The sequence below is a fragment of the Perognathus longimembris genome, chromosome 28 (genome assembly GCF_023159225.1).
Source record: "Perognathus longimembris pacificus isolate PPM17 chromosome 28, ASM2315922v1, whole genome shotgun sequence".
In the NCBI taxonomy this organism is placed as follows: domain Eukaryota; kingdom Metazoa; phylum Chordata; class Mammalia; order Rodentia; family Heteromyidae; genus Perognathus; species Perognathus longimembris.
Genome location: NC_063188.1, coordinates 79,406,521 through 79,550,699, shown reverse-complemented (window position 1 = coordinate 79,550,699; position 144,179 = coordinate 79,406,521). Strand labels below are relative to the sequence as shown.

The 144,179-nt window shown below is 42.0% G+C and overlaps 3 protein-coding genes and 2 long non-coding RNA genes across 5 annotated transcripts; 1 reads left to right on the top strand and 4 right to left on the bottom strand.

The window, feature by feature from the left end:
- Positions 1-8,586: 8,586 nt before the first annotated feature.
- On the bottom strand, positions 8,587-8,985 carry LOC125343141 (chromobox protein homolog 3-like). Its single transcript, XM_048335412.1, has one exon. The coding sequence runs from the start codon at positions 8,983-8,985 to the stop codon at positions 8,587-8,589; it is 399 nt and encodes a 132-aa protein (XP_048191369.1).
- Positions 8,986-40,233: 31,248 nt separating this feature from the next.
- On the top strand, positions 40,234-59,714 carry LOC125343678. Its single transcript, XR_007209363.1, has 3 exons — positions 40,234-40,387; positions 54,815-54,824; positions 59,703-59,714. It is a non-coding gene; the product is annotated as an uncharacterized LOC125343678 (long non-coding RNA).
- A 3,703-nt stretch (positions 59,715-63,417) lies between these two features.
- LOC125343140 (chromobox protein homolog 3-like) lies at positions 63,418-63,792 on the bottom strand. Its single transcript, XM_048335411.1, has one exon. It carries the CDS (start codon positions 63,790-63,792, stop codon positions 63,418-63,420), a length of 375 nt encoding a protein of 124 aa, XP_048191368.1.
- Positions 63,793-85,855: 22,063 nt separating this feature from the next.
- On the bottom strand, positions 85,856-86,323 carry LOC125343138 (chromobox protein homolog 3-like). The gene has a single exon (XM_048335409.1). It carries the CDS (start codon positions 86,321-86,323, stop codon positions 85,856-85,858), a length of 468 nt encoding a protein of 155 aa, XP_048191366.1.
- Positions 86,324-86,447: 124 nt separating this feature from the next.
- LOC125343680 lies at positions 86,448-143,348 on the bottom strand. Its single transcript, XR_007209365.1, has 3 exons — positions 143,230-143,348; positions 89,071-89,162; positions 86,448-86,461 (listed from the first exon to the last, which is right to left on the bottom strand). It is a non-coding gene; the product is annotated as an uncharacterized LOC125343680 (long non-coding RNA).
- Positions 143,349-144,179: the final 831 nt, after the last annotated feature.

Sequence of the window (144,179 nt, the reverse complement as noted above, 5' to 3'; positions counted from 1 at the left end):
TCTATGAACTGAGAACTGTACTAGTGAGGTTACATTCCCCGGACTTTACTGTTTGGACAGAGTTTAACCATGAGTTTAACCATGGTCTTGTATTTCTGACTTGGATAAGGCAGAACACAGGGCTTCCTGTGTTGTGAGAGAATCAGCAAACCAGGTCATATTGTGTGTGCGCTGGTCATGGATCTTGGATTCAGGGATTCACCCACTGTCACTTGGTTTTCTCAGGGCTGTATGGGAAGAGAAATCTATCAGTTGTGACGTGCAACCAGTACATAGGTTAGTTTACTGGCTTTTGTTTGGAAAACTAAAGTTGTGATAAATTTTGCCAGGCAGACCTAACCTCAAATAGAGACGCACCAACCACCACATTTGCTCCCTGAGAAGCTAACATAAAAGGAACAAGCCATCAGAGCAGCCAGAGCATCGTTTTAACACCACAGGCCCTACTGGAACATAAGCCAGCTTGATACAACAAAATAAGTAGAGATAGGTAGTTCAGAAGATTCTGGAAGCTGCAGGCATGTGCAGGATTATGTTCCCTCTCTCAGGGACATTACCTACATTGCAGAAGGGCGTCCCAATACCAGCACCATACTTTCCTCCTCCTATGACACCAAATAAGAGCAAGTGGGTAGGTCAATTGAACCAGGCAGGAAGTGCAGACTTAGTCTGCCCAACTGTTGGTGTTAGTAGATACCCAGAGAAGACCCCAGATTACCTGACCCTGGATGCCCAACAGAAGAATTAACCACAGTTAGCACTTAAAACCGGATCCCAAGAAGTACTTGTCCTCTCATCTCTCCTTCCTGATGGCGACTTCCAAGGACAACCTGAAGAGCAGACCAGTGGACAGTGCAAGGCGACAAACAGCCAGTAGGCAATGTGGACCCCACCAGTACAGCCAGGGGAGATCTCGGGAGCCCTTGAGGGCCTTTTGCCCCCAGAAGAGTCTCTGGATGACGACAGTGGAGAATCAGCAACCGCGCAATGTCTCTATACCCAGACACACACACACACACACCTTCCTTCCTCTCAGGTGCATTAGGTGAGGTGGCCCAGGGTCCCCACATGGCCTAGGAACATCCTTTCCCCTCCAGTGCCCAACAGCTCCATCCAAGAGTTAGCCTCACTCCAATGGCAATAGGCTGAGGGCTGAGAATTTTTCTCCCTACTGCTGGCATCCGGGGATCCCCTGAAAGGAACCCGACGGCCTGTCCCGCAGCATGAGAAGGGAGTCACCCTCACCACTGTAACCCTGCTCCCAAAGAACCACTTGTCACCCGTGTTCTGTCCCTGCCGTGTCTTCAAAGACCCACTGAAGATCAGACCTGTGGGGAGCCAACACATGGCAAACAGCCAGGCTGCAATTTCCTTAGTGGCCTAACTGCCTAGGGCCACAATGCTGACCTTTAGCACCCCTAGAGTCCCTGCCGGCACCTGCGCACTATGCCGGCCAGGCTCATGACACCACATACACACCCGTGTCTTCGTGACCCTGTCTACATGCCTGGATTTATCTAAACTCCCCGAAGCACCAACTTCTGCCATTCACTCTACCATGCACGGGTGAGGGACCAATCACACACAGGAGGAGGTGGAGAAATGTGGGTGTTCCAGGGCTGGGAGACATTCAAGTGTGCATTCACAACCCAGCATTGACCTCGTGGAGGCACATCTCCAGTCCTTCTATGTTTCCTTAGGGTTTCCATAATGGCTCACAATTACCCTTCAGCACCTTCTGAATCTGTTTGAACAGGATTTACAGCACCATGCCTAGCTGCTGTGTATGTGCTGCACTGTTCTGGGGACTCAGATACAGGGATTTGTACTCTTGGCTTTGATGTCTTCCTGCTAGAGGCTGGTGTTGTAACTTGGCCAACATAACCCCCAAATACAACCACGATTTTTAGATAGACTGAGTACAGGCCATATATTTGCCTAGCTTTGCCCCAAACACTCTCTCTGTCTCTCTGTCTCTGTCTCTCTCTGTATCTCTCTCTGTCTCTCTCTCACACACACACACACAAACGCACACAGACACACACACACATATCTAGGCCACGAGACTATGTAGGATAATAGTTGGCATCACAGTCACATGAATCACCACTACAAAAACACAATTCGTACTGAAATATGATGCCACCATGTCAGCACAGATTAGTTCTGGCTAGATTGTCTATCCCCATTTGGATGCTGCAGCCTGGTGGAGGACCTTCATTCTTCCTCTCAGACTGCATTAGCTGAGATTCAGCAGGGAGTGCTGAGGCACCAACTGGTCTGGACTCATATTTTCCTCCCTCACTGGCTGATGGCATTATCTCAATGGGAATGGGAACCCCAAAAAGACCAGGCAGGAGAGGCAGAGGTATTTTTCACAACTGCTGTCACTCTTAGATAAGCCGAAGAATTGACATTGTGTAAGCCTGAACCCACAGCAGAAGCTTGTAGCCAAAGTTGGAACTTGCATTCAGCTCCCAAACATGCTGTGGTCTTCCCCTTCCTTTCCACTTGGTGGCAGCCAGGATTGAATCTCTAGATCCTGCTTCTGGCACACAGCTAGGAGACTATATCCTGCTGCCAGCTCAGAGCTTGTGAGCAGCTGCGACCTCTAGTGCTCAAAGTTGGCATCAGTACTCTCCCTCTCCCTGTCTTTACAAAAGGTTTGGATTCCTGTCCTATGATTCAAGTAGTCAACCAGCAGCAATCCCTGCCCGCGTCTTTCCAATTAGGGTGAGGGGCCAGTTGCAGAGAGGAAGACAGGGGGAACGGACTGCGGTTTTCTCTTTGGAGGGGTCAGAGTTTTATCTAGAGTTGGATTCATAAAACAGTCCTGTCCCAACAGCCTGGTCATTTGCTTGAATTATATTTGGATGAGGTCTCACAGTTTTCCCTAGATCACATGGATACTCGAGTCTAACAAGAGGAAGCTCCACCTTGCCAGGTGCCAGTGGCTCCCTCATGCCTGTAATCCCAGCTACTTGGGAGCCTCAGATCTGAGGACTGTGGTTCAAAGCCAGCCTGAGCATGAAACGCTGTGAGAACCTTAGCTCGTTGACAGCCAGAAAACTGGAAGTGGTGCTGAGGCTCAAGTAGTAGAGGGCTAGTGTTGAGCTAAAGAGCTCAGCATCAGCTCCAATGCTCAGAGTTCAATCCCCAAGACAAACTGAAAGAAAGAGAGAGAGAAGCTACACCAGACCAAAATGCTTGGGATATCTGGTATGGTCCTGGGACATAGATTTAGGGATTCACCCCCTGTAGATTAAATCCATTGCTTTTGCTATTCCTTGAGCCGTGCCACCAGTGCTAACAACTGTGGGAGGAGACTGAGGCCATGGCAACTTTTCACCTGGGTGTAGGTAAAAGTATGATTCATCCACATTGGCCTTTGTTCCAAAGTTACCTAGGATACCAGGATTGGGCAAGAAATCCACCAGAGGGCTGGGAATATGTCCTAGTGGCAAGAGTGCTTGCCTCCTACACATGAAACTCTCGGTTCAATTCCCCAGCACCACATATATGGAAAACGGCCAGAGGGAGCGCGGTGGCTCAGATGGCAGAGTGCTAGCCTTGAGCGGGAAGAAGCCAGGGATGGTGCTCAGGCCCTGAGTCCAAGGCCCAGGATTGCCCCCCCCCCCCCAAAAAAGAAATCCACCAGAAATATGTGAACAACACAGGCGCTACTGAATCCAACCCCACCTAACCACCACATATTCAGGAGTCATTAAAGACTGTTACTGCTTTTTGGTACATTTAGCCTGGGGCAGGAAACATGCTCCTCTTTGGCGCATTAGCTGAAATCAAGTGGTACTCACTGGTCTGGGAAATACTTGCCCCTTCAACTGGCTGGCTTCCACGTTCCAGAAACAGATGGAACCCTAATTGTTTTGTAGCAGGCATGAGGAACAGGGTTATTCTGAACAACTACTGGAATGAGTGGACACCTAGAGAGAAACCCAAAATTCCTGACCACAGGATCCCCCGGCAGAAGCAGGTGTCCATGGCTGGTGCTTAAAACCTGCTCCCAAGCAGCAATTGTCATCCCACTCATCTCTACCTAGTGACCTCATCATGGGAAAACCTGAGGAGCAGACAAAATACTAGGAAGCAATTTCCTCTGCCTTAGTAGGACCAGAAAGGAGCTCCTGTGCATTTTGCATCCATAGCACCCCTAGCAGGCATCAGCCATTAATGCAGGTGAAATATCACATTCCCACTCCATCTTCACTAGCCCCTATGGAGTCTTAAGTAGCCTGGATTTTCAGTGTACAAGCTGTGAAACTTGGGCCTACATTCCCAATTACTTTAGTGACCATTCAGAAACAATGGAACAGAGAGAAGTAATTTATAGAGGAAAGGGAGGGAAATTGTTCTGTTAGAATTTCTAAGACAGCATTATACCAATATAGCTACATCACTGTTGTTTACAGGTTGACTTATATGTTGAAAAGTCTCAGAATCTCCCCTAGATCAATCTGTGCTTCCAACCAAGCACAATGTGAAGCATCACTACGATATACATTCTGTGAGTTTCTGCGTGTGTGTGTGTGTGTGTGTGTGTGTATTTGTCGTGCATTTGTAGGTGTGGAGATTATGAGACTTAGATTCATGAATTCCTGCAATTTTCATGTTTTTCTTGGTTTTGGGGGCCATTCAATCATCTGGGCCATGCCTCCAGTTGGAGCAACTGCATTTGTGTTGAGATTCAGGACAAGCCAACTCTCTGCTTGGTTTGTGTTCAAATGATGAATCCATGATTTTGTTTCCTGAGTAGAGTGGCTAATGAAAGTGAACCCCATACCTAGCAGAAACCACATTCTGACAACATAGGCCCTACTAAAGAATACTGGCACTCTGTCTTGACAGACTAAATAGAGCATCGAGTCTTAGGCTTCCTTTTATGGCTGCAGCCCGCAGGGAAGCCATACTGGGGGATTTCCCCTTAGTGATCACTACTGGCAATTGGGGAAGAGGAAATACAGTTAAACCAAGAAAACTGCATAATAATTCCCTCATAATCTGGTGGCATCATTCAAAGGGAAGACTGAACCAGAGTACAGAGGTGTACACTACCACCTACTCTCATCAGTGCACACCCAGGGAAGAAGCACACCCAGCCTGCCTCACCCCCCACCTCACTGAACAGCAGATTCACATAGACAGATCAGCACTTCAAATCACTCCCAAACAAGTACTCTTTATCTTTCATATCCTTACCTGGAGGAGTGATCACCAGACCAAACAAGAACCAGACCTCTGAATCTAAACCCAATGCCATTGACTAGGAGTCAATTTTCTTGGCCGCATTGGTGCCAGCACTCATTCATGAACAATTAGGAACTCCATTGATTGTGAATGATGCAGGCAGGTGTCATGCTATTGCTCTTATTGCCTTGCATATAAGAGGAAATGAATGCCCTGGTTATGGCACAGTGTCTCAACTCATGACTCTTTCTCCCAGTTAGAGCGTGGAACCAAACATAGGCTGATGGGCAGAGAGAAAGCAGAGGGAGGGCTGGGGATATGGCCTAGTGGCAAGAGAGCTTGCCTCATATACATGAGGCCCTGGGTTCAATTCCCCAGAACCACATATACAGAAAACGGCCAGAAGTGGCGCTGTGGCTCAAGTGGCAGAGTGCTAGCCTTGAGCCAGGGACAGTGCTCAGGCCCTGGGTTCAAGGCCCAGGACTGGCAAAAAAAAAGAGAAAGCAGAGGGTTTTGGATTGGTCGGGGGCAGGGGGATGGTGGCAGGAAGGCCTACTGTAGATTGAACTCATATGCTGGTGCAATATCAGTGTAGCTATACCCCCATTCATTTGAGTTTATTTATACTTTGAATAAAGCTCCCAATAATCCCAAAGACAGCCTTACACTTCCTTACACTTCACAAGCAGCATGAATTAAAGCACCACAGAGTATCTAGTGTGTGTACATGCATGCTTGTGTGTATATGTGTATGTGATACTGAGTATGCATGGGTCATGAGATTTGGATTCAGACATTTCCTCACAGTCACTTGTCTTTCTTGCTTTCAGGAGATTTTCCATCACATTCACAACACCATCACACTGAAAAGGTGCTATTTCCATGTTGTTGAGACTATGGACAGGAAAACTTTTGTCTGGGCTAGCCTCATACCTAGACCCCCACACATCCACCTTTGCTCCCCGATTTGCTAGGAGAACAGGGATGGACTATCACCGCCATTAGAAACACCATTGCTCATCACACACGCTCTAGTGCCACCTGGGTCACAAAAGATTAATTACAGACTTTGTGTCTTTTTGGTGCAAAGCCAGCTAAAGGGAGCTTGTTCCTCCCCTCAGGCAGCTTCAGTTGGGAGGCCCAAGGTCACCAAACAGCCTGGGGCCATAATTTCCTCTTCTGTTTTCTGGAATCATCAAGCAAGTGCAGACTGAAGCCCCTACTTCACCAGTCACATAGGAAAGGGGTCTTCTGCCCAAGTGCTGGCATCAGCGCACTCTTGGAGTGACCCTAAAGCCTTGGATCATGTGACTTCACTGGAACAGCAGCAAGTACCTAGAGTTTGCACTTTAACCCTTCTCCCAACCAGTGCACACACACAGGACTAATTAGCAATTTTAAGACCCATTTGCTGCTACTACATTCAACATACGAAGGAGGAATCACATCCCACACCTGAGTCTCCAGGCACATAGCTAAGGGGCAATTTCCTCCTCCACAAATTACTGAGCAATTCCACCTAGGTTGCCGATTCTTCATGATCTTGCACAAGAGAATCGTGTAGGGGATGCATACAAACCACATGTTCCCTCTGCCTGTTACCATTACAATGCCAAGAATCACAGGACAAACCAGAACTTCCATACAGTCTACCAGGGGCTACTTGTGCCCTCCTCCTTCTAAGTAGAGTAAAAGAATGCCATCAGCTCAGAGCATAGGGACAGATACTCCTTAATTATTTTTCTGTAAGTGCCACTCTTGGGACTTGATGTCAAGGCTTGAGCACTCTCCCAGAGCATTTCTGATCAAGGTAGATCTCTACCACTTGAGCCACAGCTATATTTCTGGCTCCTTTTTTTTTTTTTTTTTTTTTTTTTTTTTTGGCCAGTCCTGGGCCTTGGACTCAGGGCCTGAGCACTATCCCTGGCTTCCTTTTTGCTCAAGGCTAGCACTCTGACACTTGAGCCACAGCGCCACTTCTGGCCGTTTTCTGTATATGTGGTGCTGGGGAATCGAACCCAGGGCCTCATGTATATGAGGCAAGCTCTCTCGCCACTAGGCCATATCCCCAGCCCTCTGGCTCCTTTTTTGAGTAGCGAATTGTAGATAAGTTTCTGAGGGATTTCCTAATTCAATCCTGTGATCTCAGCTTCCTGATTGGCTAGGATGACAGGTATGTGCCAACACACCTGACTGGTTAATTTTTGTAAGGAATAGAAAACTCTTTATTGACCAGTCTTCACCATTATTTAAAATTAAGTAAAGAATATACAGTGAGAGAGCATCCTCATTAGCTCAAAGTTCTTTTTCTAGCTTTTGTAGAACCAGCAAACCAGTACTGAGAAACATTCAGCCTACACTTAAGAAATGAATTAGGGTAATACAAAAGCATGCAAGTCAGTGTGTGTAAAATTTTGCTAACACCTGAAGGACAGCGGGATCTATATAGTCAAAAATCTCTCAGCAGCTGATTCCTTTTCCACAGGCTGAGTCGACAATATCCTAAAATTCATGAGCTTTCTCTATACACATTCAAGTACTCTGTTAATGGATCACTAAATAATCTTTTCAACATTTACCTTGTTTTGCTTAGCTGATTAAATTATGCCAAGATTTATCATAATTTGTTCATCCAGGTGGTGAAGTCATTGGTAGTAAAATATATTCCTTTCACAGAAATCTTCTAACAACCTATTGCATTCAAATTTCTATGGCAGAGGCAGGAGGACCTATGGTTTGAGGCCAGCCTAATGCCAGCATGAGCTGCCCAGGGCTCTAGGCTTAGAAGCTAAACAGGGTTCAGGGGTGTAACTGAGTGATAGATCATGTGACTGAAATACGATGTGATGTCCGTTCCTCCAAATAATCAAAATCTCCAAAAAATGTTCACATAATTTATGTGTACACACATACAGTAAAAAACAAAGCAATTGAGATGACCTTTCAAAATAGCATTTAAACACAATTGTTATGATTAAATATTAACAAAAAATCTGCATAATATTTAAAATCCCTCATCTTAAATCCTGAGGAAATGTAGCCTGGAAGAAAATATTCTTTGCTGAAGGATTAAGCAACTCAGAAAGACTTTATTATATCTTATGCAAAAAGAAATCTCCAGAGCACCACCAATACTAATTTCAAAATGAACAGATTAAATTAACTTCATTAGAATGTAGTTATTGTTTCACAACAATATGTAAAACGCAAGACTCAGATTACATATATACATATTTTAATGAATGTATATATAAATGAATTTAAAAATTAATGCATTTCATGTCTATGCCAATGAAGTTTCTGTTCATAAAAAGCAATTACAACTTGAGGCCATTGAACATTAGCTTCTCTTGATAGCACCCACTCAGGTTGGTCTAAATTTTAATACTTCATGAGGAGCATTAGTATTTCATCATTTTTCGTGGCAATAATTATTTGTTCAGGTTCAGACCTCCTAGAAAAGCAAAATGGGCAGTCACCAGGACCACTTTCATCGTCTGATGGGCTATCATCAGATTCACTCTTACATAAAACAGTTTTCTGAGAATTTAGAAAATCCTCCAATAACTCTGGGCAATTTAAATGCTCTTCTGGTTCCCAGGTATTATCAGCATCTGAATAACCCTTCCATTTCAGGAGATATTGTACCTGCCCATCTAATACACGCTGGTCTACTATTTTCTCCACCTCAAATTCTTCAAGTTCTACTTCTTCAGTTTCTTCAGAATCTTCATTCTCCTTCTTAATTCTTTTTGCTAGTATGATTTCCGTGGAGGCCATTTTTTTAACTGCAGGTGTGAACAGCTGTTATTAATACCTCAGATGCCCCCAGTCACGACCCTGTAGCAACTGTGGCTGTCGAGCCTCAATCTCCAGTCACCTCCAGGGGATTTTTGTTAAATTTCTACGATAAGTCCTAGGAAAAGAACAAAAACAGAACATCAGTCCAAATCAATTGTGAATCTTCCTAAATCACCATGTCTGCAGGTCCAAAAAAATCCATCCCCATGGCATGTTCCTCTGCAACAACCTGGCTTCTAGTAATAGACCAACAAATCAAATCATATAAGCACAGCCAAGGTGTTAAAAGCTAAATTCTAGTTGGACCCACAACCACAAAACAGGCCAGGCAAACCCCCAAAATATCCATAACAAGACACACCTTAAGAAACCCACGAAAATAAAGAATAAAAAACTATAGTATTTAGAGAGAAATATACCTACAGAGCACACTGATTTAAATGAGAGCTTAGCATGTTTCTCTTCTGAACTCAGAAGTGGGGAAGGTAATGGGACATTTTTGTAATATAAAGGACTGCCAATTCTGAATTCCATGTTGAAGAAACTTATCCTTCAGGAATTGTAGGGAAATAAACACATTCTCTGATGACAGAAAATTGATAAACCTGTCACTAGCAGATGCATCAATAATGACAGTCTAAAAGAAATTCTCCATACAAAAAGGAGCAAAACTAGAAACTGGCAAGAAGTTCTACAAAGTAAACCAGGCAATATGTAAAACGCAGGGTGAATATAGTAGATACACATACCTTGTATAATTTTAAATCCTTTTAAACCGTTGAGGGAAAAGTTGTAATACTACCTGATAATGGGTTCACTCTATATAAAAGAAAGAGTTGAGAAATTTATATTCTAATACCTGGAAATTAGGATGAAAGGGTAGAACAACTGTCCAAGAAACACCAAAGTCTGAGTTCAAATCTCAGCACCACCAAAAACAACACACACTCCCAGAGTAGGAGGATTCAAGAAAATCCTTAAATATAGTAACTTCTACTTTATTAGTAGTAAAAATAACAGTAGATTGAGATTAATTACATTCACATATGTTCATAACTAGAATGACTATGAAGTGTAGTATACAAAGTGTACTCAAAACATTAAATAGGTCCAAATATTCTACTCCCTGCAATACAACAAGAAAAGGAAAACAGAAGTGAGAAACAGAGAAAGTGACAAGACACAAAAAATAATAAAATATGAGACTTGCCTGATTTCAGTGGCTTATGCCTATAATCTTATCTCCTCATGAGGCTGAGATCTGGCTGCTCTCATTTTGAGGCAAGCCCAGGAAGAAAAGTGCTATAGATGCCATTCCCAAACTAGCTAGCCAAAAGTGAGGCTGGTAGAGTGGCTCAAGTGCTAAAGCACCAGCCAAGTAAGCATGAAGTTCTGGACTCAACCCCGAGCACAGTCAAAAATTAAGAATCATAAAGCTATGAGTAAGCCCCAAACTTCTATTCAGGGTAAATGTTCAAAACAAATGCATGAGAAGATATTCACAAAACATTTTAAGCATCTATTGGGCAGATGCTCTTCCACATGAGCTGTGCTCTCAGTTTATAAAATTCTTTTTGAAAAACAAAAAGTAGTATTTTACCAGGTGCTGCTGGCTCACGCCTATAATGCTAGCTACTTGGGAGGCTGACTTCTGGGGATCACAGCTCAAAGCCAGCCTAAACAGGAAAGTCCCTGAGACTCTTAACTCCAACTATCCACTAGAAATCCTGAAGTGGCACTGAGGCTCAAGCGGTAGAGCACTAACCATGAGCTGAAGAGCTCAGGGACAACACCCACATCCAGAGATCAAGCCCAAAAATCTACAAAACAAAAAAAGAAACAAAGGAGGTCCTCTCTACAACAAACTCTCTTGAGGAATAATAGCACAGAGAGTTAAAGTATTGAAAGGCAGAGAACAGTACAATATACAAAACTGCATTTTCAAAAGCAGAAATAACTAAATATTAATATCAGACCTCCACAATGCCTCTCCAAGTAGGGTCACTTAGGATGTGTGATTCCTACAGCAGCAAGTCCTAACAACACAAGTGAAATGTTGTCTATCAGAGAAGCTTGCTGGAAATGCAATTCCTGAGACATTATTGGGGATTGGTCATGTGGACACCTTGCCAAACATTTTCAAATTGTCAGACTCCTAATAGGAAACCACAGCAGAGCCACACTGTTTGTACACATGGCTTGAGAACCACTGAACAGTCCTTAAGGCCAACTCAGATTTGCTGCTAACAATCTCCAAATCTAAATTCCATAACCATCCAGAGATTTGTGTTGCTACAGGGCTTTTCAAAGTAGAGATGGCAGGCCTGCTGTGTCAACCAGTCTATGCACACAGCTTGGAAATTAGAAGACTTCTTACCACAGGATGAACCACATTTTTATGAAAATATTATGTAGCGTGAGTCACTCTGACCAGTTCTGCAAATGGGGAGCCTCTCTGAAAATTCAAGTTCCTAAATGTTCACAGAGGCTTTGCTGTCTTACTCTTAGTTTACATAACTTCCCACACAATTTTATGACACCACAAATATCCTAACAGCAACATGAGACAAAGACAAAACTTCACCTTTTTATCTTCCACCAACATTTTTTTGCCAGTCTTCCAGCCTGGGTACAGTCCCTGAGCTTCTAGCACCACATCTAGCCTTTTCTATTTATGTGGTACTGAGGAATACAACCCACAGATTCATTGGTGCTAAACAAGCTCGGTGATACTAAGCCACACTCCCAGCCCACATTCCATCAACTTTCACACAAAAATCTGCAAAAAAGATGAGTAGTATAAAAATTATCAAGGTCTAAAACTCAGTTTGATCTTCAGCACACAGATTGTAGTCCATCTATGCAAAGTTGATTCCAAAGCTAATATTTCATCAATACAATCAATACTGTTGTAAGATATAATCCAAAGAAAATTCAGCATTCACTTTTGATTTTAAAAATTACTCTCAGAAAACTATGAATAGGGTCAATATAAGTGACTCCACAGTTAGGCCATCCTACCTAACTTTAGAATGGAGAATTGGGTAAAAGAATACAACAGGGCCTTTGCCTTTCATTTTTGATGTGCTAAATACTCTACACCCACCTCCCAGTGTGCAAATAGGGAGGAAGTCCCTTCAGGTGCCAGGGTCTGCCATGCTATTTCCTCACAGCCAGTGACATTCTGGAGACCCTGCTGATTGCCTGTATCTGCTGATTGCCTGCTAGTATTGATCTTGCTTTTCAAATATCTTGATTGTATTTCTATAGAGAAGATCAGATGTGGCTTCCTCATCTCTGTGCACCATCTCACCCTGCCTCATCTCATCAGCTTCCCAGAATTATTTGCTGCAACATTTCAAGTGTTCTGCACTAGGAATGGCCAGAAGCAGAAGATGTCTGCCAGACAGAAGACTCTCCCATTCTGTACTGACCTGGAGCTGCTTCCAAACTCAAGGGCTCTCTCCTCCCCCCACTAGGGAGCAGTGCCTGGCCCTGAGTTTTTGCCCCAGTACCAGCACACACACAGATACACACACACACACACACACACACACACACACACACACACACACCTTACTTATTAGAATTAATTACATTGCAGAAAATGAAATGTATAGCTGACAAAGAAAATATATACAGGATGTGTATGCTGAAAATTCCCAAATGATGATGAGTCTAGGACGGATGGATTCAATACATGGAATTTGGATCCAGTTTGTTTGTGGATTAGAAAACCATACAGTAAAGGTATATATTCTCCCCAAATTGACCTACAGGTTTCTGAGAATTCCCCTTCGATATCCAAATAAGATTAAGCAGATAGAATACCTATAAGCAAAAATGTGAACCTTTACTTACATTGAAGTTTATTACAAAAATTAATTCAAAATAGATCATGGATGGTAGTAAATTTTACTTTATTTTATTATAAATATGATAAGATGAATCTTACTAAAATCTGTTAAAGGAGAGAAGAGAAGATGTTTAAGATAGAATATCAGTAAGATCTAAAATAGATATTTTTGTAGGAGAAACACAAATTTTCAATGCCTCTGTGCCTCTGATAATATAAAGTAATATTTATCAAAATGAACTCCAGAAACTGTAGACAAGAGGATTTTTTTTCTATTCTTATGCCTTGTTTGTTCCTTTTCTGTCTCTGGTGAGTGTGAGTGGGTCACAGAAATGGAGAGACAAAGGGTGAACAAATGAAGCAGTGGTACTCAGTATTCACTAGGTTGATAAGGAGCTATACAACTTCTGAGGTGCAGGAGAGAAAAACTGGGAGAAAGTAATGGAAGGGGTGACACTGACCAAAAAGAAATGCACTCATTGTTTGATATATGAAATGATAACTATATTATACATCACCATTGTAATAAAAATGTCAATAATTTAAAGAAGAAATAAGCCAAGTGTTCATGATGCACACCTATAATCTTTGCTGCTCAGGAAGTGCACATCTGGAAAAATCGAGGCTCCATCAAAGTCTGGGTAAAAATCTACTATACTCCATCTTGTTAACAAATCCCTCAAAAAGCAAGTCTGAAAATTTTGGCCAAGAAGCAGAGTTCCAGCCTAGTGAATGTGATGTCTTCACTCCATATCCATAGTAGAAAATACATACATACATACATACATACATACATACATACATACATACATACATAAATGGATACAAAAACTACTGAAGGATAGAGTAGGAAAGACACTAGAACTTGCAGTCACAGGAAGGAACTTCCTGAATAGAGTCCCAGGGGCACAACAAATAAGGGAGAGACTCGACAAATGGGACTACTACAAATTAAAAAGTTTCTGCACAGCTAAGGACATAGCCACCAAACTAGAAAGACAGCCAACCATATGGGAAAGGATCTTTACCAGCACAGCAACAGACAAAGGCCTAATATCTGTCACCTACAGAGAACTCAAAAAACTAAGCCCCTCCAAGCCCAGTAAACCAATTAGGAAATGGGCAAAGAAGCTAAAGAGAGACTTCACAAGAGAAGAGATAAAAATGTCAAAGAAACATATGAGGAAATGTTCAACATCCCTGGCAGTAAAGGAAATGCAAATAAAAACAACCCTGTGATACCACCTCACTCCAGTTAGAATGCCTATTCTCTGAACTCAGGCAACAACAAATGCTGGAGGGGGTGCAGGGAAAGAGGAACCCTTCTCCATTGTTGGTGGAAGTGCAAATTAGTACAACCACTTTGGAGATCAGTATGGAGGTTTCTCAAAAAGCTCAACATAGACCTAACCTATGACCCAGCCATACCACTCCTAGGCATCTATCCTGAACAACAGGTCCCAAGATATCAAAAAGACATCTGCACTTCCATGTTTATTGCTGCACAATTCACAATAGCCAAAATATGGAAACAACCCAGATGCCCCTCCACAGATGAATGGATCCAAAAAATATGGTACCTATACACAATGGAATACTACATAGCAATTAGAAATGGTGAAATATTGGCATTCGCAGGGAAATGGTCAGAACTTGAACAAATAATGTTAAGCGAGACAAGCCTAGAACATAGACAACAAAGGGGCATGATCTCCCTGATATATGACTGTTAAGGTGGAGGGAGGGGGAGACAGTAGAGACCAGGTCTTTGAAACCAAAAACTTCTTTTTTTTTTTTTTTTGGCCAGTCCTGGGCCTTGGACTCAGGGCCTGAGCATTGTCCCTGGCTTCCTTTTGCTCAAGGCTAGCACTCTGCCACTTGAGCCACAGAGCCACTTCTGGCCGTTTTCTGTATATGTGGTGCTGGGGAATCGAACCCAGGGCCTCATGTATACGAGGCAAGCTCTCTTGCCACTAGGCCATATCCCCAGCCCCCAAAAACTTCTTGTCAAATGGTATTTCCCACAGGTTTGGGTCAGCGACCCTACACTATGTAACTAAAACCAAACAACTACTCAACATATAAAGGTCAAAAACTGACCTCTCAGTGGATCACAATAGCTCAAAAGCTATGTATGTATGTTCATATGACTATTGTCGACATATTGTCTATTGTCGACATTACACTTAAAGCCCTAGGCGAATTTTCTTCAACGTAGGCCACGTGGCTACTGTATATGTTCTTGGTACATTGTATATTGTATATATTATGTCTACTGACCTAGGGAAGGGAAAGAAAAATAAGGTGTAAAATATCACAAGAAATGTACACACTGCCCTACTATGTAATTGTACCCTTTTTGCACAAAACCTTGTCAAAAAAAATTTCTTTAATTAATAAATAAATTACAAAAAAAGAAAAAAGTATTTGCCGAAAAAAAGATATGAAATTTGAGCAGATTAAATCCATTACATGTGGGGGGGGGGGTACGAGGGATGAGGTAACAAACAGTACAAGTAATGTATCCAATGCCTAACGTATGAAACTGTAACCTCTCTGTACATCAGTTTGATAATAAAAATTTGAAAAAAAAATAAATCCATTACATGCTTGTATGTCAAATGCACAATCTTACAATTCATTTAAACTAATGAAATTTTTAAAAAGTAAAAAAAAATTATTATATTATAAAAGCCAAAATGAGTTATAAAACCATAAATTAAAACAATATAATTTGTTAAACTAGAAAATTGTAATATTTCTAGAAGAAAGCAGTCAAAAAAGTCTTCAGCACATATGACTAAGATTTCTTAGATCAAACGTCAAAACACAACATAACAACACAAAACTTGAACAATGAGGTATCTGTAAAATGAAATTTTTGTTCCGAAAACCATCTTTGGTTAAGCAAACAGATAAACCAACTACAGAGTAAGAAAATAGTTTCACATCTTACAGAGGACTTGCAAAGATGTTTAACATTATTGGCCATGAACAAAAAGCCATTTTAGCAAAATATCACCACACGTCTATCAGTGTGACTATATTGAGAGAATATCAAGCACTGAGAAAGATGTGATGAAGCTGATTTCTCATTCATTGCTAGTGGGAATACAAAATAAAACTGTCTGAAAAGGTTTCACAGTTTTGCTTTCTTTCTTCCTTCCTAGTTTTTTCTTCATTTTGGATCCGTTCAGGTTGGTTTGGTTTTTGATTTTTTATTAATTGATTTATTGTTAAAATGATTATATTTTCATAAATAAGGCAGTGAATACATGTCTTATCAAACTTGTTACGTCCTCCCTCATTTTTCTCCCACCTTTCCCTCTCCCCAATTCCTTCCCCCCACACCTCAAGTTGTACAGCTGGTTTACAGCATATACTTTTGTAAACAATTTCAATGGAATGAGCAAAGAGGTAAACTGGCACAATCAAACTATAAAATGAAATCTAGAAGTAAAACAGTATGAACTGATATATTTAAGCAAATTTCAAAAAGATGTAGCTCACTGAGTAAAAAGATATAAAAAGTACAATTCCAGTTGTGTTCCCATAGGAGAAAGTTAAAGAGATGGTGAACATGTTAGGGTTGCCAGCTGACTGTGACCCTAACTGTGGCAAGAATGATTGTGGTAGAAAATCTACACATGCAGGAAAATTTCATACAAATATGCATACAGATCCAGATATTACTGAGAAAATTCTAAATAAGCTCTGTGGATTGTCCTAATGTCACTATCTTGGATTTGATATTGCATTCTAACTATGTAAGATATGACCTTTGGTGAAAACTAGGTGAAGTCTATGTTGTACATGTCTGAAATAAACTTGTTTTTACAACTCATTCCGAAATAAATTCAATAAAATGACATGAGGTATGTCTAAAATACTACAAATATTTTAGCATGCTCCTATCAGCATATTATGAAGTGGAACTATTATATTTAATATGGAAAATAGGCAAAGAAAAAAGAACCTCCATTCATGTTTATTGTGAAATGGTTAATGAAATTGAGCATAAGTTCGTCATACTTCCATAACCTACATTTACAAACCTGTCTCTTTTCTCTCCCCCTCCCCCTTCCTTGCTCCCTCTCTCATCCTATCTCTCTCTCCCTCCCTCCCTATCCCATAGGTTGAATGAAAAATTTTCCAAGTGATTCTGACAGTTTCTTAGATGATCCAACCTACTCTCCTCTTTCAATCAACTGATTAGGATTTTGCTTTCTAATATCAACAACATACCCACATAGCAACATCAGCATCAGTGACTCACTGGGAGAAGACTGACAAACTGACACGGAAAATCACTCCCATGGTCAAGCAGTTTGCTTGCAAAGAGTGCGCTTCGAGATTTTATACACCCACAAGCCCTCTCTCTACCTTTTGAGTTGGCCAGGAGCAGGTGGAGTGAGGTTGGGATTCCACATTGGGAGGCATCTCCACCTCGTGGAGTCCCATGCCTGTCGCAGCTGGTGGCTCCTCAGGGAAGTCGCCCACCCCTGCCCCTCAGGAGGAGAGGTAGAACTCACCAGAACCAAAGTGAGCCTCTGTGGGCGTGACGAAATGGGTGGAGCCTGGAAGCTGGAGGCACTGGGGACCCAACTCAACCCTCCAGGAGACCTGGAAGCTTGTAGTGCTGATGGCGGCCGGCAGGCGGCGTGCGAATACGTTGTAAGTAGTGGGCTGCGTATGGGCGGCGTGCAGGTGGCAGGTGTACAGTGGGCAGTAGGTAGGTGTGCAAACAAGGGCACGCGGGGACCAGGCCTGCAGGCTGAGGGAGAGTAGGAGGGGGCAGCCAGTCAGCAGTAGGAAGAGTCAGCAGCAGAGAGTGATGTGATTGTGATGGCGGGGGTGGGGGGGTGGGGGGGTGGAGGGTGGGGTGGAGGGTGACTGGAGAAGCCAAGGTAGGGGATGGAAGAGGTGGAGCTTGGTAGCCCACAGGGACCAGTGGTACCTTTGCTTTGGCTTGAGTCCCTGCTGTTGTCTTTTCTGCTGTAGCTGCTGCTGCTTCTGCTCCTGTCACCTGCAAAACATAGCCCGCAACTGACCGATCGACAGTCACGCTGGGCAGGAGATCAAGAAATGTGTGCGAGGACACGAGTGTGTGTGTGAGTGTTCGAGTGTGTGTTTGTATGTGTGGTCCAGTGGTGGACCTGAGTGGATCTAAGGGGTAGGTAGGGGCGTGGGGGAATATGGGAGGTGAAGCACTTGGGCACCGTGGGAACCCACTATGAGTCTGGAGTGGACCTGAGGTGCAGATTGCTGTGGAATTCCATGAGGAACTCTGAAAGGCTCCACGATTCATTCTGTGGAGGTACACATCACAGTGGGTGGGAGTGGCATGGATGTGGTTGGGGAGGAGCCAGGAAATTGGGGCACTGCTGGGAGACAAATCTGAAAGTCACTTTCCTTCTGTTAGCCAACAAAAACCTAGAAGTGGAGGTGTGGCTCTGGTGGTGGAGCCCCACACTTCAGTAAGAAAGCCAAGAGCACAGTTTCTGAGTTCAGGCACCAGTATCGGCACAAAATAAAGTCCACTACCTTACAACATCAACATACCCTTTTTCAAAAATGTATTTTGCATTGTAAATTTTGAAATCCTATTGGCATGGATTCCATAGAAAATCTAGAGATTCATATTTAAGGATATGTGCACACATTACATATAGCTACATATATAATAATATCTATGGATAAACAAGAGTCTAAGAGACAATTTAGAAGAAAAGATTGGGGAAAGCGTAAAAGGTATTAGATGAGTAAATTTGAATAATATTCCAAATACACAGAAAAAGCATAAACCATCTCAATGAGAGTTGTCACTAGTTGGGGGGGGACAGAGAAAAATTAATTAATTAAAATAAATTTTATAGACTAAATGGTATAAGTAATGTATTTGAACTTTGATCCATAATAAGCTTGTGATTTTTTTTTTGGTCCTAGAGATGTGTGTTTTGAAATTTCAGGTTACAGAAGTTAAGGTTGTTTGTTTCCACTTAAAATAATTGTGGAAAAAGAAGGACACCACATGTGGAGATGTAGGCAGCTTCTACAAGGTCCCAGAGACTGAAGCAGTGACACCAAGGAGTTAGTATTCAGCTATTTTCAAAGTTTACATGCCAAATTTACTAGTAGGCTTTTGTGCACATTGCTTTTTATGAATGCCAAAGTTATTAAATTGTATTTAACATAATTTGTTGAATACTGAATCATTGAAACCACAATTCATTTAAATTCAGTAATTTTAATCATCCTTAAAGCTATTGCATTCTCTTCCAGTAAGCTTGAAGTTTCCTTGCTCTTCATAGAATATTCTTCTTAGAGAAGTCAAGTGACTGCCACATCATGATTTAATCCTAATTAAATGTTCTTTCAAATCTAACAAGTTCAAGTATGCAGCTTTCCACAGTGCTCCGTGATAACTGTTTAAGAATATATCTTATTCAAGGCAACAAACAGTACAAGAAATGTATCCAATGCCCAACGTATGATACTGTAACCTCTCTGTACGTCAGTTTGATAATAAAAATTTGAGAAAAAAAAAGAATATATCTTATTGCTTGTCACTTAGACAGACAACTGACTACTTAATGAATTAGAGTGAACACTTGGGCCCTCTTCTCAAGAATACACAATCGTTGCTTCCTAATTATATGGATAGTTACATGTTAGATAAGGAGTAGACATAACACTTTGTAAATCTAATTTTGGGGGCCACTACTAGGTATTCAACTCAGGACCTCATGTGTGCCAGACAGACTCTTATCACATGACTGACACCTTACCCCATTAAATGAATTTTTAGGTAGTTGAAAGCTGGGTGTAATGGTAGTTGGATACTATCAAGAAGCAGGTGTGCACATGAGCCCAGAAATCTAGGTCTGGCCTGGGTAATGTAATGGAACCCCATCTCAAAAGAAAGAACATAGAAGAAGGCATTTGATAAGGAGTTTTACAAAAACATCTATTGAAGAAGATATATAAAGATCACTTCAGAAGGCTTATGGCTATTTGAATAAATAGACTGTGTAACAGTGTAATAAATAAACTGGGTAATAGGGGATCAGGTGATTCCAAGTAATCACTTTAGAAGGTGTCACTTGGGTGATCATGTGAGCATGTACTAAGCATGCCATGCATAGCCATATGGCAGCTAATAGGGAAGACAGTTATCAGAGACTGATTTTTTAAGTAATTTTTTATTGTCAAAGTGATGTACAGAGGGGTTACAGTTTCATATATAAGGCCATGGGTAAATTTCTTGTACTATTTGTTACCTCCTCCCTCACTCCCCCCTTCCCTCCCCCTTTCCCTCTCCCCCCATGAGTTCTTCAGTTGCTTTACACCAAATGGTTTTCAAGTGCTGCTTTTGGAGTCCTTTGTCTTTTTATCCTTTGTCTCTCAATTTTGATATTCCCTTTGACTTCCCTCGTTCTAAAACCAGTATATACAGTATCCAGGGTACTCAGATGAGATACAGTGATAGCACAGGGACAACCACAGGAAGGGGATACAAGAAGATCATCAACAAAAGAAGCTACGGTTTCACATGGCATATTGAAAGTAATTACAACAGTGATATAACAGTCGTTTCCATAATATGGAGTTCATTTCATTTAGCATTATCTCATGTGTTCATAAGGGCATAGCTATTGGGCTCTTGTGATCACCTGCTGTGACAGCCTAAAACCTGTGATAATTATTCCCTATGAGGGAGACGATAGAGTCCATGTTTCTTTGGGTCTGGCTAACTTCACTTAGTATAACTTTTTCCAAGTTCTTCCATTTCCAGAATGGGGCAATGCAGAGACTGATTTTTTTTAAGGAATTTACAATTCTGTTTCAATACAAGTAGTATCGAAATTGGCCACTTGTAAACTTCTATTTAGGAGGGGTATTTGACATGTATTCTTGTATTTTCATGGGTAAATTGTTCTGGGTTTATTTTCAAGTGAACCTGTAACTGTTATATTGAACTGTGGATCCATCCAGGTACAGAAATCAGCTTTTCTAAGACTTGACTTTGAGTAGCTTCACTGAGCTCACTGCTACAACTGCACTATTACTTTTAGAAAACCACTCTGTTCTATAAAGTCAATTTGCTTTCATAAGGTGCAAATAAACATTGCTGACAGGTTTGGTGTGGTTTTGATCACAGTGTACTTGCAATCTTTGCAAACAGTGGCCAGAGGATATTGACCTTTCTCTAAGTTAAACCTTTCTCTAAGTATATGCCTTCCTGTCTTGAGTGTATTATTGAACACCACTAAGCTCAGCTAAAATTAAACAGTAATTTTGTTTAGTAGACTAAAGTACAATGTTCTGTAAAACTATACATTTATTTCTTAATTTTTTCTATGATGTTAGCAGAAATAGAACATGTAAGAGAGATACTGAAATCCAATTTGTCTACTACATTAATATGTCTTAACCAAAACCTAAAATTTTGTATTCTAGGTAAATTGAGCTAAACCCAAAGGTGAGTTGTCTTTAACATTACTCATTTATCTTCTGAATGCTCAACAGACTTTTTAAATCTAAGTCATGAAATTATGGTTGTTTCGGTCATTTTAATTGTCAATGAAATCAGAATGTGTGATATTTCTGAATACTTTTTTAAAATTTTTTATTGTCAAACTGATGTACAGAGAGGTTACAGTTTCATACATTAGGTATTGGATACATTTCTTGTACTGTTTGTTACCTCCTCCCTCATTCCCCCTTCCCCCCTCCCCATTTCCCTTTCCCCCATGAGTTGTTCAGTTGATTTACACCAAGAAGTTTTGCAAGGATTGCTTTTGTAGTCATTTGTCTTTATATCCTGTGTCTCTCGATTTTGGTATTCCCTTTCAGTTTCCTAGTTCTAATACAAGTGTACACGGTTTCCAATGTACTCAGATATACAGAGATAGTACAGGCACAACCACAGGAAGGGGCTAAAGAGGGTCATCAATAATAGAAGCTACGGTTTCACATCACATGTTGAAAGTAATTACAACAGTGATATAACAATTGTTTCCATAACATGGGGTTCATTTCACTTAGCATCATCTTATGTGTTCATAAGGGTATAGCTATTGGGCTCTTGTGATCCTCTGCTGTGAGTAGCCTAAACCTGTGCTAATTATTCCCTATGAGGGAGGCCATAGAGTCCATGTTCCTTTGAGTCTGGCTCACTTCACTTAGTATAATTTTTTCTAAGTCCTTCTGTTGGGAGCCGAGCCAGCAGCTAATCTCAATCTGACCTACGGCTGTGTTATTATCACAAGGATATGCTAAGTGCAAGGACATTTCTTTACCAGTAACTCAGCCCCTACCCTGAATTGCTTTACTATGTCCACCGGAGTTTATTCCTATGTTAATCAACCTCATCAGGTCTTACTGCCATCAGATGTTGCAGAACTTCAAAGCCTTTTTGTGTTCTTGAATTTTAGCAACCCTATGCTATTCCCTGGTTCCTAAACTGCATTTAAGCTGAAAGTTAAGAATAAATGTGGCTGCAGTCTTGAGCTACTATCTTGAGCTGCAGACCTCTTTTGTCTCTTGTCTTTTTTCTCTTGTCTTGTATCTTTCTTTTTCTTTAATTCTCACCCCCTCAGTCAGGATTCCCTTTTCACTGCCAGCTGGCTCCAGCATCTTTCCATTTCCTTACAAATGGGGCAATGTTATTATTTCTGATAGAGGCATAAAATTCCATTGTGTATATGTACCACATTTTCCTGATCCATTCGTCTACTGAGGGGCATCTGGGAGAATCCGTTTTGAATTAATGAGTATTAGCAATGAATACTTAGAGATTTTATGAAGATACACATGCTCAAAATCCTTCTGCATTCTTTTGAAATATAGAATCATTATTTGGATTATGCATGCATGTATGTATGTGTAGTTTTCATAGTAAATTATAGGGTTTATAAATATAATTTGTAATAAATGTTATAATGAAAATGTTTTAATGTTAATTTTTGAAGAGAACAGCTATATGACATTTACTCTAATATGTGCCAAAACCTGACCATTTTCTTTGTGTCAGTCCTGGGACTTGAACTCAGAACACACACCTTGTCCCTGAGCTTCTTTGTCTCAAGGCTATCACTCTGTCATGTGAGTCGCCATTCCACTTCCAGATATTTTTTTCTATACAGGGTGCTTTATTGGAGATAAGGATCTCATTGACTTCCCTGCTGAGGCTAGCTTCAAATCGCCATCCTCAGATCCATCTCTCCTAAGAAGCTAGATTACAGGCATGAGCCAGCAATGCTTATCCAATATTCCACAGTTAGGTGATTTGGCCTTCTTTGAATGTCAAAAGCAGAATGAAATGGTTTAGTCTGTCTTCTGCTAAGGAGAAATGAGCTATTTGCTCTCTCTCTCTCTCTCTCTCTCTCTCTCTCTCTCTCTCTCTCTCTCTCTCTCTCTCTCTCTCTTTCTCTGTCTCTCTGTGTGTGTGTGTGTGACTGAAGAGCGTAGAGAATAAAGTTATGACCATTATGCCCCTAACAGCTATTTTGCTTCTGTACCTTTGCTTGTTAACCAATGGGGAAGTGGAAAAATACCAGCAGTCTTCCTATAGCTACTCTGAAACCACATGCCCCCCACACCCCTCTGTGAACTCTGCACATACCCGAATCTGAGCACTAGAGATATCGGCCATCTGGCCCAGGACGTGATTAATCGTCCGCGCCCGGAGCCCACTCAAGGCTGGACATGACTAAGTGCTCGGTCTCATACCCCGGCCCGGATCTGGGCACAAGAGATAGGAACCATCTGGCTCCAGGAATGTGGCTACATGACCACTCCTGGAGGCCCACCAGGATCTGTACCCCAAGGTTAAGGCCGTCTGGCGCCATACTTCGGCGGGGAGACCCAGGCCAATCCTGAGGCGACCAGTAAACTAGGGCAAATGTCAACCAATTGTGTACTTGTAACCCGGGGTCTTCCCCAACTACCCTGTACCCATCTATAAAAGATGTACTGAAATTGTGCTGGGGCCTCAGCGTCAGTGCGCGGAGGTCCTGGTTCGAATTCGTAATAAACGACACTTGCGGTTTGGCTTTGACTCTGGACTCTGGTGGTTGTCTTTGGGGTCTCGAAATCTGGGTACTTCATGACAAAGACTGAAAGAAAGAGACATAGAGAGAGAGATTGAAGAGAAAAAAAAACAAATAATACCTATTTCCAGACACTGATCACCAATACTTACAATCCAAGCTGTTCAGAAGGCTGAGGTCAGATTTAAACCAGCCTGGGCAAAAAATTCATGCGATTCATATCTCCAAGTAGTGAACACAAAAACTCACCTGGAGCTGTTACCTCAAGCAGTAGAATGTCAGCAAGGCAAAATGTTGTAAACTAACTGTACAACTTGAGGGGCAGAATTGGAGAGGAGGGAAGGAGGGAGAAAAATGAGGGAGGAGGTAGCGAGATTGACAAGCCATGTACTTACTACCTTAAGTATGTAACTATATCCCTTTTGTACATCACCTTGACAATAAAAATTAAAGAAAGAACAAAAAGTAAGGGAAAGTTCCCAGGCCCTGGGTTCAAGTACCAGTCCACACACATAAGGAGATACACATGTACATGCATGCACATGAGCACAGGAAGGCACATGCACCTTTTTTAAAGAAAACACATACTCTCTACAATTAACATGAACTAATAAATATATGTCAGAAAATCCTTTATTTGTGGTTGGTATGAGTCTGTATTTGTTAAGAACTTGGCTAAAATTCCACATGCTTCCCAATACTGCTAAACAGAAACATAATTTGATGTAAGAGATTTCCACTACCTGGTTTCCTTTGCATAAAATAGTCATATTTCTCTTTGAAGGAATCTTGCTCATCCATATTTAAAACAAGAATTGTTTGTGCAACAGTACAAGAAATGTATCCAATACCTAATGTATGAAACTGTAACCTCTCTGTAATTCAGTTTGATAATAATATATATATATAATGAATTGTTCGTGCTCAGAAAATTTTTATCTAAATTGTCCCTACCTTAGCCCATAAAGGAAAAGGTTTGAAAATCAAAAAACGTTATTTTTGTAAATTACATGGATTTATTTTATTTCTGAAAACAAAGGTACATTGTGACCATTTGCAGTGCTGCAAAGAACAGAACTCAGAGCACTAGAATATGATTTCTTATTGGAAAATTCTTGGTGTCTACAGTTTGATTGACACGGAAGGGGTAAGATTAGTGGTTCCCTTAAGGAAAGAGAAGGAGATATTATGTACACAAAAAGTGTGTGTTGTGTTTTGGTTTGTTTTGTGCCAGTAATGGGACTTGAAACCAGGCTTGGTCTCTATTCCTGAGCTATTTTGCTCCAGGCTAGTGCTCTACCATTTGAGTCACAGCTCTACTTCTGGTCTTTTGGAGAATAAGTGGAGGTAAGTGTCTTGTGGACAGTTATCTATGGAATGGCTAGGAATTGGGATACTTAGATCTCAGCCTCCTGAGTAGCTAGGATTTGAGGCAAGAGACATCTGCACCCAGATAGCACATTAAAATGGAGAAGTTCATCCTATACTGTTTGGTCTCCAAGATCCAGAATCAAACCTTCTTCCACTCCACCTATACTTCAGAAGGGGGCTTCTGAATCTTGTCAACACATTTAGGTGTACTTGTTGGGTGTTGTATGCCACTGCCTGGTAGCTGTGTTACATCTCAGTGTACCACACTTGATTGGCTTTATGACTGATAACTGGTGCTTTTCCAATTGAGTCACACCTACAATTCCTGCTTGTTTTCTGCCTGTCCTTGACCTAGAACTCAGGACCTGGGTTCTGTCCCTGAGCCTCTTTGTGCTCAAGAGTATTGCTCTACTATTTGGTCCACAGCACTACTTCCATATTTTTCTGAGTAGTCTATTGCAGATGAGAGTCTCAGGGACTTTCCTGCCTGAGCTAGCTTTGAACTGAGATCCTCAAATCTCAGCATTCTTAGTAGCTATGATTACAGTTGAGTCACCAATGCCCAGCTCCATGTCCTGCTATTTGATGGGTTATTAGAACGGAAGTTTTCAGACTTTTTTCTCCCAGTGTGCTCTAAACTCTATATGCAGGTCTCATTCTCCTGAATGGCCAGGATTATCAGCTTTAGAAACTGGCATGAGGTTGATAGGTGTATACTTGTTCCCTGGGGAATTTTTACTGTGAATTACCTTTGTCTGTCAAAACACCCTCTACAATTTGAGTTTTTGTGATACTGAAAGCAGTGACTCCCCATCTAGGAAGTCACTACCTACTGCTTCTTCTAGAAGTTTTTAAGATCTATTCAACTTTCCCACTTCTTTCATGTTCAGTCCTTATAGCTGCCTCCACATTCTCAAATCCCTCCTTTACCCTCTCCTCCCAGTTCTCATCAGGGTATATAATCCCAGCCTACCGACACTACTTTTCATCATGTTTTATTGGGGGGGAGAGGTTGGTTTTTTGTTTGTGGTTTTGTGCCAGAGCCAGCCGGCAGCGAAAAGGAAATCCTGATTGAGGGGGCCAGGAATAAAGAAAAAGAAAAATAGACAAGAAAAAAAAGAAGACAAGAGACAAAAGATGGGGTTCGGGAGGTCTGCAGCTTTAGATTGTAACTCAAGACTGCAGCCAGGTTTATTCTTATCTTCCAGCTTATATGCAGTTGAGGAACCATGGAATAGCATAGGATTGCTAAAATTCAAGAACACAAAGAGGCTTTGAAGTTAGCAACAATTGATGGCAGTAAAGACAGGATGAGGTTGATTAACATAGGAATGTACTCCAGAGGACATAGCAAAGTGGACATAGCAAAGCAATTCTGGGTAGTGGATGAGATGCTAGTAAACAAACGTCCTTGCACTTAGCATATCCTAGTGATAACACAGACAGAAGTCAGAATGAGATTAGCTGCTCCTTCGGCTCCCAACAGTTTTGTTTGCCAGTGCTCTGGCTTCTTTTCGCTCAAGGCTAGCACTCTACCACTTGAGCCACAGCACCCCTTCTGGCTTTTTCTATATAGGTGGTTCTGAGGAATCGAACCCATGGTTTCTTGTATACTAACACTAGCTCATATTCCCAGCCCTAACACTACATTTATCTTTATGCAATTGTCTTTCTAGGTGTCTATTATATGTGCTGGTAATAGTGTTTATAAACAGTACCTGTGTGTAGTCTCTGAGCTTTTTGGTCAAAGGTAGTCTTCTACCACCTCAACCACAGCTTCACTTCTGGCCTTCTGCTGGATAATTGGAGGTAAGTTTGACATGGACTTTCCTATCAGGGCTGATTTCAAACTGTGTTACTGAAGCTTAATGTGTCCCATACCACAGATATAAACATGTGGCCTATATGTCTATCTAAGTTTTTTTTAAACAACAAAGTTTCATATCAAATGTTTTAGAAGCATTCACAATAATCACTAATTTAGGAAATCCATAATATGTGCATCTGACAAGCTGTATAAAACCTAAATGTGTCCCTAACTGCAATATTGAGTTCTGAGCAATCAAGAAAATATGTGCTCTGTTTTGAAAACATGTGTATCCATTTCTTTTATCCTTTTTAATTGAGGAGAGTGTTTTTTTTATTTTATTGTAAAGGTGATGTACAGAGGGGTCAAAATACATGATTCGGGTAATTAGTACATTTCCTCTTAACTATGTCATCCCCTCCCTCATCCTCTCCCTGTTTTTCCTCTCCCAATGTTCCTTACCTGAAAGTTGTATCCGTTTCTGAAAGATAAAACTTGTGAAAAAATTTGTATGCTGGTTGCTCACTATTATACTCCTAACTCCTCAGGAGCCTGCAATCTAGGTATTTCAGTTCAAAGTCCACTGTGTCTGGAATGTCCATGAACCACACATGGTCAATTAACAACCAAATACTGGAAATTGGAGCTGTGGCTAAAGAAAGAAAGCAGTAACAGTGTAGGGGGCGGGGGGAAGGACAGCATTGGGGTGCTGAGCTCATTGGCCCAAAGAAAAATACAAAAATGTGGAATAGGAAGCTGAGTTGGCTTAATGGGAAAGTAAAATTTATCATGTGGAAGACCCCGATTTTCACCTAAGAAAGAGAAAGAGAGGTGAGAAGAGGGTTGAGAAATAGGAAAAAGAAGGAATGGAGGAAATGACCAAGGAAGACAAAGAGGAAATCAAAAAGGCAGGAGAATGAAGGAAAAAAGAGGGTAGAAGGTGCAGAGGCAAAAAAGAAAGACAGGAAAAAAATGAAAGGAGATGGCAAGAAAGAGAAGACAATGGATATGGGAGAGAAAGGAGAGGATGGAGGACAAAGGTGTAAAGAAAAAGACAGGAAGGAGGAAGCAAGGCTGGCTTAACAGCAACTACATACCTTGTACTTTGCCCCTAAAGAGCATATTCCTCCGAGACTGCCACAGGACTCTGAGTTGTCAATGGATACTTACTTGGTTGAAGAACACAAACTTCTCTTTTAGACATTTGGCCTGGTGACTGTGGGGTAGGATGTAATCCATGAATTCTGGTCTATGTTTCTCTGCAATTTTATATCTGGGATTTCTTTTCCAAGTCCTGTCCAAAGATCCACATTCTGCCCATCCCCCAGGGCTAGTCAGGAGAGATGCAAACACCAACAGTGGATTTGGGAAGCATCACATCTGGGCTTGACTGACCTCTGCTACAAACCACCTGTGAAGTGTTCCACCAGGAAACATTGTGCAGTGTCCTTATCTGTAGGAGGTCTACCTCCTCCAAAGACATTGTTAACATGTTATAAAATACAACACAAACTACTAGCTGCCCTGTTAGCACTTCCCTAGTCCTGAGATTTTTTTTTGTTTTGCTGCTGCAATTTGTTGTGAGTGCAAGCACACTCAGGCACATGTGTTTCTGTATGTGTGTGTGTTTGTGTGTGCCTAAAGGACAGTTTCAACTCTCAGATTCTATTGCTTTCACATTGTCATCGTTGTTCAGCTACAGCTCTACCATTTGAGCCACAACTTCAGCCTGACCTTTTGCTTGTTAATTAGAGACAGACTGTACTGGACATTTTCACCTGGCTGGTTTCAAACCACAATCTTTCAAATCTCAGACCAGTGAGTAGGTAGGATAGCAGGTGTGAGCCATCATAGGTTGCCTCAATAGTTTAATTTCTGTTTCACACTTTTCCAAAGGGCAACAAATTGGTATAGACCTATAGCAAGACTTCTATCCCCAACTTCTCTTGCCTTCAGGCAAACAAATACCCCCAGAGGCAAATAGACTGGTTGAATGCAAGTATTAACCTGTTGAAAGGGACTCAGAATGATGAGCTTGAGCTGAACTGTGAATGGGAGGAGTAGAGAACCTTCAGCTGAGGCCAGAAAAGGAGCAACATGCTGGTCATTCTACAGTGCAATCTCTTCAGTGTCTTCAAAGTGCAAGGCTCCTCTTATCTTCCTGCTCTGTCCACTTAAACCTTTGTTCTCTTCATGCTGCTAAGGTAGCTCTCTGCCCACTACTAACTGTGATGTGGGCCAACAGCCAAATGCCTGCCATGTATGTCCAATTTCAACCAGAAAACAATAATTCTCTTCAATTCCAGTATGAGGATATTCTCACATCTTGTTTGCCAGAGCTGGGTCAAATGGCTATCCTTTCTTCATGGGAGGCTAGAAGGAGACCCCTTGAAAATTTGAGTCTATAATGGAAAAGATAGGAAGAATGGATACCACCTAAGCAACTATAAGGAATTATCACGAAAATTTATAATCTGTTCAGTTTACAATGCCCCTCAGACAGGTATCAAACGTCAGGGCTTCAGGCTAGAAAGCAGCCACCACCAACATACATTATATATACCCTTCTTATTGTACTTGTCTTACCAATGCCCACTCTAGATCTACATTCATTGAGGATCCTTGGTCTCTTGACTCCCTGAATCTGACTACCTCCACTGGACAAAATAGGTCCTATGGCAAGTCATTAAGGAATAGGAAGATTGATTATGTGTTGCAGTTGCAAATGCAGTTTTCCAGAGTTAGAAGAAAGAAAATCAATAGTGGAAACTGTTGCTACCTGAAAATCTCTCTCTCTCTCTCTCTCTCTCTCTCTCTCTCTCTCTCTCTCTCTCTCTCTCTGTCTGTCTTTCTCTCTCTCTTTTACTGTGTGTGTGCGTGTGTACATGTGTGTGTCAGTGTGTGTCTGTGTGTCTATGTCTGCCTGTCTGTTGTGTGTGCTGACCCTGGGGCTTGATTGAAATCAGGGACGGGGCACTGTTCCTGAGCATTTGTGCTCAAGACTAGGCTCTACCACAGTGATCTATACTTTGTTCAACTAGTGGAATAAGGACATACCTAGAGAATGAACCAGATCACTTGACCCAGAACCACAGAGCAAAGAAATAACCACTTAACACCAGTTTCAAAAGTCAGGATCCAGTGTCTCATGCCTGTAATCCTACTTACTCAGAAGGCAGAGATCTGAAAGTTGCAGTCCAGCCCAGAAAAGGAAAAAAAATCTGCAATAGTCTTTTCTCCAATTTACCATCAGAAAGTCGGAGGTGAGGCTGCAGATCAAAGTAGTACAGCACTAGCCTGGAGTAAATGCCCAGATGTGAGTTGAAGAGGCACAGAGGCAAGAATGACAAAACATAAATGAATGAAGGAATGAATGAATAAATATATATGTATATATATACATATATATATATATAAACACTTCTCTCAAAGAGGCGCTTATTCCATTTTTCTCTACCTGATGTCGACTTCCAAGGACCACCTGAGGAACAGATGAGTGGACAAGGCAAGGATGTGAACAGCCAGCAGGCAATGTGGACCACCCCATTACATCCAGGGGAGACCTCGGGAGCCCTTAGGGCCTTTGTGCCCCAGGCCAGTGGCCTCTGTTAATGACAATGGTGGAGAATCAGCAACCATGCAATGTCTCTACTCCCCAACCTCCACACCTGCATCTTCCTTCTTCTTGGGGCACATTCACTGAGGAGGCCCTGGGTCCCCACACAGCCTAGCGGCATCCTTTCCCCTCCACAGCCTGAAGGCTCTATCCAAGAGCGAGCCGCACCCCAACGGCACCCGGCTGAGGGGCGAGATATATTCTCCCTACTGCTGGCATCCAGGGATCCCCTGACAGGAACCGGACGGCCTGCCCTGCAGCATGAGAAGGGAGTCACCCTCACCACTGTAACCCTGCTCCCAAAGAACCACTTGTCACCCCTGTTCTTTCTCTGCCTGCATCTTCAAAGGACCCACTGAAGATCAGACCTGTGGAGCCCAGACGCAGCAAACAACCAAGCAGCAATTTCCTCAGCACCCAGACTGCCTGCGGCCACCACAACAACCATTAGGATCTCTAGTGTCCCGGCCTGCACCTGCGCACTATGCTGGCCAGGGTCATGACCCCATGCACACACACAGAGACACTTGGATGATCTAGATGCTCAGAAGAACACACACTCCCACCCCTCAACAATTCCTGCCACTCACCTTACCCGGGACAGTGAGTAACCAATTGCACACAGGAGGAGGCCGAGAAATGTGGGTTGATATAGGATGGAGATATTCAGGTGTGTACTAACAACCCAGTGCTGCACCAGTGCAGACACACCACCAGGCCTTCTACATTTCCTTAGGGTTTCCATAAAGCATCATCATTACCCCTCAGGTACCTTCTGCTTCTTTTCAGCAAGAGTTTCAACACCATGCCAAGCCACTCTGTGTGTGCTGCACTATCTGAGGATCAGACATAGGGATTTGCCAACTCAGCTCTGCTGTCTTCCTAAGAGGGCCTTGTAACTTGCCAATACAACCAATAAAAATAATCATTATTCTCCGAAAGAGTAATCCAGATCATATATAGGCCTAGCCTGGGCACACACACACATACACACACACACACACACACACACACACACACACACGGCTCAGGACTATTTAGGATATCAAGTGTTGGTTGGCACCATAGTCATTTTAAACACCACCATAACAACACAGGCCATACTCAACTGTAATGGCACTCTGTGGCCAAAAATTAGTTCTGTCTAGGCCTTATGTCTCCATTTGGTGTCTGCTGCCTGGTGCAGGAACTATGTTATTCCTCTCAGGCTGCATTATCTGAGATTCAGGATCAAGGCCCTGTGGCATCAAGCAGTCTGGGCTTATACTTTCCTCCCTCTCTGGCTGGTGGCATCCTCCTAAAGCAAGGGGAAACCTAAATGCACCAGGAAGTAAATCTTTTTTGCACAAGTACTGGCAATCATAGATAACCAGAAAAGAATCAACATTGCCTGACCCTGGACGCATGGAAGCCAATAGCCACAGTTAGGACTAGAATAATGTTCCCAAACATGTACTGATCTCTACCTTTCCTCTCCATCTGGAGGGACTACCAAATGGCCCAGGATTGAATCTCAGGATCCTTCCTCTGACACACAGCTAGGAGGCAATTTTCTGCTGCCAACACAGACCTGTGCACATCTAATACAGACCTCAAAGAAGTCATTTACAGACCATGCATGTAAGCAGTTCAAAACTCACACGTTTGCCTTGACCTTCCAAAATCGTTAGGTACCTAAAGTTTCAAGGAGCAGACTAGCAGCAAACTCTGAGCCTCACCTTCTAAATTAGGATGAGGGAGAGAGCAATCAAAGACAGGTAGAAAGAAACAACTGACTGTGGTTTTCTGTTTGGGGAGGGGGAAGTCAGAGTGTTATAAAGATTTATACTCATAAACTGAACCTGTACCTATACCACAGCCAGTTGCATTGAATGATATTTTGAATGAGGTCTAATAATTTTCCCTACACCATCTGACACTTCAAGTTTACCAACAGGAGCTCCTCAAGACCAAGAGGCTTTGTGTGTCTGGGCTGGTCCTGGGGCTTGGATTCAGGGATATGCCCACCCTGGCTTAGATTCTTGCTTTTGGGGGTCATTGTATTCCTTGAGCCATGCCACCAGTACGCACAGACAATTGTGGGGAGAGACTGGAGCCACGACAATATTTTACCTGGGCACAAGTAAAAGTAAGATTCACCCACACTGGCCTTTGCTCCAAAATTAGCTATGATAGAAGGATTGGGCTCAAAGTCATGAGAAATACCACATGAACAACACAGGCCCTACTGAATGAAAAGGCCACCTGACCACCACATACTCAAGATGCAGTAAAGACTTTTGTTTCCCTTTGGTATATTCAGTCCACTGCAGGAAACACGCTCCTCTCAAGTGCATATGGTGAGGTCAAGTTGCATCCACTGGCCTAGGAAACACTTTCCTCCTCAACTGGCTGGATTCTACATTCTAGAACTGCATGGAACCCTAACTGTGCCATGCAGGAGAGACTGGGGTATTCTGATCAGCCACTGGCATCTCTGACACCTAGAGAGAAACACAGAAGTCCTGATATCAGCAACCCACAGCAGAAGCAGGTATCCACAGCTGGCACATTAATCTTGCCCCCAAACACCAATTGTCATCCTACTCATCTCCATCTGGTGGCCTCATCATGAGAAAAACTGAGGAGCAGACTTGTGGACCAGGTAACAGGACAAAATACCAGGAGGCAATTCCAACTGCCACAGTAGTGCCAGAAGAGAGCTCTTGTGTATTTTGGACCTATAGCACCCCCAGCAGGCATTAGCCCACACTGTAGGTGAAAGATCACAACTCACCCAGCCTTGCCCTGCTAATATGGAGCCCAGTCCTTTAGTAGCCCAGATTTTCTCACAGTTACAAGCAGAGACACTTGGCCCTCACCTTCCCTGTTAGGCTAGAGAGCCTTCTGAGATAGTCAAACAGGAAGAAATATAGTATTTTATAAGGTGGGGGAAAGGAAATTGTTCTGGTTGTATTCCTAAGCCAGCATTGTACCACTGGAGCTACATACCGTTCATTATACTTGAGTTATATTTTGAATAAACTGTCCAAATATTCCCTAAATTAATTTTTGCTTTGAATCAAGCAAAACATGTACCACCACTCTGACATACATTGGGTTTGGGTGCTCATCTGGGAGTGTGCATGGGTCTGTGTTTGTTCATGTGTAAGTGTACAGATTATGAGGCTTTGATTCAGGGATACCTCTCATTTTACTTTGCCTTCTTGCTTCATCTGGCCCATGCCTTCCAGTTTGATCTCCTGCTTTATTGTTGAGGTTGAGAACAAGTCAACCCTCTTCTTGGGCTGAAGGGCTAGATTTATCTCCCCTGGTGCGGGGAGGCTAAGCTTACTCTCTTGTCTGCACTCCCTTTCTCACCCTCTCCCCTGGCTGCCCAACCAGCAGGCAGGCCAAGGTGGAGTGGGGGAGCTAGGGTAGGCCGAAAGAGATCCCCTTTCCTCCCTCCTTACCCACAAAGGAAGCCAAGCACACACGGAGTCTTGGAGAAAGCTTCAAGAGCAATCTGGTTTAATAGGGGAGTGGCTAACAGTTAATACAGTAATGCTGACGATAAAAGGGGTGATAAACCAGGAGCTGGCGATAGGCTGGCGAGCTTGTCCTAGGACCTCTTCATGGGCTAACCTCACTCCCATAGTACCACCCCCTGGGCAAAGCCCACGAAAAGGGGAGCACACGTGCTAGCTGGCGAGAAGTTGGGGGGCTGGTCACAAAGCTACCCCTTCTAGTTCTGGACCCAGAGAGGTGTGGCTTGCTTCCACGCTGCCCTAGGGCTGGGGAAAGGGCAATGTCTTGGGATAGCTCTCCTTGCCCTTCCCCCCTCAAGGCCAAAGCTGAATCACCAACATTGGGCTATCTACACATAATGAATCCCTGCTTTTGTTCTCTGAGTAGGTGTGCTAATGAGAGGGAGCCCCATACCTAGCAGACCACATTCTTACAACACAGGCCCTACAGAAGAATACTGGCACCATGAGTTGACATAATAAATAGAGCATGGAGTTTTTTGGCACCTATTGGGGCTGCAGCCAGCAGGTGAGCCTTAGGGTTGCTGGAACTCACCTCTTCAGTTAGCAAGCACTAGCTGCAATTGGGTGATGGATTCCATTTATACAAAGCAACCTGAAAAATAATTCCCCATAGCAGTTAAAGACAGTTCTGATTAAATAATCACAAAAAAAATCCTTAACATTTAAAAGACCTGTTTCTGAATACTGTGGAAATATAGCCTGGAAACATATATTCTTTTCTGATACATAAACCAACTCCAGAAAGTTTTAATTATATTTGATGCAAAAATGAAACTCCAAAATTCCACACATATTCCACTCAAAACCAATACATAAAAATAAAAGGTAGTAATTGTTTCACAGAATTAATGCAAAACACAGCACTCAGAGTGTCTGTCAATATATATTGTTATGAATATATATAACTGAATGGAAACAATTATCACAATTCATCTTCCAGGCCAATAATGTCTCCATATTGTTCAATAATGTTACTATAACATCTCACAATTATCCCTCAGCCACCTTCTGCTTCTGTTTGAGTGAGAGTCATAGCACCATGCCAAGCCATTCTGTGTGTGCTGCCCTGGTCTGGGGACTCAGATGCAGAGATTTACTGCTTCAGCATTGCTGTCTTCCCATGAGAGTCTGTGGTTGTAACTTGGCCCATGCAACCTTTATCCACAAGCACATTTTTGAAAAGACTGAATCCAGACCATATATATTTGCCTGACATGGCTTCAAACATGTGTGGACACACAAATGCACACACACACACACACACACACACACACACACATATCTATTGCCTAGAATTAGCTGGCATAAAAGGAGTGGTAATCACAGTCACCAGAACCACTACTTCAACAGCACAAGCCATAGTAAAATACAATGCCACTCTGTCACCATAAATTAATTCACGCTACAGCCTTCTGTCCCCATTTGATGGCTGCTGTCAGGTAGAGGAGCTGTGATCTTCCTCTCAGGCTGCCTTTGCTGAGATTTAGTGGAGCAGCCCACTACAACAAACAGCCTGGGCTCATACTTTCCTCCTGCACTGGGTAATGACATCATCCCAAGGGGAGTGGGAGCCCAAAAAATACCAAGTAAGAAGGGGATGCATGCTATGCACCACCTCTGGCACCCTTAGATAAGCAGAGAAGAATCCATACTGCCTGACCCTGAACCACACAGCAGAAGGCTATAGACACAGTTGAGATTTGCATCCTGTTCCCAATTATGCACTTGTCATGCCCTCCCTCTCCACCTAGTGGCACCAGCAAGGACGTGGCCTCTGTCAACCAGGTAGGAGGCCATTTCCTCTCCTGTCTTGTTGCCAATTCAAAGCTCATGTGCAGATATGACCTCAAGGTCTCAAAGCAGGCATCTGCAGAACATGCAGGTGGCTTGTGACATCCCAAACCAACAGTTCCTGTGCAGTTACAGTGCACTTCTTCATGTATCTAGTTTTATTTTGAATAAGGTCTCAAAATGTTTCCTAGACAAAATTTTGCTTCTAATTGAGTACAAAGTGCACCTCCACAGTGGCACACTTTTTGAATGGGAGTTGTGTGTGTATTCATATGTTTGTGGATATATATGGGGGGGCGGGATTATTAGATTTGGATTCAGGGATTCACTCACCTTTGCTTCAATTTCTTTTGTTGTTTTTGTTTTAATTTTTGTTGTGTGTGTGAGAGCGAGCACATGTGTGTTTTAGAGGCAAAGGTCTGATCTACTCCTTGGCCAAACCTGCACTTCAGACACCTGCATTTTTGTTGGAATTGAGGCCAGGCCAAATCTTTCCTGGGCTTTTCTCAAGTCATGAATCCCTGACTTTGTTTAGTGAGCAGTTAGGCTAATGAAAATGACTCACCAACCCACCAGAAACCATATTTTGATGCCACAGGCCCTAAAGAATAATAGCAGCATTTCATCATAGGTGGGGCATCTAGAATTCAGGCGCCGTTTCTAGATGCACACAGCAAGACAATGGTGGTTGGGAACATCCCTTCTCTCCTTAGCAATCACTACCTGAGACTGCTTGGTGGCATCATCCAAGAGGGAGACTGAACCAGAGTACAAAGATGTACCTACCAACTACTCTCATCAGTGCATAGACCGAGTCGACCATATTCTGCCTCATCTCCACCCCACTGCAAAATCATATACTGATTTAGCACTTGAAAACTGCTCCCAAACAAGTACTTGCCATCTCCTACAACCAAAACTCACAACATACCGAACAAAAACTAGCCAAATAAGGACAAGACTTCTGTACACTGACCCGAGGCCCTTGTCTAGAAGTCAGTGTTCTCTGGCACAGAAGTGCCAGAAGAAACTCGTGCTTTGTTAGGACCTACATTTTCCTCAGATGATGCAGGCAGATGTCATAATCCCCTCTCTCCACGTTGCCCTGCTCAGGAAGAGGGCTTGGAAGGCCCAACTTTGACAGAGTTGGCCAGTAGCATCTCATGCCCCTCAGCCTCCAAATGAGATTGAGGAAATTTTCACAGGCTGGTGAGCAGAGGGTAATCAGAGGGTTTGTCTTTGTTGGGGAATTAGCAAGGAAGCATAAGGTAAGTTGAGCTCATATGGTGGCACAATACCAGTGAAAACATATCCCCCTGTCCTTTGGTTCGCACCTATTTTAGTTTGAATAAAGGCTCTCAATATTCCCTAGAAAGCCTTATGCTACTCATGAAGCAAGAGGTAAAGCAACATGCTAGGTGTCTGAGTGTGTGTGCATGTATGCTTCTCTGTATATGTGTGTGTGATACTGAGTATGTGTCATGAGACTTGGATTCAGGTATTTCCTCACACTCTTTTGGCTTTTCTTGCTTTCAGGAGGTTTTCCACCAAGTTCACCATACCTTCACTCTGAACAGGTGCTGTTTCTGTGTTGTTGAGACAGTGGGCAGGAAATCTTTGTCTGGGGTAGCATCAAGCCTAGATCCACCCACACAACTTTGCTCCCCCATTCAGTAGAAGAACAGGAATGGACTATCACAGCCTTTAGAAAACCCATTACCATCATAATTGTCCTAGTGCCACCTTGGTCAGCACAAATTAACTACAGACTTTGTGTCCTTTTGGTACAGAACCAACTAAAGGGACCTTGTTCCTCCCCTCAGGCAGCAGTCAATGTGCTTCAGTTGGGAGGCCCAGGGTTACCTAGCAGCACCAAGCAACTTTCCTCTTCTCTTTTCTGGAATAAAAAAAAACAAGAGCAGGCTGAAGCCTGTATTGCACCAGGCACACAGGAACGGTGTCTTCTGCCCATCTGGCATCAGTGCATGCCTGGAGTGACCCCAGTTCCTCTGATCACGTGACTTCACGGGAGCAGCACCAGGTACACAGTTGGCACTTTAACCTTTCTCCCAATCATTGCACACACATAAGCCTAATTAGCAAATTTCAAACCCACTTACTACTGCTATCTTCACCATACCAAGGAGGAATCAAATCCCACACCTGAGTCACCAGGTGTACAGCTAAGGAGCAACTTCTTCCTCCACAACTTTGTGAGCAATTCCCTCCTGGGAGTGGAGATTCTCCATGCTCTTGCAGAAGAGAAACCTGTAGGGGATGCATACAGACCACATGCTGCTTCTGCCTATCACTGTTTCTATGCCGGGACTCACAGGACAAACCAGGACTTCCATGCAGTCTACCAGAGGCTACTTGTGCCCTTCCTCCTCCTTCCAAGCAGAGTGAAAGAATGGTAGCAGAGCAGAGCATGGGGAAAGATATACTTTAATTATTTTTCTGTGAGTGTCAGTCTTGGGACTTGACGTCAAGTCCTATGCAGTGCCCCAGAGCTTCTTTGATCAAGGTAGATCTCTATCACTTGAGCCACAGCTATCCTTCTGGCTCCTTTTTGAGTAGTTAATTGGAGGTAAATGTCTGAGGGATTTCCTAATTCAATCCTCTGTTCTCAGCTTCCAGAGTGGCTAGAATGACAGGAATAAGCCAATGCACTTGGCTCACTAAGTTTTTTTGGCTTACTAATTTATTTAAATAATATAAAAGGCCTTATTGACCACCATTCACCATTATTAAAAATTGCGTAACCAATATACACTGAGGTTACAATGTGATTACTCAAGACTTCCTCCTTCCGGGCCCGGTGCCGGGGCGCCTGCGCGCTGGGCGGGGCTGGGGTCGCGTGGACTCTCTCGTGACGCAACGCCCGGCCTCGCCCACTACCGCTGGCGGCGTGGGTGGCAGGTGCTTGCAGGGGTTGCAAGCGGACCCGGTACAGGGACCCGACGCGATGGAGCGGGGTGCAGCGGCGGCGGCGGTGGCGGGGCCGGGAGGCGCCCAGGAGTTGTGAGACCGGGGTGTGGCGGCCAGGGCTCTGGGGCTGAACCACCTGGAGCGACTCCTGGCCGGGCCCAACGGGGTCCCGAAGCACTCCTACTGGCTGGACCTCTGGCTGTTCATCCTCCTGGACGTGATGCTGTTCGTGTTCTTCTATCTCCTGCCCTGACTGGCTTGCTGATTCATCAAGACGTTTCAAGAAGTCTAGTGAATTCTGAAAACTTGTTGCATGAAGAAGAAGGATTTCATTGCAGCAAGATTTCACACTCTGGTGCATTCTGTTCACTCATTTGGAAAACCGTCAAATGAGTAGTGACAAGACTTTTTCACAGCTACCTTCTTAAAATTAGACCCATTGGTTCATGTTTTAAAAACTAAATATCTGATGTCTTTCTAAGGCGCTAGGTTTAAAAATATTTGTACTTAAAAGTTTAGTATATTCATTAAAAAATGCAGTCATGTCTTTCCTTTAACTTTTTAAAGGTTGATCAGTGCTTACTGTGGTGTAAATAATATGATGTATAATGGACTGAGTTGTTGAAATATTTAAAAGTAAATTGCAATAGAAAACAATAGAAGTATTTTGGAAATAAGAAACCAGTATTTGTAGGTTGCCTAGAAATGTATGTATAACCTCTAGCTATCTAGCTATACCTAAATAACACAAAGGCTAACTGAAAATAGAAGCCACCCTGTGTTGGCTGTATGATCTCTGACATTGAGACTAAAACAATCATGGTTGACAGTGAGATATAGTCATTGAGAAAGTAAGAAGATACACAGTAGTGGAAAGCCATGGAGCATATCCTCGTACTGCACTCCCATCTCTTCCTTTAAACTTCCTAAAATAGCATCGAGTGTTTCTAGCCCATTTTTAACCTTAAATTTTTTTTTTCCTGGACCCTGAATTCAGGGTCTAGGTGCTATCCCTGAGTTGCTTTTGCTCAAAGCTAGTGCTCTGCCACTTAAGCCACACTTCCACTTCTGTTTTTAAGTAGTTTATTGGAGATAAGAGTCTCCTTAACTTTTCTGCCAGGAGTTGGCTTTGAAGCTCAGTCCCCAGATCTCAGCCTCCAGAGTAGCTAGGATTATAAGTGAGAGTCACCTGGGCCTGGCCTTTATTTGTATCTTAAGTATGCTTCTAGCCAAAATAATTATACAATTATACAATTATACAATTATATCTGTAACACAGATCATTTAGCAAAGTATGTGCTGTGTACTCATTCGGCTGATAGGGGATCTGTCATTTCTGTCCAGGCATTTTGGACATAGTCCTAACCAAACAAAAATCCCTGCCTTCATGAAGTTTACTTTCCCATTAGCTATTTTCTTTTTATAATTGTGAATTCACATTCCTGGATAGTCAGCTCACATTTAATCAGGGCCACACTCCCAGAGAGGCTTCCATAAGCACTTTGGAAGTTATTTGTGTTGGTCCTAAAGATTTTATATAGTGGCTTTTGTAGTTGAAATCAGTGTTTAATATGTGTGAACTATAAGTGAATATTTAGGAGATATTCCCTTGTTATCAAGGCATAAGATCCAGTGAACTGTATATCCCATACCTGTCAGAATGGCTCTTAGGGCTAGAATCAGGTCTGAAATTTATTTTGGAGATGCTTTTTTCTTTTGTGGCGCTTAGATTTGAACCCGGGCTTGTTAGGCCAGTTCTCCACTATGTAACCATATACCAAGGCCTTTTGGTTTTGCCTGGGCCAGCATCAAACCTTGATTCTCTTCTCTTTTACCCAGCTACCTGGGATCATAAACATATACCACCACCTTGTCTTACTTGAGATAAGGTCTGTAAGTAACTTTGCTTGGGCTGTCCTTGAATCCAGAGCTTCCTGCTTGTATCTTCTGAGTGGCTAGAATTACAGATATGTATCTCTACTGTATCTGGCCCTATTTTGAAGGATTATAATTGGCTTACTGACTATAAGCTTAATAATTATGTCTTCATAGTGTTGTTGCATTTGTCAAGAGAACCTTTTGTGGAAATTGTGGCTGAAGACTCTAGAGCAACCTGAGCTGGGGTTCTCTGTGGCCTGTTTTGTACTGTTTGCCTGTCATTCCTTCTAATAAACTTTGGACTATGTGAAAAAAAAAAAAAACAATGTGATTACTCAAGTGGTCTGGCTCATTTCACAAAAATTTTCCAATAACCTATTGCTTTTACAATTTTATGGCTGAGGCAGGAGCACCTAAGGTTTGAGGCCAGCATTATGTCAGCATGAGCTGCCCAGGCACCCAGTCTCAGAAACAAAACAAGGGTTAGGGATATAACTTAGTGATAAATCATTTGGCTGAATAAGGTGTGGTATCAAGTACCTCCAAATAAACAAAATCTCCAAAAAAAAGTGAATGTGTGTTATGTATACACACATACAATAAACAAAAAACAATTGGGATGGACTTGAAAATAGCAGTTAAAGGCAGTTCTTCTGATTGAGCAATGAAAAATAAATAACATTTGAATACCTGATCGTGGATACTGAGCAAATATAGACTGTAAACAAACATTGTATTCTGATGTATTAAGCAACACCAGAAATCCTTTATTATATTTCATGGAAAACAATCTCCAGAGCACCACAAATGGTATTTCAAAACTATCATAGGAAAGTTACTTCATTAGAATGTAGTTATTGTTTCATAATAGTAATGCAAAACACAACATTCAGATGATATATACAGATATTCTTAATGAATGTTTATAACTGAATTTAAATATCAATGCACTTCATCTTTCAGGTCAAGGCAGTTTTGCTTCATAAAAAGCAATTACAACTTCAGGGCATTGAACATTAGCCTCTTTTGCCAAAACCCACTCAGGCTGGTCACAATATTTCCACTTCATGAGGAGCATCAATAATCCCATATGTTTCATGGCACCAAGTATTTTTTCAGGCTCAAGCCCCCTAGCGAACCCTCGAGGGTAGTCATCAGCCTCTCTTTCATACCGTGATGTGCTATCATAGGATTCATCATTACATAAAATATCATTTTGAGAATTTAGAAAATCGCCATTAACTCTAGGCAATTTAAATGCTCTTCTGGTTCCCAGGTATTATCAGCATCTGAGTAGCACTTCCATTTCAGGAGATATTGTACCTGCCCATCTAATACATGCTGGTCTACTATTTTCTCCACCTCAAATTCCTCAAGTCCTGCTTCGAATTTTCATTCTTCTTCATAATTCTTTTTGGTAGTACGGTTTCCTTGGAGGCCATTTTTCAATTGCAGGTGTGAAGAGCTGTTATTAATACCTCAGATGCTCCCAGTCACAACCCTGCAGCAACTGTGGCTGTCAAGCCTCAAGCTCCAGTCACCTCTGGGTGATTTTTGTTAAATTTCTACAGTAAGTCCTAGGAAAAGAAAAAAAATACCAATACCTATATCAATAATGACGGTCTGAAAGAAACTCTCCTTACCAGAAACTGGCCAGAAACTTTAGAAAGAATCCCAGGAAATGTGTAAAACTCAGGGTGAATATAATAGACACACCTATGCTTGTGAATTTTAAATCTTGTTGAATTGTTAAAGGAAAAGTTGTAATACCATCTGATATAGGATTTCTTCTATATAAAAGAAATAGTTGCAAACTTTATACTTCAAGAGCTGGACATGTGCATGAAAGGGTAGAACAACTGTTCACCAAACACCAAGCTCTGAGTTCAAATCTCAGTACTACCAAAACCAAATATGTTCCCCAAGTAGGAGGATTTAAGGACAACCCTAAATACAGTAACTTCTACTTTAGTGGAAGTCAAAAATAACAACAGTAGACTAATATTAATTATATACACATACCTTCATAACTACAATGACTATGAAGGAAATTATACAAACTGTACTGCAAACACTAAATAGGTCCAAATATTCTCCTCCCTGCAATACAACAAGAAAAGGAAAACAAGAGTGAGAAGCCGAGAAACTGACAGGACAGAAAAAACAATAAAGATATTAGACTTGCCTGATGCCAGTAGCTCATGTCTATAATCTTATCTCCTCATGAGGCTGAGATCTGGCTGCTCTCATTTTGAGGCAAGCCCAGGAAGAAGAGTGCTATGGACACCATTCCCAAACTAGATAGCCAAAAGTAAGTTGGTAGAGTGGCTCAAGTGCTAAAGCACCATCCAAGTAAGCATGAAAGTCTGGATTCAACTGTCAGCACCATCAAAAATTAAGAACCATAAAGCTTTGCATAAGCCCAAAAATTCTGTTCAGGTTAAATGCTCAAAATAAATGCATGAGAAGATATTCACAAAATATTTTTAAGCATCTATAGGAAAGATGCTCTTCCACGTGAGCTGTGCTCTCAGTCCAGAAAATAAGTCTTTTACTAAGTAGTATTTCCCCAGGTGCCAGTGGCTTACACCTATAATTCTAGATACTCAGGAGGCTGAGATCTGCAGATCATGCCTCAAAGCCAGCTAAACAGGGAAGTCCAGGAGACTCTTATCTCCAATTAGCAAACAGAAAACCGGAAGTGGCACTGTGGCTCAAGTGGTAGAGTGCTAACCTTGAGCTGAAGAGCTCAGTGACAGAAGCCAAGCCCACAGTTAAAGCCCAATGACAAAGAAAGAAAGAAAGAAAGAAAGAAAGAAAGAAAGAAAGAAAGAAAGAAAGAAAGAAAGAAAGAAAGAAAGAAAGAAAGAAAGAAAGAAAGAAAGAGAGGAAGGAAGGAAGTATGCCCTTTCTATAACAAACTATTTTGAGTAATAATAACACAGAGAGTTAAAGTATTGAAAGGAAGAGAACAGTATAATATACAAATTGGCATTTTCAAGAGCAAGAATAACTAAATATTAATATGAGACCTCGACAATGCCCCTCCAAGTACAGTCACTTAGGATGTGTGATTCCTAGAGTAACAAGTCCTTACAACACAAGTGAAATGTTGTCATCAGAGAAGCTTGCTGGAAATTCAATTCCTGAGACATTATTGGGGATTGGTCATGTGGGCACACCTGACAAGCATTTTACAAATTGTCAGACTCCTAATAGGAAACCACAGCAGAGCTACACTGTACAAATGGCTTGAGAACCACTGAACAGTCCTTAAGTCCTACTCAAATTTGGTGCTAACATTCTCCAAATCTAAGTTCCATACCCATCCAGAGATTTGTGTTGCTATGGGGCTTTTCAAAGTAGAGCTGGCAAGCCTGCTCTGTCAGCCCGTCTTTGCACAGCCTGGAAATCAGGAGACTTCTTAATCCCAGGATGCACCACATTTGTGAAAAAAAAAATATGCAGAGTGAGCACCTCTGACCAATTCTGTAAATGGGGAGCCTCTCTGAAAATTCAAGTTCCTAAATGCTCACAGAGGTTTTGCTATCTTACCCTTAATTTACATAACTTCCCACACAATTTTATGACTGCAGAATTATCCTAACGGCAACATGAGACAAAGACAAACTGCAGCTTTTTATCTTCCACCAACATTGTTTTTGCCAGTCTTCCAGCAGCTTGAAATCAATGCCTGGGCACTGTCCATGAGCTTCTCTTGCTCAAGGCTAGAGTTCTACCACTTAAGCCAGAGAGCCACATCTGGCTTTTTCTATTTATGTGATATTGAGGAATCCAACCCACAGCTTCATTGGTGCTAAGAAAGTGCACTGCCACTAAGCCACATTCCCAGCCCACCTTCCATCAACTTTCACACAAAAGTTTGCAGTATAGTATCTGTCAAGGCCTAAAAATAAGTTTGACCATCAGCAGACAGACTGTATTCCATGTATGAAAAGTTGCTTCCAAAGCTAATATTTCATCAATACAATCAACACTGTTTTATGATATTATACTTCAGAAAATTCAGCATTCAATTCTGAGTTTTAAAATGACTCTCAAGGGCTATGAATGTGGCTTGGCGGTAGAGTTCTTACCTAGCATGCATGAAGCCCTGGGTTTGATTCCTCAGCACCACATACACAGAAAAAGCCAGAAGTGGCACTTTGTGTCAAGAGGTAGGGTGCTAGCCTTGAACAAAAAGAAGGCAGGGACAGTGCTCAGGCCCTGAGTTCAAGCCTCAGGACTTGCAAAAATATGACTCTCAGAAAACATTAACTCAAAAAAAGAAAACTATGAATAGAGGATTATTTCCTCAATTTAAGAGACTTCACAGTTAGGCCATCCTAACTATAGTTAGAATGGAGAATGAGTAAAAGAATAAGTAGAGACAGTTGCCTTGCCTTTCATCTTTGATGTGGTAAATACTCTACACCCACCTCCCAGAGTGCATGTAGGGAGGGAGTCCCTCAGGTGCCAGGGTCTGCCATATGTACCTATTTCCTCACAGCCAGTGAAATTTTGGAGACCCTGGTGATTGCTTGGAGATAAAGCCTGCTGACTTTGTACTTGCATTCCAAATTCCTTGAGTGTACTTCTAGAGAGAAGATCAGATGTGGCTTCCTCATCTCCTGTGCATCACCTCACCCCTCCTCATCTCATCAGCCTCCCCGAATTGTCTACTGTAACATTTCAAATGTTCTGCACTACAAATGGCCAGAGGTGGACAATGTCTGCCAGACAGAAGACTCTCCCACTCTGTGCTGACCTGGAGCTGCTTCCAAACTCAAGGGCCCTCTCTCCTCCCACTTCATGAGGGAGAAGTGCCCAGCCTGGAGATTTTTGTCACTGTACCAGCACACACACAGATACACACAGACACACACAGCAACACACACACACACACAAACACACACACATACACATGCACACATATCACTTCTTATACTTACACTGCAGAGAATGAAATACATAGATGCTGAAGAAAATATATATAGGATGTGTATGCTGAAAATTCCAAAGTGATGATGGAATGTAAGATGGCTTAAATTCAAAGAATTTAGATACACTTTGCTTGTGGATTAGAAAACCATACAGTAAAGGTACAAATTCTTCCCTAATTGACCTACTGGTTTCATATAATTCCACTTCAATAGTCATAGAGGATTAAATAGATCAAATGCCTATAGGCAAAATATGAACTTCTATGGTGAAGTTTATTACGAAAACTAATTCAAAATGGGGCTGGGAATGTTGTTTAGCAGGAGAATGCTTGTGTAGCATGCATGAAGCCCTGGAATCGATTCCTCAGCACCACATAAACAGAAAAAGGCAGAAGTTGCTCTGTGACTCAAGTGGTAGAGTGCTAGCCTTGAGCAAAAAGAAGCCAGGGACAATGCTCAGGACCTGAAACCAAGTACCAGGACTGGCAAAAAAAAATAATTCACAAAGGAGTCAAGTAAAATTTACTTTATCTTGTTATAAAAATGTCAAAATGAATCTTAATGAAATCTGTCTAAAGGAGAGAAGAAAAGAGGGTTAAGAAAAAATAATATCAGTGAGATCTAAGACAGATATTTTTAGAAGAGAAACACAAGGCCTCAGTGCTCTGTGCCTCTGATCATATAAAATGATCTTTATCAAAATGAACTCCAAGAAATGGAAACATGGGGATTTTTTTCCAGTCTTATGTCTTGTTAGTTCCATTTTCTATCTCTGTTGAAGGTGAGAGGGACACAGAAATGGAGAGAAAATGGGTGAACAAATAAAGCTGTGGTACTCAGTATTCACTATGTCGATAATGAGCTATACAACTTGAGGGTGGGAGGGAGAGAAAAACTGGGAGAAGGCAATGGAAGGGGTGAAACTGTCCCAAAAGAAATGCACTCATTGCTTGACTTGTGAAACAATAACTACTCTGCACATCACCTTTATAATAACAATGAACAATAATTTCAAGAAGAAAGAATAATATAAGCCAGGTGTTCATGGTTCATACCTATAATCTTTGTTGCTCAGGAAGGACAAATCTGGAAAAATGCAGCCTCCAACAAGGCCTGGGCAGAAAACTACTATACTCCATCTCTTTAACAAAAATCCCTCAGAAAGCAAGTCTGGAAATTTTGGTCAAGAAGCAGAGCTCCAGGGCTGGGGATATGGCCTAGTGGCTAGAGTGCTTGCCTCGTATACATGAGGCCCTAGGTTCAATTCCCCAGCACCACATATACAGAAAATGGCCAGAAGTGGCACTGTGGCTCAAGTGGCAGAGTGCTAGCCTTGAGCAAGAAGAAGCCAGGGACAGTGCTCAGGCCCTGAGTCCAAGCCCCAGGACTGGCCAAAAAAAAAAAAAAAAAAAAAAAAGAAGCAGAGCTCCAGCCTAGTGAATGTGATGCCCTTCACTTGATATCTGTACTACCAAAAATAAATATATACATAAATAAATGGAAACCAAAAGAAATGGAATTTGAGCAGAGTAAATCCATTACGTGCATGTATGTCAATGGTATGACTGTGCAATTCATTTAAACTAATAAAAATTTTAAAAATTAAAAAACATTTATTTTATTATAAAGGACAAAGTGAGTTATAAAACTATAAATTAAAACATTATAATTTATTAAAGTAGAAAACGTCAATATTTCTAGAAGAAAGCAGTAGACAAAATCTTCAGTACCTAGGACTAATTAAGTGTAGATTTGTAGATAAGTCGCCAAAACACAACATAACAATATAAAACTAGAACAATGAGGTGTGTGAAAAATGAACATTTTTGTTCTGAAAAAACATCTTTGGTAAGTAAATAGATAGACCAACTACAGAATAAGAAAATAGTTTCATATCTCACAGACAACTTGCAAAGATGTTTAACATCACTGGACATAATCGAAAAGCCATTTTAACGTCACCACACATCTATCAGTATGACTCCATGAGGAGAATATCAAACACCAAGAGAGATGTGATGAAGCTAATCTCGCATTCATTGCTAGGGGGAATACAAAAGGGAACTGTCTGAAAAGGTTTGTCAGTTTTTCTTATTCTTTTTTTCTGGTTTTTTCTTTGTTTTCTTGTGTTTGGTTTTGGTTTTGGTTTTGGTTATGAACCGGGAGCTTCAAGTCCAGGCCTGGGCCTTTCTCTGAGTCTTTTTTCCCAAGCTGGTGCTCTACCCCTTGAGCCACAGCTCCACTTCCAGAGCTTTAGATGCCAGTTGAAAACAAGAGGGAACCCAAAATGGGATCGTCAGATCTCAGTCTCCTGTGTATTTAGATTACAGTGGATTTGCTATTTGCTTTTGCTTTCATTTTGTTTTGTTTGTTTGTTAATAGATAAGTCTTGATTCCTGTCCAGGGGTGCACTTGTGCTGTACTGTGTCTATTTTAGGCTCCCCTTCACATTTAGGATAACAGTATTTGGCCACCAGGTGGCAGCTTTCACTTGAATTCTCTAAAAAATTTTCTACACCAAGTGGCCTTGAAGCATAATTCCTCATCTCAGCTTTCCAAGTAGCTAGGATTATACATATGAGCCACTGACACCTAGCTTGCCATTTATTTTTGCTTGTTTGTTTCCCTGTGTATGGGGAGTGTGTGTGTGTGTGTGTGTGTGTGTGTGTGTGTGTGTGTGTGTGTGTGCAGGACTTTAAGTGCTCACTCAGCTCTTTTGTTAATGGAACCACACCTCTAGTCTGGTTTGGGGGGTGGAACAGTGAATTAGCGATGGGATTCATGCTGAGTTTTCTTCCCCAGTTAGCTTCCAATCTCCATCCTCTATGTCTCAGCCTCCTGAATAGTTAAAATTACAGGCATGAGTCACCAGTGCCTAGCTCATTTTATTTGTAGGAGATTAAAATGAGAAGCATATTTGAAAGGTGGTGGCTCCCACCTGCAATCCTAGCTAGCTACACAGCAGGCCAAAATCTCAGACTCCCATTTTGAAACCAGCTAGGAAGGAATGTCTATGAGACTCTTACTTCCACCTAACCAGCGAAAAGCCAGAAGTGGAATTGTGGCTCAAATAATAGAGTACTTCCTTGAGTAAAACATTAAGGAGACAGCGTCCTGTTTCGGAGTTCAAGGTCCAGTATTAGCAAAAATGAAAAGAAAGAAAAGGGGCTGGGAATATGGCCTAACGTTAAAGTGCTCATCTCGTATACATGAAGCCCTGGGTCAATTCCTCAGCACCACATATATAGAAAAAGCGGGAGGTGGCGCTGTGGCTCAAGTGGCAGAGTGCTAGCCTTGAGCAAAAAGAAGCCAGGGACAGTGCTCAGGCCCTGAGTTCAAGCACCAGGACTGGCAAAAAACAAAACGAAAACAAGTAAAAAAAAAAAAAGAAACAAAGAAAAAAAGTAAAGGAACAAAAGTAAAGCAAGAAACAAATTCAATGGAAACAGTGAAAATGTGCTTTAATGGGCAAAGAGTTGAGCTGATGTGCTTTAATGGGCAAAGAGTTGAGCTGATACATCCATACTATTGAATGTCATCTAGAAGTAAACAGGTAAAAGCTGATGTACTTAAGCAAATATCAATGAGATGTTGCTCACTGAGTAAAAGCATATAAAACAATATGATTCCAGTTGTCTAATATTCCCACATGAGAAAGTTACAGACACGGTTATCTAATATTCCCTCACGAGAAAGTTACAGAGACGGTTAGGGTTGCCAGGTGAGTGTGATCCTAACTGTAGCAAGAATGATTGTGGTAGAGACAACAAATGAAGAAAAATTGCATAGAAGTGCATATATGAATGCATATAGGACAAAGTGAATTCTAAATGAGCTCTGTGGATTGTCTCAATGTCACTATCTTGAAATTGATATTTTTTTCTAACTATATAATGAAGTGGGGGTTCACTACAATGAAACGGGGTTTCCCACACACACAAGGGAGGGGATTCCTGGTTCCCTCAAGAGTCCACCAACACAGTCTCTAGCTACAAGATGATAAAAAGATGGATTTATTGGGGAAGTAAAAGGTGAACAAAAAGCGAACTGACGGGCCTTGGGCGCAGCCCAGACTCGGGAGCCGGAACTGCCTGCACATGTGCAGCCCAGACTCAGGAGCTGGAACCATGCGCACATGTAGCCTTCCAGCCTGGTTGTAAGGCAAACATCACATTCAAACTTGCCTCATGCAGGTGGCCAATGAGAATACAGCACTTACAGAGCATGCTAGGCTGCAAGCAGATGGCCAATAGAGTTACAGTCTGTCTCATGGTACCTGGACCAACCTAATATTCGTTAAAATTGGCGCATAGATTTGACATCAGGTGGATACACCCACTCATGGGAGGGGACATGGATTTGACATCAGGTGGATATGCCTACTCATGGGAGGGCACAGGTTCCCTTGAAACTCCCAGGCCTCAGGTGGTCAATTTACATAACATCATAATAAAGGGGAGCTTCCCTGGATAGAGTGGGGGAGATCTTAGTGAAGATGGAGTTGGCTTCTGCTCTAATCTGAGCTAGAGTCAATCTGACGCCCCTCCACAGTCAATGATGGCTCTGGCCAGATCTGACCTTCCTATTACCTATAAGATATGTCCTATGGGGAAAACTAGGTGAAGTCTATGTGGTGTGTGTGTGTCATAAACTTTTTTTTACAACTCCTTCTGAAATTAATTGAATATAAAGAAGTGAGGTAAGTCTAAAATATTACCAATATTTTTGCATGCACTGAGCAGCATATTATGAAATAGAACTATTATCTTTAATATGGAAAATAGGCAAAAGACAAAAGGGCCTCCATTCATGTTTATTGAAAAATGGTTAAGGAAATTGAGTATTTGTGAATTCATCCTACTTTCCTAAGCTACAGTTAGAAATCTCTCTCTCTCTCTCTCTCTCTATCTATCTATCTATCTATCTCATCATCTCTCTCCTTCCCGCTCCTTTAGGTTTGAATGAAAGCTTTTCCAAATGATTCTGCCAGTTTCAATAATTATATGATCCAACGAGTATGTGTGTGAGTTTTCAAATGTGTGTTTGTATGTGTGGGCCAGTGGTAAGGGGTAGGTAGGGGCATGGTAGAATATGGGAGGGGAAGCACGCGTGAACCGTGGGGTTCGGCTATCAGTCTGGAGTGGACCTGCAGTGCAGGTTGCTGTGGAATTCTGTGTGGCACTCTGAAAGGCTCCAGGACTCATTCTGCGGAGGTACACATCACGGGGGGGGGGGGGGGGGGTTGTCACCAGGCATGGTTGGAGGGTCCATCAATGGGCCAAGCAACAGTGGGACTAGTGGAAGTCAACTCTGAAAGTCACTTACCTTCTCTTAGCCAGCAAAAAGCTGGAAGTGGAGGTATGGCTCTGGTGTTGAAGCCCCACACTTCAGTAAAAAGGCCAAGTAGGAGCACAGGCCCTGAGTTCAATCCCCATTACTGGCACAAAATAAAGAAGACCACTACCTTACAACATTAGCATACCCTTTTTAAAAAGCTCAGTTTCAATATAAATGGTGAAACCATGTTTTCATGAATTCCATATAAAGTCTAGAGAATCCTATTCAAAGACATGTGCACACATAACATATATCCACACACATAATAATATCTATGGATAAGCAACATGAATCTAAGGCACAACTTAGAAGAAGGGAACGGGGGACAGGGAAAACATAGAGGATGAGTAATTTTGATAAAACTGCAAATACACATAGAAACAGCATAAAGAATCTCAATTAAAGATGTTATCACTAGGTGACAGGGAGAGGAAAAGAAAAGAAATTAATTAAAATACATCTTTCAGAGTAAATACAAGAAATTTGAATTTTGTTTCATAATAAGCTTGTGATTTTCTATGGTCCTAGAGACATGTGTTTTGGCATTTACAGGTCACAGAAGTTATTTATTTATTTAGTTATTTTGCTTTTTAGTGAAAATAATTGTGTAGAAAAGAAGACCACAGCAGGTGGAGATGTAGGCAGCTTCTCCAACATCCCAGATATTCTGATGGAGAGTGAAGCAGTGGGATAAAGGACCAAGAACCAGTTGTTTTCAATTTCTATATTAAAACCTGAAAGTACTCCATTTTTAACTAAAATAGAATTGCAAGAAACACACACACACACACACACAGATACTCGTGCAAAAATATTTAAAAGTTAAATGTTTGCATCCATCCCCAGGATATGTTATCAGCTGAGCAGAACCATTTTCCCCTGAAACTTTTCCCATAGATTACACTGGGAATTCTCAACACAAATGTTCTTTCTTACTAAAGGCTTTGTTTTCCTGTGAGGTACAAGTTCTCTGAACATTCTCACACATACTCTGACACTTTTAGAGTTTGATGGATTGTTTTCTGTGACAAGTCAGGGAAGACTGATAGCGCAAGTCTTCCCCATAAGCTCACATGTAAAGGGCTTTTCTCCAGAATGAACTTTTAGGTGAACTCTAAGATGGCAGTGTTCCCTGAAGGATTTCTAACAGCAAGGGCACTTATGGAGTGTCTATCCTGTGTGAGGTTTCACGGGTACAAGAAGATCGTACTTGGCCTATAGGCTTTCCCAAAATGAACACACCTCAAAGGTGCTTCTTTCAATGTTTATTTTCAAATGTTTCTTAAGATGGGATGGATAGCTAAAAATGTTTCCACTATTCCTGCAAAAAGCATTTTTCAGTCTTGTGTGGCTTATCTTGTGTTTGATAAGAAACACAACAGTTTTTGTTATTTTAGCACACACATTCCAGGGAAGTCTTTTTTTGCTCTAATGTGTATTAATTTATGTCTGGTACGATGACCACATCTACGCAAAGCTTTGCTACATTAATTACATTCATATATTTTGTTCAGAATGAATCAATCTATGGTGTCTCAGAAGACAGATAAGTCTAAAGGTTTTCTTATGCTTGGGTATTCATAAGATTTCTCCCCTGTATGAATAGTGAAATGTCTCTTAAGTCTATACCTTCAGCTGAAGCATTTCCCACAAGTATTACATTTATGTTGTTTGTTCTCAATGTGGACTCTTGAGATGGAAGTGTAAAGGTGTGGTACACAGGAATGTTCTCACATATTGAGTGCACTTAAGGAATTACTTTCTATGTGATTTCTCACATAATATAAGTTGATTGAATGAACTAAAGAGTTTTTCACAGTGCCTGCATTCATAGCATTTGGCTCTTATCTGGCTTCTGTCCAGCTGAGCTTCAAAAGACATCATTCCAAGGGAATTTTTACCACTGTCTTTCTCTTTGGATCTTTTCCCATTATAGATTCTATTATGTGGCCTACCATGGGAGAACACTCCAGGATCAATATCAGAGTCATTCCATGAATGGCTTTACTCTCTACCACCCATTATTCTACTCTGAGTAATGGTAGCTTCTGTGGATAGGGCTTCCCCAATAGGGTTACAGTCAGGAGGATTGTGTCCATGTGTTGACTCCTCCTTGCTGTTCAGTACTTCAGGTTGAAAACTATTTTGAGTAAGTTGTGTTTGTTGGACTTTAAGGTAAATCATCAAACCTTAGGAATATCTCTGCCAATCTCTCCTGTACTTCTTCACTCTATAAGCATGATGGGTTGGCTGAAGTAAAATAGTACATGACAGACTTTTTAATTATTCATTAACATCACATCCCCATACGTGTTTATATGTTCATAACTCAAAAAGTCTACATCTCCCTGTTGAAATCTAGGGCCATGTGCTGAACATGTAGGGAGTTGCGTGAGGGGAATTGCAGGGCTTCTCCTGTGACTATCGCCTGTTGTATATTAATAATGGGTTCAGCAGACACAGACTATGCAGTGGGTGGGGTGGTGTCTGCCATTTTTCATGTCAGAATGTAAGTACACTCACACAGCAGCAAATGACAACTAGGACACTAACAGTCTTCACTTCCTTTTGCTGGATAATTGGAGGTAAATGTGCCATGGACTTACCAGCCTGGGCTGGTTTCAAACTGTGATAATGAGGCTTGCTGAGTTGCAGAACACAGATATAAGCATGCAACTTACATGTTTATTTTAATTATTTTAAACAAAATTGTTTCACATAGAATGTGTTACAGACATTCATTATAATCACTTATTAGGACATCAGTATTAGGAACATTTGACAAGCTATATAAAACTCATGTATGTTGTGTGTTGGAATTTATTAAATACTAAAATATCTACCTAATTGCATCATGGGAGTTCTGAGTAATCCAGAAAATGAGTACTCCATTTTGAGGACATGAGCATAAGTTTCTTTTTTCTTTTGTTTTTTAGTTAAGCAGTCTTATAAATTTTATTGTAAAGGTCATATACAGAGGGAAACAATTGTGTGATTAAGATAATTAGTGAAAGCATAGGTCTTGGCCATCCCAGAAGATCATGCGGAGATAATCATAGGCAGGAGAAGAAGTTTCATAAGGAGGTTTATTAGTGGGGCCATAGTTCCCACGGCAGAGGGAGCTACATGGCATCTGCACCTTATCTAGGTGGCAGCTTCTCTCTCTGGGGTAAAGGGGAAGTAGGTAGGTAGTGAGTAGGAGTGGCTCAGTAGGTATGGGTAGATCTGGGGGTTAGTGGGAGGAGCTGAGGACCTGAGACTAGGGAAATGCTAACAATTAGTACATTTCCTTTTGAACTGTGTCACCCCTCCTGTAATATGGAGGTCAGATCTGGCCAGCGCCATCATTGGCTGTTGAAGGATGTCAGACTGACTCCATCTCAGATTAGTTAAAGATAGCAGAAGCCGACTCCATCTTCACTAAGATCTCCCCAACCCTATCCAGGGAAGTTCCCCTTGGCTGTGATAAGATTGTGTAAACTGCTTGACCACCTAAATAGTGGAATTCTCAAGGTTAAACCTGTGCCCTCACATGAGTTGACGTTGTTATGCCTAGAATTCCGGTCCCCAAAGACCACCAAGGAGCCTATACCGATGCAAACGCATGAGAGTCTTTATTGCAAGCTCGAGCCTGGACTCCCAACTGTCACCCAATGCAGCAGATCTGGATTGAGAGTCCCGACCCTCAGATAGGCAGGTTTTTTATTGTGATTACAATGGAGGCAGGGTATTTCCAACTTGGCAGATTCTTGGCTGGATGGCATTTAGCAAACAAGTCTTGTCCTATTTCTATTGGCTATCTACTCTTTCAATAATCTATTTTGGCTTTGATATCAGGAACTGGCCTCGGTATCAGGAATTGACAATGGGTGGTCACGTAGCACTGATGCAGGGGTTAGTGCGGGGTGTAGAGCAAGTCACAAATGGGTTAAGCAAGCCATTTACAGAAGCAGAATATTGTGGTTACCCCAACCTAGTACCAACTTTATTTTAACAATTGCAACCATGTTTTCCCATTACCACTAAGCAAGCTTGAGCGGGCTAAAACAATCCAGTACTCAATCATAAGTAAACCAACCCAACAGTTACCATGGCATTTCTACTACTATTATGGTTATTTCTATAGTCTATGACTGTGATCATTTTTTTACTGTCCATTATGATGGTTGCTACCCAGCTACAGATGGGAACAAGTGCTCCCTACATTTTTAAATGTCAAACTACAAGAAACTAGTCTCACGGGTGGGATTGCAGCCCTCTAGCATGGAGTCATCACCAAGGTTTAGAAACCGTTATAATTTTAACAATAAAACTTATATTTAGTTACTCCGGTTTTCAGGTCAGCGCTAACAGCGTATCCACCTGCATCATGTGAACCCTGCCAATTCTGTGCACCAAGTGTAACTAAAATGATAGTTTACTTCAAACAGTTGCCATGAGGCAGATTGTAACTCCATTGGCTACCTGCGTGTGACCTGGCATGCTCTGTAAGTGTTGAAAACTCATTGGCCACCTGTGTGTGTCAGGCTTGACCATTTGGTGTTTGCCTTTATCACCTGACCACAAGTGTGGCCCAGGGCGCACGTGATCCCAGCTCCTGAGTCTGGGCCGTGACCCTGGCCGGTCAGTATACTTTTTACTTGCCCAATAAATCCATCTTTTAGCTCGAGACTGTCTCTGAGTGGTGGACTTTTGAAGGGATGGGGGCTCCCCCATCCTCGGATCCCCTTACATTATGGTCCCCTCCTTTGGGGGGACCCCATTACACCTCCCTCATCCTCTCCCAGTTTTCCCCTCCCAACCCCCATCCTCAGCAATCCATCAGTTTCTTAAAAATCAAGCATGTGAAAAAATATGAACACTGTTTACTCACTCTTATAATCCTAACTGCTCAGGAGCCTGAGATCTAAGAATTTCTGTACAAAGCCCACTGAGTCTGGAATGTCCATGAGCCTCAGTTGGTCAATAAACAACCAAATATTGGGAATTGGAGCTGTGGCTCAAGAAACAGAGGAGTAGCCCTGAGGGAAAAGGGACAATGTCGGGCCCCCAAGCTCATTGGGACAAAGACAAATATAGAAACAAGGAATAGGAAGCTGGGTTGGCTTAATGGAAAAGTAAAATCTTATCATGTGGAAGACCCTGAATTCCACCAAAAAAAAGACAGAGTGATGGCGAAGGGTGGGGAAATAGGACAAAGAAGCCATAGAGGAAGAAAGAATGACAGAGAAAGGAGAAAATAAAAAAGGTGGAGAAATGAAGAAGAAAGAGGGTAGAAGGTGCAGGAGGAACAAAGAAAAAGGAAGGAAACAAAAGGAGATGGAAAAAAGGAGAAGACAATATGGGAGAGAAAGGAGAAGATGTAGAATGAAGGTGGGAATAAGAAAGACAGGAGAAAAAGGGGACAGAGGGAGGAAGAAAGGCTGGCTGAACAGCAAGTTAGTAACTTGTACTTTCCCCCTAAAGCAAATAATACACAGAGACAAATAATACACAGCACTGAAAATGGATACTTACTTGTTTAAAGAGCACAAACATCTCTTCTAGCCATTTGGCTTGCTGACTGCTGGATGGGATGTACACCATGAACTCTGCTCAATGTTTCTCTGCCATTCTGTATCTGGGACTCTTTTACCAAGTTCCCCCCAAAGCTTCAAATTCTTCCCATCACCCAAAACTAGTCAGGGCAGAAGTACAAACACCAACGGTGGATCTGGGCAGCATCACACCCGAGTGTGAAAGACCTCTGCTACAAACCACCTGAGAAGTCTTCAACCAAGACACATTGTCCAGTGTCCCTATCTGTAAGAGGTGTGCCTCCTCCAAAGACATTGTGAGCATGCTATAAAATACAGCAAAATCTACTAGCTGCCATGTTAGCACTTACCTAATTCTCAAGGCTTCATTTGTTTTGTTTTGTTGCTGTATTGCACTGTGAATGCAAGAACACAGGGTATTTGTATGTATGTGCATGAGTGTGTGTGTGTGTGTGTGTGTGTGTGTGTGTGTGTAATGCAGTTTCAACTCTGAGATCCTATTGCTTTCACAGTGTCTTCCTTGTTCAGCTACAGTTCTACCACTTGAGCCACAACTCCAGACTGACCTTTTGCTTGTTGATCAGAGGTAGACTCCAGTGGACTTTTTCACCTGTCTGGCTTCAAACCACAATCTTTCAAATCTCAGCCCAATGAGTGGGTAAGATGAAAGGTATGAGCCATCATGAGTTGCCACAAAAGTTTGATTTCTGTGTCACACTGTTGCAAAGGGCATCAAATGGCTTTAGCAGGACTTCTGTCCCCAACTCCTCTTGCCTTCAGGCAAACAAATACCCCCTGAGGCAAATAGGTTGGATGAATGCAAATATAAATCTGTTGGAATGGACTCTAATACTCTGGGGACACTGAATCTTGAGGTGAACATTGCAGGTCAGAGAGGGGGTGGAAGGCAGTAGAGAACCTTCACCTGAGGCCAGAAAATGAGCAACATGCTGGTCATTCGACAATGCAATCCCTACAGTGTCTTCAAAGTGCAAGTCTCCTCTTATCCTCCTGCTCTGCCCTGTTAAACTTGTGTTGTCTTCATGCTGCTAAGGTAGCTCTCTACCCACTACTAATTGTGAGGCAGATCAACAACTAGATGCCTGCCATGTGTATCCAATTTCTAGGAGAAAACCGTAACTCTCTTAGATTCCAGTATCAGGAGATTCTCACATCTTATTTGTCAGAGCCAGTTCAAATGGATACCCTCATTTCATGGAAGGGTAGATAGTGAGCCTCATAAATAGGCACATTGAAAATTTGAGCCTGTAATGGAAAATATAGGAAGAATGGATACCACCTAAGCCACTCTCATTAATTCCCTGAACAAAGCTTATAATCTTTTCAGTTTACAAAATCCTCAAATAGCTACCAAACATCAGTGCTTTAGGCTGGAGGGCAGCCCCCACCAACATACATGTGTATACCCTTCTTATTCTGTTTGCCTTGCCAATTAATTCAGAATCCTTGGTCTCTAACTCCCTATATCTACCTATCTCCACAGGACAAAGTAGGTCCCCCAGAAAAGGATTAAGGAATAGGAGATTGATTATGTGTTGCAGTTGCATATGTAGTCTTCTGCAGTTAGGAGAAGAAAGAAGAAAATCAACAGTTGAAATTGTTGCTACATAAAAATACCCCCCCTCTCATCCTCTCTCATTCTTTGTCTCATTCTCTTCCCCAACTCTAGACCACTTTCTCTCTCTCTCTCTCTCTCTCTCTCTGTGTGTGTGTGTATGTGTGTGTGTGTGTGTGTATGTGTGTGTGTGTGTGTGCTGGCCCTGGGGCTTGATTGAAATCATGGCCAGGATATTGTTTCTGAGCATTTGTGCTCAAGGATAAGCTCTACCGCATTGATTTACCATACTATTTCTAGATTTGGAGTAATTAGGGAAAAGGGTCCCATGGAATTTCCTTGCAAGGTAGCTTTGAGTGATGATCATCAGGTCTCAATCTGCTGAATAGCTAAGATGAGCTTGAGCCACTGATGACCAGTTGGAAAATAGTTTTTCTATACCTTCCTTAGCCTTGCAGTTAAGTATAATCCTTTGTCTATTGAAAAAGCCTGGAGGAAGCCAAGTCCCTATGACTCATGTGTATAATTCTGACATCAGAAATGCTGAGATCTGATGTTCCCAGTTCAAATGCATCCTAGGCAGGTAAAATTGTAAGACTTTTATCTCCAATTACCTACAAAAAACACCTCTAGGGCAATGACCAAGCCCTCAGTTCAATTCCCAGGGCTGGCACAGTAACAAAAAGAAAAAACCTAGAGATCCATGTTGGCTCAGGCTTTGTAACCCTAACTACCCAAGAGTTAAATCTTGGGAAACTGAACTTTGAAGCCAGGAGATGCAAAGAAGGGAAAAAATTATTTCAACAGTTACCGGAGAAAGAAAAAATGACACACTTCAAGAGAACAATAGAAAAAAATTAAAACAACCCAACTCATAAAAACATTGTAAATATTCATGACAATATTGGAATAATCCCCACACATGCCTATGAAATGCTTTGCCATTACTGTCTCTGTGTTTGCATATGTGAGTGTGTGTGTGTGTGTGTGTGTGTGTGTGTGTGCCCTAGAGTTAGAAAACAAAGCCTATGTAGTATTGCTGAGATTTTCTGTTCAACATTAGTAACCAAATACAGACAGAGGGACAGGAAAACTCGTCCTTTAAGCTTCCTATTGATGAGCCAGTATTGACCCACTGTACCTACATTCCTAATCCTTTTAGGTTGCATTACAATTTGAGTAAGGTCTCACCATTTTCCCTAGGCTGCCTTGGGCTTACAGTATAGAGAAAGGCACAACAGGATATTTTGCAAGTGTGTGTCTTTCTCTGTCTGTGTCTCATCTGATCATAGATAGTGGATACAGTGATTCTCGCAGTTGCATTGGTCTTTCCTCCTTTGGGTTGTGGTATCACACAGGCCTGGCCTCCAGTGCCATTACCACATTTCTGGAGAAAATAAGGCTGTGCCATTGCCTGGACTGGCTTCAAACAAACATCAACCCAGAGCAACATTTTTTCCCCAAATAGCTAGTATAACAAGAATGGGACATCACAGGCAGTAGAATTACCATTTGTACAATAGAGGCCTTTTTTAATAGAATAACACTTTATCCGTACCTATACAATAGGGAATAGACATCTCAGCTCTCTTTAAATAATGCCACCTGACCTCCACACACTAGGACAGGCTAGAATCTGCAGTCCTCTATGAGAATCTAAAGCCTGGTGGAGGAAAATCTTTCCTCATCTCAGAGTTCACTAGCTGAAATTCATTTTTACAAAAATAACTTTTAAAAACCACTCATTATCACCAAGAGATCTGGGGTCACAGTTTTTGCTTACATTGCCTCGTTGTAGCCTACACTAGCAACCTGAAGCACTTAAGTATACCAGACTGGAGTGGGAGGTGTATTCTGTCCAACTGCTGACATCAGTGGATACTAAGAAAGAAGACTGTTTCCCTCAACCAAGGACGCGACAGCACACCAAGGAAGCCACAGTTGGCACTTTGGACCTTTACTCCAATTAACATTTGCCATTCCCCTTCTTTACCTGGTAGCACCATCAACAAACCAACCTGAGAATTGGACACTGGATCCTGATAAGCTTCAAATATCTCGGCAACAATTTCATCCAATCCAGCACTTCCTTGGAGATCACATAAGGGTTTAGGAACTGTAGCTCCCTGAATAGGCATTAGGAGACAATGAATGAGGAGACTCAAAACCAACATGCCTAATACCACCACCCTCCATCTGCACCCACACACCTAGACCCAACACGCCTTCCTGACACTGGATATTATCTAGAAGTCGATACTTCCATGCATTTTGCCATTAACAACTTGTGGCCTTCCACTACGAATTAGGTACAACAAAGTGAGAAATGAGGTTGGTTTTGTTGATTTTTTGTTTTTTAAGGTAGAAAGCAGTATTCTTCTTTGTCATAAAGTGGGAATATACCACTAGAGTCCCTATGGATTGTGTACTTCTTGAACAAGGTGTCACACAAAGTAGAGTTACTTTGTTCAACTGCTGGCATTAGTGGATAACTAGAGAATAAACCAGATCACTTTAACCCTAGAACCACAGAGCAAAGAAATAACCAGTCACCACTTAACACCTCTTTCCAAAGCCAGGATCCAGTGTCTCAAGCCTGTAATCCTACCTATTCAGGAGGCAGAGATCTGAAAGTTGCTATTCAAATCCAGCCCAGGAAAGGAAAAAAAATCTATAATAGTCTTTTCTCCAATTTACCATCAGAAAGTCGGGGATGGAGCTGTGGCTCAGAGTAGTAGAGCACTAGCCTGGAACAAATGCCCAGGTGTGAGTTCCACAGAAACAAATGACAAAATACAAAACAAACAAAAACCCTGCTCTCAAGGAGGAACTTGTCATCCCGTTTCTCTACCTGATGTCGACGTCCAAGGACCACCTGAGGAACAGATGACTGGACTAGGCAACAATGGGAACAGCCAGCAGGCAATGTGGACCACCCCAGTACAGCCAGGGGAGACCTCGGGAGCCCTTAGGGCCTTTGTGCCAAAGGCCAGCTGTGTGCCAAAGGCCACACAGCTAAGGGGCAACTTCCTCTTATACAATGTTGATAGCAATTCCCTACTGAGTGGGATCTTCTTTGTGCTCCTGCAGAAGAGAATTCTGTAGGGGATGCACATAGGCCACATGTTCCCTCTGCCTGTCACTGTTATCCTGCCATGAGTCACAGAACAAACCAGGACTTCCATGCACTCTACTAGCGGCTACTTGTGCCCTCATCACTCCAAGTAGAGTGAAAGAATAGTATCAGAACAGAGTATGGGGGAAGATATTTTTAATTATTCTCTGAGTATACATCTAAGGACTGGACATAGCAACCTGGGCACTATCGCAGACCTTTTTAGCTCTAAGAAGACCTCTGCCACTTCCAGGTTTTTGGGCAATTACTTGGAGATAAGTGACTCAGAGCCTTACCTAATTTGGGCAGGCTTCCTAATTCAATCCTGCAATCTCAGCTTCCTGAGTGGCAAGGATGAAAGGCATGACCACCGCATCTGGCTCATTAATTTATTTAAAGAACAGAAAACCCTTTATTCACAACTCTTTGCCATTATTAAAATTTAAGTTAGCAATATACACTGAGGTAATAGGGAGATGACTACACAAGTTGATTTTCTGTCTTTTGTGGAACCAGGAATCCAATCCTGAGAAAAATTAACCCTTGATCTGACAGATCCCTTTCTCCCCTATCTCCCGGGGAAAATGCATGAACCCCAAAATCTGTGAAAGAGCATTCAGCCTTGCCTTCTGCCAGCAGAAAGCCAAGGTGTAATCTTATGGAAATACGCTAAGTTGAGGAAAGGTTACTGAAGCCTCCCCTCCCCCCATCCCCTCACATGTCAGGAGCAGCAGCAGAAGGCACCAGGGAGACACTGATGGTTGAATGGGTCTCAGCCTCCAGAGGGCGGGCTGGAGGAATTTATTATGATGACAAAGGCAGAAAGGGAAGGACTTGGGGTGACTGACTGATTGGCTGACTGGGCTGCCCCTCAAGTGATGTCGTGGGACTTCCTTTGTGGGCTGGACAACCCCAATCATGGTGGCAAGCATGTGTTTGCCTCCCCCAGGGGCAGGGTCTTCTCTTCCGGTTGAGGCCGGAAGGTGGGAGGGACTCGCTGTTACACTGTCCCAGGGCTGGAAGGGCAGCTTCTTGCTCTTGGCGCCCTTCCCCCATTAAGGCCAAAACTAAATTCCCAACAGACCCTACTTATAAGAATGAATTGGACAAATCCAAACCTGCTAAAGTCAATGATTATGAAATTATTTTCATTCATTTAGGCCCTAAATTGTCAAAATCTCTAAGCAGGCCATTCCTTTTCCACAGGGTGAGTCTTACATACTCTACACTTCATCAGACTTCCATCTATCCCAATATTCTGTAAAGTACTGGCTCACTACAGAGAGCATTTCATGTCCACTTAGTTTTTCTAAGCTAATTAAAGGAAATCAAGATGTTTAATTTGTTCATCTGGGTGGTGAAGATACTGGCATCAAAGAGCTTACTGCATTTATGTTCCTATGTCATAGGCAGCAGCAACTAAACTTTGAGGCCAGCCTGATGCCTGCCAGGATCAAAGACAGCAGGAGCTGTCCAGGGACCCAGTCCCTAAAACAAAACCAAAGAGAGGCCAGGGGTGAAACTGAGTGCTAGATCATTTGCCTAGCATATGCCCTGAATGTGGGTACAGCACCTCTAAATAAACAGCACCTTCAAAAATATTGCCGATGTGTTCTATGTATACAAACACAGATAAATGCAAACGTTGGGGTGGTCCTTCAACATAGTCATTAAAAACACTGCTTTTGATTAATAACTAACATGTTTTCCTGATAAATGAAAAGCCTGTTCTTGAAAATCAATAAAACATAGCCTGGAAGCAAACATTCGTTTTGTGAGAGGGACTCCAGGAAACACGTAATAAATTTATTTCAAACAAAATCCCCACTGTAGCACAAATAATTTCAAAACCAAGATATCCAATTTGATTTTAGTAGAATGTAGTTGATTCACACTATTAATGCTAAACACAAAATTCAGATTGTACATATAGATTGTTTAATGAATATATTTCCATCAATGGAAACAATTACTGCGTTTCAATTTCCACACCGATTTAGTCTCTCTTGGTAAAAAGCAATTAAAAGTTGAGGGCATTTCACATTAGCCTCTGTTGCCAGCACCATTTCAACTTAATCTACACGTTTCCACTTCATGATGAACATCAATTCTCCACCAATATTTGTGACACCAATGATTTTTTCAGGTATTAGACCCCTAGCAAAACCATTTCTATCTTCAAATTCACTAGGAGGTAAACCAGATTTGTCAGAATTGATGAAGGCTGTGATTAAATCAGGACAATGTAAATTTTCGTCAGGTTCCCAGGTGTTCTGAGCATCTGGATAGCCCTTCCATTTCAGCAGATGTTCAACCTGGCCATGTCGTTCACGGCGGCTCACTACTCTCTCTACCTCAAATTCTCCAGGCTCCAATTCTTCAACATTTTCAGGTTTTCTCTTCTGTTTCTTTCTACTTTTTTGTAGTGTAGCCTCCTTTGGGGACATTTTTAATTGCAGATTTGAGGGCCTATTTTAATCACCTCAAGAGCGCTGGGTCAAAATCCTGCAGCAAATCTGGTCAGAAGCCCCGAACTCGAGTCACCTCCGATGAGAATATTCATTAAATTTTATGGTAATTACTGAAAAAAAGAAAAGAAAACACCGGTCCAAATCAATTGTGAAACGTCTAAATCACCATGCTTGCAGCTCTTAAAACTGTTTATCCGTGTGACATGCTTCTTAGGAACAGCCTGCCTTCTAGTAGTAGACAAACAAAGAAGAGCAGATAAGCACTACCAGGGTGTTAAAACCTGAATTACCACTTTCACCACAACCACAAAATAGGCCAAGATAACCTGGAAAATATCCGTACCAAGAAACACCAAATGAAACTTAGGAAAATTTGGTTTTATTTTAAAAACAAACTTAGTGCACTTAGACAGAAAGATCTTACCTTTAGAGGAACACTGATTTAAATGCTAGCATAGCATATTATTCCTCTGAATCCAGAAAAATCTAGAAGGAAATGGTACAGTTTTCAAATGGGGAAAGTAAGAAGAGTCAATTCTAAATTCCTGGTCCAGGAAAATAACTTTCAGGAATTGTGTAGAAATAAAGATATTCTCAGATGGCAGAAAATTTACAAAACTGTCACTAGCAGATGTATCAATAATGAACGCCTAAAAGAAATAGAACTATGCATTTTTTTCATTTTGCAATTTTACAGGTATTCAAATGTTTGCTAGTAATGGTATAATGGTATGTTAAAAGGATTATGCTACTCATAATGTTATACACACACGCATGGGATTTTTATGTAAAACACACATATACGCATCATACATATACATACCTTTAGTTAATTCTTGTTAATGGTTGTACAATTTTCATTTCTATGATTACATCACTGTTTCATTATCTAGTCTCGTACTGATCAACACTATTTCCTACAATGTTTACAATTATACAACAACAGAGTCTCTTGTACATTTCTCTCTATACACAATAATCTTATAGAATTGCTGCCTTCACTTAGAAATACTGACTAAAATAATAAAGATCTTTAGTTTTCACAATTATTGCCAGGGCTGGCTTAGTATATGTGAGACTCTAGGTTGCATCTTCAGGAAAAACAAAATCATCTAATTACTTTGCAAAAATGTATACCAGTCTACATTCCCACTAAAAGGTATAGGGTAACATTAGACTCCGTAGGTTCCAGCCAACTTTCGGTAGGTTCTTTCCTTTTTGTTTATGAAAATAATAATTAAAAATTTATGTCTACTTTTTACTATTTGATTATCATTGGAAAGACTTATAAAAATATATTAAGTGAATTCAAGCCCCAAGAGAAAAAAGATCCATGTTTCCCTTATGTGTGAGATTTAGCTTACAAACTCAGATGTAAATATATTGGTGATATGCAAGTATATATAAATATATTAACTGAAACATAGTAAATTAAAGGGAGATCTTAAATAGCATAATTCCTTAGAAAGGCAAAATCAAAAGTTCACAAAAATAAAATACCAAAAGCTGAGTATTCGAAAGGGGTGGGGTGGGGCCAAGGAGTAATGGGTATATGAATGTAAAGGACAAGAAGGGAAGAATGCAATCAAGAATCCAATATATATCCTGCAAAATTAAGGGGAATGAGGGAAGAGCTGCCTAAAGGAGCTATGGATGACAGTGTTGTCAGAGGTAACACTCACCAAGGTAAATTGTATTCATTAACTGCTTTGTTAAATGAAAACTTCTTTGTACAACTACTTAAATAAAATAATTTAGAACATCCTTGAGCTCTCTGTGTGCCTGTGTGTTTTTCTATTCCTTTTGCGTGTTTTTCTTTCAGAATATTCATGTGCTTCTTACATAGTAATTTGAATTCATTGTATATTATGTTGGAAACATTTTCCTGTTGTATATCGAATGCTTACACTAATTTGCAAATCATATCATTTTGATTTTTGTATTTTTTGTTGCACATTTTAAAATTTTATGTAATCATATCTATCATTCATTGTTTAGTCTAGATCTTATTCTTCCTTAGAAATGTCTTTTAATAACATTGCATATGTCTGCTTCTCTTTATTTAAACATCTTTTACCTATTTAAATCTTGAATCCCACTAAATGTTTCAGTGTATGATTTGAAGTGGAAATTAAAGGTTCTTCTTTTTTCTTAGAGAAAACCAATTTTTCTAACACAATATTTGTATTACCCAACTATTTCTTAGTACTAATTAAAGTTTTTCAAAATTCTCACATGTCAATTTTCCTAGAAGATTGCTAGCTTTAAAAATGTCTGTTACTGGATCACAGGAGCCCAATAGCTATACCCTTATGAACAAATAAGATAATTCTAAGTGAAATGAACTCCATGTTATGGAAACGATTGCTATATCACAGTTGTAAATACTTTCAACGTGCCATATGTAACTGTAGCCTCTATTATTGATGATATTCCTGTATCACCCACCTGTGGTTGTAACTACACTATCTCTGTAATCTTATCTGAGTATATTGGAAACCGTGTATACTGGTATTAGAAGTAGGAAATTGAAAGGGAATACCAAAATCGAGAGACATGGGGTAAAAAAGACAAACAACTACAAAAGCAATACTTACAAACTGGTGTAAGTGAACTGAACACCTCAGGGCGGGAAAGGGAAAGTGGGAGGAGGGAGGGGGGTATGAGGGACAAGGTAGCAAACAGTACAAGAAATGTATCCAATGCCTAACATATGAAACTGTAACCTCTCTGTACATCAGTTTGATAATAAAAATTTGAAGAAAAAAAACTGTTTGGTGAAAATGAACTGAACAACTGAACAACTCATGGGGGGGAGGGGGAAGGGAAGGAGGGAGGGGGGAGGGGGAATGAGGGAAGAGGTAACAAACAGTAAATGTATCCAATGCCTAATGTATGAAACTGTAACCTCTCTGTAATTCAGTTTGAAAATAAAAATATATATTAAAAAAGTCTGTTGCTATTTTGAATGAGATTTCATTAAATACATAAACTACATACAGCATAAAATAATCTTAAATTATTGAAATCTAGAAACATAATACGCTTTGCTACCTAATCAAATTTTGCTGAATGTTTCCACAGAAATTTGTAGATTTCTTCTTTTAGATTTCATATACACATGATCAGGCTTAAATAGTATTTATTGAGCTTTATCCTTTATATTATTATTTTAAATGAATTCTGGAAAAATTTAACATGACTAAAACTTGTAGGAGAAACATGTGTGTATATACTTACATATTTATACATATGAACTTAATTTATATATTTTCTATTAAGTATAAAATATCAGTATTAAAATAAATATTAGTTAAACTTGTTTAAAAAAAAACAGCAGCCAAGCCCAGAGCGCAAGACCCAGGACTGGCACAAAGGAAAAGTATATGGAAAATGAAATAGGAAGCTAGAATGCGAATTTACTGACAGAGTACATCTTCCTAAACAACAATGTCTATATTCAGTCTAAACTAGAGATGGAGACAGTGACAGAGGCAGGGAAACAGGGACAGAGAATGAATGCTGGTGGAGGGGATGGGAAGATGAGCAGGGGAAAAAGAGGAAGAAGAGAAGACAGAGATAGTAGGAAATGAAGAGGTAGGAGAAAGAAGATGGTAGGAGGAGTGGAGGGAAGAAAGAGAGAAAGGAGAAAAAGGAAAGGATTAAGCAACAAGGAAAGGGAAATAAATATGGGCGATGATGGAGAAAGAAGAAGGAAAGAAGATAAAAAAAAAAAAAGGAGGAGGAAGGGAGGGAGCAAGGCTGGTTGAACAGCGAGTCCATGCCTTAAACTTTCCCCACAAAGCTCATATCCCACAGTGACTGCCAGAAGACATGCAGCTGTCAACAGATACTTAGCTGTTTAAAGAACACAAACTTCTCTTTTAGCTATTTGGCCTCCTGCCTACTGAATGGGATGAAATCTGCTTGATGTTTCTGTTCATTTCAATGTCTAGCATCCTTTATCGAAGTCCTCACACAAAGCTCCAAAGTCTGCCCATTCTCCAGGACTATTCAGTGAAAAGGTGAAAGTAACAAGGGTGGATCTGGAAGGCTGCTCACTGAGTTTGACTGATGTCAGCTACAAATCACATGCTGAGACTTCCACCAGCCATCTGCTGTCAGTTTCTTCATCTCTAAGAGGTTTGCCTGCTCTGAAGTCATTGTGAGCATTCTAGGAAATGCTGTCTGAGTCAAACAGTGTTTGGATGAATACAATTATAAACCTGTTGCATGGGAATCCACTACCCTCCTGACACTGAATGCTGAGCTTGTGCTGAACACTGCGGGGGGTGGGTGGAGGTGGCAGGCTGTAGAGGACTGTCAGCCAAGGCCAGAAAATGAACAACGTGCTGGTCTTTGTACAGTGTCTTCAAACTACCAGCGGCCTCATATCTTCTTGCTCTGCCCTCTTAAGCGTGTGTTTACTTCATGCTGCTAAGATACTCTGCCCATTACATATTTTGAGTGCATTCTAGGTTCACAAAATGAACCTCGTGACTAACAAAAGGCCCATGAAGTCTGCCTCCTTTCAACAAGAAAATAATATTTTCAGAAGGCAAATTCAGGAGATTCTCACTTACATCTTCTTGGGCAGTTTGGGTCAAATGGATATCCTCACTTCAAGGATGTTAGAAAGTGAGACTGTTTCTCAGGCATGGGGAAAAATTGAGGCCATAATGGAAAAGATAGCAAGAATGGATATCATGTAAGCAACTCTCATTAGGTGTCATATAAAGCTGGTAATCTCTTTACAAGTCCCTTAGACAGTTGTTGGTACCAGGGCTCCAGTCTGGAGAGCACCCTCTGCCCCACATATATGTGTTTACACTTCTTATTCTGTTTTCCCTCCTCGTGTCCACTCTGGATCAACATTCAATGACTTTCCTTGGTCAATGGCTCCATACATCTGCCTATCTTCACAGGACAAAGGAGGTCATCCAGTAAAGTACTACGGAAGAGGAAGATTCACTATGTTTTGCAGTTGCAGATACAAGTTTCCTGAGTTAGAAGAAGTATAAAGAAAATGCACAGTTGAAATCTGATGCTGCCTGAATTTATAGTCCTGAGTGTGTATGGTGGTTGGGAGGAGTGATGGTCCTGTATCTTGATTGAAGTCAGCCTGGGCATGAGCCTTGAGACCTTTGGATCAAGGCTTGTGCACTGTTCCACTGAGCCACAGTGCCATTCCCAGTTTCTAATAATTAGAACTAAAACTCTAAATGACTTTCCTGCCCAGAGTAGCTTTAAACAGCATTACTAGATCTCATGCTCCTCAGTAGTTAGAAATATAGTGTGAGACATGAAAATTTCAGAGCTTACTCACCAACAATTTTTACAATTTTTTATTTGATCAGCATTAATGGCTACCACAAAAATTACAGTCAGGTCCAAGGGCTCATACCTATAATTCTGTGTATAGAGGAGACTTGAACTGAGGATCATTTCATATGCAGGCCAAGGTGTCACTTGGTTGATCATTTAAGTGTGTATTGAGCATGCCATTTATACCCATATGGCAGCTATTAGGGAAAACAGCTTCACATACTGTTTGAAAGGAACTTACACTTCTATTTTGATAGAGGAATATTGAAAGTGGCCACTTACAAAACTTCTATCTAAGATGGTTATTTAAAATGTATTTTTGAGTTAATTTGTTCCAGGATAATTGAAAATTTGACCTGTACCTGTTATTTGAATTGAGACCTCATGGACAGAAATGTTTCTCCATAAGGCTTTTGATTTTGAAAAGTTTCACAAAGCCTGACTTCACGCTTCACGCTTAGCATTACCCCACTACTTTAAGAAAAGCATTCTGTTCTACAAATCACCGTGATTCCATTTGGTGCAAATTAACATTGTTCACAGGTTTGGTGTATTTTGTTCATAACCCGCAATCTTTCAAACAATAGCCAGAGGATATTGCCTTTGTCTTGGTTGACCAAAGTTAAATATATATATTTTTTTTAATTAATTTATTTTTTTTTTTTGCCAGTCCTGGGCCTTGGACTCAGGGCCTGAGCACTGTCCCTGGCTTCTTTTTGCTCAAGGCAACACTCTGCCACTTGAGCCACAACGCCACTTCTGGCCATTTTCTGTATATGTGGTGCTGGGGAATCGAACCCAGGGCTTCATGTATACGAGACAAGCACTCTTGCCACTAGGCCATATCCCCAGGCCCCAAAGTTAAATATATGACTTCCTGTCTAGACTATATTACTGAACACCACTAATCCCAGATAAAATAATCACAGGCATTTTCTTTTGTCAACTAAATGCAATATTATCCCAAGTTATGAATTGACTTCTTAATTTGATGGCATTTTAGTTAAAATGCAGAAGTAGTCATTTAGGTAGACGTTCCATTCCACTTTCCCCACTAAATTTAGCATCTGTTAACCAAAGCCTAAAATTTTGTATTCTAGTGAGAGTGAGACCAACACAGGTGTGAGTTGTTTTAAACTTACTCATTTGGCTTCTAAATGTATCATTGCTTTTTACAAGCTGAGTCATGCTACATAGGTGTTCTTCTCATTTTAAATGATGGTAGTCACATCAGGTTGTATGATATTTCTGATTAGTTTGTGAGTTCATGAAAAATGGCAATGAATACTTGACCATTTTATGAAAACAGACCACAAGCTAAAAATCCAACTGGGTTCTTTTGTAATAATAAAACTGTTCTTTGCATTTAATGTCTTGTATGTACGCCTAGATTTCATGTGAAAACAATTCATTTTGCTTTGTTTGTCATCAGTTGTGGTGCTTGAACTCAGTGCCTAGACATTGTGCTTGACCCTCTTTGTGCTTAAGACCAGTGCTCTTCCACTTGAGCCAAGGCACCCCTTGCAATTTTTGAGTGATTCATTCGACCTGACAGTCACACAGGAACTTTTCTCCCAGGGCTGGCTTCGAACCATGATACTCAGATCTCAGACTCCTGAGTAGGCAGGATTACAAACATGAGCCAATTGCTCCCAGCATCTTATGTAAATTACGTAGTGTTTTTAAAGTATGACTTGTAATAAATGTTAATAAAATGAAAATGGCTTAGTACTAATGCTCAACAGCACTCCTATAACATTCATTTACTCCAATAGGTGCAATAAACTGACAGTGTTTTGCGGTCTGATCCTGTGGCTTCAACTCTGGGCCTTGAACTCATTGTTCCTGAGTTCCATTGTGCAAGGATAGTGCTCAACCAATGTATTTGCTGGGCGACTGTGTATATATGTACTTGGGCGTGTGTGTGTGTGAGAGAGAGAATATCACAGAGTATGAGAGGGGAAGAGAAGTATTGAACAGATGAAAAGTAAGCTTGAAAACATAACAATGTTTTTCATTCACTGACAGCTCATACCTATAATCTGAGATGGTCAAGAGGACTAAGGTTTGAAACCAGTTTGGGCAGAAAATTCCATGAGATCCTTATCTCCAGTTAAAAAGCACAAAGCAACAAGAAAATCTGTATCTCAAGTAGTAAAGTGCCAGCCTTAAGAAACAATACGGTTGGGCTGTGAATATGGCCTAGTGGCAAGAGTGCTTGCCTCGTATACATGAAGCCCTGGGTTCGATTCTCAGCATCGCATATATAGAATAAGCCAGAAGTGGTACTGTGGCTCAAGTGGCAGAGTGCTAGCCTTGAGCAAAAAGAAGCCAGGAATAGTGCTCAGGCCCTGAGTCCAAGGCCCAGGACTGGCCAAAACAATGGTGGAGTAGCAGTACACAGGCCCATTGACGAAGCCCCCATGTACATGCAGAAATACCCTTGTACATGCTCATGCATCCAGAGCTTACACAACCACATACATACTTTTACTAATTAATATGTGCTAATTAAATGCAACACAAAAACATCTCAGCTCTTGGGATGTACGTGACTGATGGGTTGAAAAGTTGCCTGACACTCCACATGTTTCCCAGTACTGCCAAACAAAAACATAATGTGATGTGAGATCTTCCACTGTGAGATTTTCTTTCCATAAAATAGTCACTTTTCTCTTGGAGGGAATTATTAGGCATCTATCTCAAACATATTTAAAACAACATTTTTCTAAAATTTTCCTATACCTGCCTATAAAAGAAGGATTGAAAGTGAAGAAATGTTAATTTCATAAATTATATGGATTGATTTTAGTTCTGAATAAAAAGGTTCTATCTGTACAGTGTGACCATTTGTAGTGTCTCAAAGAACAGAACTCAAAGTACTAGAATAAAATGACTTCTCGATGGATAGTTCTTGGTGCTATAATTGGATTAGCTCAGAATTGTTATATTTCATGGTTCTCTTATGGAAAGAGAAGGAGCCACGTGTACACAAAATCCTGGGGGAATATCCCTGTCAATCTCTCCTGTACTTCTTCATTCTCTATGAGCATGATGGGTTGAGAGAACAAAAATACTACATGATACAAATTCTCGGGGCTGGAGGTATGGCCTAGTGGCAAGAGTGCCTGCCTCATATACATGAGGCCCTGGGTTAGATTCCCCAGCACCACATATACAGAAAATGGCCAGAAGGGGCGCTGTGGCTCAAGTGGCAGAGTGCTAGCCTTGAGCAAAAAGAAGCCAGGGACAGTGCCCAGGCCCTGAGTCCAAGCACAGGACTGGCCAAAAAAAAAAAAGATGATACAAATTCTCATGATTCAGTAACATTATATCCTTATACATGTTTGTCTATTCAGAAATCAAGAAAATCCACGTCTGCCTGGTGACATTCAGGGCCTCATGTTGAAAATGTGTGGAGTTGTGTGAGTGAAACTTCAGGGTTTCTCCTTCTTTGACTTTCAACTGTTGTGTATTAACAGTGAGTTCAGCACACACAGAAAATGCAGTGGGTAGAGTGGTGTCTGCCATGTCAATGTAAGTATACTCACACAGCAGCAAATGACAACTGGGACACTAAGACTCTTCGCTTCAATGGTCCAGTCAGAAAAAAGACCCAAATGCAGAAAGGCAGAGGTCCTCAAGTGCAGGTTCAGCTCAGGCTGCTGCATGTATACTTTCCAGTGCAATTGCATGGGGAAAGAGAGGCTCTTGGTGCATATAAATGTGTCAGTTCTGTGAGTTCACATTTCTAAATGTGTGTACACCACTTCCTTATGAAGAGATGCCTCCCTACTTAGGTGAAGAGCAGAAAGCATTTAAGCATATTTGTATTTAGCTTTTAAAATGCAAATCTCACATTCTCAGTTCAACTCTGTTTCTAGGAAGGTGACACACGCAATGAGTGCTAGAGAAAGAAAAAAACAACACAAAAGAACGTTGATGAAGAGCCCTGGGTGCTTTTGCTTCAAAACATAAAGACTACAAAGAAAGACTGAGCAACAAACCATTTCTGGATAGAAGATGAAGACAGGCACTCACCTTTTATTCATGTGAAAGTTCAGCCTTCTGTGACTCTGGTTCAGGCTGTTGCTGTTGAATCTTCCCACTCCATTTGAATGGTTTCTTAGGACAATGAACTGGGGATAAGAGTAGAGAACTCCTCAGCTACATTTTCTGAACAACCAGCAGTGCCAGAGCCTGTAAGTATGTGAGACATGGGGTACACAATGTCGCTAATCTTTCCCACAACTACAGAGAGAACAAGGTCTCAAATACTCTTCAGAATATAAATCTAAGTCGGGAAGTTACAATGCCTATGGAGGTTAACACACAGGAGTATTGACGGTAAATGAACAGATCAAAGATGGGAACAATATTATTAAGGTTAATATGAGGTTCAAAACAAGACACCCCCCCACACACACTTGGGGCTGGAAGTATGGCTTAGCGGTAAAGTGCTTTCCTTCTATGCATGAAGCCATGGGTTGGATTCCTCAGCACCACATGAAAAAAAAGAGCCAGATGTGGTGCTGTTGGCTGGAGATAGTGTGGTAGCCTTGAGCAAAAAGTAGCCAGGGATGGTGCTCAGGCACTGAGTCCAAGGCCCAGAACTGGAAAAAAAGACCCCTAATCATTCTCTTCATATTGAAATGAATGGTAAGGTTAGGTTCTAATTCCAAGAGTGAGCTTACAGCAAATGGGCCACACAATAATCCAACCTGAAAAGGAGGCGGAGATTTCAGGTTGGAAGATGAACGCAGCCCAGCCAGCAAAGGCTGAGAGAGCTATCTTTCCAGTTAACCAGAAAGAAGCTGCAGATCAAGGGTGTGTTCAAACCTAGTCCACCTGGCACTTCAACTAACAAAGAAGAGTTCCACCAGACAAAGAAGCACATTAATCTTGCCACCAAACAGCAATTGTCATCCTACTCATCTCCATCTGGTAGCCTCATCATGAGAAAAACTGAGGAGCAGACTTGTGAACCAGGTAACAGGACAAAATACTGGGAGGCAATTCCCTCTGCCACAGTAGTGCCAGTAGAGAGCACTTCTGTATTTTGGACCTGTAGCACCCCCAGCAGGCGTCAGCCGACACTGTAGGTGAAAGATCACATATCATCGTGCCTTGCCCTGCCAATATGGACCACAGTCCTTTAGCAGTCCAGATTTTCTCACAGTTACAAGCAGAGACACTTGGCCCTCACCTTCCCTGTTAGACTATAGAGCATTCAGAGTAGAACAGGAAGAAATATACTATTTTATAAGGAGGGAGAAAGAAACGTGTTCTAGATGTTTTCTTAAGCGAGCATTGTACCACTGGAGCTATATACTGTTTATTTTAGGTTGCGTTATATATTTGATAAGGTCTCCAAATTTTCCTGAGGTCAATGTGTGCTTTAAATCAAGCAAAACATGCAGCACCACTCTAACAGATACTGTGTTTTGGTGCTCGTGTGGGAGTGTGGTTGGGTCTGAGTTTGTGCATGTGTAAGTGTAGAGATTGTGAGACTTTGATTCAGGATTTCCTCTCATTTTAGTTTGCTTTCTTGCTTTTGTGGGCCAATTGATCATCTGGCTCATGCCTTCCAGTTTGATCTTCCAAACTTTTGTTGACAGTAAGGGCAAAGCAACTCTCTTTCTGGGGCTGTGCTCACATAATGAATCACTGATTTTGTTCCCTAAGTAGGTACGCTAAGGAGAGGGAGCCCCATATCTAGAAGACCACATTCTTACTACATCTGGTGGCACCACCAAGGACATGGCGGCCTCTGGCAACGAGGTAGGAGGCCATTTCCTCTCCCGTCTTGTTGCCAACTCAAAGCTCAAGTGCAGTTATGACCTCCAGCTCTCAAAGCAGGCATCTTCAGACCATGCCGGTGGTGGGTCACATCCTAAACCAGCCTTGTCCTGTGCAGTTACACCACACTCCTCTATATATCAATGTATATTTTGAATAAGGTCTCAAACTGTTTCCTAGACCAAATACTGCTTCTCCAACCACTGCACAGACATAGACCTAATTAGAAATTTCAACCCCATTTGGAGATGCTACTTTCATCATGCCAAAGAAGGATCAAAGCACACATCTGATCTCCATACACACAAGTGCACAATGTTCTTAGAAAGTACTTCCTGGGTGGTGAGATTCTTTGTGCTCTTGCAGAAGAGAATTCTGTATGTTATGCACACAGACCAGGTGTTCCCTATGCCTGTCACTGTTACCAAGCCCGGAGTCCAGGACAAACCAGGACTTCCATACAAACCACCATGGGCTACTTGTGCCCCTCCTCCTTCCAAGTAGAATGAAAAAAATGCTATTAGAGCAGAGCATAGTGAATCATATTCTTTACTCTTCCATGAGTGCCAGTCTCAGGACTTGATGTCAAGGCCTACACGCTCCCAGAGATTTTCTGATCAAGGTAGCTCTCTAACACTTCAGCCACAGGTATACTTCTCGCATCTTTGTTTTGAGTAGTTCATAGGAGATAAGTATATGAGGGATTTCCTCATTTGAGCCAGCATCCAAATTCAAGCCTCTGATCCGGTCTCAGCCTCCTGATTGGCTAGAATGACAGGCATGAGATACGGCAAATGGCTCATTAATTTTTGGAAAGACTAGAAAACTCTACTGACCACTCTTTGCCATTGTTTAAAATTAAGTAAACAATATACAAGGTAGCCATTGATCATTACAAAACTGTTTTTCTGGCTTTTATGGAACCAGTAAACCAATACTGGAGACATTCACCCTACATGTAAGAAATGAATTCAGATAACAGAACATGCAAGTCAATTAAGATGAAATTTTGTTCACTCCTTTAGAAGAGCATGCCCTACATTTTCAAAGCTTTTAAGCAACCCTCAAGTTGAGTCTTAGATACCCTAAAATTATTGAGCTTCAATCTGTACAATTCCAATATTCAATTAACTAATCGCGCAATACAGAAATTTTTCAATGCCCACTTAGTTTTGCTTAGCTAATTAAAGGAAATCAGTGTTTCTCTTAATTTGTTCAAGTGACTTGTGAAGTTGTTTGTAGTAAAATATATTTCTTTCAGAAAACTTTGCCACCAAACTATTGCATTTACATTCCTTTTTATTGTAAAGGTGATGTACCAAGGTGTTCCAGTTAACGTAAGTCAGATACTAGTATGCTTGTTTTTGAACAGGGTCACCTCTTCTCTCCTGATTTCCCAGATTTTCCCTCCCAACCTCCTTCCCCACATGTTGTATAGTTGATTTTCAACATACTGTCTAGTGCATACATATCACTGCTGAATTAGTTCACCTTTTGTCTCTCTATTTCTGTGCTTCTTGTTACCCTTCCCAAATCAGATAAACGTATACATGACAAAAGTACAGAAATCAAAAACAGCAGCAAAAGAGGAACAGCAGAAAAACAATGGTGAAAAGTGAAATAAAAAAACTCTAGTTTCCATTTCTTGAAGTTAATTTCAATAAGCATGATTTTATTTCATTTGCATTCCTATATCAGAGACAAGAGGACTTAAAAGTTTGAGGCAAACCTGATCTGTGGCAAGATCAAGGTCACCATGACTTTCAGAGGGACTCATGCCCCCAACAAAACAAAACAGGAACCAGAAATGTAACTGAGTGATACATAATTTCCCTATCATATGGCCTGAGTGTGGTGCCAAGTACTACTCTAAATAAACAAAATCTCCAAAAAATTTTCCAGTGTGTTTAATGTAAACATACACATACACACAAGCAAAAGTGGAGGGTCCTTCACCATAGCAGTTCAAGACAGCTGTTCTCATAGAGTAATGAATAAAGGATTTGCCTAACATTTTCAAAACCTGCTCTGCAATGCTTAGATAGTAAATATAGTCAGGAAGAAAATATTCTTTTGTAATAGGGAAAGCAACTCCAGAAAACCTTACTGTATTTGATACAAAAAATAGCGAAAGCATCACTTATACTACTTTCAAAACCAACACATCAAACTTATTTTATTAGTCTGTTGCTATTGTTTCACAACATTAATGCAAAAACAAGATTCAGATTGTACATATAGATTCTGAAATGAATGCATGTATTATTTATATACACACAGACAATGAATTTCATTTATGGATTAGGAAATCATATAGTCAAAACAGCAATTCTTCTCAAATTGATCTACAGGTTTGATGTAATTCTCCCTCAGAATTCAAATAAGATTTTACAGAGGAGATGTCTATAGGCAAAAATGAATGCCTACCTTAGATTGAAGTTCAAAAACTAAATAAAATACAACATGTAGGTGAGATTGGAAGAGAAAAACTGGGAAAGAATGAAGGTGATATTTTCCTGAAACAAATGTACTCATTACCTGACTTATGAAATGGTAACCCCTTTTTAATAACAAATTATTAATTTATTAAAATATTTCACAATATATTATGGATCAAATTAGGTTTTATATATTATGTAAATAGCATAATGTAAAGTATTATAACTGTTTAAGACATCAGGAGAAAAGAGACATGAGAGAGAATAACAGAAGGAGCTGGGAAAGTGGCTTAGTGGTAGAGTGCTTGCCTAGCATGCATGAAGCCCTGGGTTCAATTCCTCAGCACCACGTAAACAGAAAAAAAAAAAACCAGAAGTGGCTCTGTGGCTCATGTGGTAGAGTGCTAGCCCTGAGCAAAAAGAAGCCAGGGACAGTGTTCAGGCCCTCAATTCAAGCCCTAGGACAAGCAAAAACACAAGAAAGATAGAAAGAATAACAGAAGCTACTTGTCCACAGCTCTCAACTATAATCTTAGCTATCTCAGGAAGCTGAAATCTGGATAATCGAGTTTCCATCAAAGCCTGGGAAGAACAAATTCCATGTCTTTAATTTGCTGATATTTTTTAACTCCATAACTGAAAAAATCAGCAAAATAAACAAAGCTGGAACTGTATCTCAAGTGATAGACTGACAGCCCAGTGAATGTGAGGCCCTAAAGTCCCAACCCTAGTGCCACCAAAGAAAGAAAATAAATAAAAAGGAAACAATAATATGGAGTAAATTTGATGAAAGCACATTGCATTACATGCACAAATGTAAAAACCACAGTAAAACCCATTTGTATAATTTATTTATTCTAATAAAAATGTAAAAAGAGCCAACTTGCCAGTGCTACTGAGGAGGCTGAGTTCTGAAGATCATGGATCAAAATCAGCCTGTAAGACTTTTATCTCCAATAAGCAACTCAGAAAAAGTTGGATTTGCTGCTGTGGATTAAGCAGGAGAGCAAAAACAGCTCAAGGAAAGCACCCACGTCCGCAGTTTGAGCCACAAGACCAGTAAAAAAAAAATGTAAAAAGAGATTCATTCTACCTTAGGAAAACCAAAATGAATAATAATATTTCAGATTCAAAACCTGTAATTAATTAACCTATACTGCAGTAAAGTACAAAACATATTGCTAAAAGAAAGCACAAGACTAAGTATAGATTTCTCAGACAAGTCAATAGAACTCAACCTATACCACAAAACTTGAAAAACTGAATATCTGCAAGATTAAAATTTTTTGTTCTAGAAAATATCTTTTGTTAAGTAACTGAAGGAAAAGGCCACCAACAGATAAGAAAATATTTTCACATCTGACAGAGGACTTGCAAGGATATATAACCTGGATGCCCATTAAAGAAAAGCAATTTTTAACCAGATATTACCATACACCTATCAGAATGGCTTTATAGTGAGAATATAAAACATGGAAAAAACCTTGCTGAATCTAATATCATTTACTACTGGAGGGAATATAAAATGGTAAAGTCTGGAAAGGTCTGACATTTTCATTCATTTCATTCTTTGTGCAAGTTCTGAACTTTAAACTCAGGGTGTGGGCCTGGACCTGGACCTGATCTTTTCTGTTTAAGTCTAATGCTTCTGCTCCCCCTCCAGGTTTTAGATGGTTAATTGAAACTAAGAGCGTCTCTTGTACTTTTACTTCCTAGCAGGATCCTCTGACCTCAGCTTCTTGAATAGCTAGGATTACAGACTTGAGCCACCCACACCAGGCTGTGTGTGTGAGTGTGTGTGTGTGTGTGTGTGTGTGTGTGTGTGTGTGTGTGTGTGACAGAGAGAGTGTGTGTGAATGTGCGTGTGTGTTTAAGTGCTTGAACACAAAGCCTCAAGCTCTTCAGCTTTTTCACTCACATTTGTGGTTCTACGACCATAGCCACACTTTCCCTTCCTGGCAGATACTTTTAGAACTAAAATATTCTTACCATCCAACCCACACCACACGAATGTAACTTAACATCTGACTCAGAGAATGAACTTCTGCATATTTGGCATGATGAAATGAACTTATGCAAACACAGAAGAGTCTACATGAATATTGATAGCACTTTTTCTTATTCACTTTTGCAGTACTAGACTGTGATCTCAGGGCCTTGTGCTTGTGAGGCAGGCTCTCTTACAACTGAGCCACACCACCAGCCATTTGTGGTTCTGGTCATTTCAAATGCAAACCTGGAGCTTGCACTCAAGGCCTGGGCACTGTCCCTGAACTTCTTGCTCAAGTCTTCATGATGAATCACTTGAACCAGAGCTCAACTACTGCTTTGGGGCATTCAGAAGGAGTTAAAATTCTCTCTTTAACTTTCCTAATGGGCCTGGAAGCTCACTTCTAATCAGAAGCCTTCTGAGTGCATGGGACTATGGGTGAGAGACATCAACACCTGGCTGTGCTGGGGATTTTGTTATTTTTGTTGTTTTGTTTGTTTTTCAGGTAAGAATCTCAATTCCTGTATAGCAGTGCACTTGTGCTGGAGTGGGACTATTTTAGGCTTCCCATCATACTTTGAATAATAGGAGTGGATCACCAGGAGCAGCTCTCAGTTGAGGACTCTAAAATTTATCTCCAGTTGCTAATCTTGAACCATGATTTACCTAGCAGGTGTGTTTGGGGTACATTTGTACTCAGCTCAGCCTGCCAGAAGAGTCCATGTGGGAGACAGGCAGTGGGAAGGTGTGCAGAGGGCATGTAGGCACCGTGCAGACTGCAAGCAATCATGCACATGGCTAGCAAGTGACTAGGGGCAGGTAGGCAAGCTGGCAGGTGTGCCGCCAGCCCATCAGGTAAAAGTGAGTGCCGCAGGTACTGCAGAGACGTGCAATGAAGGGCGTGTGGGTGCCTGTATGTGTGGTGAAGACAAGTGTGGAGGCAGAGGAAGAAAAGGGATAAGGAAGAGTATGGGCATGCACAGTAATCAGTGTTGTCTCAGCCTCACTTTGATCCCCTGCTGCTGCTGTTTCCACCTCCTGAATCCTGCCCAGAGCCTAGAGGCCTGCTGGGCCAGTGAAGCAGGCAAGGGTGGAGGGCATGAGAAGAGGTGAGTCACTTAGTTCCTGGATCTGCACGCTAGTTCTCAGCGGTAGTCGACAAGGAGAGGTGTGGAGGAATATTAGGGGGTACATGCATGCAAAGTACCTGAAAAAAACAGGTGTTGTGGGTGGTGGTTACCACTCCAACCCCTAGTGGACCCCCAGTGTACTTTGCAGGGCCCCGGATGAAATTGTAGATGCAAGGATAGAAATCAATCTTGTTAATACTTTTGACTTTGAGCCAGTTCACAGAACCTGGCTTTGTGCTCACTGTTAACATTACACCACTATGTTTGGAAAAGCATTGTGTTCTATAAAGTCAATGTGATTTCATAGGATGCAAATAATCATAGCTGATAGGTTTTGTGTAATTTTGATCATAATGTATGCACAATATTTGCAAATATTGCCAAAGGATATTGCTTTTTCCCTTAGTTAAGTACACACCTTCCCGTTTAGATTATATAATTGAACACCATTAATCCAAGCGAAATTAATGACAATAATTTTGCTTTGCAAACTAAAATACACATTATGCAAAGCTATAAATTAAGTTCTTAATTTTTCCTGTGATATTTTAGTAAAAGATCAGTAATGAAACCCGTAGAGGAGATGTTCAGTTCAAATTGGTCCACTAAATTAGTATCCATTAGCCAAAGCCTAAACTTTTGTATTCTGTAGTTAGATTGTCTTTAAAGTGAGACATTTGGTTTCTAAATATTTGATAGAGTTTTTTTATTGTCAAAGTGATGTACAGAAAGGTTACAGTTTCACACGTTAGGCCTTGGGGACATTTCTTGTACTGTTTGTTACCTCCAATGCTAGGGAAGACAGCGGAGGAGCTGCACAGCACTAGCTGAGGTCCCTCCGACATCGCAGTTTTCTCACCCCATAGAAACTTTTCCTCCTAGAAAGACAGCCAGAGTAAGTTCTAACAGTACAGGGATTCTGGCCAGGAAGGAAAAATCGACTTTGCTTGTCTGAAAACACAGATTTGAACTCCGGGCGGCGACCCGCCGCAGCACCAGTGCCGGCACCGGCACAGCGCCCGGCACAGCAACCTGCACTCCGCCCAGCTAAAGCACACAGCAGAGACCAGCGAGAAATCCTCCAGACGGCAGCTGAGCACGGACAACCTGAAATCGCAGAGAAAGCGTGAGTACCCCACGAAAGATATTCTCACTCGTGCCCACAGAGCAGCTTCTGGGAGGTAGCCCTTCCCCCACCACCAGAGCAAAGCGCCATCTTTTCCACTGGCATAGGGTCAGACCAGATTGGAACTAAAGCTGGCCTGGGGAAAGATCAAAGATCAATACAAATCCAGTCCAATCAACAAAACAGATAGCTACAGGAGATAAAAGACATGATCAGGAAGCCCAATTTAAGGAAAATAGGTATTGAGGAAAACTTGGAGAAAGAGGTTAATAGGATAGGCAACCTATTTAACAAAATATTAGCTGAGAACTTCCCAAATATCCAGAAGGAAAGGCCTATACAGATACAAGAAGCATTTAGAACCCCAAACCAACCAGACCAGAATAGGACACCCCACTGACACATTGTGATCAAAACAGGATCAGTAGAGTCCAAGGAAAGAATCCTTAAAGCTGTTAGGGAGAAGAAAACAATCACATATAAAGGAAAAGCAATCAGAATTACCCCAGACTTCTCAGCAGAGACCATGAAAGCAAGGAGAGCCTGGAATGAAGTATACCAAACACTAAATAAAAATAGCTACCAACCAAGAATTCTGTACCCAGCCAAACTCTCATTCATAGCCGAAGGTCAAATAAAAGTCTTCCACAGTAAGGAAAAACTTAAACAATATATCCCCACCAAACCAGCTTTACAGAAAATCTTCAAAGATGTACTATACAGGGAAAATAATCAAGATCCCAATACAGACAGAGAAATGAACCCTAAATGGTACACATCAGATCAAGAAATGGGAAGACACAGCTTTAAACAAGATAGTGATAATGAAAGGAACAAACGATCATCTCTCAACCCTAACCCTCAACGTTAATGGACGTAATTCTCCAATCAAACGACATAGGCTCATAAGTTGGATCAAAAATCAAGATCCATCTTTCTGTTGCCTCCAAGAGACACATCTATCCAGCAAAAGTAAACATCTTCTAAAAGTGAAAGGCTGGAATCAAATCTATCAAGCAAATGGCCCCCATAAGCAGGCTGGAGTTGCAATCCTGGTATCAGACAAAATTGACTTCAAATTAAAAAAGGTAAGAAGAGACAAAGAAGGTTACTACATACTGGTAAAGGGATCTCTCCTACAGGAAGATTTAACCATTCTAAAGATCTATACACCAAATGCAGGAGCACCCAACTTCATCAAACAAACACTACTGACTCTAAAAACACTCATAGACCCAAACACATTGATAGTTGGGGACTTTAACACTCCACTATCACCTCTGGACAGATCAACACGCCAAAAACTGAACAAAGAAACCACAGAACTAAATAATTGCATAGACCAACTAGACTCAACCGACATCTACAGAATATTCCACGCAGCAATAACAGATTGCACATTCTTCTGCGCAGCACATGGAATATTCTCCAAAATAGATCACATCTTAGGGCACAAAGAAAATCTGTACAAATTCAGAAGTATCAAAACCATTCCCTGCATTGTCTCAGACCACAATGGAATAAAATTAGAGCTCAACTAAAACAGCCACCACAGAAAATCCTACAATTCATGGAGACTAAACAACACACTGCTGAACCATCAGTGGGTCATTGAAGAAATTAAAACGGAAAATCAAATGTTTATGGAATTCAACCAAGTTGAGGACACAAAGTACCAGCTCCTTTGGGACACAGCAAAGGCAGTACTCAGAGGAAAATTTATATCTCTGAGTACATACATCAACAAACTGGAGAAACAGCAACTCAACAATTTAAGGAAGCACCTTTATTTCCTTGAGAGAGAAAAACAAGCCAAACCCCAAGTAAATAGAAGGAAGCAAATAATTAAAGTCAAATCAGAATTAAATCAATTAGAGACAAAAAAAAAATCGAAAGAATCAACAAAACAAAGAGTTGGTTCTTTGGAAAAATCAACAAGATAAACAGACCCCTGGCAAACCTGACCAAGAAACGAAGGCAGCAGACTCAAATAAACAAGATAAGAGATGAAACAGGTAACATCACCACAGAAATAACCGAAATTCAGAAATTAATAAGGGACTATTTTGCAAACCTTTATGCCAACAAATTCGAGAACTTGGAAGAAATGGATGATTTCCTATAAAAAATTCATATCCCCAAACTTAAACATGAAGATTTAAACCTTCTAAACAGACCCATATCCAGTATTGAAATAGAAATGGCAATAAATGATCTCCCATCCAAGAAAAGCCCAGGTCCAGACGGATTCACTGCAGAATTCGACAAGGCCTTCAACACAGAACTCACACCAATATTTCTCAAACTCTTCAATGAAATTGAAAGAGAACGTTCACTACCAGACTCATTCTATGAAGCCAGTATAACCCTCATCCCAAAACCAGGCAGGGACTCATCGCGGAAAGAGGACTACAGACCGATTTCCCTGATGAACATAGACGCAAAAATTCTCAACAAAATTCTGGCCAATCGACTTCAACAGGTTATCAAAAAAATCATACACCATGATCAAACTGGATTCATTCCAGGGATGCAAAGTTGGTTTAATATACGCGAGTCAATTATTGTAATCCACCACATCAACCAGAGCAAAGTAAAGAACCACATGGTTTTATCTCTGGATGCGGAAAAAGCGTTCGATAAAATCCAGCACCCATTTATGCTAAAAGCCCTGGAAAAACTGGGATTCCAGGGAACATTCCTGAATATAATCAAGGCAGTTTATGACAAACCAACAGCAAGCATAACTCTAAATGGTGAAAAACTAAAGCCATTCCCTTTAAAATCAGGAACAAGGCAGGGATGTCCATGCTCTCCCCTGCTCTTCAACATAGTACTAGAATTCCTAGCCAGAGCAATTAGGCAAGAAGAAAATATAAAGGGGATCCAAATAAGAAAAGATGAAGTTAAACTTTCACTCTTCGCAGATGACATGATCCTATACCTAAAGAATCCCATAGACTCTACCCCCAAGCTGCTAGAGCTGATCCAAAACTTTAGCAAAGTTGTAGGATATAAAATAAACCTTCAAAAATCAATGGCCTTTCTCTATGCTAACGACCCGAAGACCAAGGCTGAAATCAGGAAAGCAACTCCTGTCTAACTTTTTAAATCCTCCAGTTTCCAAAATATTGTCTTGTATCACCGTTAATTTATTTTAAGAATAGGAAACACTTCTTCAACCACTCTATACCATTAATAAAAATTAAGTTAGCAATATACACTGAGGTTACATTGTGATGACTACACAAGTTGTTTTTCTGGGTTTTGTGGAACCAGTAATCCAATACTGTGAAGAATTGACCCTACTTGAAAGGGATGAATTGAAGAAATGCAAAAATATTCAAGTTAATGATTATGAAATTATTTTCATTCATTTAGTTCCTAAATTGTCAAAATCTCAAAGCAATCGATTCCTTTCCCACAGGCTGAGTCTTTGATATTCTACAATTTATCAACTCTCCATTTATATATTCCAATATTCTGTATTGTATTACCTCACTATAATAAGTTTTCACTGTCCAATTAGTTTTGCTCAGATAATTAAAGAAAGTCAAGGTGTTTGTTTTATTCAGCTCAGTGGTGAAGATCTTGGTCTTAAAATAGAGTCTCTTCAGAAAAATTTGTAAATAAATTTTTGCATTTATGTTTCTATGTCAGAAGCAGGAGCATACAAAATTTGCGACCTGCATCATGTCTGGGTAGGAAAAAGGACAGCATGAGATACCCAGTCTCTAAAACAAAATAAAATAGGGTCCAGGGATGTACCTGAGTGATAGATCCTTTGTCTAGTATGTGGCCTGGCTGCGGGTCCAGAACTATTAAATAAAGCCTCCAAAAATATTGCCGGTGTTATATGTATACAAAGAAAAATAAACACAAAGCATTGGGATGGTACTTCAGTATACTCATTAAAACCAGTGCTCTTGGTTAAGTAATAAGTAACATGTTTGCCTGATAAATGAAAAGCCAGTTCTTGAAAACCAATAAAATATAGCCTGAAAGCAAGCATTCATTTTTGATAGAGAAAGAAACTTCAGAAAGCCTGTAATAATTTTAATTTTTAAAATGGCGAGAACATCACAAATACTACTTTAAAGACCAAGATAGCAAACTTGATTTTATTAGAATGTAGTTGGTGTTTCACAACATTAATGTTAACACAAGATTCAGATGGTACATATACATTGTTTAATGAATGTATTTCAACCAATGTAAGCATTATTGCGTTTCAATTTCCAACACGAAATAGTCTCTCTTGATGAAAAGCAATGACAAGTTGAGGGCATTTCACATTAGCCTCTTTTGCCAGCACCAACTCTACTTGATCTACATGTTTCCACTTCATGAGATACATCAATTCTCCAAACATATCTGTGACTCTAATTATCTTTTCAGGTTTTAGACCCCTAGCAAAACCATTTCTATCTTCAGATTCACTAGGAGGTAAACCAGATTCGTCAGAATTGATGAAGGCTGTGATTAAATCAGCACAATGTAAATTTTCTTCAGGTTCCCAGGTGTTCTGATCCTCTGGATAGCCCTTCCATTTCAGCAAATACTCAATGTGGCCACCACGTACACGACGGCTCACTACTCTCTCTACCTCAAATACTCCAGGCTCCAATTCTTCAACTTTTTCAGGTGTTCTCTTCTGTTTCTTCCTTCCTTTTCGTAGTGTAGTCTCCTTGGAGGCCATTTTTTAAGTTCAGATTTGAAGGCCTATTATTAACCACCTCAAAGGTTCTGGGTCCGTATTCTACAGCAAATCTGGTCAACAATTCCCAAGCTTTAGTCAATCTCCGATGGGACTATTCATTACATTTTATTGTAATTACTAGAAAAAAAGGAAAAAGAAAATACCAGTCCAAATCAGTTTTGAAACTTCTAAATTACCATACTTGCAGATTTTTTTTCAATTTTTTGCCAGTCCTGGGCTTGGACTCAGGGCCTGAGCACTGTCCCTGGCTTCTTTTTGCTCAAGGCTAGCACTCTGCCACTTGAGCCACAGCACCACTTCTGGCCGTTTTCTATATATGTGGTGCTGGGGAATCGAACTCAGGGCTTCATGTATGCAAGGCAAGCACCCTTGCCATTAGGCCATATTCCCAGCCCATACTTGCAGATTTAAAAACCCTGAATTCAAGCCCCAGGATGGGCACAAAGGAAAAAAAATATGAAAAATGGGATATGAAGCTGAAGTGTAGCTTATTGAGAGAGTACACATATATAAACTCATTCAGCCTAAACTGGACAGAGGCAGAGAGAGAGAGAGAGAGACAAAGACAGAGACAGAGAGGGAGACAGAGACAGAGACAGAGAGAGACAGAGACAGAGACAGAGACACAGTGTGTGCTGTTGAACAGGATGAGGAGACAAGCAGGGGAAAAGGAAGAAGAGGAGATGCCAGAGGGATTGGGAATATGAAGATGTAAGAGAAAGAAGAAAAATGAGGGTAGGAGAAGGAGTAGAGGGAAAAGAGAGAAAGGAGACAAGGGAAAGGATTAAGCAACAAGGAAAAGGAAATAAATATGGAAGAGAAAGGAGAAGATGGAGAAAGAAGGGGCAATGAAGAAAGACAACAAGAGGAGGGAGGGAGGGAGGGAGCAAGGCTGGTTGAACAGCGAGTACATGCCTTGTACTTTCCCCACATTGGGCATATCCCACAGTGACTTCCATAGGACATGCAGCTCTCAACAGATGCTTAGCTGTTTAAAGAACACAAACTTCTTTTTGGGCCACTTGGCCTCCTGCCTACTGGATGGGATGAAATCTGCTCCATGTTTCTGTTTCTGTTCATTTCAATGTCTGGCATCCTTGTTCCAAGTCCTCACCCAAAGCCTCAAATTCTGCCCATTCTCAAGGTCTACTCAGTGCAAAGGTGCAAATAACATGGGTGGATCTGGAAGGCTTCCCACCTGAGTTTGACTTATTTCTGCTACAAACCACCTGTGGAGACTTTTATATATATATATTTTTCAGAGACTGATGCTCTGTGTTTCCTTCTTCACCAGAGCTCTACAACTGGAACCATACCTCCAATCTAAACTTTGGTTAATCACAGGTAGTATCTGGTGACAATTTTTTTTAATTTTTATTGTCAAACTGATATACAGAGCGGTTACAGTTTCATACGTTAGGCATTGGATACATTTCTTGTACTGTTTGTTACCTCCTCCCTCATTCCCCCCTCCCCCTCCCCCTTTCCCTTTCCCCCCATGAGTTGTTCAGTAGATTTACACTAAACAGTTTTGCAAGTATTACTTTTGTAATCGTTTGTCTTTTTTACCGTGTGTCTCTGGTGACAATTAATTTTAGTCCACTGAGTACCTAGGATGACAGCGGGGAGCCATCATGGTTGGCCTCTGATTTCTGCTTCTTTTCTGGATCTCACCTTTCTAAAATGACTCAAACACCTGTGGAACTATAACAGGACTTCTCTATCCTCCTGTTCTTGGTGTCACATAGCAAAACACTGTCTGAGTCAAACAGTGGTTGGATGAATACAATTATAATCCTGATGCATGGGAGTCCACTACCCTTGTGACACTGAAAGCTGAGCCTGTGCTGAACACTGCGGGGGGGTGGGGGAGGTGGCAGGCTGTAGAGGACTGTGAGCCCAGGCCAGAAAATGAACAATGTGATGGTTTTTGTACAGTGCAATCTCTGCAGTGTCTTCAACCTGCCAGGTCCCTCATATCTTCTTGATCTAAACCTCTTTTTTATTGTCAAGATCAAACAAAGAGGGGTTATAGTTACATACCTAAGGTAGTACATACATATACATTTCTTATCATAATTGTTACCCCCTAATTCCTTTCCTCCCTCCTTCCCTCCTCCAAACCCATCCCATTTTTTCTTCATTTTTAAAAAATCTTCCCTTTGATGGACATAGTCATTCTAGTCTACAATGCTTAGTGTAGTCGGTTCCTTTGCTTTCTCTCATATCTTCCCTCCTCCCTGCTGCCCTTGAGTTGCTTGGTTTGTTCTCATCAGTGTCCATTGCAACTGTTGGGCCCCTTCTCCTATATTTCCCCCCATATTCCACTCATTCTGTGATCTCCTCCCAGCTTCTTTCAGATGTGCATGTGTATATGCCATATGTGAGGTAAAGAGTATAAGTATCTCTAAATTCTCTAAGACTGATTACCTAGAACTCAATTGCTTCCTTATCTTTGCAGTTGTTTGAGCCTGGATATTAATTGATATATATATATATGAATTAGTGTTTGTGTTTTACTTTTTGGTGACTTTCTCCCAAGACTGACCTTTTTAAATGTGTGGTTTCTTCATGCTGCTAAGATAGCTCTATGCCTATTACATATTGTGTGTGCATTCTAGGTTCAGAGAACGAAGCATGTAAATAACAAAAGGCCCTTGAGGTCTGCCTCCTTTCACCAAGAAAATAATATTCTCAGAAGACAAACTCAGGAGATGCTCACTTACATCTTCTTGGGCAGTTTGGGTCAAATGGATATCCTTGCTTCAAGGGAGGCTAGAAGGTGAGCCTCTTTCCTAGGCACAGGGAAATTTTGAGGCTGTAATGGAAAAGGTAGGAAGAATGGATATCAGGTAAGCAACTCTCATTAGGCATCATATAAAGCATATAATCTCTTTATGAGCCCCTTAGACAGTTATCAATACCAGGGCTCCAGTCTGGAGAGCACCGTCTGCCCCAATACAAGTGTTTATGCTTCTTAGCCTGTTCACCCTCCTCATGTCCACTCTGCATCAACATTCAGTGACTTTCCTTGGTCTCTGGCTCCCTACATCTGCCTATCTTGGCAGGACAAAGGAGGTCTTCTTGTAAAGCAGTAAGGTTTTTGGGTTTGTTTGTTTTTTTGCCAGTCCTGGGCCTTAGACTCCAGGCCTGAGCACTGTCCTTGGCCTCTTTTTGCTCAAGGCTAGCACTCTACCACTTGAGCCACAGCGCCACTTCTGGCTTTTTCTATATATGTGGTGCTAGGGAATTGAACCCAGGGCTTTATGTATAAGAGGCAAGCACTCTTGCCACTAGGCCACATTCCCAGCCCTGTAAAGCAGTAAGGAAGACGAAGATTCACTATGTTTTGCAGTTGCAGATACAGTTTTCCTGAGTTAGAAGAATGACGAAAATGCATAGTTGAAATCTGATGCTTCCCGAATATATCTTTGTGAGTGTCTTTGGGGGTGGGAGGCTAAAGAGTCCTGGGTCTTGATTGAACTAGGCCTTCACCTTGAGAATTTTGGATCAAGGCTAGGATCCACTAAGCCACAGTGCCATTTGGGTTTTTAATGATTAGAAATACCACTCTCAATGACTTTCTGGCTGAGGATAGATTTGAACAGCATTCTTTAGATCTCAGTTTCCTGAGTAGATTTGAGTCAGTGAGGCCCGAATTGAAAATGTCTTTTGTCAAACCTCCCCTGAGGTTTGGGATTAGGGGTACTGCTTTGACTTTCCTCCTGCCTGGGTAAAGGGAGGACCATGGGGAAAGTTGACACTGACATCTGGTGGCTCTCAGTGTGAAGGAAGCCCAGGAAGAAAAGTGCTCTAGATATCCAGAAAAATATTTTTTTTTTTAGCACTTGCTTAACGGATGATATATAAATTGGCATATTTTCATTCCATAAAATATATTCCTTAAAAATAGTATTTGCTAACTAGAAATTATCTTCAGGAATAATAGCCAAGAAAGACTAAGAATACAAGGGTAGAAAACCATATACTATACAACCGTTAATTACTAAGAGTATCAGTGGATATATATTAATATCAGACTTCCAAGAGGCCTATCCTGGTCAACTCTCCTAGAACAGGCTATTCCTCCAGGAACAAGTCCTAATAACATGAGTGAAATATTATATATCAGAGAAGCTTGCCAGAAATTGAGGTTCTGAGACATTATTGGGGACTGGTCATGTGGACACCCCTCTCTTGCACGTTACAAAGCGTCAGACTCCTACCAGAAAACCACAGCATAGCCACACTGTTTGTACAAATGGCTTGAGCACTGATGAACAGTCTTTTAACTTCTAGTCAGTTTTGATGACAACATTCTCCAAATCTAAGCACCCCCCAAAATTTTGCTTTTCTATGGACCATTGCAGAGCAGAACTGTCAGGGCTGATGTAAAACTCTTCTTGGCCCAGCTTGGAAGTCAGAGGGGCTGAATTATTATCCCAGGATGAACCATATTTGTGCAAATGCATTGTACACAGTGAGCCACTCTGACAAGTTCTGCAAATGGTGAAATTCTCCTAAAATTCAAGTTCTTAAATGTCCACAGAGGCTTTTCTCTCTTTCTTGTAGTTTTCATAATTCCCCAAAGTATTTTGTGACTGCAGAATTATCTTAACACCAATAACAGACAATGAAGAAAGTATACACTTTATGGGCATCAACTTTCACAAAAAATGTGCAAAAAAGACTAGTAGAGGAGAATCTGTCGGGATCAATATACAATTCAGTTTGACCATTCCTACATGTGTGATATAACATCAATGCAATCTTTTTTGAAAATCAGTGCTTACCTAATGCATAAACACACACGAATGTAGAAAGCATAATTATACAATGCATTTGTAATGAAAAATTAAAAGTAAAAAGCTGATTTATTCCATTAGAAGTGGCAAAGTCAGTTATAAAAATGTACATTTAAAAATCGTTTGTTAAACTGTAATTTATTAAACTGCAAAACTGTCATATTTCTACAAGTATTCAGTAGAAAAACTCTTTAGCACTTAGGAATGAGTGTACATTGTTTACATAAAGCATCAAAATACAACATATAACCACAAAACCCTAACAACTATACATCTGACAAATGAACATTTTTTTCTGCAAGCAAAAAAAAAAACTCTGGGTAAGTAAATTGAAAGGCCAGCTTCTGTATAAGAAAATAGTTTCACATCTTACAGAGGACTTATAAAGACACTTAGCATTATTGGCCTTGAAGGAAAAGCCATTTTAACAAGGTATCTCCACAAATCTATCTGAATGACTTTATGGGGAGAATATCAAATTCTCACAATGATGTGATGAACTGATTCTTTGTTAGTGGGAATACAAAATTGTACGGATAGTCTGGAAATGTCTGCTAAACTTCAATTATTGTATTTTCTTCCCACCCTCCATCCCTCCCTTCTTCCCTCCCTCCCTCTCTTTTTCTCCTTTCTTTCTTTTTGTTGGCCCTGGAGCTTGAACTCAGGGTCTGGGTTTTTCCCTGGACTTCTCAGCCTAGTCCTGTTGCTCTACAGCTTAAGCCACTGCTGCAAATAGGGGTTTGGGTGGTATTAAGGATTGGAAACAATAGTTTCAGGGATGTTCTAACTGGAATCCTCAGATTTCAGCTTCCAGAGCAGCAAGCATTCCACAAAGGAGACACTGAAACACTGGGGTTGGGATTTTTTTCTTTCTCTTTTCTTCTTTTTCTCTTGATTTTTTAAGCTTCTGGTGTAGGTCAGGGCCTCATGCAGTTGCCCAGGTAATTTTGCTCACAAGTGATATTCTACCACCTGACTATTCCTGGCAGTTTCTTTTAGCATTCAAAGTATACTTCCCAGCCAGACACCATGAGCTCATGCCTGTAATACTATCTACTCAGCAGGCTGAGATTGAGGATTACAGTTTACAGCCAGCCCAGTCAGAAAAGCCCCCAAGAGACTCTTATTTGAAATAAGCTATAGAAAAAAGCTTGAAGTTGTGCTGTGGCTCAAGTGGTACAGAACAAACCTTGAGCACAAAGAGGCTCAGAGACAGTAGCCAAACCTTAAGTTCAAGACCAAGGATCAGTAAAAAAAATATGTACTTCTCAAGTCACCCAGACAACACAGAAGTTATACTTAACAGCTGGCTCAGCAATTGCACATCTGGCTATTTAGCAAAAGGAAGTCAATTTATGTGAAAACAAAACTTTATGTGCGTATTCATGATCCTTTTTTAAAATTGATTTTTAGGTGTGAAGGCTGAGACCTTCAATGGTTCCAGAGCTTTGTGCTTATGCAGGCTTTCCTATAAGTGACCCACAACTCAAATCCTTTTTGCTGGGACAGATTTCTTTTTACTGTTGTTGTTGTTGTTGTTGCTGCTGCTGCTGCAGCTGCTGGTGCTGGTGATGCCAGTCCAGGGGTATGATCTCAGGACCTAGTCTTGTCCCTGAGCTTTATTTGTCAATGCTAGTGCTCTACCATTTGAGCCATACCTCCACTTTCAGATTTTAGTGGCTAATTGGAAACATGAGGATCTCATGGACTTCCCTGCTTGGGCTATCTTCATATTGCCATCCTCAGCACTCAGTCTCCTGTGTTATTAGAATTACAGGTATGAACCACTCAAGCCTGACTCTGGTTGGGATTTTCCTGCCCTTGGGTGCACTTGTGCTGTGATAAACTTATTTTAAGGCTTTCCATCATATTTAGAATAACAGGAGTATATCAACAGGTGGGAGCTCTCAGTTCTCTAAATCATTTCTGTACTGCCTCACGTTAAACCATTATTATCCCTATATCAGCTTTCCAAATAGTTAGGATGATACATATAAGCCATTGGCCTATTGCAAGAACTTTTATTTTGCTTGCATGTGTGCAAATTGCTGGGACTGTGTGTGTACGTTCCTCTGTGTTTGTGTGTGTGTGTGTGTGTGTGTATGTTTATGTAGGAACTTAAGCTCTGACTCAGCTTTTTGTTAATAGCTGGCACTACAGCATTTGAGCTACAGCTGCTATCTGTCTTTGGGGGGCAGATAACTGGAGATAGGATTCTTGGAGACTTTTCTGCCCCAACAAACTTCCAATCTCTGTCCTCTATGTCTCAGCCTCTTCAATAGGACTATAGTCAGGAGCTACCAGTGCCTACCTCATTTTATTTGTAGTGGATTAAACTGTGAGGTATATTTGAGAATCAGTAGCTCATAGCTATAATCCTAGCTATTGAAATCTGAGTCTCCCAGTGTGACCCCAGCTACAAGGTAAAGTCCATGAGACTCATTTCTACCTAACCAGTAAAATGTTCAAAGTGGAGCTGTGCCTCCACTGGTAGAGGACTTACCTGAGCAAAACAGTAAAGCCACAGCATTATACCTCTGCATTCAAGCTCTAGTACCAGCAATTTGAAATAAAATGGAAGCAATCTGAATGTGATCTAATGGGAAAGAGTTAAAATGGCACGTTCATACTATAGAATGTCACCTCCCAGCATAAAGGCATGAACTAATGTACTATAGAAAATCGCAAAGAGATGTTGCTCACTGAGCTAAAGGGTATAAAAAGAGTATGATTCCAGTTTTCTTTTATTTCCAAATGAGAACATTGCAGAGATGGTGAACATGTTAGGGTTTCCAGATGACTGTGACTCTAACTGTGGCAAGAATGATTGTGGTTGAGAATCTATACATATAGGAAAATTGCATAGGTCTACATATTCAGGTCCAGATAAGAAATGTATGAGTTCTAAGTAAGCACTGTGGGTTGTCACAATGTCATTCTCTTGGTTCTGATATTGTGTTCTAACTATATAAGTTATGACCTTTGGGAAAATCTATATGAAGGCTATGTGGGACCCCTCTGTATTATGTTTCTTTTCACAGTTCCCTCCAATGTAAATTCAATGTAATAGTGAGTTAAGAGTGAAGTACTACAAATATTTGACAATTCCTGTATCAGGATATTTTTAAAGGAACTATGTCTTTAATATGGAAAAGAGGCAAAATCAAGAGCAAATATCATCATAAAACTGTTACTGATAATGAGTATATGTGAGTTCTTGATAATGCCATCAGCTACATTGACAAGCCTGTTTCTCTCTGTGTCTCTGTTGCTCTACTCTCTCTCTCTTTGTCTTATTTCTCTGTCTTTCTCTTGCCTTCACACGGGACTAAAAATCTTCCAAGTTATTCTGACAATTTCATAGATGATCTGACAAAATCTCTCCTTTACTTTAAATCAAAGGATTCTGAGATCACCTTTTAAATATAAGCAATATACCTCTAACTGCAGCAATTGTATCAGTAACTCAAGGGGAAAGAACTGACAAACTGACATGGAAAGCACTCGCATCCTCGAGCACTTTGCTTGCAAAGGGACACTTGGGTTGCTAATTGCCCCTTGGGTTTATTATAGGAACTCCAAGCCCAACGGACCTCTGTCAAAAGTGCACGTCAAGATTTTATACACCCACAAGCCCTTTCCCTCTCTTTCCAGTTGGCCTGGAGCAATTGGAGCAGGCTGTGTTTGGACAGCACTCAGGCTGAGGCACCTGCACCTGGTAGTGTCTGGTGCTTAGCTGGTCTTGCAGCTCCTCCCCCTGCCCTACCCCACCCCGCAGAAAGAGCAGAACATATCAGAGACACAGAGTTCAGCTGGGAGCTGGACCAAGTGGATGAAGACTGGACAGAAGGCACTGGGGCCCCAACTAAATCTTGCAGAAGTCAGCAAGACTGCCAGGAAAGCAGGAGGCTGGAAGGCAATATGCAGACATCTTGTGAGCAGCAGGCATATGTACAGGTGGCTTACAGCGTGCAGGTGTGCAGCTGGATAGACAGATGTCCAAGCAGCTTGCACACTTGTGGACGGCAGGCCCGCAATTGGGCATCAAGACGCAGGAAGGCAGATAGGGATGCAGACAGTCGGTCAGGTCAGAGTGAGTAGCATCAGTGGGGGAACGTGTGAGTTTGTGTGTGTCTATGTGTGTATGTGTGTGACAGAGGGGAGTTTGTGTGTGGTGGAGACTTCATTTTGTGTGAGTGTGTGGATGTGGTAGAAGGAAGTTGTGTGCCTGTCTGTGGTGAAAGGGTGTGTGGGTGGGAGTGTGTGCGTGTGTGTGTGTTTGGGTGGTGAAGTCATTGCCTGTGTGTGTGCTTGTCTGTTTATTGTGGAGAGGAATATGTTTGTATGTGCTGAAGGGAAGTGTGTATGACTGTAACTGGTAGAGGGTGTGTGTGTGAGTTTGTGCAAGTATATGATTTGGGGAGGGAGTCTGTGTGTATGTGTGATGGAGGAGTGACTGTGTGTGTGTGTGTTTGTGTGTGTGCTGTACAAGTTAGTGTGGAGGCCAAGAATGGAGAGGAGGAGAAAGAGCTTTGGAGGGCACAGGGATCTGTGCTACCTTTGCTTTTGCTTGCACTGGCTGTTACTGTTGCTGCTGATCCAGGGCCAGCGCCTGGCTCTGCTGCTGCTGCTGCTGTGGCTGCTGCTGCTGCGGCTGCTGCTGCTGCCGCCGCTGCTACCGCAGCCACGGCCACGGCCACCACCTCCTGAACCCTGCCCTCCACTGAGGAAACGGCAGGAAAACTGGGCAGTCTAAGGCAGAGTCAAAAGAGGATGAGAATGTGGGAGTGGGGATGGGGGGTACTAATGATGTGCTCGTGGATCCAGGCAGTAGGTAAGGGCTTGGGGAATACTCGGAGGCTGCTGTAAGAAAGGACCTTGAGGAAAACGGGCGAAGTAGGAATCGGTTATCATTCCCGCGTGGCCCCACAGATCAGGTTGCTAGGGTAACCAGGTAGAACTCTGGGAAACTGGAAGATTCCCTCTTCTGCTGTAGGCAGCTCAGAGGGTGGGCATGGCATGCGTGTGGTGTGGCAAGGGCGTGGTGGAGGGATCCATCAATGGGCCAGGGAACTGGGGCCTGCCGGCAGACAAAACTGAGAGACACTTCCCTACTGTTAAGTAGCAGAAAGCTGGAAGTGGAGGTTTGCCTCAGGTGGTAGAGTCCCAACTTTAAGCAAAAACGCCAACTGCAATCACAGGTCCTGAGTTCAAACGCCATTCCAGGAACAAAATGATGCCAACTACCTTAGAAAATTAATATTACCTAATGAAATTAAGTTCACTTTGCATTGTGAGTGGTGAAATCATATTGGCATGAATTCTATAGAAAAACCTAGAGATTTTTATTCAAGAACATGTGCATACAAGACATATCCACCAACACAAAAATATCTATGGAAAATCAAAGAGCATGAATCTAAGGGAAATCTTATACGAAGGAGATGGGGAAAGGACAAAACATTGAGGATGAGAAATTTTAAGTAATAAGGCAACTACATATGGAGAGAGCAGAAACAATCTTAATAAAAGTTGTCACCACTACTTGGTGGGGACAGAGGGGAAAAAAATTGATGTCTAATACAACCCATTCAACTCAGGACCTCATGCTTGCCAGGCAGACACTCTACCATTTGAGCCACACTTCACCCCAATAATTGAATGTTTTAGGCAGTTGAAAGCTGGGTGTGCTGCTGTTCACCTGTCATTGCAGCTACTTTTGAAGCAGAAACAGGTGATCACTTGAGCCCAGAAGTCCATGGCCAGCCTGTGCAACATAGTAACACCACATGTGAAATGAAAGACGGATGAAATGGGCATATGATCAGTAGTTAGGCTAATACCTCTATTGAGGTAGTTATACTAAGACCACTTCAGAGGGCTTGAGTCTATTTGAATAAATTCCACATTTCTTAGGTTTGTTTTGGTGGTACTGGAATTTGAACACTGGGACTACTTGAAAGCTTTCCAGATTGATGCTCCCACAGCTAAGCCAGGCTGTAGCCTTATGTTCTGCTGGTTATTTGGGTGGAAATGAGTCTCTCTTTTTGAGATAGCTGATGCATCCTATTGGGTGGGCACTTGGTCATGATGTACCCATGTTAGTCTTCCCATCTACCCAATGTAGGTAGGATGACAGTTTTACACTCCATGATGTATAGCACTTCATTGAGAAGGGATCCTCCAAGCTTTTCTGCCTCAGATGGCCAGGAACTGTGATCATCCCATTTCAGCCTCTCAAGTGAGACACTAATGCTGGCCACTGTGTAGTTTTGTTGCTGTTTTTCATTTGGGGAGGTGATTTACTTGTAGTATGTTTTGGGGCTTTAACTGATTTCCTAGGTGCTATCCCTGAGCTTTTCTGGCTCAGAGCTAGCATTTTACCCCTTGGATCAAATGCTTCAGTTCTGATATCCTGGTGATTAATAGAAGATGAGGGCTTCATGAACTTTATACCCCAGGCTTGTTTCAGACTGGGATACTCCAATCTCAGCCTGATGAGAAGCTAGGATTTCAGACATGACCCACGAGTGCCTGGCTGTTGTTTTCTTAATGCAAACACATGGCTCTTTTGTTCCCTGATAAAGAAAGGTACATGAGACGTGCAGACTTGAGAGCCTACTCATAAACAATTTTTAAAAAGGTACTTATTGTTTGATCAACGTTTATGGATAGCACAAAAATTACAGTCAGGACCTATACCTATAATTCTGTGTATAGAGGAGACTTGAACTGAGGATCATTTCAAATGCAGGCCAAGGTGTCACTTGGTTGATCATTTGTGTGTGTATGAAGCATGCCATTTATAGCCATTTGGCAACTATTAGGGAAAACAGCTTCAGAGACTGTTGAAAAGGAACTTACACTTGTATTTTGATAGAGAAATATTGAAAGTGGTCACTTACAAAACTTCTAAGATGATTATTTAAAATATAATTTCATGGTTAAATTGTTCCAGGGTGATTGAAAATTGGACCTGTACCTGTTATTTGAATTGTGGCCTAATGGACAGAAATCTTTCTCCATAAGGCTTTTGATTTTGAACCATTTCACTAAGCCTGGCTTTGGGTTCATGCTTAGCATTACCCCACTGCTTTTATAAAAGCATTCCATTCTATAAATCACCGTGATTTAATTTGGTGCAAATTAATATTGTTCACAGGTTTTGTGTATTTTGTTCATAACCCACAATCTTTCAAACCATGGCCAGAGGATATTGCCTTTGTCTTGGTTGACCAAAGTTAAATACATGACATCCTGTCTAGACTATATTATTGAACACCACTAATCCCAGATAAAATAATCACAGGCATTTTTTTTTCAATTTTTTATTATCAAACTGATGTACAGAGAGGTTACAGTTTCATACGTTAGGCATTAGATACATTTCTTGTACTGTTTGTTACCTTGTCCCTCATACCCCCTCCCGCCTCCCCCTTTCCCTTCCCCCCCCACCCCAGAGGTGTTCAGTTCACTTACACCAAACAGTTTTGCAAGTATTGCTTTCGTAGTTGTTTGTCTTTTTTTTTTAACTCTATGTCTGTCAAATTTGGTATTCCCTTTCAATTTCCTACTTCCAATACCAGTATACACGGTTTCCAATATACTCAGATAAGATTACAGAGATAGTGTAGGTACAACCACAGGAAGGTGATACAAGAACATCATCAATAATAGAAGCTACAGATACACATGGGACATTGAAAGTAGTTACAACTGTGATATAACAATTGTTTCCATAATATGGAGTTCATTTCACTTAGCATCATCTTATGTGTTCATAAGGGTATAGCTATTGGGCCTTGTGATGCTCTGCTATGACTTGCCTAAACCTGTACTAATTATTCCCAATAAGGGAGACCATAGAGTCCATGTTTCTTTGGGTCTGGCTCACTTCACTTAGTATAATTTTTCCAAGTCCTTCCATTTCCTTACAAATGGGACAATGTCATTCTTTCTGATACAGGCATAAAATTCCATTGTGTATATGTACCACATTTTCCTGATCCATTCGTCTACTGAGGGGCATCTGGGTTGGTTCCAGAATCTCACTATGACAAATTGTGCTGCGATGAACATTGTTGTGCTGGCGGCATTACTGTGATTTTCTTTGTGGTCTTTTGGATAGATAGCCAAAAGTGGGGCTGCTGGGTCATAGGGGAGTTCTATATTTAGCCTTCTGAGGAATCTCCATACTGCTTGCCAGAGTGGCTGAACCAGTTTACATTCCCACCAACAATGAAGTAGGGTTCCCTTTTGACCACATCCCCTCCAACAATTGTTATTGTTAGTTTTCTTGATATATGATATTCTTACTGGGGTGAGATGGAATCTCAATGTTGTTTTGATTTGCATTTCTTTTATGGCCAGTGATGTAGAGCATTTTTTCATATGCCTCTTGGCCATTCTCATTTCCACATCAGAGAAGTCTCTTTGTAAGTCTTTGGCCCACTTGATGAGGGGGCTATTGGTTCTTTGCGGTTTTGTTTTGGAAGAAGGTAATTTTTTTAGTTCTGCATATATTTTAGAGATGAGGCCTTTGTCTGTTGAATGTCCGGTAAAGATCTTCTCCCAGTCTGTGGGCTTTCTGTTTATCTTGCGAGCTATGTCCTTTGCCGTGCAGAAGCTCTGCAGTTTGATGCAGTCCCATTTGTCCAACCTTTCTTTGATTTGTAGCCTTTCTGGGTCTATGTTAAGGAAGTTCCATCCTGTGCCAAGGAGCCCAAGTGTTTCTCCTACTCCTTCCTTTAGTGTTTTCAGGGTGTCTGTTTTGATTTTGAGGTCTTTAATCCATTTGGAATTGATTTTGGTGCAGGGTGATATATAAGGATCTAGTTTTAGTTTGTTGCATGTGTTGAGCCAGTTTTGCCAGCACCACTTGTTAAAGAGGCTATCTTTCTTCCATACTATTGTTTTAGCTCCTTTATTAACTAATGAAATTTTTTAAAGTAAAAAATATTTATTCTATTATAAAATGCAAAGTGAGTTATAAAACTATAAATTAAAACACTATAATTTGTTAAACTAGAAAACTGGAATTTTTGTAGAAGAAAGCAGTCGGAAAAGTCTTCAGCACATAGGACTAAGTGTAGATTTCTTAGATCAATCATCAAAACACAACATAACAACACAAAACTTGAACAATGAAGTATCTGTAAAGTAAAATTTTTGTTCTGAAAATGATCTTTGGTTAAGCAAATAGATAGACCAGCTACAGAATAAGAAAATAGTTTCACATCTCACAGAGGACTTGCAAAGACATTTAACATTACTGGACATGAACAAAAAGCCATTTTAACAAAATAACACCACACATCTATCAAGGTGTCTATATGGAGTGAATATCAAACACTGAGGAAGATGTAATGAAGCTGATTTCTCATTAATTGCTAGTGGGAATACAAAATAAAACTGTCTGAAAAGTGAAGTAGAGTGGGGGTTCGCTACAATGAAACAGGGTTCCCCCCAAGGGAAGGGATTCCTGGTTCTCCCAAGAGTCTACCACACAGTCTCCATCTACAAGGTGACAAAAAGACAGTTTTATTGTGGAAGTAAAAAGTGAACAAAGAGTGAACCGACTGGCCTTGGTCGCAGCCCGGACTCCGGAGCCGGAACTGCCAACCATGTGTGGAGCCCAGACTCGGGAGCTGGGCTTGTACACACCTGGGCGGCCCAGACTCGGGAGCTGGGACCGCCCCCGTGTGGCCTTCCAGCCTGGTTATAAGGCAAACATCACAGACAAACTTGTCACACGCAGGTGACCAATGAAGATACAACACTTACAGAGCATGCTAGGCCGCACGCAGGTAGCCAATAGAGTTACAGTCTATCTCATAATATTCATTTGAACTAACCTATCATTCTAGTTAGAACTGACGCATGGATTTGGCGGGGCTCACATGATGCAGGCGGATATGCCTACTCACAGCCTGTTCCCTTGAAGCTCCCAGGCCTCAGGTGGTTAATCTACATAACTTATCATAATAAAGAGGAGGACACAGGTTCCCTTGAAGCTCCCAGGCCTCAGGTAGTCAATCTACATAGTAAAGGGAGCTTCCCTGAATAGGGTGGGGGAGGGCTTAGTGGAGATGGAGTTGGCTTCTGCTCTAATCTGAGCTGGAGTCAACCTGAAGTCCCTCCACAGCTATTAATGGCACTGGGCAGATCTGGCCTCCCCATTACAAAAAGATTTGTTTCTTTATCTTTCTTTCTTTCTTTCTTTCTTCCTAGTTTGTTCTTCATTTTGGATCAGATTGGTTTGTGATTTTTAATTAATTTATTTATTGTTAAAATGATGTACAGGGGTTATAGTTTCATAAATAAGGCAGTGAATACATGTCTTATCAAACTTGTTATGTCCTCCCTCATTTTTCTCCAACCTTTCCCCCTCCCTAATAGCCACCTCCCCACCCTATGTTGCACAGTTGGTTTACAGCATATAGTTTTGTAAACAATTTCAGTGGAATTAGCAAAGAGGTAAACTAGCACATCCATACTATAAAATGAAATCTAGAAGTAAAAAAGTGGGCTGGGGATATTGCCTAGTGGTAAAGTGCTCACCTCTTATACATGAAGCCCTGGGTTCAATTCCCCAGCACCACATATACAGAAAACGTCCAGAAGTGTCGCTGCGGTTCAAGTGACAGAGTGCTAGCCTTGATTAAAAAGAAGCCAGGGACAGGGACAGTACTCAGGTCCCGAGTTCATGCCCCAGGACTGTCGGGAGCCGAGCTAGCAGCTAAGCTCATCCTGACCTCTGGCTGTGCCGATGTCGCCAAGATGTCGGGAGCCAAACCTGCACCTAGGTTCATTATCACCTCTGGCTGTGCTGTTACCGCCAGGATATGCTAAAGGCAAGGACAATTGTTCACAGCCACTATCCAGAATTGCTTTGCTATGTCCCCACCTTGCTATGTCCACTGGAGTAGATTCCTATGTTAATCAACCTTGTCCTGTGTCTACTGTAATCAAATGTTGCAAACTTCAAAGCCTCTTTATGTTCTGGAATTTTAACAATCCTATGCTATTCCCTGGTTCCAAAACTGCATATAAGCTGGGAGTGAGAATAAACTGTTGCTGCAGTCTTGAGTCTCAATCTCGAGATGCAGACCTCCCGTACCCCATCTTTGCCTCTTGTCTTTTTTCTCTTGCCTTATTTTTCCTTTTCCTTATCCCCGCCGCCCCTCAGTCAGGATTCCTGTTTCCCTGCCGGCAAAAAAAAAAAAAAGAAAGAAAGAAAGAAAGTAAGTAAGTAAAAAGTATGAACTGATGTATTTGAGCAAATTTCAAAAAGATGTTGCTCACTGACTAAAAAGGAAAGATATTTTAAAAAGTACAATTTCAGTCGTGTAATATTCCCATATGAGAAAGTTACAGAGACGGTGAACATGTTAGGATTGCCAGGTGACTGTGACCCTGTGGCAAGAATGATTGTGGTACAAAATCTACACATACAAAAATTGCATAAAATATGCATACAGATCCAGATATTGCTGAGTGAATTCTAAATAAGCTCTGTGGATTTTCCCAATGTTACTATCCTGGATTTGATATTGTATTATAACTATATAAGATGAACTTAGGTCTATGTGGGCATCTCTGTAATAAACATTTTTTCCAACTCCTTCCAAAATAAATTCAATATAATGAAATGAGGTATGTTTAAAATACTACAAATAATACTTTAGCATGCACCTATCACCATATTATGGAGTGGAACTACTATATTTAATACAGAAATAGACAAAAGAAAAAAAGGTCCTCCATTCATGTTTATTGTGAAATGGTTAATGCAATTGAGTATATGTGAGCTCATCATACTTTCCTAAGCTACATTTACAAATCTTTCTCTCTCTTTTCTCTCCCCCTTCCTTATTCTGTCTCTCATCCTCTCTCTCCCTCCCTCTCCCTTGGATTTTAACAAAATTTTTTCCAAGTGATTCTGATAGTTCCTATGACATGACCCAACCCAATCTCTCCTCTTTTAATCACCCGATTAAGATTTTGTTTTCTAATATCAACAACATACCCACATAGCAACACCTGCATCAGTGACTCACTGGGAGAAGACTGACAAACTGACACCGAAAATCACTCACATGGTCAAGCAGTTTGCTTGTAAAGGGACCCTTGGGTTGCTAATCGTCCCTTGGCTTTATTATAGGTTCTCCAAGCCTAAAGGTCCTCAGTCAAGAGTGCGCTTCGAGATTTTATGCACCCAACAGCCTTCTCTCTACCTTTCCAGTCAGCCAGGAGCAGGTAGAGCAAGGTTGGGAACCCACACTGGGAGGAACCTCCACCTCATGGAGTCTCATGCCTGTCTCAGCAGGCGGCTCCTCAGGGAAGTCACCCACCCGCCCCTCAGGAGGAGAGGAAGAACTCACCTGAAGCAAAGTGAGCAGCTGTGGGTGTTACGAAGTGGGCGGAGCTTGGAAGCTGGAGGCATTGGGGACCCAACTCAACCCTCCAGGAGAGCTGGAAGCTTGCAATGCTGATGGCGGCCGGCAGGCGGCGTGCGAATGCGTTGTAAGCAGCAGGCTGGCGTAGGGGCGGCATGCAAGCAGCAGGTATGCAGTGGGCAGTAGGTAGATGTGCAAAGAAGAGCACGCGGGGAGCAGACCTGCGGGCAGAGGGAGGGCGGGAAGGGTGTAGCCAGTCTGCAGGGGGCAAGGTCGGCAGCAGAGAGTGATGTGATTGTGATGGCGTGGGGGGGTTGGAAGTGAGTAGGGAAGCCAAGGAAGGAGATGGAAGAGGTGGAGCTTGGGAGCCCACAGGGACCAGTGGTACCTTTGCTTTTGCTTGAGCCCCTGCTGTTGCCTTTTCTGCTGCTACTGCTGCTGCTGTCACCTGCAAAACACTGCCCGCAATAGACCGATGTACAGTCACTCTGGGCAGGAGGTCAAGAAATAAGCACGGACACACGAGTGTGAGTGAGTGTGTCTGTAGGTGTGGTCCAGTGGTGAAAAAGGGTGGATCTAAGGGGTAGGTAGGGGCATGGGGAAATATGGGAGGGGAAGCATGTGGCACCTTGGTGATCGTCTATCTGTCTCTAGTGGACCTGCGGTGCAAGTTGCTGTGGAATTCTGTGTGGCACTCTGAAAGGCTCCACACTCATTCTGCGGAGGTACACATCACAGAGGGTGGTCGTGGCATGGGTGTGGTTGGAGGGGCCTATCAATGGGCCAAGACATTGGGGGAGGGGGCTGCTGGAAGACAACTCTGAAAGTCACTTACCTTCTGTTTGCCAACAAAAAGCTGGAAGTGGAGGTGTGGCTCTGGTGGTGAAGCACCACACTTCAGTAAGAAAGCCAAGAACACAAGCCCTGAGTTCAAACCCCAGTACTGGCACAACATAAAAAAGACCACGACCTTACAACATGAACATGCCCTTTTTAAAAAGCTCAGTCTGGGGGCTGGGAATATGGCCTAGTGGCAAGAGTGCTTGCTGCAATCCTTATACATGAAGCTCTCTGTTCGATTCCCCAGCACCACATATGTAGAAAACGGCCAGAAGTGGCGCTATAGCTCAAGTGGCAGAGTGCTAGCCTTGAGCAAAAAGAAGTCAGGGACAGAACTCAGGCCATAAGTCCATGGCCCAGGACTGACAAAAAAAAAAAGTACATTTTGTATTATAAATGTTGAAATACTATTGGCATGGATTCCATAGAAAACCTAGAGATTCATATTCAAGGACATGTTCACACATTACATATATCTACATATATAATAAACATGAGTACAATAAATATGGATAAACACGATGGATAAATAAATTATAAATATGGATAAATTATAGGGTTTATAAATATAATTTGTAATAAATGTTATAATGAAAATGTCTTAATATAATTTTTGAAGAGAACAGCTATATGGCATTTACTCTAATATGTGCCAAAACTTGACCATTTTCTTTGAGTCAGTCCTGGGAATTGAACTCAGAACAAACACCTTATCTCTGAGCTTCTTTGTCTCAAGGCTATCATTCTGCCATGTGAGTCAGCATTCTACTTCTACTTATTTTTTCTATACAGGGTGCTTTATTGGAGATAAGGATCTCATTGACTTTCTTGCTGAGGCTGGCTTCAAATTGCCATCCTCAGATCCCTCTCTCCTAAGAAGCTAGATTACAGGCATGAGCCAGCAATGCTTACCCAATATTCCACAGTTAGGTAATTTGGCCTTCTTTGAATGTCAAAAGCAGAATGAAATGGTTTAGTCTGTCTTCTGCTAAGATGAAATGAGCTATTTGCTCTCACTCTCTCGCTCTCTTGCTCTCTTGCTCTGTGTGTGTGTGTGTGACAAAGACTGAAAGAGACATAGAGAAACTGAAGAGAAAAAAACAACAAATAATACCTATTTCCAGACACTGATCACCAATACCTACAATCCAAGCTGTTCAGAAGGCAGAGGTCTGAGGACTAAGGATTTAAACCAGCCTGGGCAGAAAATTTCATGTGATTCATATCTCCAATTAATGAACACAAAAATTCACCTGGAGCTGTACCTCATGCAGTAGAATGTCAGCAAGGCAAAATGTTGTAAACTAACTGTACAACTTGAGGGGCAGAATTGGAGAGGAGAGAAGGATAGAGAAAAATGAGGGAGGAGGTAGCAAGATTACTACCTTATGTATGTAACTATAACCCTTTTGTACATCACCTTGACAATAAAAATTAAAGAAAGAACAAAAAGTAAGGGAAAGTTCCCAGGCCCTGGGTTCAAGTACCAGTCCACACACATAAGGAGATACACATGTACATGCATGCACATGAGCACAGGAAGGCACACGCATCTTTTTTTAAAGAAAACACATACTTTCTGGAATTAATATGTGCTAATAAATATATGTCAGAAAATCCTTTATTTGTGGTTGGCATGAGTCTGTATTTGTTGAGAACTTGGCTAAAATTCCACATGCTTCCCAATACTGCTAAACAGAAACATAATTTGCTCTAAGAGATTTCCACTACCTAGTTTCCTTTGCATAAAATAGTCATATTTCTCTTTGAATGAATCTTTCTCATCCATATTTGAAACAAGAATTGTTTGTGCAACAGTACAAGAAGTGTATCCAATGCCTAATGTATGAAACTGTAACCTCTCTGTAATTCAGGTTGATAATAATACATATATAAAAGAATTGTTTGTGCTCAGAAAATTTTTATCTAAATTGTCCCTACCTTAGCCCATAAAGGAAAAGGTTTGAAAATCAAAAAACGTTATTTTTGTAAATTACATGGATTTATTTTATTTCTGAAAACAAAGGTACATTGTGACCATTTGCAGTGCGGCAAAGAATAGAACTCAGAGCACTAGAATAAAATGATTTCTTATTGGAAAATTCTTGGTGTCTACAGTTTGATTGACACGGAACGGGTAAGATTAGTGGTTCCCTTAATGAAAGAGAAAGGGATATATGTACACAAAAAGTGTGTGTTGGTGTTTTGGTTTGTTTTGTGCCAGTAATGGGGCTTGAAACCAGGCTTGGTCTCTGTTTCTGAGCTATTTTGCTCCAGGCTAGTGCTCTACCATTTGAGTCACAGCTCTACTTCTGGTCTTTTGGAGAATAAGTGGAGGTAAGTGTCTTGTGGACAGTCCTCTATGGAATGGCTAGGAATTGGGATACTTAGATCTCAGCCTCCTGAGTAGCTAGGATTTGAGGCAGGAGACATCTGCACCCAGATATCTCATTAAAATGGAGAAGTTCATCCTATACTGTTTGGTCTCCAAGATTCAGAATCGAACCTTCTTCTACTCCACCTATACTTCAGAAGGGGGCTTCTGAATCTTGTCAACACATTTAGGTGTACTTGTTGGGTGTGGTATGCTAGTGCCTGGTAGCTGTGTTAGCACTCAGTGTATCACACTTGATTGGCTTTATGACTGATAACTGGTGCTTTTCCAATTGAGTCACACCTTCAAGTCCTGCTTGTTTTCTGCTTGTCCTTGACCTAGAACTCAGGGCCTGGGTTCTGTCTCTGAGCCTTTTTGTGCTCAAGAGTATTGCTCTACTATTTGGTCCACAGCACTACTTCCATATTTTTCTGAGTAGTCTATTGCAGATGAGACTCTCATGGACTTTCCTGCCTGAGCTAGCTTTGAACTGAGATCCTCAAATCTTAGCCTTCTTAGTAGCTATGATTACAGTTGTGAGTCACCAATGCCCAGCTCCATGTCCCACTATTTGATGGGTAATTAGAATGGAAGCTTTCAGACTTTTTTCTTCCAGTGGGCTCTAAACTCTATATCTAGGTCTCATTCTCCTGTTTGGCCAGGATTATAAGCTTTAGAAAGTGGCATGAGGTTGATAGGTGTATACTTGTTCCCTGGGGAATGTTTACTGTGAATTACCATTGTCCTTCAAAACACCCTCTACAATTTGAGTTTTTGTGATACTGAAAACAGTGACTCCCCATCTAGGAAGTCAGTACCTACTGCTTCTTCCAGAAGTTTTTATGATCTATTCAACTTTCCTACTTCTTTCATGTTCAGTCTTTATAGCTGCCTCCACATTCTCAAATACGTCCTTTACCCTCTCCTCCCAGTTCTCATCAGGGTATATAATCCCAGCCTACCTACACTACTTTTCATCCGTTTTATTTGGGGGGGGGTATTGTTTGTTTGTTTGTTTGTTGTTTGCCAGTGCTCTGGCTTCTTTTTGCTCAAGGCTAGCACTCTACCACTTGAGCCACAGCGCCTCTTTTGGCTTTTTCTATATTGGTAGTTCTGAGGAATGGAACCATGGTTTCTTTTATACGAGGCAAGCACTCTACCACTAGGCCGTATTCCCAGCCCTACACTGCCAGGCTAAGTCTACACCTCCTTCCGTGTATTGATCCTGGGCATCCTTGCGCATGTCCATCATGGTGATGTCACAGAACTTCCCGCAGAGGCCTGGCCTCTTGGCTCAGCCTGGTGCCATCATGACACATGTGCTCCCAGCCGAGATGCAGGGGCCGGGTCAGCAGCCAGCCATCCCAGTCTTAAAGGCATAGCCATCCCCTACATCTCTCTCTTTTTTGTTTTTTAAATTAGCCAAAGATGCCGTAAACATATGGCATATGTAGGCATGAGGCAAATGCTGACATAAGATATATATGGGGCCTCTTCCACAAAAGGGGTAAGTGAAGGGGCCATCCATTTGGCTCAGTACAGAGAAATTGGAGTCCTTAGCCCGTTTCCGTGCCACTCAAGATAAATGCAGACATCATTTCCTCTTTTGGCGGTGAGGTAGAAGCATGTTTAAATTCTGGCGACTCTGGTAGACCACAGCAGCTGATAACTTAACACATGTAGTTAGTAAAACAATTTTTTCATAAACATTGAAAGCAAGGCGAGTGCTCCAGGCTTAATTTCCCAATCTGGAAAGGCACATACAAGGCTCCTTTCCGTACTGTTTTGGGAAGATTTAAAATTTCTTTTTTGTGTAAATTTAAGGTATTTAATGTAAGCATAACTGTCCTTAACTAGTCATGGGAGCTGCCCCCCCCTTTTTTGTTTTTTAAAAAATGACACAGGAGGGCACCAGGCTGGGAGTATGGGTGAAGGTCATTTCTTCTGAAACTACTTCCTGCTGAAAGGGAGCGAAGTAGTCAGGGGCCCCTGATTTGCCATATGGCCTAGTACCCTCCAGTGTGGTTGGCAAAAGTCCTCATCATTACCACGAGAATGGCCATCAGGGCCAGTGGGTGTCATGGTCTCCTCTGGCCAGCTCCTGTAGCTTAGCACAGCAGTGTAGAAAGATGATGGCCTTGAACCGCAAGTTCCCAGGTGGTGACCTCAGTGAGAGATGTTATTCTGTTAAAAGAGACTTTTGAAAAGATCAAGCAAAAGGCTGACAAGGTCTCAGAGCTAGTTAACATGAATGGCATAAGAGAACATACCCTGGGCATAAGCCAGAAAAGTTCCATTTGGGGCATAAACCCAATTGTGGTAAATTACAAGGAAGTTGGAATGACTGGAAGGAAGTGCTTAATGCTAGTGAACCGGTTTGGAGTAGCCAGTCAGAGGCTAAAATAAATATATATACATATATACAACTGGCAGAAAAAGGGAAAATGGACAGGTAACTATTCCTCCTGCCCTCCCGGTTCTGATTAGTTTTGAAAGGGCGAGACAAGGTAACTTCATTTAGGATGTGACACCATTCTCCTCTAACTCCTCTCCATATCCCTGTTTCCTGGACTGGCTGAGTCCCAGGAGTTCTGGCGCTTGTTGCTGGGATGGCATGCTCCCATCCGCATTCACGGGATTTGAACTCAGGGCCTGAGCACTGTCCCTGAGTACTTCTGCTCGAGGCTAGTGCTCTACCACTTGAGCCACAGTGCTGCTCTCAGCATTTTTCTGGTTCTCTTGAGCCAAGCTTCCAGTCTGGCTCTTTGCTGGTTAATTGGGAGACGGAGTTTTAGAGAGATTTTCTTTTGCCTGGGCTGGCTTTGAACTGTGGTCCAAGGAGTTTTAGCCATAAGACTTTTTATGTCCAATTAGCAATGAGGAAAGCAACAGGAATAGAGTTTAACCTGTAACTTGTTGAGAACTGACCAAAAACCACTTGTCAAAATTCTGTTGTAACACTTAGAGAACATGAGATTTATGTGCCATCAATTTAAATCATACCATTTGATCTTACCGGCAGGTGGAAAAGAACACAGATAAATGACAATTGAGGGCAAAAGGTTAAAACAGTGTGAAAGTCTCAGCTTTAGCAGTGGCTGTGTCTTCCATCCCAAATTAGCAGGCTTTGTGCCATGCATGATGGAGTCTGGCAGGAAGGATGAGCTGGATCTGGGTAAGGCTGTAGTAAGATCTCAGAGACACCTCCTGCAAGATTGCCTGCAAAATTCTACACAGACTGGTTAAAGACATTTAAGATTCCCCAGCATTTTCTGGTTGGTTGCTCTGAGTATTCTCTGGCTTTTGTAGGCTGATGCCCTTTTGGTTTAAGCAGGGTGATGACTTTAAGAGATTTCCCTAGTTACAAAATCCCAAGATAATTCTGGTTATTTAAATTTTCATCTAGGAATGTACTTTAAGCCTTTGCCTCAGCCTTACTTGCATCCGAGAAACTCTGAACTCAAATGACAATTTTTTTCTTAATGTAGGAATTACAATTACAAATTTAGAAACTCTTATCCATTTAGCTTTCCAATAAATTAGTGAGAACCATTAGCTTGCTTTGCCATATTTTGTTTTCTACATACGGGGTTAATGAGGATTTACTTTTATCCCCACTAGTTAATTATACATACTTTAAAACACTTGCCTGATTATGTGTAACTTAAGATAGTTAGAAGTCTCACACAGAATTTAGTACCCAAATCATTACACTGATATCCAAAATAATTGTGACAAAAGTACCTTCAACCATGTTTACCAGAATTCATAAGCACAAGAGATTTGGCATTAGCATCTCCCCTTTTTAATATCTCCAAATTGCAAGGATAGCACAGGAATCAAATCACATCAGACAAACAAACTTTCCAACCATCAAGAAAAACTCTTTCAATTTCTAGTATCTCTGAAGTGGCACTCTTAGAAAATCCAGTCAGATTACTTATTGCTGCATTAGAACCCTTTGTTTGCACCCCAAATACTCCATTTGAGTTGGAGACCTGATCTCCCTCTTGCTGTAACCCCGCCTGCAAGCTGCACAGTGGGAAAGTTTAACACAGAGATAACAGGACTCAGACCACAGGGTCACAGCAGGATGCCTTTGTTGTGAAGTTGCTAGGAGTCTGCCAGCCTCCATGTCCCCGCCTAGCCTCAAGGAATCCAGCACGCCCGCCAGCAAGGGTGGGGGTGGGGGGAGGCCATCCCAACTTATCAAGCATTGATAACAAAAATCTAAGACCCTGTCTCTTTTTCCAACAGATATCATAGTCCAATGCAGTAGATTTGGGGCCGGCTTTAGGGGAAGGGAGAGAGCGGGCCAGCCCTAAACCATGCGCGCCACCCGCCACCGCTGCCCAGGGCGCCTCCTAAGGAGAGGGCGCCAGCCAGTCGACTGCCCTGGGCCCCACGTCCCCGGAACCCAGCGTGTGCAGCCGCAGCTGCTGCACTACGACGGGCCCCAGAGGCGGAAAGGGACGGGGGGGCCGGCCCGAGGGTGAACCACTCGGAATTTGCACCGCCTGCCTTGGGCCCCGCACCCCCAGAGCCCAGCGCGCACAGCTGCCGGCGTTCACAAATGGGGCCCGGAAATCCAAGTTGGGGGAGTCCCAGCCCGGACAGCAGCAACCGCCCTGCAGGCTGCTGCCGCGGCTGCCCTCTGCACTCCTCCACTGCGCAGCCACCAGTCTCCCCCAGGACGTGCAAATCCGCACTGTCCCGCCCCGCCCGGTGGCGGGAGACCCGCAAAGCCACGCGCCTGGGGCTCGCACGCGCGCCCATCTCCCCAGGCAGCAGAAATCCCTCGGCCCTAGGCCTGAATATCCCAAAAGTCCAATCCTGTCCCTTGGAACATGAATCAATTCTGCCCCACCGTCTTAGCTGCCCGATGGGGGAACCAACATGTCCGAAAGAACCCACTGCAATTTCCCGAGGGCTACTGATAGCTCCAGACGTTGCTTCCTGTGGGCTTCCCGCCCCGCCCCAAGTTTGGGCCGCCATTTGCCAGGCTAAGTCTACACCTCCTTCCGTGTAGAGATCCTGGGCCTATCTGACCCCTCTGTGTGGTCCCCTATCGCTCTCAACGCATATCCTCTGGCCAGTAGGAATTACTGCAGAAGCGAGGTCCACGTGCAGCCTTGGTCAGTGTGTGGTTGCGAGAATGCCCTCCCCACTCCGTATACTTGCCTAGGAAGACAGGAGAACGTGGGCTCTCATAGAACCTTCAAGAAGCGTTCCGTTTATTCAAGGGAGGGGCTAACAGACATATAGCAATAATGACGAGGGAAGGGGAGGGACTGACCAGGAGCTAACGATAGGCTAATGATCATGCCCATCACGGTGATGTCACGGAACTTCCCGCAGAGGCCCGGCCTCTTGGCTCGGCCTGGTGCCATCATGACACACGTGCTCACAGCCGAGAGGCGGGGGCAGGTTTGCTATCTCTTCTGGCAGAACCCGGAAGGAGGTGGGATGGGCTAGCAGCCAGCCGTCCCAGGTCTTAAAGGCATAGCCATCCCCTACAATACACTACTTTTATCTTTATGCATTTGTCCTTCCATGTGTCTTTTACGTGTGCTTGTAATAGTGTTTAAGTACAGTACCTATGTGTAGTCTCTGAGCTTTTTGGTCAAGTGTAGTCTTCTACCACCTCAACCACAGCTTCACTTCTGGCCTTCTGCTGGATAATTGGAGGTAAGTTTGACATGGACTTTCTTACCAGGGCTGATTTCAAACTGTGATACTGAGGCTTAATGTGTCCCATACCACAGATATAAACATGTGGTCTATATGTTTATCTAAGTTTTTTTTAAACAACAAAGTTTCATATCAAATGTTTTAGAAGCATTCACAATAATCACTAATTTAGGAAATCCATAATATGTGCATCTGACAAGCTGTATAAAACCTAAATGTGTCCCTAACTGCAGTATTGAGTTCTGAGCAATCAAGAAAATATGTGCTCTGTTTTGAAAACATGTGTATCCATTTCTTTTATCCTTTATAATTGAGGAGAGTGTTTTTTTTATTTTATTGTAAAGGTGATGTACAGAGGGGTCAAAATACATGATTCTGGTAATTAGTACATTTCCTCTTAACTATGTCATCCCCTCCCTCATCCTCTCCCTGTTTTTCCTCTCCCAATGTTCCTTACCTCAAAGTTGTATCCGTTTCTGAAAGATAAAACTTGTGAAAAAATTTGTATGCTGGTTGCTCACTATTATACTCCTAACTCCTCAGGAGCCTGCAATCTAGGTATTTCAGTTCAAAGTTCACTGTGTCTGGAATGTCCATGAACCACACATGGTCAATTAACAACCAAATACTGGAAATTGGAGCTGTGGCTAAAGAAAGAAAGCAGTAACAGTGTTAGGAGCGGGGGGAAAGACAGCATTGGGGTGCTGAGCTCATTGGCCCAAAGAAAAATACAAAACTGTGGAATAGGAAGCTGAGTTGGCTTAATGGGAAAGTAAAATTTATCATGTGGAAGACCCCGATTTTCACCTAAGAAAGAGAAAGAGAGGTGAGAAGAGGGTTGAGAAATAGGAAAAAGAAGGAATGGAGGAAATGACCAAGGCAGACAAAGAGGAAATCAAAAAGGCAGGAGAATGAAGGAAAAAAGAGGGTAGAAGGTGCAGAAGCAAAAAAGAAAGACAGGAAAAAATGAAAGGAGATGGCAAGAAAGAGAAGACAATGGATATGGGAGAGAAAGGAGAATATGGAAGACAAAGGTGTAAAGAAAAAGACAGGAAGGAGGAAGCAAGGCTGGCTTAACAGCAACTACATACCTTGTACTTTGCCCCTAAAGAGCATATTCCTCCGAGACTGCCACAGGACTCTGAGTTGTCAATGGATACTTACTTGGTTGAAGAACACAAACTTCTCTTTTAGACATTTGGCCTGGTGACTGTGGGGTAGGATGTAATCCATGAATTCTGGTCTATGTTTCTCTGCAATTATATATCTGGGATTTCTTTTCCAAGTCCTGTCCAAAGATTCACATTCTGCCCATCCCCCAGGGCTAGTCAGGAGAGATGCAAACACCAACAGTGGATTTGGGAAGCATCACATCTGGGCTTGACTGACCTCTGCTACAAACCACCTGTGAAGTGTTCCACCAGGAAAAACTGTCCAGTGTCCTTATCTGTAGGAGGTCTACCTCCTCCAAAGACATTGTTAACATGTTATAAAATACAACACAAACTACTAGCTGCCCTGTTAGCACTTCCCTAGTCCTGAGATTATTTTTTTGTTTTGCTGCTGCAATTTGTTGTGAGTGCAAGCACACTCAGGCACATGTGTTTCTCTCTGTGTGTGTGTGTGTGTGTGTGTGTGTGCCTAAAGGACAGTTTCAACTCTCAGATTCTATTGCTTTCACATTGTCATCGTTGTTCAGCTACATCTCTACCATTTGAGCCACAACTTCAGCCTGACCTTTTGCTTGTTGATCAGAGACTGACTCTAGTGGACATTTTCACCTGGCTGGCTTGAAACCACAATCTTTCAAATCTCAGCCCAGTGAGTAGGTAGGATAGCAGGTGTGAGCCATCATGGGTTGCCTCAATAGATTGATTTCTGTATCACACTTTTCCAAAGGGCACCAAATTGCTGTAGACCAATAGCAAGACTTCTATCTCCAACTCCTCTTGCCTTCAAGCAAACAAATACCCCTTGAGTCAAATAGGCTGGATGAATGCAAATATTATTAACCTGTTGAAAGGGACTCCAGTACTCTAGGGACACTGAATGATGAGCTTGAGCTGAACAATGAAGGGGAGGAGGGAGTAGAGGACCTTCACCTGAGGCCAGAAAAGGAGCAACATGCTGGTCATTCTACAGTACAATCTCTTCAGTGTCTTCAAAGTACAAGGCTCCTCTTATCTTCCTGCTCTGTCCTCTTAAACCTTTGTTCTCTTCATGCTGCTAAGGTAGCTCTCTGCCCACTACTAACTGTGATGTGGGTCAACAGCCAAATGCCTGCCATGTGTATCCAGTTTCAACCAGAAAACAGTAACTCACTTCAATTCCAGTATGGGAAGATTCTCACATCTTCTTTGCCAGAGCTGGGTCAAATGGCTATCCTTACTTCATGGGAGGCTAGAAGGAGACCCCTTGAAAATTTGAGTCTATAATGGAAAAGATAGGAAGAATGGATACCACCTAAGCAACTATAAGGAATTATCACGAAAATTTATAGTCTGTTCAGTTTACAATGCCCCTCAGGTTTGAAACGTCAGGGCTTCAGGCTAGAAAGCAGCCACCACCAACATACATGTATATACCCTTCTTATTGTACTTGTCTTACCAATGCCTACTCTAGATCTACATTCATTGAGGATCCTTGGTCTCTTGACTCCCTGAATCTGCCTATCTCCACAGGACAAAATAGGTCCTATGGCAAGTCATTAAGGAATAGGAAGATTGATTATGTGTTGCAGTTGCAAATTCAGTTTTCCAGAGTTAGAAGAAAGAAAATCAATAGTGGAAACTGTTGCTACCTGATAATCTCTCTCTCTCTCTCTCTCTCACACACACACACACACACACACACACACTGTGTGTGTGTGTGAGAGCGAGAGAGAGTGTATGTGTGTCTGTGTCTGTGTGTGTATGTCTGCCTGCATGTGTGTGTGCCTGCCCTGGGGTTTGATTGAAATCAGGTACGGGGCACTGTTCCTGAGCATTTGTGCTCAAGGCTAGGCTCTACAACATTGATCTATAGTGCTATTTCCAGATTTGTGGTAGGTAATTAGAGATAATAGTCTCATGCAGTTTCCTACCAGGGTAGCATTGAATGATGATAACCAGATCTCAATCTCATGAATAGGTAGAATGATAGGCTTGAGTCACTGATGAGCAGTTTGAAAAAAATTTTTTTTAATTTTTTTGTGGGCTTTGTGGTTCTGTGTGGGGCACGCCCGGATGCCTTGCATCATTAAGAGGCAATTAGTTGGCCCTGCCTGTTTTCCCAGCCCTGGGGCCAGTGTGGCTATTACTCAGAACCCGGAAAGGCAGTTCCAGCTGGCCCCACCTCCCAGCCTTGGGACCACGTGTGGCCAAGATGGCACCTGGTGATGAACCCAGAAGTGGTCCTGTCAGCTGTGATGTAGAATTACGCCACCTCTTAGGATTGGTCCCTCGGCACTCCACTCTTGACAGACAGCTCAGGCCTCCCTTCACAGTCCCTAGATAGGTGCACAAACACCCCTCCCTTTCCTGCCGCTCTCTGCCCTATTTAAGAGCGGGGCTCATTCAAAAAAGTGAGAAGTGTGCCGACATCTCTCCCAGACACTGTCTGATTGTCCTCCGGTGAGGGGGGGTGCTGGGTGCGGACGGTCCGTGGACCCTTCTCCTTTCCTGGCCCACCAGGTTGGAGCGAGCTTCCCCATCTCTCCCACAGGCCTGGAGAGTGCTGGGGGCTGAGACCCCGACAGTTATGGACATTGCTAAGTCTACTGAAAAAGCCTTGAGGAAGCCAAGTACCCATGACTCATAGGTATAATTCTGACTGAAAGCATAATAATATAACATAATATACTACACTATAGAAGGGACTGAGGTCTGATTCCATGGTTCTAATGCACGCAGGGCAGTTAAGCCTGTGAGAATTTTGTCTCCAATTACAAGAGAGAGAGGTGGGGGAGAGAAAAAGAAAGAGAGAGCAAGCTCTTGCTCAAACTAGTAGAGAACAAGCCTTCAGTAACAAACTCTAGGGCAGGGACCAGGCCCTCAGTTCAAGCCCCAGTGCTAGCAAAGGAACAGAAACAAAATGTTGGACATCCGTGTTTGCTCAAATTTAGTAATCCTAACTACCCAGGAAGCAAACATTGGGAGAACTACAGTCTGAAGCCAGCAGTCACCTAACAGGAAAATAAAAAACAGTTATCAAGGCTAGGTGTAGTGGTACACACGCTAGCTACAATGACAAGCCATACAGCCAGCCATACATAGGAGGATGGCAATCCAGGCTAGCCCTGGACAAAAATAAGACATTCAATCTGAAAACAAAGGAAAAATGATTGGGGCATGCCTTCAGTAGTAAAACGGTAGCAAAGTAAGTGCAAGGCCATTAATTTCAGCCCCAATGCCACCTAAAATAGCAATGGAATGAATAGCACAATTGTGACAGTTATGTGGCTTGAAATTATTTTATCATTTAGCAAAGGAATAAATTACTCATTATAAGAGGTCCGTGGAGGAAAATTAAAACAAACCAACTGTTGACCAAAGTTATAAATATTATTGACAATATTGGAATCATCCTCACACTCACCCAGAATACACTCTACCATTACTGTCTTTGTGTCTGTGTGTCAGCGTGTGGTGCTCTGTGAGTGGGGGGGGGGGTGGTGTGTGTGTGTGTGTGTGTGTGTGTGTGTGTGTGTGTGTGTGTGTGTGTGTATCCTAGAGTTAGGAAACAAAGCCTGTGTACTATTGCTGAGATTTTTCAGCTCAACATTAGACATTTATAACATGAATCACAACTCCACTTCCTTCTAATTGTTGGTTAATTGTAAATAAGAATCTCAAGGACATTTGAGGCCACTCTGCCTTTCATTTGGGATCCTCCCATGCCAGTCTCCTGAGTAATTATGATTAAAGCCATGACACACTGGTGCCTTGGTCAGCCTACTTTTTTCACTGGCTATGGGAGATGGAGTCTCACACACACTGTTCTGCCTGAGCTATATTTGAAACTCAGTTCTTCAGATCTCAGCCACCTTGGTAGCTGGAATTCCCTTTCATTTTATATCCTGCACATCTTACACTGGGAGCTGAAGAGCTTGTGATCTTAAAGCTCAAATAACACCAGACAACAAAAATCCCATAGCAAAAGAAAACCAAAGAAATTATCTTGAAAATATCCGAAGGAATGAGAAAGTAGAATAAATGATTCCAGCAAAAGAAAACACTGTTGCTCCCTCTTGACACCTTTTCATTTGGACAATAACAAGGAACAAACTCAGAAATAGGCACTCTATGACTAAAGTCAGGTATCCAGTTATCTGCTATTCATGCTTTTTCCAATTGACTCTAATTTTTCCAGGTGAGCATACAGATAATGCCTTTATATGCAGCTCTACATTGTGACACTTCAGACTGAGACAAGATCTGAAAAGCTAATTTCTTTGGATGGCCTCAAACCACAGTCCTAAGGATCTTTACCACAAGGGTGGCTATGATGGCATGAATAAGCCCAACAGTGCCCAAGAGCAGGCTCAAAACACATAGGAGCTAAGGAAACATAAAGCTATGATGCCACCTGAGAAATATTCAAACATATGATGAATGCATGGGTACACCGCTGTTAATTCTAAAGACAGGAAGGACAAGGACAAAGCATGGAGAGGTGAGGGCCCACCTGGGTTGAATAAGAACTTGTTTCAACAAAAGAACGAAATGCTGGACCTTGGGGTTCATGCCTATAATCATAGCTTCTCAGGAGCAGGAGATCTGAGGATCACCATTCAAAGCCAGCCTGGGCAAGAAAAACAGTGAGATCTTTCCACCAATGAAATGCTCAGAAAAAGATGGACTTGAGCCAAAGAAACTCAGGGACAGCATTCATATCATTAGTTCAAGACCCAGGGTTCAAAAAAAAATAGAAAACGAGGAAGGACACTATTTAAATTCAAATTGCAAGTTGATTACTCATGGTTTCTTGATAGGATTTTACTATTTTATTCCTTGTTTAAATTAGAGATTTTTATTTCTTGAAAAAATTATATATAAATATATATATTTAAACATAGGCAGTAAAACAATAAAAGAAAAGAAAATTTCATTTTGTTTGAAGGCTATAACCAGGTGGAAGAATTGAGCTCCTCTTTTCAGGTGGCAATATCTTAAATCAGATGCAAGACCCCGTGGCACAAAGCAGCCTGGGATAATATTTCCTTGAGGATTGGTTAGCATTGGATCAAGGTATCACACACGATACTTTGTTCGACTAGTGGAATAAGGGCATACCTAGAGAATGAACCAGATCACTTGACCCAGAACCACAGAGCAAAGAAATAACCAATTAACACCAGTTTCCAAAGTCAGAATCCAGTGTCTCATGCCTGTAATCCTACTTACTCAGAAGGCAAAGATCTGAAAGTTGCAGTTCAAATCCAGCCCAGAAAAGGAAAAAAAATCTGCAATAGTCTTTTCTCCAATTTACCATCAGAAGGTCGGAGGTGAGGCTGCAGATCAAAGTAGTACAGCACTAGCCTGGAGTAAATGCCCAGGTGTGAGATGAAGAGGCACAGAGGCACGAATGACAGAACATAAATGAATGAAGGAATGAATGAATAATAATATATATGTATATATACATATATGTGTGTGTATATATATATATATATATATACACACACACACTGCTCTCAAAGAGGCACTTATTCCATTTTCTCTACTTGATGTCGACTTCCAAGGACCACCTGAGGAACAGATGAGTGGACAAGGCAAGGATGTGAACAGCCAGCAGGCAATGTGGACCACCCCAGTACAGCCAGGGGAGGCTTCGGGAGCCCTTAGGGCCTTTGTGCCCCTGGCCAATGGCCACTGTTAATGACAAAGGTGGAGAATCAGCAAACACCCAATGTCTCTACTCCCCAACCTCCACACCTGCATCTTCCTTCTTCTTGGGGCACATTCACCGAGGAGGCCCTGGGTCCCCACACAGCCTAGCGGCATCCTTTCCCCTCCACAACCTGAAGGCTCTATCCAAGAGCGAGCCGCACCCCAATGGCACCCGGCTGAGGGGCGAGATATATTCTCCCTACTGCTGGCATCCAGGGATCCCCTGACAGGAACCGGACGGCCTGCCCTGCAGCATGAGAAGGGAGTCACCCTCACCACTGTAACCCTGCTCCCAAAGAACCACTTGTCACCCCTGTTCTCTCTCTGCCTGTGTCTTCAAAGGACCCACTGAAGATCAGACCTGTGGAGCCCACACGCGGCAAACAACCAGGCAGCAAATTCCTCAGTGCCCAGACTGCCTGCGGCCACCACAACAACCATTAGGATCTCTAGTGTCCCGGCCTGCACCTGCGCACTATGCTGGCCAGGGTCATGACCCCATGCACACACACAGAGACACTTGGATGATCTAGATGCTCAGAAGAACACACACTCCCACCCCTCAACAATTCCTGCCACTCACCTTACCCGGGACAGTGAGTAACCAATTGCACACAGGAGGAGGCTGTGGGTTGATATAGGATGGAGATATTCAGGTGTGTACTAACAACCTAGTGCTGCACCAGTGCACACACCCCCAGTCCTTCTACATTTCCTTAGGGTTTCCATAAAGCATCATCATTACCCCTCAGGTACCTTCTGCTTCTTTTCAGCCACTCTGTGTGTGCTGCACTATCTGAGGACTGAGACACAGGGATTTGCACAACTCAGCTCTGCTGTCTTCCTAAGAGGGCCTTGTAACTTGCCAATACAACCAATAAAAATAATCATTATTCTCCGAAAGAGTAATCCAGATCATATATAGGCCTAGCCTGGGCACACACACACACACACACACACACACACACACACACACGCGCGCGGCTCAGGACTATTTAGGATATCAAGTGTTGGTTGGCACCGTAGTCATTTTAAACACCACTATAACAACACAGGCCATACTCAACTGTAATGGCACTCTATGGCCAAAAATTAGTTCTGTCTAGGCCTTATGTCTCCATTTGGTGTCTGCTGCCTGGTGCAGGAACTATGTTATTCCTCTCAGGCTGCATTATCTGAGATTCAGGATCAAAGCCCTGTGGCATCAAGCAGTCTGGGCTTATACTTTCCTCCCTCACTGGTTGGTGGCATCCTCCCAAAGCAAGGGGAAACCTAAATGCACCGAGAAGTAAATCTTTTTTGCACAAGTACTGGAAATCATAGATAACCAGAAAAGAATCAACATTGCCTGACCCTGGACACATGGAAGCCAATAGCCACAGTTAGGACTAGAATAATGTTCCCAAACATGTACTGATCTCTACCTTTCCTCTCCATCTGGAGGAACTACCAAATGGCCCAGGATTGAATCTCAGGATCCTTCCTCTGACACACAGCTAGAAGGCAATTTTCTGCTGCCATCAAAGACCTGTGCACATCTAATACAGACCTCAAAGGAGTCATTTACAGACCATGCATGTAAGCAGTTCAAAACTCACACGATTGCCTTGACCTTCCAAAATCGTTAGGTACCTAAAGTTTCAAGGAGCAGACTAGCAGCAAACTCTGAGCCTCACCTTCCAAATTAGGATGAGGGAGAGAGCAATCAAAGACAGGTAGAAAGAAACAACTGACTGTGGTTTTCTGTTTGGGGAGGGGGCAGTCACAGTGTTGTAAAGACTTATACTCATAAACTGAACCTGTACCTATACCACAGCCAGTTGCATTGAATGATATTTCGAATAAGGTCTCATAATTTTCCCTACACCATCTGACACTTCAAGTTTACCAACAGGAGCTCCTCAAGACCAAGAGGCTTTGTGTGTCTGGGCTGGTCCTGGGGCTTGGATTCAGGGATATGTCCACCCTGGCTTAGATTCTTGCTTTTGGGGGTCATTGTATTCCTTGAGCCATGCGACCAGTATGCACAGACAATTGTGGGGATAGACTGGAGCCACGACAACATTTTACCTGAGCACAGGTAAAAGTAAGATTCACCCACACTGGCCTTTTCTCCAAAATTAGCTATGATAGAAGGATTGGGCTCAAAGTCATGAGAAATACCACATGAACAACACAGGCCCTACTGAATGAAAAGGCCACCTGACCACCACATACTCAAGATGCAGTAGAGACTTTTGTTTCCCTTTGGTATATTCAGTCCACTGCAGGAAACAGGCTCCTCTCAAGTGCATAAGGTGAGGTCAAGTTGCATCCACTGGCCTGGGAAACACTTTCCTCCTCAACTGGCTGGATTCTACATTCTAGAACTGCATGGAACCCTAACTGTGCCATGCAGGAGAGACTGGGGTATTCTGATCAGCCACTGGCATCTCTGACACCTAGAGAGAAACACAGAAGACCTGATATCAGCAACCCACAGCAGAAGCAGGTATCCACAGCTGGCACATTAATCTTGCCCCCAAACACCAATTGTCATCCTACTCATCTCCATCTGGTGGCCTCATCATGAGAAAAACTGAGGAGCAGACTTGTGGACCAGGTAACAGGACAAAATACTAGGAGGAAATTCCAACTGCCACAGTAGTGCCAGAAGAGAGCTCTTGTGTATTTTGGACTTATAGCACCCCCAGCAGGCATCAGCAGACACTGTAGGTGAAAGATCACATCTCACCCAGCCTTGCCCTGCCAATATGGAGCCCAGTCCTTTAGTAGCCCAGATTTTCTCACAGTTACAAGCAGAGACGCTTGGCCCTCACCTTCCCTGTTAGACTAAAGAGCATTCAGAGACAGTAGAATAGGAAGAAATATAGTATTTTATATTGTGTGGGAAAGGAAATTGTTCTGATTGTATTCCTAAGCCAGCATTGTACCACTGGAGCTACATACCATTCATTATGCTTGAGTTTTATTTTGAATAAAGTCTCCAAATATTCCCTAAATCAATTGTTTCTTTAAATCAAGCAAAACATACACCACCACTGTGACATACATTGTGTTTGGGTGTTCATCTGGAAGTGTGCATGGGTCTGTGTTTGTTTGTCCATGTGTAAGTGTACAGATTATGAGGCTTTGATTCAGGGATACCTCTCATTTTACTTTGCCTTCTTGCTTTTCGGGGCCAATGGCTCATCTGACCCATGCCTTCCAGTTTGATCTCCTGCTTTATTGTTGAGGTTGAGAACAAGTCAACTCTCTTCTTGGGCTATCTACACATAATGAATCCCTGCTTTTGTTCCCTGAGTAGGTGTGCTAATGAGAGGGAGCCCCATACCTAGCAGACCACATTCTTACAACACAGGCCCTACAGAAGAATACTGGCACCATGATTTGACATAATAAATAGAGCATGGAGTTTTTTGGCACCTACTGGGGCTGCAGCCAGCAGGTGAGCCTTAGGGTTGCTGGAACTCACCTCTTCTGTTAGCAAGCAGTAGCTGCAATTGGGTGATGGATTCCATTTATACAAAGCAACCTGAAAAATAATTCCACATAGAAGTTAAAGACAGTTGTTTTGATTAAGTAATCACACAAAATTCCTTAACATTTGAAAGATCTGTTTCTGAATACCGTGGAAATATAGCCTGGAAACATATATTCTTTTCTGATCAATGAACCAACTCCAGAGAGTTTTAATTATATTTGATGCAAAAATGAAACTCCAAAATTCCACACATATTCCACTCAAAACCAATACATAAAAATAAAAGGTAGTAATTGTTTCACAGAATTAATGCAAAAGACAACACTCAGAGTGTCTGTCAATATATATTGTTATGAATATATATAACTGAATGGAAACAATTATCACAATCCATCTTCCAGGCCAATAATGTCTCCATATTGTTCAATAATGTTACTATAACATCTCACAATTATCCCTCAGCCACCTTCTGCTTCTGTTTGAGTGAGAGTCACAGCACCAAGCCAAGCTATTCTGTGTGTGCTGCCCTGGTCTGGGGACTCAGATGCAGAGATTTGCTGCTTCAGCATTGCTGTCTTCCCATGAGAGTCTGTGGTTGAAACTTGGCCCACGCAACCTTTACCCACAAGCACATTTGTGAAAAGACTGAATCCAGACCATATATATTTGCCTGACATGGCTTCAAACATGTGTGGGCACACAAATGCGCACACACACACACACACACACACACACACACACACACACACAAACACACCTATTGCCCAGAATTAATTGGCATAAAAGGAGTGGGAATCACAATCACCAGAACCACTACTTCAACAGCACAGGCCATAGTAAAATACAATGCCACTCTGTCACCATAAATTAATTCAGGCTACAGCCTTCTGTCCCCATTTAATGGCTGCTGTCAGGTGGAGGAGCTGTGATCTTCTTCTCAGGCTGCCTTTGCTGAAATTTAGTGGAGAGGCCCCCTACAACAAACAGCCTGGGCTCATACTTTCCTCCTGCACTGGGTAATGACATCATCCCAAGGGGAGTGGGAGCCCAAAAAACACCAAGCAAGAAGGGGATATATACTACGTACCACCTCCGCACCCTTAGATAAGCAGAGAAGAATCCAGACTGCCTGACCCTGAACCACACAGCAGAAGGCTATAGACACAGTTGAGACTTGAATCCTGTACCCAATCATGCACTTCTCATGCCCTCCGTCTCCACCTGATGGCACCAGCAAGGACGTGGCCTCTGTCAACCAGGTAGGAGGCCATTTTCTCTCCTGTCTTGTTGCCAATTCAAAGTGCATGTGCAGTTATAACCTCCAACTCTCAAAGCAGGCATTTGCAGACCATGCAGGTGGTGTTTGACATCCCAAACCAGCAGTTCCTGTGCAGTTAGAGCGCACTTCGTCATGTATCTAGTTTTATTTTGAATAAGGTCTCAAAATGTTTCCTAGACCAAATTTTGCTTCTAATTGAGTACAAGGTGCACCTCCACAGTGGCACCCTTTTTGTATGAGAGTTGTGTGTGTATTCACTTGTTTGTGAATATAAATGTGAGGGCGGGATTATTAGATTTGGATTCAGGGATTCACTCACGTTTGCTTCCATTTCTTTTGTTGTTTTTGTTTTAATTTTTGTTGTGTGTGTGAGAGCGAGCACCTGTGTGTTTTAGAGTGAGGGTCTGATCTACCCCTTGGCCAAACCTGCACATCAGACACCTGCATTTTTGTTGGAATTGAGGCCAGGCCAAATCTTTCCTGGGCTTTTCTCAAGTCATGAATCCCTGACTTTGTTTAGTGAGTAGTTAGGCGAATGAAAATGACTCACCAACCCACTAGAAACCATATTTGATGCCACAGGCCCTAAAGAATAATAGCAGCATTTCATCATACGTGGGGCATCTAGAATTCAGGCACCGTTTCTAGATGCACACAGCAAGACAATGGTGGTTGGGAACATCCCTTCTCTCCTTAACAATCACTACCCGAGACTGCTTGGTGGCATCATCCAAGAGGGAGACTGAACCAGAGTACAAAGATGTACCTACCAACTACTCTCATCAGTGCATAGACCGAGTCGACCATATTCTGCCTCATCTCCACCCCACTGCAAAATCATATACTGATTTAGCACTTGAAACCTGCTCCCAAACAAGTACTTGCCATGTCCTACATCCAAAACTCACAATCTACCGAACAAAAACTGGGCCAAATAAGGATGATACTTCTGAACAGTGTCCTGAGGCCCTTGTCTAGGAGTCAATGTTCTCTTCCAGGGAAGTGTCAGCAGAAACTCTTGCTTGGTTAGGACCTACATTTTCCTCAGATGGTGCAGGCAGATGTCATAATCCCCTTTCTCCATGTTGCCCTGCTCAGGAAGAGGGCTTGGAAGGCGCAACTTTGACAGAGTTGGCCAGTAGCATCCCATGCCCCTCAACCTCCAAGTGAGAGTGAGGGAACATTCACAGTCTGGTAAGCAGAGGGAAATCTGCGAGTGTGTCTTTCTTGGGGATGGTCACGGAAGCATAAAGTAGGTTGAACTCATATGGTGGCACAATATCAGGGGAACTATATCCCCCTACCCTTTGGTTTGTGTCTATTTTGGTTTGAATAAAGGCTCTCAATATTTCCTAGAAAGCCGTATTCTACTTGTGGAGCAAGAGGTAAAGCAACATGCTAGGTGTTTGAGTGTGTGTGCATGAATGCTTGCAAGTACATGTGTGTGTGATACTGAGTGTGCATGGGTCATCAGAGTTGGATTCAGGCATTTCCCCATACTCTTTTGGCGTTTCTGGCTTTCAGGAGGTTTTCAAACACGTTCACCATACCTTCACTTGGAAGAGGTGCTGTTTCTGTGTTGTTGAGACTGTGGGTAGGAAATTTTCTGTGTGGGGTAGGCTCAAGCCTAGATCCACCCACACGCAACTTTGCTCCCCCATTCACTAGAACAGGAATGGACTATCACAGCCTTTAGAAATACCATTATCATCACACACGCCCTAGTGCCACCTTGGTCACCACAAATTTCCTACAGACTTTGTGTCTTTTTGGTGCAGAACCAGCTAAAGAGACCTTGTTCCTCCCCTCAGGCAGCAGTCAATGTGCTTCAGTTGGGAGGCCCAGGGTTACCTAGCAGCACCAAGCAATTTTCCTCTTCTCTTTTCGGGAATCAAAACACAAGAGCAGGCTGGAGCCTGTACTGCACCAGGCACTCAGGAAAGGTGTCTTCTGCCCATCTGGCATCAGTGCATGCCTGGAGTGACCCCAGTTCCTCTGATCACATGACTTCACGGGAGCAGCACCAGGTACACAGTTGGCACTTTAACCTTTCTCCCAATCAGTGCACACACGTAAGCCTAGTTAGCAATTTTCAAACCCACTTACTACTGCTACCTTCACCATACCAAGGAGGAATCAAATCCCACACCTGAGTCTCTAGGCAAACAGCTAAGGAGCAACTTCCTCCTCCAAAATTTTGTGAGCAATTTCTTCCTGGGTGTGGAGATTCTTCATGTTCTTGCAGAAGAGAAACCTGTAGGGGATGCATACAGACCACATGCTGCTTCTGCCTATCACTGTTTCTATGCAGGGACTCACAGGACAAACCAGGACTTCCATGCAGTCTACCAGGGGCTACTTGTGCCCTTCCTCCTCCTTCCAAGAAGAGTGAAAGAATGGTAGCAGAGCAGAGCATGGGGAAAGATATTCTTTAATTATTTTTCTGTGAGTGTCAGTCTTGGGACTTGACGTCAAAGCCTGTTCACTGTACCAGAGCTTTTCTGATCAAGGTAGATTTCTATCACTTGAGCAACAGCTATCCTTCTGGCTCCTTTTTTGAATAGTTAATTGGAGGTAAATGTCTTAGGGATTTTCTAATTCAATCCTCTGTTCTCAGCTTCCTGAGTGGCTAGAATGACAGGAATAAGCCAATGCACTTGGCTCACTAAGTTTTTTTGGCTTACTAATTTATTTGTATTGACACCGTTCACCATTATTAAAAATTACATAACCACTATACATTGAGATTACAATGTCATGATTTCTCAAGTTGCCTGGCTCATTTCAGAAAAATTTTCTAATAACCTATTGCATTTACAATTTTATGGCTGAGGCAGGAGCACCTAAGGTTTGAGGCCAGCATCATGTCAGCATGAGCTGCCCAGGGCCCCAGTCTCAGAAACAAAATAGGGGTCAGCATTGTAACTTAGTGATAGGTCATTTGGCTGAAAATGGTGTGGTGTTCAGTAACTCCAAGTAAACAAAATCTCCAAAAAAAGGTGAATGTGTACACACACACACACACACACACACACACACACACACACACAAAACAAACAAATAACAATTGGGATGGATTTTTAAAAAGCAGTTAAAGACAGTTCTTTTGATTGAGTAATGAAAAAGTTGAATAACATTTGAATACCTGACCTTGAATACTGAGGAAATGTAGCCTGTAAGCAACTATTGTATTCTGATGGGTTAAGCAACTCCAGAAATCCTTTATTATATTTCATGGAAAGCAATATCCAGAGTGCCACAAATGTTATTTCAAAACTATCATAGGAAAGTTACTTCATTAGAATGTCATTATTGTTTCATAACAGTAATGCAAAACACAACACTAAGATTATATATACACATATTTTTAATGAATGCATATATAACTGAATTTAAATTTCAATGCATTTCATCTTTCAGGTCAAGGCAGTTTTGCTTCATAAAAAGCAATTACAACTTCAGGGCATTGAACATTAACCTCTTTTGTCAGAATCCATTCAGGTTGGTCACAATTTTTCCACTTCTTGAGGAGCATCAATAATCCCATATGCTTTCTGGCACCAAGTATTTGTTGAGGTTCAAGCCCCCTAGTGAACCCTCGAGGGTAGTCACCAGCACCTCTTTCATACCCTGATGTGCTATCATAGGATTCATCGTTACATAAAATATCATTTTGAGAATTTAGAAAATCCTCCATGCCTCCACTCTGGGCAATTTAAATGCTCTTCTGATTCCCAGGTATTATCAGCATCTGGATAGCCCTTCGATTTCAGGAGATATGGTACCTGCCCATCTAATACACGCTGGTCTACTATTTTCTCCACCTCAAATTCCTCAAGTTAAGATTCTTCAGAATTTTCATTTTTTGTAATTCTTTTTGGTAGTATTATTTCCTTGGAGGCCACTTTTAAACTGCAGGTGCGAAGAGCCAGTCATGACCCTGCAGCAACTGTGGCTGTCAAGCCTCAAGCTCCAGTCACCTATGGGGGATTTTTGTTAAATTTCTACAGTACGTCCTAGGAAAAGAAAAAAAAACACCAATACCTATATCAATAATGACAGAATAAAAGAAATTCTCCTTACCAGAAACTGGAAAGAAAGATTAGAAAGAAACCCAGGAAATGCATAAAACTCAGGGTGAATATAATAGAGACACCTAAGCTTGTGTAACTTTAAAACTTGTTGAATTGTTGAAGGAAAAGTTGTAAGGCCATCTGAAGTTGGGTTCCCTCTATATAAAAGAAATAGCTGAGAAATGTATACTTCAAGAGCTGGACATGTGCATGAGAAGGTAGAACAACTGTTCACCAAACACCAGGCTCTGAGTTCAAATCACAGTACCACCAAAACCAAACTAATTCCCTGAGTAGGAGGATTTAAGGAAAACCCTAAACATAGTAACTTCTACTTCAGTAGAAGTCAAATGTAATAACAGTAGACTAAGATTAGTTATATACATATATCTTTATAACTAGAATGACTACGAAGAAAAGTATACAAACTCTACTGCAAATACTAAATAGGGCCAAATATTCTACTCCCTGCAATAGAACCAGAAAAAGAAAACAGGAGTGAGAAACAGAGAAACTGACAGGTCACAAAAAGTAATAAAAATATTAGACTTGCCTGATGCCAGTAGCTCATGTCTATAAACTTATCTCCTCATGAGGCTGAGATCTGGCTGCTCTCATTTTGAGGCAAGCCCAGGAAGAAAAGTGCTGTAGATGTCATTCCCAAACTAGCTAGCCAAAAGTAAGTTGGTAGACTGACTCAAGTGCTAAAGCACCAGCCAAGTAAGCATGAAAGTTTGGATTCAACTGTCATCACCGTAAAAAATTAAGAATCATAAAGCTTTGCATAAGCCCAAAAATTCTGTTCAGATTAAATGCTCAAAATAAATGCATGAAAAAATATTCACAAAATATTTTTAAGCATTTTTAGGGCAGATGCTCGTCCATGTGAGCAGTGCTCTCAGTCCAGGAAATAAAGTCTTTTAAACAGTAGTATTTCCCCAGGTGCCAGTGGCTTACCCCTATAATTCTAGATACTCAGGAGGCTGAGATCTGCAGATCATGCCTCAAAGCCAGCTAAGCAGGGAAGTCCAGGGGACTCTTATCTCCAATTAGCAAACAGAAAACCGGAAGTGGCACTGTGGCTCAAGTGGTAGAGTGCTAACCTTGAGCTGAAGAGCTCAGTGACAGCAACCAAGCCGAGTTAAAGCCCAACGACCTACAATACAAAAAAAAAAAAAAAGAAATGAAGTATGTCCTCCCTATAACAAACTATTTTGAGGAATAATAGCACAGAGACTTAAAGTATTGAAAGGCAGAGAACAGTATAATATAGAAATCTGCATTTTCAAAAGCAGGAATAACTAAATATTAATATCAGATCTCCACGATGCCCCCCTAAGTAGAGTCACTTAGCATGTGTAATTCCTAAAGCAACAAGTCCTAACAACATGAGTGAAATGTTATCATCAGAGAAGCTTGCTGGAAATTCAATTCCTGAGACATTATTGGGGATTGGTCATGTGGACACCCCTGCCAAGCACTTTACAAATTGTCAGACTCCTAATAGCAAACCACAGCATAGACACACTGTATACATGGCTTGAGAACCACTTAACAGTCCTTAATTCCTACTCAGATTTGGTGCTAACGTTCTCCAAATCTAAGTTCCATACCCATCCAGAGATTTGTGTTGCTATGGGGCTTTTCAAAGTAGAGCTGGCAGGCCTGCTCTGTCAACCCGTCTGTGCACAGTCTGGAAATCATGAGACTTCTTATCTCAGGATGCACTACATATGTGCAAACAAATTATGCCGAGTGAGCACCTCTGACCAGTTCTGCAAATGGGTAGCCTCTCTGAAAATTCAAGTTCCTAAATGCTCACAGAGGCTTTGATATCCTACTCTTAGTTTACATAACTTCCCATACAATTTTATGACTGCAGGAATATCCTAACAGCAACGTGAGACAAAGATAAATATCAGCTTTTTATCTTCCATCAACATTTTTTTGCCAGTCTTCTGGCTTGAAATTAGTTCCTGGGCACCATCCCTGAGGTTCTCTTGCTCAAGGCTAGAGTTTGACCACTTAAGCCAGAGTGCCACATCTGACTTTTTCTATTTATGTGGTACTGAGGAATCCAACCCACAGCTTCATTGGTGCTAAGCAAGCACACTGCCACCAAGCCACATTCCCAACCCAGCTTCCATCAACTCTCACATAAAAGTTTGCAGTATAGAATCTTTCAAGGCCTAAAAATCATTTTGACCATTGGCACACAGATTGTATTCTATCTATGCAAATCCCCCACACACACACATACACAGCTATGGCACAGGATTCGCTAGCATAAGAAGAGTGGCCACCACAGTCACCAGAATCACCACTTTAACAACAGAGGCTTTATTAAAATTCAATGCCACTGTGGTACCACAAATTAATGCTGGGCTACAACCTTCTGTTCTGGTCTGATGACTACAGTTAGATATAAAAACTGTGTTCTTCCTCTCTGTGCATGTTAGAAATGTTATTGCTTTGAGATTTCTGCTTATACAGAGTCTAACTCTACGTTGTGACCACTCAGAATATTGGTCAGAACAGGTCTCATAGCCCTATAATAAAATGACTTCTTATTGGATAATTCTTGATGCCTACATTTTGTTTATCCTCACAAGGAATATTTTAATGGTTCTTATATAGAAGTAAGATTGACACATGCAAAAGGATGTTTTGTATGTTCATTTATGCTAGTAATGAAGCAACTATTTTGCTCAAGGCTAGTGCTCTACCACTTGATCCACACACAGCTCCACTTGTGGCTTTGCTGCCTGGAATAGCTTTGAATCAGAATACTAAGGTGTCAGACTCCAGAGCAGCTAGAATGTGGGGGAAAATTCACTTGCACCTGGCTATCACACTAAAGTTTGGTAAGCTCATCCTATATCTCTTTGTTTTTAGGATCCAGAACCAAGCCCATTCTAGAAAACACTTGTTCACTCAAACTAGCAGAGTAAAATAGAAAAAGAAAGAAAAAAATTAAAGTTCGTGCAAATTAGAGCGTTGTCCTACAGTTTGGATCTGGGATGATTTGCAAAGGCCCATTTGTGAAAAATATGGTCACCAGACAGTGGACTGTTGAAAGTGGAAAACCTCCATTTCTGTACACTGGGAGGAGGTTAGCTCATTGACAATGTGTCCCTATTGTCTGAATATACTTCTGAACCACCATGAGGTAATAATCTTGGCTCCACTTCACAATATCTCAGCCTGGGCACAAAAGTCCATGAGCTTCAAAACTCCAACTAACCAAGAGAAATCTCACGTCCCAACAGCAAAGCAGGGGGTGATCATGTGTGCACTAAGACCTCAGGAACAAAAGTTCCAAAGAAACCTTTCTTTTTTCTTTTTTGGTTAAACTCTTTTTTCCCCCTTATTGCCAAAGTGAATTACAGAGGGGTTACAATTTCATATGTAAGGCAGTGGGTATATTTCTTGTTCAACTTGCTACCTCCTCCTCATTTTCCCCCACATCCACCCCTCTTCCCTATTCCCCACCCCCACCCCCTGGAGTTGTAGAGTTGGTTTACACCCAGTGGTTTTGTAAGTATTGCTTTTGGAATCGTTTGTATTTTTATCTTTTGTCTCTTGGTTTTGGTGTTCCCTTTCCCTTCCGTAGATCTAATACATGTATATACATATCCAAGGTACTAAGATGAGATACAGTGATAGCACAGGTAAAAGCACAGGAAGGGAATAAGAGAGAAAAAAAGGGTATGGTTTCACATGGCATGTTGAAAATAATTACAATGATGATATAACACTTGTTTCTATAACATGGAGTTCATTTCACTTAGCATCACCTATGAATTCATAAGGGCATAGATATTGGGCTATTCCAAAGAAGCCTTTCTTTCAAATATTTAGCTAGGGAGACAACCCCAGATACTGGTTGCTGTCCCTTCTCTAGGTCACTCAAGACTATAGTTCTACCTCTTGAGCCATAGTTACTATCATATGCTATGTATATCTAATCAGTGATAATATTCTCACAGGTTTTCCTGCCCACCCTGGCTTGAAATCATCATGCTAATATCTCAGCCACCTGAGAAGGTAGGATTACAGTCATGAGCCACGGATTCCCATTCCTGTGCATTGGGTTGTTTTGTTGAGAGTTCCATCTTCTATTGTAAGTCTCAAAGCTCCAGAACCAGGATTCAGAAATATGCAGTGTCCCAGAGCTTTTCTGATCAAGGTAGATCTCTATCACTTGAGCCACAGCGATCCTTCTGACTCCTTTCTGAGTAGTTAATTGGAGGTAAATGTCTGAGGGATTTCCTAATTCAATCCTCTGTTCTCAGCTTCCAGAGTGGCTAGAATGACAGGAATAAGCCAATGCACGTGGCTCACTAAGTTTTTTTTGGCTTACTAATTTATTTAAATAATAAAAAAGGCCTTATTGGCCACCGTTCACCATTATTAAAAATTACATAACCAGTATACACTGAGATTACAATGTGGTAATTACTCAAGTTGTCTGGCTCATTTCAGAAAAATTTTCTAATAACCTATTGCATTTACAATTTTATGGCTGAGTCAGGAGCACTTAAGGTTTGAGGCCAGCATTATGTCAGCATGAGCTGCCCAGGCACACAGTCTCAGAAACAAAACTAGGGTTAGGGATATAACTTAGTGATGGGTCATTTGGCTGAATACGGTGTGGTATCCAGTACCTCCAAATAAACAAAATCTCCAAATAAAAAGGTGAACATGTGTTATGTATACACACATTCAATAAGCAAAAAACAATTGGAATGGACTTGAAAATAGCAGTTAAAGACAGTTCTTCTGATTGAGTAATGAAAAAAATTGAATAACATTTGAATAACTGATCTTGAATACTGAGGAAATGTAGCCTGTAAGCAAATATTGTATTCTGATGGATTAAGCAACTCCAGAAATCCTTTATTATATTTCATGAAAAACAATCTCCAGAGCACCACAAATGGTATTTCAAAACTATCATAAGAAACTTACTTCATTAGAATGTAGTTATTGTTTCATAACAGTAATGCAAAACACAACACTCAGATTGTATATATACAGATATTTTTAATGAATGTATAAATATCAATGCACTTCATCTTTCAGGTCAAGGCAGTTTTGCTTCATAAAAAGCAATTACAACTTCAGGGCATTGAACATTAGCCTCTTTTGCCAGAACCCACTCAGGTTGGTCAAAATATTTCCACTTCATGAGGAGCATCAATAATCCCATATGTTTTATGGCACCAAGTATTTCTTCAGGCTCAAGCCCCCTAGCGAACCCTCGAGGGTAGTCACCAGCCTCTCTTTCATACCCTGATGTGCTACCATAGGATTCACTGCTAAATAAAATATAATTTTAAGAACTTAGAAAATCCTCCATTAACTCTGGGCAATTTAAATGCTCTTCTGGTCCCCAGGTATTATCAGCATCTGGATAGCCCTTCCATTTCAGGAGATATTGTACCTGCCCATCTAATACACACTGGTCTACTATTTTCTCCACCTCAAATTCCTCAAGTCCTGCTTCCTCAGAATTTTCATTCCTCTTCATAATTCTTTTTGGTAATACGGTTTCGTTGGAGGCCATTTTTCAATTGCAGGTGTGAAGAGCTGTTATTAATACCTCAGATGCTCCCAGTCACAACCCTGCAGCAACTGCGGCTGTCAAGCCTCAAGCTCCAGTCACCTCTGGGGTATTTTTGTTAAATTTCTACAGTAAGTCCTAGGAAAAGAAAAAAAATACCAATACCTATATCAATAATGACGGTCTGAAAGAAACTCTCCTTACCAGAAACTGGCCAGAAACTTTAGAAAGAATCCCAGGAAATGTGTAAAACTCAGGGTGAATATAATAGACATACCTATGCTTGTGAATTTTAAATCTTGTTGAATTGTTGAAGGAAAAGTTGTAATACCATCTTATGTTGGGTTCCCTCTATATAAGAGAAATAGTTGCGAAATTTATACCTCAAGAGCTGGACATGTGCATAAAAGGGTAGAACAACTGTTCACCAAACACCAAGCTCTGAGTTCAAATCTCAGTACTACCAAAACCAAATATGTTCCCCGAGTAGGAGGATTTAAGGACAACCCTAAATACAGTAACTTCTACTTTAGTGGAAGTCAAAAATAGTAACAGTAGACTAAGATTAATTACATACACATATTTTCATAACTAGAATGACTATGAAGGAAAGTATACAAACTGCACTGCAAACACTAAATAAGTCCAAATATTCTAATCCCTGCAATACAACAAGAAAAGGAAAACAGGAGTGAGAAGCCGAGAAACTGACAGGACAGAAAAAACAATAAAGATATTAGACTTGCCTGATGCCAGGAGCTCATGTCTGTAAACTTATCTCCTCATGAGGCTGAGATCTGGCTGCTCTCATTATGAAGCAAGCCCAGGAAGAGAAGTGCTGTAGACGCCATTCCCAAACTAACTGGCCAAAAGTAAGGCTGGTAGACTGACTCAAGTGCTAAAAAACACCAACCAAGTAAGCATGAAAGTCTGGGTTCAGCTGTGAGCACCGTCAAAAATTAAGAACCATAAAGTTTTGCATAAGCCCAAAAATTCTGTTCAGATTAAATGCTCAAAATAAATGCATGAGAAGATATTCACAAAATATTTTTAAGCATCTATAGGGCAGATGCTCTTCCACGTGAGCTGTGCTCTCAGCCCAGAAAATAAAGTCTTTTACTAAGTAGTATTTCCCCAGGTACGAGTGGCTTACACCTATAATTCTAGATACTCAGGAGGCTGAGATCTGGAGATAATGCCTCAAAGCCAGCTAAGCAGGGAGGTCGAGGGGACTCTTATCTCCAGTTATCAAACAGAAAATCAGAAGTGGCACTGTGGCTCAAGTGATAGAGTGCTAACCTTGAGCTGAAGAGCTCAGTAACAGTAGCCAAGCCAGAGTTAAAGCCCAACGACCAAAAAGAAAAAAGAAAGAAAAAAACGAAGAATGTCCTTTCTATAACTGTTGGGCTCTGGCTATACCTTTAAGGGGCAGTCCTGAGAGGCCTGCCTCTTCTCCCGCCCTGGGACTGTATGGCTGTTATCCACTCCTACCCCCTTCTGAGTCCAGAACCTGAAGAGGTAGCAAACCAGCCCCGCCTTCTGCCTGGGCCGTGTGAGTGTGTGTGTGTGTGTGTGTGTGTGTCAAAATGGCACCGGGCCAGGCCCAAGGGGCGGTCCTATGGGACGTAATGACCGCCCATAGAGGAAGTTCTGTGACATCACTATGATGGGCAGCTTATCGCCTTATCTCTAGTATGCAGCTAGTCCCTCCCCTTCCTGCCGCCATTACTGTTATATAAACCCCTCCCCTGAGTAAAACCGGTGGAAGTTCCAGAAGCTTACCACGAAACGCCTGCGTGACTCCTGTGTCGTTCTTTAAGTGTGCGAGGGGAGGAGGGGTGTCTCGAGACTACACACTGCCAAGGTTTGCACATTGGGCCGCACTCTAGCTTTCCACCCGGCGGGACAGGGCGGAATACTCACGAGGGTGAAAGGGGTCCTGACAGAATGGTGCCTAAACGTGGGGCACAAAGCCCATGGGAAACGTAGATTGAACCGCAAGCCCTTAGGTCATGAATGGTATTTTCCGGGTGTGTGTAGTTCCCCCCATCAGTGGATTGGTGGGGCAGAGCCAAAGTAGATTCATGCTCCAGAAATACTGGATTGGACTTGTAGGACACTCGGGCTGAGGACCGAGGGATTTCAGAACATGCTGCTGGCCTTTTTAAATGGGCTGCTAGGGAGAGGAACAGATTTTCCACTGCCTGGGGCGGATGGGCTCACGTGCGGGTCCCGAGGCGGCTTCACAGCTAGAGGGGCAGGAGATCTAGGTCCCGCAGCCAGTGCGGCAGAGAGGCACTGGGGGTGGTGGTGGTTGTGGTGCTGGCGGCAGCTGCGGCCCCAGCAGTGCCCGGGGCTGGCGCGGTGCACAGGGCCAGGTCAGCCCAAAGGTGCCCTAGCCTTGGAGCCAAGCGCAGGGCAGCAGCGGAGGCGGGGAGGCCGGCGACGTGCAGAACAGGTGCTGCCATATGAACCAGGACCCCCCCCCCCCCCCGCGTTCCAGGTACAGGACGCGTGGGACGAACGGCGGCAGCAGCGTGTAGAGAGCATCTCTCCCAGGCCGCTGGCACGGAGCAGGTGTTGCCGGATCCTCGCGCTGTTTTTGGCCCAGCGGTGGCTGAGGAAAAAGGGAGCCACCCCCCCCCCCCCACTGGCGGCAGCGGCCCCAGAGAGCGGAGGTGGCAGCGTGTGCATTTGGCCTGGCTGCCTTTACTCGCCCTTCCCCTCCCTTACCGCTTCTGGGGCCTGCTAGACAAAAAAGGCCTTAGATTTTTATTGTTAATGTTTGATAGGCTCTGGGGTGGCCTCCTCCCACCCTCACCCCAGGTGATGGGCATGCCAAATCCCCGAATGCTAGGCAGGGGCTTAAAGATGTTTTGCTGTGTTAAGCCTGCCACGTGTCTATTCTGTTCATGTCCTGTCTACAAACTGGTTTCTTAAAATGTAGCTTCTCAGATAATCCGTGAAAATTTTGGTTTGCTGGAAAGATTTTTTATTTTGCTACTAAAATATGGGCAAAATAATATCATTTTGCCACTGGAATTCCAGAAAACTTACATGGCCAATCAAAAAAGCAATTTTAAGAGCGCTCAAAGCTGGTGTACAACTGCGTCTGTATATGTTTGTCTGTCTGTTTGTCTGTGGATAAAAGCATATAAGATCTAGCATCATGGTTTAAAAATTACTGCCTTCTAAATACTGCGTTAACTCGCTTGAAACTCTTTTAAGATTGAGGGATCAGAATCTTTTTATACAAATGTGACTATTAACCTAAATTTTCCTGACCCAAAAATTAACATTTTGCTTCACAGAATACAGGTTAAAAATGTGTGCTAGCCGTGTGGATTTTGTGACTAGGAAAATCCTTTTTCCCTGCTTGAACCAGAAGGGTATCAGCCTCCAAAAGCCAGATAATACTCAGAGCAACCAACCAGGAAAAACTGGGGGATTTCAAATGTCTTTCAACAGTCTGTGTAGAATCTTGCAGTAGGTGTGACAGCCTGTCCAGAGGACTCTCTGAGATCCTACTAGAGCCTTACCCAGATAAAACCCATCTCTCCTGCTGGCCTGCTAATTTGGGATGGAAGACACAGCCACTTCAGATTCACTGAAGTTGAGACTTTTACATTGTCCTGACCTTTTGCCCTCCTAATTATTATTCATTTGTGCTCTCTTCCGCCTGCCAGTAAGATCAAATGGTATGATTTAAATTAATAGCACATAGATCTCGTTCAGTCTGCTATTCTCTAAGTGTTATGACAGAACTCTGACAAGGAGTTGTTGGTCATTTCTCCACAAGTTACAGGTGGGGCTCTGTTCCTATTGTTCTCCTTGTTGCTTTAATTGGATATAAAAAGGGCTTTTATGGCTAGAACACCTCGGATTGCAGTTCAAAGCCAGCCCGGGCAGAAAATCTCTCTAAAACTCCAACTCCCAATTAACCAGCAAAGAGCCAGACTGGAAGCTTGGCTCAAGAGAACCAGAGAAATGCTGAAAGCAGCACCATGGCTCAAGTGGTAGAGCACTAGCCTCGAGCAAAAGTACTCAGGGACAGTGCTCAGGCCCTGAGTTCAAATTCTGTGAATGCCGATGAGAACATGCCATCCCAGCAACAAGCGCCTGAACTCCTGGGACTCAGCCGGTCCAGGAAACAGGGATATGGAGAGGAGTAAGAGGAGAATTATGTCAAATCCTAAACGGAATCGCCTTGTCTCGCCCTTTCAAAACTAATCAGAGCCGGGAGATCAGGAGGAATAGTTGTACCTACCCAATGCCCATACCTGTCCATTTTCCTTTTTCTGCCAGTTGTATATATGCATATATATATATATATATATATATATATTTTTTTTTTTTTTTACCCTCTGACTGGCTACTCCAAACCGGACCAGCCTTTTGCCTGACCTTTTCAAAAGTCTCTTTTAACAGAATAACATCCCTCACTGAGGTCACCACCTGGGAACTTGCAGTTCAAGGCCATCATCCTTCTACACTGCTGTGCCCAACGCAGATCTCGACCCTGGAGGCCCCAGCCCTAGGGACTTCCTGATATGCCCAAGCTACAGGAGCTGGCCAGAGGAGACCATGACACCCTCTGGCCCTAATAACCATTCTCGTAGTAATGATGAGGACTTTTACCAACCACACTGGACAGTACCAGGCAAATCAGGGGCCCCTGACTACTTCGCCCCCTTTCAGCAGGAAGTAGTTCCAGAAGAAATGACCTTCGCCCATACTCCCAGCCTGGTGCCCTCCTGTGTCATTAATAGAAAAAAAAGGGGGGCAACAGCCCTCATGACCAGTTAAGGACAACTATGCTTACATTAAATATCTTAAATTTGCACACAAATTTTTTTTAAATATTCCCAAATTAGTGCAGGAAGGAGTCTTGTTTGTGCCTTTCCCGATTGGGAAACCAAGCCCAGAGCACTCGCTCTGGAGAAATGTCTTCTTGTTCTCTCTAGGAGAACAAGGACCATGCTGGATTTCTTCTGCTCTTCCATGGGAATATGGGAAGCCTGCCTGCATGCATCAGCAGTAGATGACACTGGAGGCAGCCAGCTTCCCTTCCCTGTTTGCTTCCTGGACTCTGCTTGACGTCTTTTCTGGCATAATGTTTTGCTGTGGCAATATTGCCTACAGTCTTAAAAAAATTGGAATGGAGTATTATTAACGTGTTATTTCCCTTTTGTCTTTCCCCTGCTTCTAAATGTAGGGGTTCTAGTTGGAGGGAAATAGGAGTTGAGGTTTTTGACACTTTGCCTCAATGCTTATGATAAAATGTTTTACTAGCCACATGTTAAGTTACTAGCGCCTTGGCTGCTATGGACAACCAGAGTAGCTAAAGCTTGAACCTGCTTCTGCCTCACCGCCAGAAGAGGGGAATGTTGTCTGCATTATCTTGAGTGGCGCAGAAACGGGCTAAGGACTCCAATTTCTCAAGACTGAGCCAAATGGGTGGCCCCTTCACTTACCCCCCTTTTTGTGGAAGAGGCCCCACATATATCTTATGTCAACATTTGTCTCATGTCTATATGAGCCTTATGTTTACAGTGCTCCCTGCTATTTTAAAAAACAAAAGGGGGAGATGTTGAGCTCTGGCTATACCTTTAAGGGGCAGTACCAAGAGGCCTGCCTCTGCTCCTGGCCTAGGGCTGCATGGCTGTTAGCCACTCTTACACCCTTCCGGATCCAAAACCGGAAGAGGTAGCAAACCAGCCCTGCCTTCTGCCTTGGCCACACGTGTGTGTGTGTGTGTGTGTGTGTGTGTGTGTGTGTGTGTCAAAATGGCACTGGGCCAGGCCCAAAGGGCAGTCCTATGGGATGTGATGACTGCCCATAGAGGAAGTTCTGTGACATCACTATGATGGGCAGCTTATCGCCTTATCTCTAGTATGCAGCTAGTCCCTCCCCTTCCAGTACCAGGACTGGCAAAAAATTAATTCACAAAGGAGTGAGGTAAAATTTATTTTATCTTGTTATAAAAATGTCAAGATGAATCTTACTGAAATCTGTCTAAAGGAGAGAAGAAAAGAGGGTTAAGAAAAAATAATATCAGTGAGATCTAAGACAGATAGTTTTAGAAGAGAAACACAAAACCTCAATGCTCTGTGCCTCTGATCATATAAAATGATCTTTATCAAAATGAACTCCAAGAAATGGAAACATGGGGATTTTTGTTAGTTCCTTTTTTCCATCTCTGTTGAAGGTGAGAGGGACACAGAAATGGAGAGAAAAAGGGTGAACAAATGAAGCAGTGGTACTCAGTATTCACTATGTTGATAATGAGCTATACAACTTGAGGGTGGGAGGGAGAGAAAAACTGGAATAAGGCAATGGAAGGGGTGACACTGTCCCAAAAGAAATGCACTCATTGCTTGACTTGTGAAACAATAACTACTCTGCACATCACCTTTATAATAACAATGAACAATAATTTCAAGAAGAAAGAATAATATAAGCCAGGTGTTCATGGTTCATACCTATAATCTTTGTTGCTCAGGAAGGACAAATCTGGAAAAATGCAGCCTCCAACAATGCCTGGGCAGGAAACTACTATACTCCATCTCTTTAACAAAAATCCCTCAGAAAGCAAGTCTGGAAATTTTGGTCAAGAAGCACAGTTCCAGCCTAGTGAATGTGATGCCCTTCACTTGATATCTGTACTACCAAAAATAAATATATACATAAATAAATGGAAACCAAAGGAAATGGAATTTGAGCAGAGTAAAATGCATTACGTGCATGTATGTCAATGGTATGATTGTGCAATTCATTTAAGCTAATAAAATTTTTAAAAATTAAAAATTTATTTTATTATAAAAGCCAAAGTGAGTTATAAAACTATAAATTAAAACATTATAATTTATTAAAGTAAAAACCGTCAATATTTCTAGAAGAAAGCAGTAGACAAAATCTTCAGTACCTAGGACTAATTAAATGTAGATCTGTAGATAAGTCACGAAAACACAACATAACAACCTAAAACTAGAACAATGAGGTGTCTGAAAAATGAACATTTCTGTTCTGAAAAACATCTTTGGTAAGTAAATAGATAGACCAAATACAGAATAAGAAAATAGTTTCACATCTCACAGACAACTTGCAAAGATGTTTAACATCACTGGACATAATCGAAAAGCCATTTTAAGGTCACCACACATCTATCAGTATGACTCCATGAGGAGAATATCAAACACCGAGAGAGATGTGATGAAGCTGATCTCGCATTCATTGCTAGTGGGAATACAAAAGGGAACTGTCTGAAAGGTTTGTCAGTTTTTCTTATTCTTTTTTTCTAGTTTTTTCTTTGTTTTCTTGTGTTTGGTTTTGGTTTTGGTTTTGGTTATGAACCTGGAGCTTCAAGTCCAGGCCTGGGCCTCTCTCTGAGTCTTTTTTCCCCAAGGCTGGTGCTCTACCCCTTGAGCCACAGCTCCACTTCCAGAGCTTTAGATGTCAGTTGGAAACAAGAGGAAACCCAAAATGGGATCGTCAGATCTCTGTCTCCTGGGTATTTAGCATTAGAGGTGTGAGCCACTGGTGCAAAAGATCTCAGTCTCCTGGGTATTTAGTATTACAGGTGTGAGCCAATGGCGCCTGGATTTGCTATTTGCTTTTGTTTTGTTTTCATTTTGTTTTGTTTGTTAATAGATAAGAATCTTGATTCCTGTCCAGGGGTGCACTTGTGTTGTACTGTGTCTATTTTAGGCTCCCCTTCACATTTAGGATAACAGTATTTGGCCACCAGGTGGCAGCTTTCACTTGAATTCTCTAAAAAATTTTCTAAACCAACTGGCCTTGAAGCATAATTCCTCATCTCAGCTTTCCAAGTAGCTAGGATTATACATATGAGCCACTGGCACCTAGATTGCCATTTATTTTTGCTTGTTTATTTCTCTGTGTGTGGGGAGTGTGTGTGTGTGTGTGTGTGTGTGTGTGTGTGTGTGTGTGTGTGTGTGCAGGGCTTTAAGTGCTCACTCAGCTCTTTTGTTAATGGAACCACACCTCTAGTCTGGTTTGGGGGGTGGAACAGTGAATTAGCGATGGGATTCATGCTGAGTTTTCTTCCCCAGTTAGCTTCCAATCTCCATCCTCTATGTCTCAGCCTCCTGAATAGTTAAAATTACAGGCGTGAGTCACCAGTGCCTAGCTCATTTTATTTGTAGGAGATTAAAATGAGAAGTATATTTGAGAGGTAGTGGCTCCCACTTGCAATCCTAGCTAGCTACACAGCAGGCCAAAATCTGAGACTCCCATTTTGGTCGCAGCCCAGACTTGGGAACCGAAACTGCCGACCACATGTGCAGGGTCGCAGCCCAGATTCGGAAGCCAGAACTGCCTGAACATGTGCAGCCCAGACTCGGGAGCGGCCACGTGTGGCCTTCCAGCCTGGTTATAAGGCAAACATCACAGTCAAACTTGCCACATGCAGGTGGCCAATGAGGACACAGCACTTACAGAGCATGCTAGGCCACACGCAGGTGGGCAATAGAGTTATAGTCTGTCTCATGGTATCTGTTTGGACCAACCTATCATTCTAGTTAGAATTGGCGCATGGATTTGACGTCAGGTGGATATGCCCACTCATGGGAGGGGACATGGATTTGACATCAGATGGATATGCCTACTCATGGGAGGGCACAGGTTCCCTTGATACTCCCAGGCCTCAGGTGGTCAATTTACATATCTTATCATAATAAAGGGGAGCTTCCCTGGATAGGGTGGGGAAGATCTTAGTGAAGATGGAGTTGGCTTCTGCTCTAATCTCAGCTAGAGTCAATCTGACACCCCTCCACAGTCAATGATGGCGCTGGCCAGATCTGACCTTCCTATTACCTATAAGATATGCCCTATGGGGAAAACTAGGTGAAGTCTATGTGGTGTGTGTGTGTCATAAACTTTTTTTTACAACTCCTTCTGAAATTAATTGAATATAAAGAAGTAAGTCTAAAATATTACCAATATTTTAGCATGCACCAAGCAGCATATTTTGAAATAGAACTATTATCTTTAATATGGAAAATAGGCAAAAGACAAAAGGGCATCCATTCATTTTAAGGAAATTGAGTATTTGTGAATTCATCCTAATTTCCTAAGCTACAGTTACAAATATCTCTCTCTCTCTCTATCTATCTCTCTATCTATCTATCTCATCATCTTTCTCCTTCCCTCTCCCTTAGGTTTGAATGAAAGCTTTTCCAAGTGATTCTGCCAGTTTCAGTAATTAGATGATCCAACCTAATCTCTCCTCTTTTAATCAACCGATTAGGATTTTGTTTTCTAATATCAACAACATATCCACATAGCAACATCTGCATCAGTGACTCACTGGGAGAAGACTGACAAACTGAAAAAGAAAATCATTTGCATGGTCAAGCAGTTTGCTTGCAATGGGACAATTGGGTTGCTAATTGTCCCTTGGCTTTATTATAGGATCTCCAAGCCTAAAGGGCCTCAGTCAAGAGTGCGCTTCGAGATTTTATACACCCACCAGCCTTCTCCCTACCTTTCAAGTCGGCCAGGAGAGGGTGGAGCAAGGTTGGAATTCCACACTGGGAGGAATCTCCACCTCATGGAGTCCCATGCCTGTCGCAGCTGGCGGCTTCTCAGGGAAGTCGCCCACCCCGGCCCCCCAGGAGGAGTGGAAGAAGTCACCAGAAGCAAAGTGAGCAGCTGTGGGCTTGACGAAGTGGGCGGAGCCTGGAAGTTGGAGGCACTGGGGACCCAACTCAACCTTCCAGGTGAGCTGGAAGCTTGCAGTGCTGATGACGGCCGGCAGGCGGCGTGCGAGTACATTGTAAGCAGCGGGCTGGCATATGGGCGGCATGCAGGTGGCAGGTGTGCAGTGGGCAGTAGGTAGGTGTGCAAACCAGGGCCCGTGGCGAGCAGACCTGTGGTAGGAGGGAGGATGTGGGGGGGTGCAGCCAGTCAGCAGTGGGCAGGGTCAGCAGCAGAGCTATGTGACTGTGATGGGGGTGGGGGATGTGAGTGGGGAAGCCAAGGGAGGAGATCGAAGAGGTGGAACTTGGGAGGCCACAGGGACCAGTGGTAACTTTGCTTTTGCTTGAGCCCCTGCTGTTGCCTTTTCTGCTGTGGCTGCTGCAGCTGCTGCTGCTGTCACCTGCAAAACACTGCCCACAACTGACAGATCGACAGTCACTCTGGGCAGGAGATCAAGAAATATGCAAGGGCACACGAGTGTGTGTGTGAGTGTTCGAGTGTGTGTTTGTATGTGTGGACCAGTGGTAAGGGGTAGGTAGGTGCATAGGGGAATATGGGAGGGGAAGCATGCGGGCACCGTGGGGATCAGCTATCAGTCTCCAGTGGACCTGCAGTGCAGGTTGCTGTGGAATTCTGTGTGGCACTCAGAAAGGCTCCACAACTCATTCTGCGGAGGTACAAATCACAGAGGTTGGTCATGGCATGGATGTGGTTGGAGGGTCGATCAATGGGCCT

Bases quoted from the DNA above. Each gene is read 5' to 3' on its own strand.
- LOC125343141 (XM_048335412.1), bottom strand. From the start codon at position 8,985: ATGGCCTCCACGGAAATCATACTAGCAAAAAGAATTAAGAAGGAGAAT.
- LOC125343138 (XM_048335409.1), bottom strand. From the start codon at position 86,323: ATGGCCTCCAAGGAGACTACACTACGAAAAGGAAGGAAGAAACAGAAG.
- LOC125343140 (XM_048335411.1), bottom strand. From the start codon at position 63,792: ATGTCCCCAAAGGAGGCTACACTACAAAAAAGTAGAAAGAAACAGAAG.